Source organism: Clinocottus analis, unplaced genomic scaffold (assembly GCF_023055335.1).
Source record: "Clinocottus analis isolate CAN_PGR_092001 unplaced genomic scaffold, fCliAna1.0.p SCAF_1, whole genome shotgun sequence".
Lineage (NCBI taxonomy): Eukaryota > Metazoa > Chordata > Actinopteri > Perciformes > Cottidae > Clinocottus > Clinocottus analis.
The window spans coordinates 11,108,663-11,210,911 of record NW_027175820.1 but is presented as its reverse complement, the minus strand read 5'-3'; the positions used below and the strand labels follow the sequence as shown (position 1 = coordinate 11,210,911).

The window sequence follows — 102,249 nt, the reverse complement described above, 5'->3', positions numbered from 1 at the left end:
TGTGTGTGTGTGTGTGTGTGTGTTTACTAACAAGTCTAAAACAAGACACCTGCTTAGCCTTCCAGCTAAAATTGCAATCAGCAGTGTTTGAAAGGCACAAGGCTGAACTCTATTCTCTTTTTGAATGTGTGGTTCACAGTTTTGACAGCAGTGTGTTACCATTTGAATAAAGTGCTGTAAATCCAGTGTTGTGCAGGCTGTAGTTAAAGTCATGCGTCACATGTGTAGAGTTTTGAAAACTGTGTTCAGGCAATGAAATATGAACTAGAGTTTGGTCCCCATGAACTGCTGCTGTGCAGACTGTAGTCAGAGTTTTGCACATGTGACTCCAGTTGTGCCCGCTGTCGTTTAGCAATCGAAAAAAACTGTAAACTTTTCTTAAGCAGAAACACTGAAATAAACTTTATTAGGACATTTATACAACCACAACAATGCATACATCATAATATTTTAATTAGAGCTGACATTTTTACTCCGAAATTAACTGCTTCTAACCTCTAAAATGTGAAGATTTCACAAGCCAGAATGAGAAAATAATCAGAGTGTGTGTGTGTGTGTGTGTGTGTGTGTGTGTGTGTGTGTGTGTGTGTGTGTGCGTGTGTGCGTGTGCCTGTGTGTGTGTATGTGCGCTCGCGTGTCCGTGTGTGTGCAATTGTGAGTCGTGTGCGGGGCGGAAAGATTACTTTTCTCCTTTTCTACTTTTTTTTGGCAAAATCTTGAAAGCCATTTATTTCCCAGGAATGTAAAAGATGCCGGCAACAGATCTTTAAAACAGAACGTAGAAATATTTCCTGAGGCAACAGTGAAATGTGTCCAGTCTGTCTGACCACAGTTTGCACAAGAGTCTTTGCTTAAAAAACCTGAATGAACCTGAGACTCATTTTTGGGCATTAGGCCTGAGGGCTGCAAGTGTTATCTGGCTGCATCAAGTTTACTTTGTTTAAGAAAAGAAAGAATAGTGGAGTGTATGGGGGAGGGAGTGTAACGGGAGTCTTTAACAGGGAGTAAAAGGGACTGAAAGGATTTTGATCCAGTGATATTATATATCTGTCCTGGTCAGGGCAGACAAAAGCACACAGCAAACCACCAGAGAGAGAGCAAAGCATGTCATCTGAATAGTATGTCTTCTTTGCAGTGTTGTACATCCAAAGGCTTTGTGTGCCTGAATTTGGCTGGTAGACGGCACAAAGGAGGCAGTTTGTTCGCCCCTGACAAGTGTGCTTTTATTTGCGGCGGCCCTTTGATGTATAGAGAAACTTTGACTGGGATACCCCTAGCAGACAAATGCACGAGAAATCCCACTCCTTTGTATTATCCTTAACAATTCCCTCACCATTCACTGCAAAGCTTTTATGCCCTTTTAAGACCTGTATTTTAAACTTTGTGCCTACTGTCTGTCTGTCAACTGTAATGGGGAATCTTGTTAGGGAGTGGGGCGGTTGAAGGGGAGTTGGGGGCATGCAGTTCAGATATGAAAAAACATCACCTGACCAACCATGGTGGTCATATCATGAAGGTTTGGTGTTCATAACAGATGGTAAAGAGGTGTAAAAATATGAAAACATATTGTTAAAACAGTCTCCTCTGGAGCTTTTAAGCACATCACAACATTTTTTTTAACATGTTGGACTTCAATTTTGCTGAACAATTTAAAAGAACACCGACTGAATTGTACTTATTAGTTTATTTTGTTAATTAAAAAAGCTTGTCATGGCTCACTGGTGGACAAACAAAGCAACGCTGACACCTCCTAACTGCCTTTAACAAATCTTCTGCATTTCTGTACTGCAATGTCTTGTTAATCATTGGCTGACATATACACAGTATGCTTGTATCATCCCAGCCAGTATCAGTCTTACTCTATTTCAAACTGGTACTGAATTAGGAATTTCCAATTGTGTCAGGAACTAAAATAGAAATTGGGCTGTATCTTGATTATTGTGTGGACATTTTTCCAAAATAATGTACAGGGAGATGCATCTGTATTTCAAAAGCAAATCACAAAATTTAAACCAAAATAACAAATAATTGGGAGTTGAGTTTACAATCTCACCAAAAAGTGAATTTGGTAGCTGTCATGGTGCTTTAAAATGTCTGTGGCAAACTCAAACTGGCAATGAAGATCATGTGATATGACCAAAAGAGAACAGCCACATACTTGACTTTGTGTTGAGATTGTTGCCTTGGCGGCTGTTTCCATAGTCCAGAATGAGATTCGCAGTTTAAGTAGGTGTTACAGTTTCCAGCTTGTTTGAGTGTAAGTCCAAACACTTTATTAAAACCAGTAATTTAACCAGCAGAGGAAAAAGAAAGTTCATACACTCACACCTGGGAGCAGCCCAGTATACTGCCACGGTCTGACACTGTTGTTACTGAACAGTTGGGACTTCAGTGACTCTGTGCTGCAGCACTTTGACAGTTGCTGTTGAGGCAGAGCTCAGTGTTACTTCCATACGCCGCGTTCCTCAGTCAGTCCGGGGATTTCAACCGCCAGCCTCCAAGTCACGAGCCTCCACCTCCTCTGCAGGCTGCTGCTACTGTCTTTTATAGCAGATGACCAGTGGAGGAGCCAAACCTCTTGACCCGTCCATTCCTGGGCGCCCAGAAGTGCTTAAGCACATAACGATTACATTCATCACAGAGGCATTTTAGTATGGGGGTCAGAAAATGCAGCTTTTACATAAAAATAACCTTGTTTTGTTTTAAAGCCTGAGCACTGCTGATTGTTGCAGGGTAGCTAACCTTGTCGAAACGTGTGCTTTGAAGTTGGCCTACACTGGGTTTTACGGCAAGGTATTGACAATGGTTACGTTAAGATGAGATGTACTTTATTTTGCCGCTGGGAAATTTGGCGTGCGCTCCCAGCTGTTAAAATCACCACACTCTTGGTATCTTACTTACTTTTTAATCATGCTTTTGCTGCATCTCAAAGGCATTGTGGCGAGAAAACAGGACTATTAATGATCAGAGTCACCGTATGAATCTGAACCATTACACTCCAAATGCAGACAGATTTAAATGCTATTGTTTCTCCTTTCCTTGTAGAGTTCAGCAGAAAAACTTGGAAGGAGAGACAATCATGAAATGTAAACGTCTCTGTCGACGTGTGATACATGTATGTGCTGCGTTGAAGGTCAGTGCCTCTTACTTCTACTTTGCAATATTTGGCTGATCATAAAGGGGCTACCATTTGCAGAGTTGCCGTGCATGCAAAATTTCAGGTCACTACCACTGGGACCCAATAATGCCTTTGGCTAAGCAACAAGATGTAAATACATGTATTCAAATCTGCACTACCCCATACACAAACACAATTTCATCTCAGTGCACCACGCTGCAGAATTAAAATACATTGCATTCATTCCGATCATGAATAAATCACAGTCCTGGGGTGATATTTGATCTGAGAAAAGTTTGGATCCAGATTCCTGTTCACTTTTTTTGTTGTCCAAGAAACTTATCAAAGATATTCTAGATAGTTTAAATCCAATTTCGTGGTTGCTTTGGCAGCCTGTCTGTCCAGTGGCAGGCCCAGATCACCCGTCTCACCCGGCAGTCATAAAGCTAACGGCCGACAGGCAGCATCCTCCACCCGAGCAGACAGAAGTTAGTCAGAGTTTGCAGATCAATGCACTTGTTTGTCACGCCCAGAGATCCAGATTTCTCCCCTCGGGCACTAAAGACAGAGTTTACATACTCACCTGGTGTTTAACTGGTCAAAGATGGTCGGGAGAAGACGGATGATACTGTGCACAGCAAAGCCAGATAGAAACCCTCAATATCACACCAGTCCAATTTTAGCCTGCCAAGCCACTGGGGCAACCCAAATATCATTCTTCCTGACAGTGTCCATCACACTATACATAGAACGGAGAAATTAGCACAAATGCAGCGCTCGCCATTAGTGAATATGGTGGCAGTTGGGCGATTATTTACGGGCTACATTACTTTCTGAAGACCTGAGCTCTGAGTCACCGACCAAGCCTGATAATTAATTCCACTCTCCACAGAAATATTATGAAGCTGCGCGAAAGAATGACAGATGTACAACAAGAAGCACATTGTCAACAGGGTGACTGGATTAAGCTATTTCGACTGGTTCATTATGAAGAAATGTTGTTTATGTAAATGAATGAAGACTTTATATACATGTCAGATTATGTTTTACAAGCTATACTTTGGATGACTCTTCAAGTCTGAATACAGGAGACATGAGGTCGGGGTTTTTGATTTACTGCTGTGTAATCAGAGTATTTGTTGTTTTCTCTCTGCTCTTTGTTTGTTCCAGAGCTCAACTTCCTGTAGATACAAGAGGTGTGTGTGTGTGTGTGTGTGTGTGTGTGTGTGTGTGTGTGTGTGTGTGTGTGTGTGTATGTGTGGAGGGGGGGGGGGAGATACACTGGGATCTGACAGTAAGAGATAAACCGTCATCAGCAGGCCTTCTATTTTTAACCGCAGGTACTAGTAACACATAACGTGGGGCTCTTGTTATCAATATTTATGGAACAAAGACAGAGTAGTTACACTCATAGCCACCGACTGGATCCATCCTCAACTAATAGTTGTCATTACGACGACGGGAAAGGAAAGTGCTGATAGACTCAGAATTTTAGGCCGGCACTTTACATTTAAGTAATGATTCTAGAGACCAGGCAGGGCCCAAATGTAATTAGCAGATGTAAACAGGGAAGTATGATGACTGCAGTGTTAAAATGGCTTTAACAATATATGTTTCTTCTTTCTGGTGATTCATTTTGCACAGTTGTCATTTGAGAAGGTGGAGCTGGGATTCATTTTTAGGCTTTCATAGGCAGATTGTTGGATTAAATCACAGGCGGGCTGCTGCTTTGGAAGTAAAGTCTGTTTCACAAAACACAATAATAACAACAAGTGGTAATGAGCCAACCAGGAAAGAGTGACCATTCCTGCTATTACTCTCACATCTTCTTCGCTCTGTTTGCTGTCAATACCTATACCAATCTCAGTCTTTCTTTACAAACCACAGAGGTCTGTAATGGCGCACATTCATCTCCATATTTATCCCACGGTGCAGCCCGTTGGCTACACATTTTAATAACACTACCTCTGCCAAAAAATATTCCACTCAAACACTTAAAAGTTCCAAGAGGAAGCTCAAAAGAGGTGAAGTATCTTGGCAGGCCATAGAGCAAAATGCCATGCAGTCATATGCAGCCCAGGGAATGAAGTGATTGATCTGTGACCTCAGACTGCGCCATAAGATATTGTGGTGAAGAGTGCGGGGGAGGGCACGGATAGTGGAAAAGGGACGAGCATGAGTCAGTAACGGAGTCTGTGAAAAGCTGTGGGAGCAGAGGAAGTGTTAACAACATCACAAGTAGGAGCAAGTCAAGTTACCACGTCAGGAATCAGAAAGGACTGGGAGTAGGATGATGTAGGAGCCTGAGAGGTGATGGGATTGTTCATCCACAGCATGTCCACGCTGAGCTGATATGTGTTACCTCTCTCTTTACGTCACTCCCTTTTATTAGTAGCCTGTAATGAGTCGCCGCCGTGTGAAAAGCCTACATTTACAAAAGAGGGAGTTTATGGATAATAAGCTACGTGTGAATCTAAAGTCCAGCACTTGTTGCCTGTATGGTGCATCAAGAAGTATATATTTTTCTTGGGAAAAAATAATCACAATTCTAATTTTATCTGATTATGCCATCTTGTGTCTTTAAGATAGAAATGTAGTGACACAAACTGCTCAAAAAAATAAGTTTTTTTTCTTCTTCTTTTTTTGGGCCACTGCCTCTACAAGCAAGATGACAGAGTACATGCGTAGTCAGACCAAATTAGAATCAACGGTTTGCCAAAACAAGACTTTTGAATGTGTCAGAAGTTTGGTGATACAATATTGACAAGTGACACTGACAACACAGAAACGTCCATGTTTTTTTGTCTTCTTCCCTCCTCTAAAGTCACGTTGCTGACAATTAAATACATTCAAACCAGTGCATTTTTCTGATAAAAAAAAAAAGTGTAAGACTCACTGTGCGGGTGAGTAACTGGTCTTAAGAGCATAGAGTTACCTTGAACACTTTGATAAGCAGCTGTTTTTGTTTTGTAAGAGATGTCCAAGGATGTGTCAGATGGGTGCTATTGGTTCCTGGCAGACGCCTACAGGTTCCAATAACGCGCCACCCATGCGGCGTGATTTCCATAAACTATGACCAAAAAAAGTCTTTTATACCACACGAATGACACTTCTCTTACAAACACTCTCGAGAAAGTTTGGGATGCTGGCAAATAGTCAGGCAAATATCACCTATTACTCATGTTACTTAGTACATTTGGGGTTTCACTTGCAAGCACAGCGCTTCGTCACTGCATAACAATCAGATGGCTGAGTGTTGGTAGTGCAACTGATGGAATTTTACTGAAAACAGATTTCATCTTTGAACTTCCAGATATCCCTGATCATAAAGTATCATTCCTGGCTTTTAACGCTCTGGTCGTTTTTCTCTCAGAGTAATCACGCTTCTGGAGGACGTGGATTAACTTTTTTTTTCTGTTATATCTGTCCGGGGAAACACGCAGTACTTTAACAGAATTTGACAACGTAAGTATAGCATATATGCGTGTTTTTGTCCAGCAAAACAAAAAGCGGTGGGGTGTTTTCTTTTCGAGCAGCAACAAGTTCCTCAACTACTTGACAGGCAGACAGAGGGGCGCTATAAATGTGCTATTTGTTTTTGCAAAAGCGATGTGTCCGTGTTAGACAAATCTTTAAATGACCACTTGTGCTTATGCGCAATAGGCCTATATGGCCCTTCGCCAAAGAGGGAGTTAACAGTCTATAACACCAAACACGCGAATATGGATATGTCTCAGAAGTTTTACGTGTCTGTCATTTTTGCTCAATGCAGATTTTAACGATTTGAGGCAGTGAGCGAGCGATCAGTCAGCAACTGACATCCCCATAAACTTGGATTGCCGTCGCTTATTTCAATCACGTAAGACCCCAAATGGCGTTGACCGGGCGTCTGTGTTACGTATGTCTGTACAAGCTTTTCTGACAACCCAGGCTTGTTGATACCCGTCTTTAGCGTAGAGCCACCAAGGTGTTGCCTAAGAGAGTTTAAGCACGCCGACATTGCGAAGGGTTATTAGATTCATAAGTCAGCGAAGTGGTGGGCGATCTACTGAGCACAGCAGAAGTTCTCATATGATGACTTCAAACAAGCCACATTACCTACCAGCATCTGTTGGAGTGAGTGGATATTAAGACACTTCTATCTCCAGGACAGCGTAGGGGAAAATGGTAAGTATGGAAACACACAGCATATAAAGGATGATTACCAGTAAATAGTCGTGCTTGCTATTTAGTCTGACAACGCATTGCTGGAAGGGTTGGACTCAGTGGCTACTTGAGAAACTCAGTACCGAGACCCATGTCTGATGAGGCTGATGTTGACAAAGCCTGTATGGAAAGACATATTGTGTGGCATTTCTTTGGCTCAGGATATGCCGGTACAGTGAGAGAGGTAAGGAAATATTACATTGTGTTTGCGCGCTATGTGGATGTGATGTAGGCTGGATAGTCTTGGAGGGCTGTGTGTGTGTGTGTGTGTGTGTGTGTGTGTGTGTGTGTGTGTGTGTGTGCGCGCGCGCGCGTGCGTGTGTGTGTGTTTATGTGTGTGTGTGTGTGTGTTGGCATTGAGGGCTTTATATTTTATTCATGTATGTATGTTCTTTTTGTGCGGTGCTCGTGTTAAAAAAAGCAACATGTGACACTTACCTGTGACACTTGCCATTAGCATGACATTATGAACAATAGGGCTCAGTCGCAGCGCTGGCAGTTGTCATTTGGCGTGAGCGTGGAGCCGTTTTTTTGTTTTGTTTTTTTAGACGGTTGTACACAGAATTCAACCGGCGTTTTGTGATATAGGTGCTGTTATCTGGAAGGAAATGTCCGACCAACATGTGATCAAATATTAACGGGACTGGTTTGGCAAGGGTGGGGGGTGTTGGGGATACACGTGACAAGACGCGGGGAAGCAGCGGAGTAAAAAAAAGCAGTTTAAAGTAGGAGCTCAAACAAAAGTATAGATATTTTCTCGGCCCCTCATAGTTACCCTGGCTGTGTTATGCTTTCAGCACGTTGGACAGAGGCACCGGAGTCGTGCATGGACTAAACCGCCGAGTGGACGCCAACTCTCTTTCTCTCTTTCCCCAGCCCCCCTTTGCCAAACCTGGGATTGTTTTTTCAACTTTTGGTAAGCTTATTCTGAGGGAGCCTGTGGTCTGTAAACGGAAAATAAACGGGATTCTAAAGAGAGGAGAAAATAAAGGAAAATTTGAAAGAAAAGAATACAAGAAAAAAAAAGCGCTTGCCATTAAAAGAGCTTGTGCTTAAAGATGTGTTTTTGTAGCGCATTGTGAAAGTTTAAATGTTAGCTCGTCTGGTCTTTTGCACACCACATTGTCGGTACCTATAAGCCCCCCACACTGCGTTAAACTTTGGGACATGCAAGTCTTGGTCACGGAGATCTAACCACGCACATAGTGGTTGTCAGCCCTTGTAAAGGTAAGAGCACAATCCATTGTTTTCATGTCACTCTTTTGTTGCTGTCGTCTTTCCGGGCTTCTTCTGGCTTTTCTCAAAGGAACTTCGGCTTTAAAACTACAGCATGCAGCCTTCGCCTTGGCAGTGGTTCATTGTGGGCATCAGTGACCGAAATAACTCCGAAATGAAATCCGATCCAGGTGACCAATATCTCGTAGATCATCTTCCTTTTTTAAATTGAAGTTAGGCAATATTTATAGAAGATTTGTGCGTGCGCATTCATATTAGCTTTGAGTCATGTGAAGCATTTTAAGTGTGACTCGTTTTCGTGCTTGGGATTTTTGAAACAGAGCTTTTTGAAGCCGTTTTTTTGTGTGGAGTTTCCGAACGCTGCCTGCTGCAACATAATTTGCGTAATCGTTGCGTTGTGCCTAATCATGCTCCCAATATGGGACTTAAGACGCTGCAGTGATCCTTTCAGCCTGCACGAACTGGAGTAGGCTACAGATGCATGATGCACATCATACAATTGTGAGGATAAATATCTATCTATCTATCTATCTATCTATCTATCTATCTATCTATCTATCTATCTATCTATCTATCTATCTATCTATCTATCTATCTATCTATCTATCTACCTCTCTCTCTCTCTCTCTCTCTCTCTCTCTCTCTCTCTCTCTCTCTCTCTCTCTCTCTCTCTCTCTCTCTCTCTCTCTCTCTCTCTCTCTATCTATCTATCTATCTATTTATCTGCCTTTCTGTCTATATGTGCTTATTGTTCATGTTTGGTCTGCTGCATTCATGTTTTGTCTTGATGTCAAACCCTCTGGATTTTGTTATCGACCAAAAATAGCCCTACTCTTTACCCCCCTCCCCTCCCCTCTCCCCCTCCCGTCATCGCCATCAAATCACTTGTGTTTTTACTACGACTGCTCCACGGTTTCATTCATAAGGTGCTTTTCACTTCACCTGCTACCCTACCCCCCTCTTTTGTCCATACACGGTTCTGTGTCGACCTGTCAAACGCAGGCTACGGATGAATAATGGAAAATAAAATGAATTAATTCTTAATCGCTTTGACTCGTGTAATTCGGTTTTGCCAGACCGAGTCTCCTTTACAGTATACAAATCGTTCTATTATTTCCTGTGTGAAATTACAATAAAAATGGGCGTGGTCAAAGTGCATCCACTGACAGATGTTATGGCTGAATGCGATGTAGAGATAAGATGGCTTGATATGCAATTGTTCGGGAGGCATCGATGTGTCTTTCTCTTTCTTTTTTTATTCCAAATGAAGGCACGCGTTAAATATGTCACGCGTGGCTGTTACATTTAGATGATCAGCACACAAAACTGCTCTGGGATTTTATTTCTCTGCTCATCTGAAGGACTTGTAGCCTCAAAATTCGTCTCGCACCGATGCAGAAACGGTGGATATTGTCTATTTCCTCTCTCTCTCTCTCTCTCTCTCTCTCTCTCTCTCTCTCTCTCTCTCTCTCTCTCTCTCTCTCTCTCTCTCTCTCTCTCTCTCTCCGTCTCCCCCTCTCTCTCGCTCGTCTTCTTTTTTTTCCTCTGGTCAACGATTTAAGATTTCTGATCCAAGACGAAGCAATTGCATGACGGCAAAACAACTGCAAGAGAAGAGAAAAGCCCCAACGCCCACTGGCAGTCCTGTTTTAATCAAGACTTGTCTTGTAGGCTGCATTTTCGAATAAATACTTAAAAACGAATGTATCCAGTAAATTCCTAATTGTATCTGAATTTATTAACTATTCGCTGGCGTTTTCGGTCATTTTTACCCACCAATGTAATCCGCGCAGATCGGTTTCATGCATATTATTGCCTATTACTTCTCATTTTATATGACAGTGAAACCAACGTAGATCATATTACTTATTATACTGCCCGACATTCATAAAAGTGCTCCTTTAATAAAGGTTGCATCGCAACTAATAGCCACGTTTCCGACGCATCAGTACCACAAACACGTTTATTGCACAAATAATGATCAATCATTAATTTATTTAACGAAACGACACGCGTTTTAATTTGTATAAAATCAGCAGAAATTGTGGTAGATTAAATAAATAGTTGGCCTTTTATTCACATAAACCACAAGGGAGTTAGATTATTTTTATTGCATCATCTTTTGCAGCTGTTTTTTTATTATTATTTATAAATATAATCAATTGTTCGCAGAATACCCATTTTCTGGCTATATAGCAGTATTTTTAATATTAAAAAAAAAATCTACTGAGACGTGGGATTATGGTGTGGGCGTGGGCGTGTTAGATGGAGGAGGAGGGATGAGCGGAGGCGGGTTAGGAGGGGTCTGTGGGGTGGCACGACACACTTTGTATGTATGAAGGTTTTTTTATAGCACTTTTCTGCAATGTACGTCAGCGGATCAGTCCATAAATGGGGCTGCGTGTGTTTGTGTGCGGGCGTGCGCCTGCGTGCGCTCGCCACTGTGTGCGTGCGTTTCCGCGTGTGTTATCTTTACCGAGAATCTCCCCTCTCTCTCTCTCTCTCTCTCTCTCTCTCTCTCTCTCTCTCTCTCTCTCTTTTCACTCTCAGCTCTGCAGAGTTGGGGTGGGCGTCAATAACAAACCTGATGGTAGGTTTCATTGCAATAAATCAGATGAAATTCTTTCGGTAGGCCTATTTATTGAACGAAATAAATAACAATAAATGCATTATGCAGAAATAGGAATTTACACTGATGTTGTACTCGATTGTTTCATACTCTGTTGCTTTTTATTTTTATATACCCTTAGCTTTAATGTTGGCCTTTGTGTGTCGTTTTCATCCGTCGCGATCAATTCGTGCACTTCGGGAGCTAAAGGGATTTGGCGAAATCTGTGTGTTTTTTTCAATTAAGGACGTTGAGTTTTCTTTCAATATAAATAATAGGCGTGTCTCTTTAACAAAACTCGTTTTCGGATTGTGCTTGTCACACTTTGCCACAACGTTTTCATTCATGAAATGTAATAACGTGGCTATTCATCCAAGCTGGTCTGATATTATTATAAGTAGACTATTGATTATTTCGGCGATAATCGCGGAAATGTCGACTTACGGCTTTGTGTCACGATATATTTAGAACAAAAAATGAATCATCTTAATCATAATAGAAATGTAGGCTACGTCGCCCGCCGCCGCCGCTGCTTTCGTCACCACCACCACCATCATCATCTTCATCACCAACACCTTCCTCCAATTAGCAGGCTTGTTTAGACAAGTTCTGGCAGGAGGCAAAAGCTTGAACCTTTAATTCCTAATCTTTAATTATCAGTTATTCGTCACAGTGGCGTGATTGTGATTTTACAGCGATGAAGCCCATGATAAGTTTTTAATGCACAGTGGATGTAGTTATTCTGACTGTAAAGACATCTGATAGGTTGGACCACTGCGGGATTCATGACGCGCGCTCTCTCTCTCTCTCTCTCTCTCTCTCTCTCTCTCTCTCTCTCTCTCTCTCTCTCTCCTCTCTCTCTCTCTCTCTCTCTCTCTCTCTCTGTAAATGTTCGATCATGCTGGCAAACCATTCAAGTGGGTCTCTCATGCAGCACTGAATTTAAGCAACTTCCCAAAACAATACGAGAGAGAGAGAGAGAGAGAGAGAGAGAGAGAGAGAGAGAGATCCAGGAGGAAGGCATGAGCTAAGAAAAGAAAAGAGACAGACAGACTTAATCAGTGATGGAGAGATTTGCAGTCTGTGCCACCTATAGAAATAATGTATCAGCTGCGTGAGGTTGTGGAGGTTGGAGTGTGTGTGAAGCTTAGGAGACTGATCCTCTGTCTCTGCCTGATGATTACAATAAAGGTTATTGTCATCACAGGGGGGCTGACATTAACTCGTCACTCCTGCGTGTGATTAAGGCCTGTACTGGTTTACCTGTTTTCCCCAGTCCGGACTTTTCTCCACTGCTCTCTAGCTCGCCCTCGCCCTTGTTTGACGTCATCTTACCTCATACAAAATGTTTTCTCAGTAGACGTGTTTGCTTTTTGAAGGCGGAATGCAATTTCCCTTTGATCAAAATACCGTTAGCGTCTTCCTTTATCCCAAGTAAAAATGACATTTCACAAAATGTCATTTTGTCCGCGTTACACGGTTCCTTGCTGGCACAAAGAAGCATCATTCTACTTGTTAAGTGAAGCTTTCGGCAGTGCGGACCTGTCAGCATCGTGCTGCATTTGGCAAGAGAAGCCTTGAAAGGTTATACAAGTGTGTCGTGTTGTCAGCTCCTGTGGTTGTTTCTTCTTTTCTGATGCCAAAACAGGCGAAAAGTTGTGAGCAGAGGAGACTTAAACCAAGTGCTCCTGCAAATCACGTGTATTTGGCCATGCAAAGGGGATTCAAAGCTGTAGAGATTTGTAACATAACGTGGTTTCTTCCCAACTCTTCAGATAGTTTTAGCCATTATTCGTGTTGATTTAACTTGAAACCCTAAACCTAAAGAAATCTTACGCCTCAGTTCTGATGAAAGAGCGGTTAAGTTTTCAGAAAGGCCGCTGGCTGCCGCTGTCATATTTTTGTTTGACCCTCAGTCGAATGAGTCCAAAACATCCTAAGCACTCCTCACAACTCCTCTTTTTGCTTCCAGCTATTAGACACATTATTCATTTCATTCAGAAATCCAGTCCCCTCATGAAAGCCAAAAGACATCTCTTGATACGCCACCTTCAGTTGTGTTGTATTAGCAGAAATGAGAGACCAATGTTGTTGTTTTTTGCTCTTCTAATGAGATGCCAAGTGATTTATTTATGAATTACTTGTTTGGAACAACCCCCTTGTGCAGTGTGCATTTTTTTTTATCCTCTTTGGAGTCATGTCGCTCAGTGATTGCTGATGCAACTCTTTGTCATCCAGAGTTTGCCCTCACCTCCTGTGAGCCTTCGGGGAGGGCTATATCTATCTTGGCATGTCCCGGGTGTGTGGAGGTGGGAGTGACTCATTAAGCAGGTGTGAGCATCCACTCCCATACTGCTACATGCCAAACAAGAGCTCTCCAGCTCATAAGCTCGTGCAGGGAAGAATCATGATGGCAATATAGCAAACACATCACAATAAATCTTTGCACTGGACCAGGGCCAACTCACAAGGATAATGAGCTGCTATTTCCCCATTATGCTCACTCTTGTATTCATCAGAGGTGGAGTTTCCAAACGTTCATCACCCATTGAAAGGTTGTGGCTCCACTGACATTTTTATTTGAATTCTGCATTATAAAGGGACTGAATTGTTCCCAGTTTGTTCCTGACAAGGGTGAAACAAGACCATCAAGAAGCAAAACTGTTTCTTCCTCCGAAGGAGCTCTGCCTGTATAAGTTAAACCTGTTTTCTGACATTTGGTTATAATAACCTGTGAAAGCTGGTTACTACACTGCATAGCACTTGCAGGGGAGTCATCCATCTGTTGTGGAGATGGCTCACTTTAAAAGCAAGGAGAAGCAGAATTGTTTTCAGTAAGTTCACATCTTTGTTAGCCTCTAGTGCCTATTGCCATCCAAATGTTTTATCACCACAGAGCGCTAAAATTATACGAATTCTCATAAATGATTTTCAGGGCCTTTTTTATTTTATAAATTACTACGAGCCCAGGTAGAAGACGCCCAAATGGATTCATTAGCAGGGACAAACCTTCGCAAATATATACTTTACACTCAAATAACTTATTTCCTACAGTGTAGGTTGACATAAAGTATATATCCTCTTCACAACCCACAGACCAGTACAATAAATAGCTGTTTTCTTATTCTCTGAATATCAAATTTTAACGCAAAGAGGCCAACCCTAAACGGCACGCAGTGTATCACGCCTTGGTGGAGACACGCTGTTACGCAAAAACCTTCAAAAGATATGCCACCTTCTTTGGCGAAACACGGAAGAGGAGAGTCTTCACTCGTGTTTTACATCTTGCCAGACATTATGGTTTGGAGGCAGGCTGCCCGGTATGCAGACAAACAAAAGCACGTAATGCACGCTGAAAGCGCATTAACAGTTCCGCCTGGGGGCTGTTTAAAAAGGAGTTTGGCGGCGACCAGTCAGCCAGCGGCAGGTCACATGTTGCAGCGTCATTGTGTAGTAAAGTTACTGTAGTTGCAAAGAGGCTCCTCATTTCAGCTCCAGAGGTCTCTCATCCTGTGCTGCTGCTGCTGCTGCTGCTGCTGCTGCGGCGTTTCAGCAAGCGACAACTTCAGTTTCAGACGATCTCCAAAGGAGCCGTGCAGCCATGGGAGTGCATTACCTCATCCATGCAATTTCCACCATCAATAATTTAATCTATTTGCTCCAAAGCTGAAGAGATATCCTGAAGCTTGTCGGGAGAGTACAGAGAGGAAAATATCGCTTAAGTAAATTACTCAGGGAGTTGTCCAAAACATCCCAGATGACACTGCTGTCCTGTTGAATGGTCTGTTTTACGACTAGGCAGCAAAAGGTATGTGTCTATTTGTTACTCGATGAGTTGTTTTAAGCACTTTGGCTTTGTTTGATTCTGCTTGAGAAAAATACAGAGCTGCCTGCGTGCGTGTATGCGTGTGCGCGCGTGTGTGTGTGCGCGCGTGTGTGTTGGGGGGAGGAAAGGGGGGTGGGGGGGGTCTTAAAGTAGCTCGATCAAGTCCGGTTATCCTGTGAACAGACAGCGCCGCAGCCCGAGAGAGGATATGTGTAACCTTATCCTCTCGTTCATTAATAAAAAACGGAGTTATTATGTTGATTGGGTTTCCAGAGGAGAGCACGAGCTCAGCAGATGTAATCTCAGGGGGAGCGAGGGGTGGGCTGTTGTTTCATTATTAGAGCAGCCTGAGCAAACGTGCCTTATTATTAGTATTTCTCGTAAATAGCAAAGTGGAAACAATCCAGAAGCGCGCCTCTGCATTAAAATCAGCCACGTTTGAACATTTAAGGGCAACTTTTTGCTCATAAAGAACTCAATAAACTCTTTGTTCAGAGTGTTGGTACAGTACTATATTATAATCTCGGACCCTTCTGCGATGTGAACACATACACAACTAATAGTCCAGACAGTTTTTGTATGGTTGTTTTGGATGGGGGGAAACTTTGATGAACTCATTAAGACTTTATAGGAAACCCGAGACCTAAACGCCCAGCTACGTCGGCCAACATACACGGTTGGGTCTACTTCTTGGTGTTGTGTGCTCGCACTGAATCTTCAAATTACTGGCCAGAATGATTAAAATAAAGTCCCGTTTATAGAGTGGTGGAAAGCTGGCTGAGCTTTGACGACTTAGTGTGAAAATATCTGGATCATAGCAGCGCACACGTAGATGAGATGGTTTAATGATGAAATAATGATGTACTTTCCAAAAAATGCACGCTAGGGCCACATTTATTGTCAGACTTGTGACTAAGTACCATATAAGTGAACTTTAGGGCGTATTATGTAGTGGAAATGATCAAAAGCGGAATTATGCACAACCAAAACTGTCTGTGTCCAGTTATTGTCTGTCTATCTATCTATCTATCTATCTATCTATCTATCTATCTATCTATCTATCTATCTATCTATCTATCTATCTATCATTTATCATCTATCTATCTATATCTGTCGTGTTTCAAAGGAGGGAGGGAAAGAGAGATGGGAGGGAGGGGGAAGGAGGGTGAAAGAGAAAGAGCTCTCATTATTTCATGGTCTCACACGCCATCTAGCGGACAACGCGTGGAACTGGCGCACTGTTCATTTGGAGCTGTAGTCTGTTGGTTATGTCAGTGGTCAGGTTCCTGAATCGGTGATTTGTAGGTTCAATTGAACTAATTTATGTTTCCCCTTTAATAGGACATGTACAAAATACCACATTAACACAGACACAGCACGTTTAAGGCTGTCAATTAAGATGTGACCACACTACCTGTGTTGCTGCTGCAGCCTCTCAATTGCCCAAATGCTGCACACAGTGTGGGAGGGAAGCGGCACTCATTTGGATAGCACACATCACTCAGCAGCTATTTGAATGCCGGGCTGTCTGTGGCAGTGGCTGGGGTTGGCCAGGAGGCCAGGTATAATCCCTTAGTGATGCTCATCTATTACTAAACATGCTCTGAAACTGTGTCAGATTGAAAACAGATCTCAAGGAGGCGAGCTTCCACATGTGTCAGCCATTACTGCAGACAGCTCTAATTGCCTTTCTCTAAGTGCTAGCACACGAGGAGTCCTCAGGTAGACATTTTTATTTTGTCTGCTGCATGTTTCCCTTCGGAACATTTAGCATTGTGTGCTGTGCACTTTGAACGTGACAAAACATGTTGCTAGGTAAATAGCTCTAACCCGACACGCTTCTTGAGGAACTGAACAAAGGCGGATGCCCACAAGGGAGAAAGAATGAGAAACAAATGTGGCTATAGGTCATACATTTCTATTCAAATGTAGTGGGCACATTTTCCCTCTTTCATCTCTTCTGTTTGATGTTTATTTCCCCTTCTAACGGTTCCTAAGATATTATGCATGCTGTTCATGAAGATGAAGCCATAAAGTGTGCTGACATTCGCTTGGAGGCTTGGGAACATTACTGAATGTGTAATAATACCAGTCCTTTCATGCTTTAGAGAAACTTTTCAGCATCTGTCAAAGGCGGCATTTATCACTTTAATCCCCACCTGGCACGGAGAATAAATACAAGGATAAGTTACATATCCGCTCTCAAAGCAGATGAACAGGTGGTCATCTAGACGTCAGAGCCAAACAGTAGACAGTCCGCTCACTCACCTGCTCCTATTGTTCTGGGTGATTCGTGCTCTGGGTGTGTTGTCTGAAATAAAGGCGTATTTGCAGTGGTTATTGCAGGCTTTATCTTCCTGTTATCTCATGTTAAGTGATTTACAATTACGGGCAAAAGAACTGTCAAACTCAGACATCCACTCGGTTTATTATATGACACAGCTGGATTGTTGGGATCTAACTGGATTTCATTTACAAATGATATGATTTCTACAAAAACACAAGGCAAAAGACACTAGAGAAAACAAAATGGCAGCCACCTCCTTGTGTTGGATTCTTTTATCATCAAACCAGTCGTCACAAAGTTGGCCCCGAGGCTGCAAAAAAGTATATTTGATTCCAAACATTCCTCCATATGTAGTTCTGCCCTCACTCTATTATTCATGCTCATTGTGTTAACTTGCAAGCCGCTTTTTCATTAACTGCGAAATCCAGCAGCGCACATAACATGTTCCTTCACTGGATGTATAAAACAAGAGCGAAGCAATCAGTTGTCACATTTAGCCTCTAGTAGATATAAGCCAGAGATTCTCCGCCAGTCCCACAGCAATTAAATGATTCATTGGCTTTATCGCATTTTAACAGGATGTTGATTGAGAGCATAAGCCATATTGATTGTCCTGATGGAAACAGGAAATCACAGAGATAGAAATAAAATCATTTGTTGTTCCCGGTGTGAGGATTCCCAGGGGAGAAGCATGCAATTGTACACTGTTGAGAGGCATTACCCCCAACAACCTCCTCCCCTCCATTCTCTCCCCTATGGAGACCTGGAAGAGACGTCATCTGTGGTTGTTATGCTGCGAAATGACGTTGGCACTCTCTCCACCCCCTGCTACTGCAATATTACCCCTGTGGTCTGTTACGGAAGATGCAGCACTCATCGTCTGCACCATTTCCAGCATGAAGTTTGACGCCTAACAGTAATCAGCCCTCTGCCTTCATTTCCGTCATGTGGAAGTGGAACCATTTGAGCACGATGCTGATAATAATATCAGCCTAAATGCATCCTACACATAAAGCTCGTGACTGGCCTTGATCCCGTAAACCTACATAATTTTCTGTGCTGGGAAGCTTGACAGAGATTTCTTGTTATCAGAACCGAAACTTGAGCAATGTTGTTTGATAAATATGCTTTTATTAACCGTATTTCATGAGAATGTGATGATTAGCTCTTAGTTCTCATTGTTGTTTTAATTGGTGAGAGGAAAAATACCCTCATCTCCCTGCAAACATATCCGAGCCAGCCCCTCCCCATGCCCTCCCCCTAACACACACACTCACACACTCTGGAGATGCACGTCACTGAGCTCGGGGAATGAGTGGCTCATTAAGAAGAAGGATGTGATATTCTGAATAGAGACTGTGAGACTCCCAGCACATCTATTTATAGGCGAGATATCTCTATGGCAGTCACCGTGGTGTTGGTTAATTGCAGCCACGGCCCCTGATACCAATTAAGAATGAAACAAATGCTTTTAAGGTGGGGTTTTTGCTCCTCCCTTACTGTAAAGGTCCTCATGTCCATCCTGAGTGGAGGCAGAGTGTGTTTGGTCGCTGTTTTTTTCTGTATCAAGTTGGGACATGCAGAGTGCAGTCAAAGCCTCCGTCAGGCTATTTTTAAATGAGCCCCTGTGGAAAGCAAGATCTAGATTTTCTTTTCATTATGGTTGCTTTTATATCGGGCTGTTGGATGTCCACCATGTCATTGATTTGCAGTGAATCTTAGAGCTTCTGAAAGGTAAGGGTTGCATATGTGCTCAGGCGATGTATATATATATATGTGTATATATATATGTATATATATATATATATATATATATATATATATATATATATATATATATATATATATATATATATATATATATATATATATTAGCCACACCTGCTCCCCCCCATGGCAGTGCTTTGCTTCTCTTCTGACTTCTGACTTTCTCCAGATTGGTACTTCACAGTGCAGTGAGGATGACACATCTTTATGTCTTCAATTTCCGCATGACATTTTGCTAGTTCATCCTGCAGTGCTTTCAGCATCCACCTACAAAAAACAGTGTCCCTCAACAAACTCTTGATGCCCGTACACGACTCTGAGGGATTAGTATCATATCTGTCCGACAGCGCAGACCAGTTAAAAAAAGAAAAAGATAAATAATACCGCAGCAGCAGTGTTTGTCAAAGCTGACGCAAACACGTTTCCCATTTCGTCATTCAGCCAGTAAGTGCTGTCCACGAAGGTTGATAATGGTGATTTTGTTAGTGAGGTAATGTCTAAGCCAAAAGATAATACATGAGCTCTTCAAACAAAACCATATCCTTATGTCAACACATGCAGAGCCTTTTCTAATTGTGTGCCAGTTTACAGTTGACCGTCACTTGTTTGGAGCCAAATGTGTTCTCTGCCAGCAGTCAACTTAATGCTCAATGTATTTTACAACTGACAACTTTCCCTAAGTAACATAATATATAAGGATATGTATATCTGGCATGTGCTTTATGAAGTTAAAAAAAAAATAGGGGACTGTCTAAGCTGTCAAAGACAATCTTTGACAAGACAATACAAAGATTGAGGCAGTGAGGGATGAATGACTGCTTCGGTTGTACACGTTCTAGAAACACACTGCACAGTTTAACACAGAGCTCATGATATAATAATAACAAGCCTGTTAGGATGACAGTGACATCTATTTGTGTGATCTTATCTTTTGTAATAAGCAATCTCTTTGATGCTCAGCACCGCTTTTGCGCACGGCTGCCAACAAATAAAAATCTAAGCCAGACCTCGCATAGGAACAGAGTGATTTCAGTTTGCAAACATTTTTGAAACACTGATGACTCAGTTGAGTAAAAAAGCGTTTTGGGATTATTTCAAAACACTGACTCTCTTTTTGGCTTGCAAAAAAAAGAATAGATGGTGTACATAATAATAAAGGCTTACATGGTTCATAATAGATAAATAAAAAGCTAACTTCATTGAAACTGCTCTTTGACTAACATTTTTGTTCTCTCTCCCCCCCTTTTGTTTTCTGTCTTTTTCTCCTCCTCCAGTTCCACCAGGTTAGAAGAGTGATGACCATCCTGTTCCTTACTATGGTTATTTCATACTTCAGTTGCATGAGAGCTGCGCCCCTGAGAGACGCCCCGGGCATGCGGGGCCATCGGACGGAAGGCTACTTGGGCGCCGCTGCGACGGCCACACGAGGCCACGGGACTCCACAGAGCAGTGGTGGGCCGGGCCAGCGCGGGGAACTGCCCTCACTCACAGAAACCTTTGAGCAGGTGATAGAGGAGCTGCTGGAGGTGGAGGGAGAGGCGGCACAGCTGGGACAGGGGGCTGATGAGAGCCAGGGTGGTGGGGGCCCATCTTCTTTGGTCACCACAGAGACCAAGGATGTCGACCTGTACGACTCGCGCGTGATGATCAGCAACCAAGTGCCTTTGGAGCCGCCGTTGCTCTTTCTTCTGGAGGAATACAAAAACTATCTGGATGCCGCTAACATGTCCATGAGGGTGCGGCGACACTCCGATCCCTCGCGGCGCGGAGAGCTCAGTGTGTGTGACAGTATTAGCCAGTGGGTGACAGCTGTGGATAAAAAGACGGCAATAGACATGTCTGGGCAGACAGTTACCGTCATGGAAAAGGTCCCTGTCCCCAATGGCCAACTGAAGCAATACTTTTATGAGACCAAATGCAACCCCATGGGGTACACAAAGGAGGGCTGCAGAGGAATAGACAAGCGGCATTATAATTCCCAATGCAGGACAACCCAGTCCTACGTGCGAGCGCTTACCATGGATAGCAAAAAGAAGATTGGCTGGCGGTTTATAAGGATAGACACTTCATGTGTATGCACATTGACCATTAAAAGAGGGAGATAGTGTATAAAATGTATAGATTTTATTGAAGAGTTTAAAAAAGAGAATAAAGAGAAAATATCTATTTGTATATATACATAACAGGGTAAATTATTCCGTCAAATGAAAATTTTATGGACTGCATGTAAAAAAAGATGAAGTTTATACAGTAAAAGTGATACTACAGTCTATTTATTGAACATATTCATGACCTTGTAAACAATTAAAAAAAATCTGATCAGTCATTTGCGCCCAGTTTAAATTACTATATCACATCCCTCAAGACATTGTGATTTGTTTACGTTGCCAAGAATTAGAAAATGAAGGAGGAAAAAAAGGCAAGGAATGAGAGGACAGTTCCATCTTCAAAAAGCTTGCATGCTGCTTCAATTGTGAATTGAGAAATTCTCCACTTACGAAAAAGGATATGACGCTGACCAAAAAAACATTCCGTTTACATATTTAGCAGAAAACAATTTTCCTCTCAAGTAATTTATCTGTTTACTGTTCTAAACTTCTCAAGGTAATGTTGGACTTACATACTATGTCAAGGTGCTGTTGTCAAAGCTTTGCTGTTTATTTTTTTATCCCCACCAGAGGACAAGATATATATTAAAAAAATAATTATATATATATATATATATATATATATATATATATATATATATATATATATATATATATATATATATATATATATATATATATATATATATAATATTCATTGAAATGTTTCTGGGTTAATATTATTCATTTTGTATGTTGTGAAGTTGTTTGCAATATTAAACTGAAATATTTGAAGAAATAAAAATATAGGCAACTGAAAAACAAAATCCATGTCGATAAAGTTTCAACAATGCATTTCCGAGCAGGATAAACTTTATTATACTGACAGGATGGTGGGGAAGAAGGCATGGCACACACACATTCATACTCATGCACATGAAAAAATGTGCTGCCAACAAAACCGACCCAATTAAAGTCACGCATTACCAGGATGCTCTATAAACTTAAAGGCTGCAAGAAAATATCATATTTTCAATAGCAGAGGAGTCAATGCATTTATTTCTGAAAGCAATACTGAGAGTGTTTTGGGTGGAAAGAATTTATATTTTGCAGGTATTTGTGTTACTTGGTTATATTGAGGAGGGAAACGGTTTTAAAATACTCCTGAACCACTCCTGAACCCCTCCCCCTCCCCCCTCAGGACATTACTCACACAAATGTACTGAATGGCCTTTGATACTTTGATGTGTACACACGTTTTCAGTGATTTAATTAGTCGTTACGCCAGCTGCACATATAATATTTCCCAATTACAAGGACTTAGAGAATAAATAGGATGAGTTTCGACAGTGACACATACCTGTGTGTACATTTAAAAGATACACCTGATATGACATGGTAATCTCATCTTAAAATCTTCTAAAAAAGAACAATCACCCCTATTTGATGCAGCAATACATTTACTGTGATCAGCAGGAAAATACCTGGTTTGGTAGCTGGGTTAAAGACAACTGCAACTTCGTATCTCCAGCAGATTATAACTCCTGGTAAGCATTAAAGTTACATAGTGAGAACTCCTTGCTTTCCAAGTCTGGATGCCAAAGTTTAAGGTCATGGCAGGAAAACAATAAACATGTTTACGTTGCATCTAAATACTATCAATCCCATCCTTAGCCACCCATAATATGACAAACTTCGGAAAGAGAAAACACTTTAAAAAAAAAAAAAGCAAACATAAAGCGTCATTAAAGGTTTCAATTATGTCTTATATTTGTGTTACATGTGATCTCAACACCTCATTTTACTTCTTCGTCATCAACCTGAAGGTAAGTTTGACCTCTGAAGAAAACCGGAGCTGGCATTTTGCTGCAAAGAGAAAAGATGTTGCACTTTCTTCTCTATTTGTCACGGGTCCTCCAGAGGAGGCTGATGAAGATACTGTGAGTTACTTTTTTTTTTAAAACAGAAGCATAGAACAAGTCGAGAGTCTCTATGCCAACTATCAGGAAGATGAAAAGCATGCAATATAGTCTCTCAAATAGTTTATTGTCAGGAATCACCCAGGTTTCTTGTCATGGCTGCACAAACAAAGTAAGAAGCAGAAAGTATTGAGTTATCCTACAGGAAGACTAGCATTTGTTCAGTCTTGCTTTTCACATAAAATCCCTCCTGGAGTTTGAATGATTTAATACAATTCAAACAACGTGTCTGAGCACTTACACATTTTCAGCATAGATAAGATAAGATAAAATAAAATAATCCTTCATTAGTCCCTCAGTTGGGAAATTACAGGATTACAGCAGCATTGCTCACAAGTAAATAATATTTTTTTTAAATCAGTAATATAAATAAACAGTAGAATGGTAATAAAATAAAATAAAAAATTAGCAGTGAAAAAATATTAAATATACAGATGAAATAAAAATATACAGACTGAATAAAGAAATATACAGATTGAATAAAAAAAATGTAGAAACGTTCTTAAACATACTTGAACATAGTTATTGCACCAGGAGTGTTCAGAGTGCTCAAGTGATTTGTGTTCACAAGCGTTCAGGTGGTTTGTGGCCCACTGGGAGCTCAGCTTGTTGTGCAGCCTGACAGCAGCGGGAAGAAAGGACTTGTAGTACCTCTCCCTAAGACACCAGGGGTGAATCAGCTGGTCGCTGAAGGAGCTGTGCAGCGCTGCCAGAGTGTCCTGCATGGGGTGGGAGGTGTTGTTCATCAGTGATGAGAACAATGAATTTAACCGTTTGCCATATATAATAGACAAGTTATTCTGAGCTGCTCCAGCTATCATGAGTAGGACCCTTTAGCTGTTTTTGTTACACAAAGCGTTGGTAATAGATAACTGTCATCTCCTAATCAAAGTGACCCTGAAATGACCAGTGGTCTTTCAGTCAGAATTGAGCCCATATTGTCTTTTTTGATCAGAAATAATGCATCAATGGAAGTGTAATCCATAGATGTGACAGAAGTTGCAGGACAAAAACAATTAGCCTTTCGTGTTTACATTTTTTTAAAAGACAATAAATATTGCTGCTTCACTAAATTTAAGTGTGTTGCGCCTCTGGCTGCACCCCGATCAGTGATGCCATACTAGGTGTATTTCATCAGATGTCAAAGGCAAACACTTTGCTTGTCATCACTGGGGTGTGGTCAGAAGTGAATTGAGCTTTAAAGTTTCAGCCCACATGGAGCAGTGCAGCAGCAGTTTTCTGCAGACTTCTGTAGTGGAGTCTCAGTATGGGCTGCAACCAGTAGAGGGCAGCAGAGAGAATATTCCCCCTTGGTGTCAGCAAAATGCCAAAGAAGGTTCTGGTTGGTCCCCTGTCACCTATACATACGATGTTATGTATTAATCCCTTGAGCTATGAGCATCAATGTATGGTTGCTGCACAGGTAATGATGCACTAACAGATTACTGTTGATTGTGTGATTGTTTAATAAACACCTTTTTCCTGGATGCTGCAAGTAGACCAACAGTGGGCTAAACACGGCACATAAGGTCCATCGTCCATGTTCGCAGCACACCAAACGTGCACAACCCAATACCTATCCTTAAAGTTGAACCTGAGTCCTCATGGTATATCCAACATTCAGAGTGGGAATCAACTCCACTCAAGTGGTAGGATCTTTAAGAATATAAAGAACTTCCATTGTCAACTACACTAAACCATTATATATATATATATATATATATATATATATATATATATATATATATATATATATATATATATATATATATATATATATATTCACAAATTATTGCATGGAATAGCCTTTATTCCTAAGAACAAGAACGGACTGGCAGGTTTCACATGAAGGTTATCATTTTTCTGGCCATTTTGAGAGTATAATCAAACCCACAAATGTGATGCTCCAGTTACTCAACTCGCTTAAAGGAAGGCCAGTTTTACAGCTTCTCTCACCAGCAGAACTTTTTTCAGCTGTGCTAACATCATTCTACAAGAGATTTCTAGTCATCCATTAGTCTTCTCAGGAGATTAGCAAACACAATGTACCATTAGAACACTTGAGTGATAGTTGCTGGAAATAGGCCTCTATACTCCGATGTAGATATTTCATTAAAAACCAGACGTCTCCACCTATAACAGTCATTTACCAGAATAACAATGTAAAGAGTGCATTTTTAAATTAATTTAATGTTATCTTCATTGAAAAAACGGTGTTTTTCTTTAAAAAATAAGGAGATTTCTAAGTTACACTTTCGAACGGCTGTATATATAAATATATATATCTACACACACACACACACACACACATACATACATATATATAGTATCACATACATATTTAACTACGTCTGGACTGTTTACAAATAAAATATTGACGTATTCACATTCGTTAGGATAGATGCGTTCAGTGGTGGCTCCGATCATCCATAACTCCGGGAAAACAACATGATCGTGGTGACGAGTTGTACACTTTACGAGTATTACGTGAATGCATCATGACACTGGCAACTAGCCTAGCCGGCTAACTTGGCTAATCTCTCTGATTTATCGTCTCGGTTAAGCGCCGTAACGTGAGCTGGGATCACCAAATTTCGTTTTCCATATACAGTGTTTAACGCAGAAACTACCTGACATTAACTAACCACTTGTTTCCAGAATGGCATCGCTTGGGGAGCCCGTGCGGTTGGAAAGAGGTAAAGTTAATCGGCTAGCTAGCGTTAGCTTAGAAGTATTTGTTGTGATCCATTAACCAAACTAGCTTAGCTTTAGCCTCAGAGAGCTGGGCTTGTTCCTGACGGCAGGACGTTAACTGTACTTTACTGTTGGTGAAAGTACCATATTCTCGTTATAGGCTAACGACGTCTTGCTGACGTCCTGCCAGAGTCTATGACTGGATAACGCTATATACATGCAAGTCACCGAGCGAGAGTTAGGGTCGTTTGTCAGCTAACTCCTAGCTCAGAGCTAACTTGCTAACTGACAAAATTCCAATTATAGTCAGTGAACCTAGTGCGTTAAAGGTTCGACGTTTGTTGTTTAATTGAAGTTTCAGACAGTTATTTACACCAGCTTGTTCATCAGCAGCTAAAATGAGCAGGACAAATAATGCACACATATAAAATAGGATTGTTTTTGTCCTTATGGTTATTTATTTTGACAGAGCATCTGATAATGTTTCTATAACCTAGCTAGCTATATGTTAGCTTTGACATGTACTACTTTGGGACTAATAAAGCACTAAGTTATCTTATTGTATATCTTGCTTTGGAGTGTTATGTAGTTGCTTTGTGTTATGTGGTTGCTTTACTAAGACATCTTAACACTTTATTATTAATATTATTAGTAGTAGTATTAATAATAGTTGTATTTATGGTATATTAACAGTGTTGTAGGACAAACTCACAAGGACAACGTATTTATCATCAAAACAAATGTAGAGTTTAATTCAATCTCAGACTAACTAATGACATTTAAACTGACAAATGATCAGTAAATAACTTAAGGTATTAATTCAGTGGTAACAAAAAGCATTTGCTGAGCTTATTCATAGTTTCTTGCATCTTAGCGTTACACTGGTTTAGATTTTGCAGTAAACAGTCATTGGGAATGTCAAAATGTGCAGTTATCAATGAAAACCCTGACATTGGTGTTTATGTGTTTTTGTTGACAGATATTAACAGAGCTGTTGAACTGCTTGATAAGCTCCAAAGGACAGGGGAGGTGCCTCCCCAGAAGCTACAGGCGCTGCAGAGGGTCTTACAGAGTGAATTCTGCAATGCTGTCAGAGAAGTAAGAGCCTTTGTCTTTATTATTTCGAGATACTTAACTGTGAGATGGCATTAGTTCACTTTTCTCCTCTGGTGTTAAACCAATGTATTGGCAAAACAGAGTTTGGAAATCTAGCAGCTGTTGCTGGGATGTGATCAAATATTGTCCAACAATGTCTTTTTAGGTTTATGAACATGTTTATGAAACGGTGGACATCAACAGCAGTCCTGAGGTCAGGGCCAATGCCACAGCTAAGGTATACCCAAGTCAAATAGCATATTTTTCTAATAAAGGTGCTCTTGAGAAATACAATGCATTTGCAAAAGTTGAATAACACCACTTTTTTTAATTTGTAGGCAACTGTGGCAGCTTTTGCAGCAAGTGAGGGACACTCACATCCACGTGTGGTGGAACTGCCCAAAACAGAAGAAGGCTTGGGTTTTAATATAATGGGTGGAAAGGAGCAAAACTCGCCTATATATATCTCACGGATCATCCCAGGAGGCATTGCCGACCGACATGGAGGCCTGAAGAGAGGCGACCAGCTTCTCTCTGTTAATGGGGTGGTATGTTCAATTCATCAAATCCAGACTTACCCCAGGATGTTAAAAGTGAAGCTTTACCATGACACACACTTCAGCTGACCTTTTTGTAAGCAAGGCTTCATTAACTAAATACTCCAGCAATTAGGGCAGATTAACAATTTACAACCCCATAAATTTACTTCTATAAATCATAAATTTGCCTTAAAAGGCGTAACAATCTGCAAAGCCAAGAATACCCGATGTCTTTAGACTCTCTCCAAAACTCAGCTTTGCTTCTTTAATATAAAGCTGAGTTGAACTTTAACTTGACACTTTTCATGTGTTAAGTGTACTTGCCACCAAAGTTGGACAGAGATGTGTTTTTATCATTAAGTTTGTTATTTTCAACAGTCCCTTTGAACAATAAAGTAGCACAAACCGGCTGTCAGAAGAACTGCATCATAAAGTGACAGAGTAGAGTATTTCTTTTTCAGTGTTGCAATACAGCAATGTTTTTAGGAGTTGGTCCTTGATTTGTCAGTAGGAATATTCAAGCATTACCCCGTGTATGTACACGCCGCATACTCAGTCCTGCCAATGGTTGTACACTATTCCACTAAATAGTTGGTGGTTGAAAGAATCATTGTCAATAAAGCGCCAACAAAGGCAAAGGGGAGAATACTTGCTTGGAAAGCAAATATGAATGTAAACGACAAAGTTTTCAAACTCTTCTGAGAATTGCCTCTAAGAATATTTTATGAGGAAGAGAATTGCATTCATCATGTTTTATAGGCTTCAAGGATGCACACAATGTGTTTTGTTGAAGAACTGAATTTAAACATATTTACTTAAAAAAAAAACTCTTCACGACACTGCATATATGCTTAGTTAATTTAATATTCCAGAATCAGCCAATAACAGTGATCTAATAGATTGTGTTTACTGCTCAGTTTATTCAACTATTAAAATTTCCAAATTACAAATGTTTATATGGTTGAACCAGGCTGCCAAAGCTTATGGTAGTTTTATGATCACTCCAATTCCAATAAAGTATTAAAGTTATTGTTTCTTCCATAGGTTACAACATAACTTTTTTTCACAATTGCCCACTGTAGATTGCCTTTTGGATTATGACGCTCTAAAAACAGTGGACTTTACTATAGTTGTTATTCCTCCTTGTGTTCAAATCTTACAGCATGTTTCTGTGTCTTTCCCAGAGTGTGGAAGGTGAGCACCATGAGAAAGCTGTGGAACTCCTCAAAGCCGCTCAGGGCACAGTGAAGCTGGTAGTAAGGTACACCCCCAAAGTCCTCGAGGAAATGGAGTCACGCTTTGAGAAAATGAGGTCGGCGAAGCGCCGGCAACAGAACAACTACCCCCAGTAGGATTTATCTGTGTTGATACCCAGCTCCCATGTCTCTCCTCCTTTAGCCTTCTGGCCATGTATTCTGGTATCCTCCTTTTTTTTTCCTTTTTAATCTCCTTGGCCCGAAAAAAATGCTTCACAAATACACTCAACTTTTTAGTTTTTGTTCATACTCACATATACTGTATATTCTGCTTCTACCCTTTTTCTTTAGCCTTTTTTTTTTTTTAGATATTCACTATTGTTACACTGTACACTAACTCTAGACAAACATTATAATGATCATGATTGTCAGTGTAGGTGGTCACTCACACGTGTGCATTATCTTTGAATTGACAATTTGAATGCAACTCTGAATGCTTTTGAGACCAACTACACAATTCCTTCAACTGGAAAGGTAGTGTTTTTAATTATTTTATCACAGCCACTACCAATGTTTATCTTATGTACTGTGTTCACCGTTGTTTTTATTTTTAATGGTTTAAAGTCAAGTACTGCTAATTAAATGCTTGTGGTAGGAATTACTAAATCCTTTGCATCTGTTATTCTCAAAGATCTGAATTTACATAAATACATGGTGGCGTATGGAGAAACCCTTTAATTGTGCAAACTCTGAGAAGGTGCAGTTTTGTTGTAGTTGTTGAAGGGAGGCTTTGGAGGAGTTAATGAAGATTTTAACTAGTTAAAAAGAGACGGCTGTTTGCTGGATAATAAGGGAACCACTGAGAGGACCCTTCAAAACAAAAATGATGGATTATCTATTTTTCTCTGGGCGTACATTTATAGTTTTCTAACGTCACACCACACTATAAAAAGCTCAGTAGGCACTGTAAGTGATGTAATGGGGCCTCAGCAACTTTTGATCTAAATTTCTGCCGCCACAGAAACTCACAATTCTACTTTCAATAAATAATAAACCTTCATAAGCGAATATCTTGCTTTTACCATGACACAATATAAAACCTGTTCATCTTCTGTTTAAGTCGTCTTGACATAAATCAGGAATGTACTATATGTTGTGGGTTTCCTTTTCACCAGGTACAGTACGTAGCTGGAAGTCAGTTCCTTAACATTTGTCTTTGGAATATCAAACAACCTCTTTGGTCACAATAATGCCTAATGTGAGCTTTTGTCATTGCTTTGATGAATGAAATGGCTGATGTCGTTATCTTGACTGATGTACGGCTACTACTATATATATTCAGACTTTTCACTGCGTTTAGGGGATTGTGCTGTAAATCTGCTGCTGCATTGGCATATATATATATATATATATATATAATTTCTTTTGTCCGTTTTTAACATTTTGTTTAACAATGTCTTGTAGAACAAACATGTTTTTTAAATCCTGGTAATCATTGACATCTTTAACTAGTGCTAGGATAAGGTGTATAGAAACATGTCTTAAAATTTAAACAACCACTTCTTTTATGATTCTTTCTCTCAAAAACCAGAGCACTCCCATATTAATTTAATGATATGTGATTTATTTCCATATATTTTTGTCATTATTCTTTTATTGTCACTAATAGTGGTCTTTTCTTCATTAAAGCCACCATTTAAGTGGCACCCATATACTTCATATTTAATATACAATCGGCACAGTTTTTGAAAAATAAGAATGATTACTGCCAAATAGTTAAGTTCCTGACAGGCATGTTTCAGCTGGCTAATGTCAAAACAGTGTCTATATATATATATATATATATATATATATATATATATATATATATATATATATATATATATATATATATATATATATATATATATATATTATATGATATATATATCATATATATTATATGATATATATATATATGTGTATATATATATATATATATATATATATGTATGTGTGTGTATATATGTATATATATATATATATATATATATATATATATACATATATATATTATATATATATATATATATATATATATTATATGATATATATATATATATCATATATATTATATGATATATATATATATATATGTGTATATATATATATATATATGTATGTGTGTGTATATATGTATATGTGGAAATATATATATATATATATATATGTGTGTGTATATACATATATATATACATATATATATCCTCACGTGTTTACAACACTTACAACTCTTTTTTATAGTTTTAACGTGTTTGCTGAAAGCATGTTTAGCTATAATATGGATGTTCCTAATTATAACGTGGAAATATTAATGCTTTTAAAAACACCTTCCCCCATAGAGAAACCCAAATCCTACACTTATTTGTGCATGCAACATGTCAATCAAACAAGTCTGGAAGTCATAGTTCTTTGAAACATTTTATCACTCAAACAAAAATCAGTATAAGATGCCCAGTTGATGGATGTCCAGTTGAGTCATGGCCGAAATGGCGATATTGTGCTAATTTAATAGTGCAGTCTTTGTGACGAATGAATATTAAATTAGGTCACCCATTGGGTGTTTTTGTTTAGTCACCCACCATCTTTTAAGATACATTAAAGGAAGGGAACTAAATAATAATTATAATAATTGGAACAAAAATGGCTGTTTGCTAAAGTAAACTTCAGAGCAAACAAACACTATTTAATTATTTTCTTTTCTTTGTCACAGTCCCGACATAATATCCATATTGTTACTGTCAACTTAAATTCTGCTGTTCTGTTAAATGTGATGTTTTATCTTCACTCAAGTCAGTGAAAGGTGTCTTTGCCGAATTGTACGTTACTGTAATATTGCTTTAAATATTGCAAGACAAAAATGATGACCCACGTAGCCCGTTCTGTAATCCATTACTTCTTTAAGAAAAATGCAGAATTTTGGGACAAGGCATAAAATAAAACAAACTCACTGCAAAAACTGAATGCAAAATCAATTATCTATGCAAGGTCATTAAAAAAAGCGTTGGAAATATCCTGTAATGGTGCATATTAGTTGTCATTTTATTGCAGAATGTTATTGGAAATGACTGCTTTTAGGCTGTTAGGACAAATGCCTCCGTTTAGGAACGCTGCACTTGGACACATTGGAGTTAAACTATCTTATGAGACATTTACAATGTTTGTAACTTTCTCATACGGATGACTGTCAAGTAGTTAATGTGAAAGTCTCCATTTGACATTAGCCTTGCTATCTAATCGATAATGGCCCGGATACAAAGAAAAGGCTTTCGTGAAAATGTGGTTAGCAATAGACCATTCCATAGCTACTGTGAGCATACTTTTGTTTGAGAGTTTGGGTGTACATAGATGTCGCAAATGCCCTAATATAATGTATTGTGTTTTATCAAACATTAGCTAACTAGATTCACTGCTTACACACATGAATAGTAAATCAGGAAAAAATGTAATAAGACTTGGTGTTGATATTGCACAGTCACACTCACCACTGAATGTCACTGACCATTGTCTAACTTGGTGGATGTACCTTTCAACTTTCTACAAGTTTCCCTTGTCTATATATTGGAATGGTCAATAGAGTATTTTTTATAATAGCTTTCTTTTGATATTTTTCTCAATTTTTATAAGTGATTTTCCTAAAAACAAATACCAGGAATAATTGGTACTTCCATTTTGACTGTACCAGGGCAATATCAGCAAAGTCTGTCTGAAAGCAGCACTGCTGTTGGACTGAGATCTCCTGACGTTGGAGCACCTGTTTTCTGACAGCTGAACTGATTTGTCTTTTCTTTCTAGTACCAAGACCAAACTTTCAACACTTGTGAAAACTTTGATAATGTTTTGAAATATTTGAGTCTGTGCTTGTTTTGGAGTTTTACCTGTAGACTGTGTTGTATTTATGTTGTGTTCTGGTTTCTTACCCAGTTTACTGTGTTACCTTGATGTGGAATGTAAAATGTTTGATGTAGAATAAAATAACAGTTGGATTAAAGATTAAATAAACTGCTTCAATATTTGACTTCTGAAGGTATTTTGAACGTTATTTATATTTATTTTTAGGCTAAAAAACATTAAGAAAAACCACTGAAGGCAGTCAAAAAGTAGAGGACACTTGTGATAATCAAATTCATAAAAAAAAAGCAATAAGATGTGCTATGTAACATATATAAAAACAGACATTAAGGCATGTCTGTTTTTTTTTCTAGAAGATGCAATTACAGGCGGCAAAAAAAATAATTCACTCTTCATGATGATTGTCATGTCTGACATACTTTAAGTGATAGATGTTTTACATAAATCAGTCTCAAAAGAATGTGCTTGGCAAACAGTAAGAGGTATTATGTGTATGCATGTTATTGGTTTCTTGGACAGTGATTAGGACCTTTCAATATTGCTTTTTTTTAATCCCTTGGCTTTATTGTATCAAGTAAAATTTCATTCAGCAAAAACATTAATCTACATACAAACATGTATGTAATAAAAAATAAATATGTCATAAATTAATAGAATATACATTTTTTAATGAAGTTAAAATGCCACAATCAGATAAATATCTCTTGCATTTCACTGTTTTTTGTATTAAGCTGTTTTAGAAATAAAGCATGGTGGTTTTCTGTCTCTTCTCTTTTTTTTAGATATTTCTCTACGTCTTATGTACGAAACCATTGTTGGTTTGTTTAGAGGTTTACAATACCGCTTCGTGACTGCACTATAAGATATCAACATTGTCTCTGGACATTGAGTTTCTCGCAGTATAATATCTTTCAAATCACAGTTGCATAGTTGAAATGGAATCCTCTTATTTTAAAGCAGTCCGTGAAACACCTCGAAACTCACCCAGTGTGCACTGCACTCTCTGGGACAGCAGGTGGCGGTGTTCCTGTTTTCTGTCTTTTATTTAACACGAAGAAGAAGGAGCGAGGTTTTTTTCCGCCCTCATGGGTGGCGTAACTTCCTTTCTATCCGTGCTAACCTCGAAGTGAACACGCGTTCACCGTCTAGCTCAAGTGAGTGTATTTAAACATATAATACATGTATTTTTCACGTGGAGAATCCCCATGTTATCAATATAAATGAGTACACCATCAATCCCGATAGCTCAAAAGGATTAACGTGCGTCATTTTTACGATATTATTCCAATATCCAACACCACACCGTCTTTGCCGGCTAAATTAGCTTCTCGTAAGCTAACATTACTAAAGAACCGCCACATGGGTGGAAGCGATGTAATATTTATTTCACACGTTTTTAACTAACGTTTGTCTGAGAATCAATCTTTCCCTCCAGATAGTTTATGCTAAATACTTAAAATGGAGATCACGCCGATAAGTCTGGTCTCTACGCTCATATTTGATGCCCTCTTTTTTTATTCATGGCCAGAATTCAGCAACGATGTTTTCTGACTGTCTTGGTAATAATTCAACTCAAATTTGTTGTTACGATCTGACGTTATAGTAGATAAAATAAACAAATCGGTCGATTATGCTGCTTATTGCTGTCACGTGCGAAGTAGCGTTAGCTGGTTAGATCAGAAACTTCTGCAGGTGGTAACAAAAAAAAAAGACTTGGTCTGATTTTTGCTAATAAATTACCTACTTAAAACTGAGTGTCAGTCATGCTTTTGTGTTTTAACGTCAATCTGTTGAATTAGGACGTATAAATATTTAAGTATTTCATAAATCAATTCTAGAATTACTTTAGCACGGGGTTACGTTTACTGTTATTATGGTTATGCTTAAGTTTCCAAACGTGTCGATGTTTGATTTCTGGTTAGTGGCGTCCATAAACACATCTGCTCACAGTTTGAACCTTCCTGGTTATTTTTCATTTTTTGCAGGATGCGTTACGTTGCTGCTTACCTGCTCGCTGCCCTCGGTGGCAATGAAAAACCTGAGTCCAAGGATATCAAGAAGATCCTAGAAAGTGTTGGCATTGAGGCCGATGACACACGCCTGGACAAGGTACTGAGCATCCTGCACTTCACTGTGTCTAATGTTGTGACAGCAGTTCTTGTACCATTGACTAGTTGGTTCCTTTTTGATATTCACACATTTGATCTCCCAACAGGTAATTTCTGAGCTCACAGGCAAGAATGTGGAGGAGGTGATTGCCACAGGTGAGTGTTTAATGTAGATTTAATTGAGAAAGAAAGAAAAAATCAGGGTAACTATCTTTGAATCCAAATGTTGTATTTACAGAGGTAGGCAACATGCTAATTGTTATCTAAGATGAAACAAGCTGTCAGTATTACGAACTAAATTGTGAAATCATGACTAACGATAGCATACTGTCTGACCGCTGTCTTGTGACTGCAGTGTCAATGTTATCAGCTTCACTTAAGCTGATGTCTGCCAACTTGTGTCTCCTCAGGTTACGGTAAACTGGCCAGCGTCCCAGCCGGCGGTGCTGTAGCCGTTGCCAGCTCTGCGGCTGCTGGCTCAGGTGGAGCTGCTGCCCCTGCAGGTGAGTGTTGCAGCTTAGCACCTTGTTTGTCACTCTTAATGTTTGGCACACACTGCCTTGGCCTACACCTTGTATGATAATAATTTGATATTTGATAGAAAAAACAATGTGACTTCACATTTATACAATTTGTCACGTAATGGCATAAATGTTAATAATTATTGCTAGCTGTTTAAATGTTACGGTGACGAAAGCAAGAAATAATATGAAGTGCTTTTTGTTCTTCAGCTGCCGCTGAGGAGAAGAAGGAAGAGAAGAAAGAAGAGTCTGAGGAGTCCGATGACGACATGGGATTCGGCCTCTTCGACTAAACTTTTTCCGGATATTAAAAAAAATTATAAAAACAAAACTATTTGAATTTTTTTCTTTGCACACAATCACAATTTTGCCTTGGTGCCAATACATACAACGTCCTCTGTCCCGGGCCTTTGCACCGCTGTGGAGGAGAAACGGGAAGATCCCTCTGGATGGACGGAAGTGAAATAGACGTCATGGTGCAGCATGACCAACGTGAAAGTTACGATGCATATGAGTGAGTGAACAGTGGATCTAGTGGAATAATTATAATAAAAGCAGTAATGGTATTGGCAATACTAATAGATATATACTTTATTCATCCCCAGGGGAAAATTAGTTTGAAACAGCAGCAAGCAAGTTATAGAGTAAATGTAACATTAATTATGAACATACTCCATATAATACAATAGCAGGGCAGAACATATTACATTTAAGGAATATGCAAAGTATATACACTACTGTGTACATACAGTCACTAAATAAAAGCGGTGCTTGGATTTTTTATGATTCAATTCAAGGACAATCTGGCCAGAGATGATTATAAACGCTTACTGCTGTTGGCAGGAGTGTTCTCCTGTATCGGTCCTTGAACAGCAGAGCTGGATGAGTGTTGGAGAAAGTGCTCCGCTGTCCCTGCATTAGGTGGTGGAGAGGGTTGTCCGATATAGACAATAATTCTTCAGTCCTCTCCACCACCTGTTCCAGATAGTCCTGTTTGCAGCCAATGATGGCGCCGGCCTTCACCAGTTTATTAAGTCTGTTACTGTCTCCGTATGATAGCAATGTCACTAATAAAAGGCGTCGGTCAGGAGAATGGCCCAGATTTACCACGATCAATGTAACCTTGTGAGACGAGAAAGCACGAAGACACCGGAGAAAGATCATAGTTGGTAATCTGCATTGATCGGACATGAATTCATACAGAAGCAGAGAGGAGCTCAGTATAGTCTAAGATGTCCCCAGCTGTCTGGGCTTATAGCAACATATCTACTTTAGGGGCTGGACCAGGGCAAATCTGAGCCAGCCCTAACTATATGCGCTATTAAAGAGTCTTAAGTCTCCTAAATGTGACAGTCAGCTCTCCGGACTGAAAGTGGAAGCTGGTTCCATTAAAGAGGAACTTGATAACTGTCAAAGTCAGAAATCAGTTTGACTTTATTATCCACATTTAGCGCTACTACAAGTGATTGTGCTGTAGCCCACCAGAGCAACTACCGAACTTAGCTTGTTAATGATTCATTAATCATGTAATTATGCCTAAATATGTTTTGCACTGTACATAAACATAAAGAAGATGCGGTTGCCCTCTATTTCATATTGTTTAAACTTTTTTTAAATTATCCATGAGTTATATGTTAATCCCTACACAGTATGCTTATACCTGCATTATTTACTGCTATGGTGCTTGTACATAATAATTTCTATGATGTGTCTTCAGATGACGGTTTGCCAACTGTTTTTAAAGCAAACTGGCTTTGAACTAAAGACCATTTTGATTAATTGAAGATTCACTATTTACAAAAATATATGTAGTCTTACGAGTTGCCATGGAATCCAAGGCAAAATCCAATTACAAGATACATTTTTATGTATCGAAAGAAGGAAAAAATTAATTACAAAACAGCCATCAAACTAATCAATTCAATAAGTGAAATCTGAGGTTTTTAGTGTTAACTGCAATCAGTAAGGCTGAAGAGTAAAAACATCTTGATGTTGAAGTTTTACTTGGGTTGTCATATCATTTTGTGCTTCCAATTCATGTGGGTCAAAGGTTAACATCCTGGAGGTAAATTATGGACAGCATGGAAACCAACAAATAACATTCATTTCAATAGTGTGAATTCTTGAGAAGCATTCATCCTCTTACTATTATCCTACGATGTCTCACAAAACCATTTTAATACAGTTGACAATGCCTGTGAGAAAATGTTATGGGTACATTTTTGTTTGTACAGCATTTGCACGGCTCCTGCAGCACTTTCTGGTAAACACAAGCCTACACATTTGTGCTCCTACGCTGGCAGGCTGGCCCTAAATAGAAGATATCTGATAAAGGGATCTTGACAGTGATATAATACTTATTCTACAAAAGGTACGGTGTCCCGTTCAAGGCAAGAAACCACCCCTTTTCCTTACTATGTTATTCATAGTATATATAGTCAAATACAGGAAATTGTGTTTCACATTAATTTTTATTTTATTAAGTTAATTTTACTTTGTGACGGGGTTTGGCGCCCAGCAACAATTGCCCATTTGGTAATTAGGTTGGTAATCTAACCTTGTGAAAGATGAAATTACACTGTTACATTATGAACTTTGAATGTGATGACTCACACAGTATGTTTCAACATGACAATTAGTCATGTGCATGACTATAAGAATTACTTAATCCCCAACTTTTTGAGTTTTCCAAAGAGCTGAGTTGTTTGGTGTTAAAAGCTGAGTCATCATGTTAGCTACATGCTTTTTTATGTTGAAAGTCTGAGGATAGAGGATGCTGTGTGCTGTAGATATTGTTAGTCCGCTGCTCTGATATAAAGTTGTGATTTGTGGCTTTACAAATGAACTTGATCCTTTTGTTTTGCTCTACTCCTAGAAGTGTTCCTTGTGCTAAAAGGCTCCTGTAGAGTGTTATATTAGTTGTATTGATACATTTGACTATAAGCAGCATTTCAATATTGTAGCTGGTCACGATTGGCCTATTTTACCTGATTTATTTGTTGGATAATTAAATCTATAATGTATTATATGTCATTCACCAATCAGATGTTTTCACCGCATAATCTTTATCAGCAAGTGATACAACTTAAGCTATCAGATAAATCTAGTGGAGTCAAAACTTAAATATGATGGTAATATGGTATTACACTCAAAACATACCTAACAGATAACCATTACAAAAATATCAAAAGTACTTATTATGCTGGATAGCACATTGCATTATGATTATTGCTGCCTTATATGTACATTTGAGGTATTCATAATATTAATCTGCAAAGTAACTTAATCTCAAACATAAAAATCAATGGAGTGGAGCAAGAAGAACAATATTTCCTTCTGAAGTAGTGAAGAAGTAGCAGAAAATGGAATTATTTAATCCAATTCAAATAAAGTACAATATCTTAAAATTGTACTTGAGTAGTTACTTTGCACCAGGATTGGTGCAGTAAATGTACAATGGAGCACAAAATACAAAAATTAAAATGCCGCAAAATTGTAAATCAGAAAATGTACTTTGCTACCTTTGAAAAACCTCTGTATTTGAATACAATAAGACATAAATGCACAAGGGGCGGGGCAGCGCGTGGTTCAGCCTCCTCCCTGTCCCGCCCTCTTACGGTCAGTGACGTCACGGCGCCTACCGTATTCTTATCAGTCGGTCGAGTCGCTAGCGGACAGTGAAGGTTACCTGCTTCAACAGTGCTTGAACGGCAACCTTTCAACTGTCTTCGTACCCTTACAATTGCTTTGATCGTTCAGACCAGACAATTGATAACCATTTAATCCAATTTATTTTTACCTCGAAACATCAGCTAGCTGAGATATCCTGAATACGTTTAGCTTGCTAGCTAGCTGAACTGTTTGTTTGGTCAACGGCGCGAGACCCTCGGGACAGCCTTTCGACATCCTTACGAGAAACCCTGCCACTGAAATCTGGTAAGAATTCATCTCAAAGTTTGTAGTGTGTGTGTGTGCGTGTGTATTTGCCGCGGACGGACCCACGTCTCCGTAGATGTGTGCTCAGTGACTTAACGCTCGACGCTGGTACGGTTGTTTATCTCCTGCCCGTCGCGCAACTGAGGCCTTGGCGCAGTTGGCTCTCGTCCTTCTGCGGAGCGGTATCCTGTTCGGTGCCAGGCATGACGCACAACATCGGACACAACAACATGGCACACAAAAGAAATGTTTAAACGTTTAAACCGTCGTAGGTTCAAGCGTCTCCGAATGCGACGTTTGACGTTCTGCAACATGTTAGCTGTAAAAAATAAAATCAGTTGTCTGTGATACTCGGGTAATAGTTTGTTCTGGTGCAGTGGGCTCTGGAAAAATGATACCTCTGAAGAAGGTTGGGACCATTGATTATTTTATGTAACTTGTTTGTTCAGGACTGAATATTGCTTTACAACAAATGATGTATTTGGTAAAAAAAAAAAAGAAATACCCAAAATTAATAAAATATTTTCACTGAATAAAATTTTGCCTTTATTACTTGTCAACATTTCTTAATTTACTGAAAATCGATTCATTTTCGAAATGACACACACACACACACACACACACACACACACACACACACCATATGGGATTATCAAACACTTCTATTGTTGCTTATGAGTTGTCTAATAAGGGTGTTGTTGGCTGGGTTTCAGAACAATGAGTTCCCAAGTGAGACAGAACTTCCATCAGGACTGTGAGGCTGCAATCAACAGGCAGATCAACCTGGAGCTGTATGCCTCCTACGTCTACCTGTCCATGGTGAGAGTCTAATAGAGAAGTGTTTAGGAAATTAAAACAAGATGAGTGGTAAACCCGGAGTGGCTGACACACAAAGCAAAAGAGGAACTGTGTCTTATAAGTTATACAGGTGTCAGTTATTATCGAAGTGATTTAAATTATTTTAACCAGACTGTAATGAGGTCCCACTGCCATTATGTCTCGAAGCCACCCTCAAAGTAGCCATTTTAATTGAGAAATGGTTTGTGAACCATGTGAGGGAGCTTCTAGGTTTGTCTGTTTCATGTTGTGTGGCTAAGAAACAAAGTAAAGGTTAAAGTTCCTTTTTAGAGATTATGTACATAGTAGGGGCATGGAGTGCATTGCCTGACCTTTTTTTTTTTTTTAAAAAGTGCTTCACTTAAAGCACAGCTTTTAGCTATTGACCACACACGTGTTATAATTTTGGGTTGATTAAAAGCATTTGAAGCTAAAGTTTATCATATTAAGCTCAATTTAGTTGTGTGTGGTTATCTTGGTGGATAGGTATTTCTGTGTTATGTTTTGGCCACATTTCAGGACTGTTTGTTTCACCTGAAGGAAAGTCTAGTGGGTTTTTTTTTTGCTTTTCAACCAAACATTCCCCTCTATTCTCCTCACAGGGATACTACTTTGACCGGGATGATCAGGCATTGCACAACTTTGCCAAGTTCTTCCGTGATCAGTCACATGAGGAGCGTGAGCATGCCGAGAAGCTAATGAAACTACAGAACCAGAGGGGGGGGAGGATCTTCCTGCAAGATGTTAAGGTACAAGCTCATATTGATCGACTGTGTATTCTTGTGAAAATATCTATTTTGAGAGTAACTGGATGGGAAATTTCTAGTCCTGTGCTATCGTATACTGCTTACTGGGAAAGTAACATAAGGCCAAAAAGATACAAGGGGTGTGGGTGGGCTGTGCTGCTTATCTTTCATCGACACAAAACAGACAACCCGTTGAACGTTAAACTGCAAACTCACTCTAAAATAATCAGACGGCTTGCTGTTGGCTCATTAATAAGTGTATCACGGTTCTCCTGACCGGCGTTTGTATTGCAGAAGCCAGAGAGGGATGAATGGGGCAGTGGAATTGAGGCCCTTGAGTGTGCCCTGCAGCTTGAGAAGAGTGTGAACCAGTCACTGCTGGACTTGCACAAGCTTTGCTCTGAGCACAACGATCCACACGTGAGTATAGAATCGTGGCTTGGTAGTTGCAAAGCATGTACATGTCACATGTAAAGAGTCACCAATCCCAAATTCTAAAAATTACAATAACTCTAGCATAATTAGAAAATCCTTGTACTGTTACCTCTTGCATACCCATAAGTATTACCTTGTTTTTAGAATTTAAAAAATCTGAAACAAGCACTTCTGACATGGTTGTGCACCTGCAATTTAGAAATGTTTCTTTTTTGCAAGAGTTGAAAAACATCAGTCAGACTTTAATGTGGCCTAATATGATATTCAAATTTTGCAGCTCTGGTGTTTTTAAAGCAAATGTACTATGCAACAGACTTGAGCTTGTTTTGTTTTAACATTCAGTAAAAGTTCTTTTCAAGTCTAGTGCATTTGGCAGTTTTGCTTTGCAGTCGTTTAGTGAGTTTTGAATGTGTGTGTGATCATATACCATCAGAATAGCATAATTACAGAAGTGTCAATCCAACTCTTATGTAACCTTTGCTAACATTATTATTAATTTCAGAACGTAATAGAAAAGAATCGGCAGTTTTACCCTATTAGGCGTTTTTCCTGTGTGTGTGTGCGTGCGTGCGTCTGCGCTCTCTAATTTGATTTAACTGTCTTTCACTCAGTTGTGTGATTTCATCGAGACACACTACCTGGACGAGCAGGTGAAGTCCATCAAAGAGCTGGGAGATTGGGTGACCAACCTGCGCCGCATGGGTGCTCCTCAGAACGGCATGGCCGAGTACTTGTTCGACAAACACACCATGGGCAAAGAAAGTGGCTAATTCCATCCAAATCACATTTACAAATGCTTTCTACATGTGTAAATTTTGTTTCTTGCTTTCAATTATTCTTCAAATATGAAACAATCTGCATGGTACTGGCAAGTCATTTAAACCAGTTATATTACTTGTTGCCATTTACTCAACCTGAATTACTTCACTAATCCCACAGCGGTGAGCTATTACATTCTAAGCCCACTCTTTCGTCTTACATTTCTCTGTCAGCTTTGCCTATGTCATTACTATGCATTTGCTGTGTTTTATGCCAGGAGCTGTTAATTAAACCAAATAAAATGAACCCTCTGGATTCTGATGTCTTTTAAATGTTTTATTTATGTTGTCCCAATGTTAAAAACAAAGGCGAAACGTGTCCACTGACAGATGGGTAAAAATGGTACTAATGATTGGTTTTACTTCCATAACCTGAGAAAACGGAACAGAAGGCAGTGAGCTTCTATTGTAGGTTCTGTTTTTATTGCGAATGACAGGTTTTTAAAGCTCTGGCTATTGGCATTGTATTTAAACGTATAGACAGATAAATGTTTTGGTAGTTAAAAGAGACTTCACAGACTGGTAATTGAGACAATAATCACAATGTTTACCTGAGTGTGAAGAACATAACTACTGTTTTCCTCAAAGCCTGTGGTGTCTAGAAAATATACACCAGGAATCCCAAATAAGCAGCTGGACGTGAAACTAACGTAATTATGATTATCTGAAGTTCGTGTCTTAAGGCATTAGCAATGGCCACTTGTGTCGCAGTGTTCCATAGACGATTGTGATCATCAGCCGACGGTACCAAAGACTTGTTTTAAATGTTCCAATGTCTATATATATATGCACCATCTAAAATCAAATCATTTCCAACTCAACCTTTTTACAGGATGTGTAAACTAAATGTTTCAACGTAGACTTGCTTCCACATGAGTTTGTAATCGCGGACATTTGTTTTCTTTCAGAGATGCAAACTTCGAGTGCTCTAGTGCTTAGATCTGACTTCAGAGCAATACAGGACTGGTGTGACCTGGTGATATCATTGGATGTCATGTGTGTACAGATGGTAAAGGTCTGAGGCAAATTTGTGATTTTGGGCTATGCAAAATAAACTAAATTGAATATAGAGGCATGGTTATACATGTAAAAAAAATAATGTTTCACTTTAAGGGAATTCATTTGAATGTTTCACTTTAAGGGAACTCATTTTTGTATTTCCGTTTGTGCTGCATGCCAAAAAAATCTCAGCTTTTAGGTTTTACTGTACTGCACTCCTTGTTATACTCTGAACTTAAGCATGTTTCACCTTGGAGAAGTGTATTATTATTGGAGACTAGTCATCCTGCTATTTGTTGTAGAATAGTGGAGTGAAGACACGTCAAAGTCCTAACTCAAATGCAAATGGACAACAATATAATTTATTCCCAACACAAAAGTAAAGAACAGAACTGAAAGAACCACATTGAGATCAAAAGTTCTGTAAAGAACAATATTACAAAATCAACATTTGTCAGCAAACTGACAAACACAAAAATGGGAATTAACACATTTTCTGCCACACTGAAGTGTTCAGGCTTCTTCAAGCTCCACCAGCACACCGTCACAGTCTTTAGGATGGAGGAACATCACTGGTTTCCCGTGAGCACCTATCCGGGGTTCTGCTGACAGAGTTCTGATGTTCTTAGCTTTCAGGTCCGCTATTGCAGCGTAAATGTTGTCTACCTGCAAACATCAGGAAAACTTCATATTTTTTGTTTAACATTGGCATTTCTGAAACACTCAATATCATACTGATAACCTTCGATACACAGTCAAGTATGAAATGTGCTGTCTTGGTGTCAAAAGTGTAACAAAGAGGGCCTAGTGGTTAAAATTAGGTTTGAAAAAGTGCAAATTGCTATTTTGTTTTGTTTCATAATAATGAATTAGCGACTGATAATTGACAAGTCTGAAGACATTTTGTATTTTGACACAATGTTGTTTTTTGTACTGAGAGGGACATTTTACAATCAAACATTTCAGTGCTCTCTGGTGGACAAACTGTAATATTGTTTCTACTACTGGATGATTAGTGCACACATCATTTTATATTTTTCTTTAGTGCTTATTACTCATTAGTCAACCTATGGACCAGTAATTATATATATATATATATATATATATATATATATATATATATATATATATATATATATATTAGGCTAATATTGGCTCATCTATCTATTGGGCTTTTGGATAATTGGTTGTTTGATTGATTGACTGTTTATCTTAGCTTTTACCGAGAAACCCAAATAAGAAGCAAACCAAATGTGCAAATCCACAAAATTCTCCTAGTTTTGGTGTGATTTACTTCAGGTATGAAGTGTTTGGGAAGTCTTCCATGAAAAGTTTAGCACTGGAGTTCAGTGTCTCCAGACATTCGACCTAAAAGAGCATCTTTGGGTTAAACTGGGAGAGGTGTTTTTGTAACATAACGCCATTCTCAGGTCAGACATTTTGACCCATCAAACAGGTAAAACAAATAATTAATGGATACTCTCCATTCAGGTGTGTTATTGCCGTCAGTGCCCTGGTATTTACATTGTTCACAGAAGACATTTTAACATGTGACATTATTAGTTTCAAAACAATTCTTGCATAACATAAAGTCTTAGTGACGTGCAAAAACTCATGCCTCAACAAGAAAACCAAAGAATCCTGAAAACCAAAGAATCCTGGACACTTACTATCTGTTGAACTCAATTTATTGTTTTGGTAGTCAACAGACATGTCACGGAAGGACAATCACAGGTGTAAAAAATAAAATGAAGGATGGTAGAATAAAAAATACCTATCTCCTTTGGTTTCAGGATTCAGCTATTGTGCATAATGGCTCACTGTCACGGCCTACTGATGAGCCATCAATTGTGGAACACCTGTACACCAGTATGACAAGTCAAAATGTCTGCTATGAAAAAAGCCTGCAGAGCATGCTGACTCACTTGCACAAATAACGGGAACGGGTCTGTGTTATTAGCTATACTTGTGCTTATTCTGCTACGACAGATCATGTTTGCAGCGAGAAAGTTATATTCAAGCTTACCTGCGGGAGAGTTGGAGTCCTACATAATACTGATCAGATGTACCTGATGAAGTACCCTCCAAGTGTAATCTCTATGACAAGTTATCAATGCTGTCTCACCTCAATACAAATGTGGTGCATCCCTCCAGACTTGTTCTTCTGTAAGAAGCCAGCAATCGGGCTCTTCTCCCCCAGAGGATGCAGCAGCTCCAGCTTAGTGTTGCCGAGCTCCACAAACACTGTGGAGACGCCGTGCTCGGGCAGGGGAACCTGGTCACTTACTGTGGCCCCCAGCACGTCCCGATACAGAGCAGTGGCCTTCTCCATGTCAGGGACAGCAATGGCAATGTGATTCAGCCTCCCAAGCTTCCAGAGTGACCCGGGAAGGCCTCGATGGAGGGGTGGTTTTGTTGAATTTGTCCTCAGTAGTGTGAGGCGAGAACATCTGGAAAGACCTGCCACTAAATAATCAGAATAAAATGTAGTGAGATTAGTTGTGGCTATGGTTTTTGTAAGTCCTTAACTAAAGTCTTATTTCACACTATCTGACAGTAGGCTAGTTGTACAATATATTATGTACCAGCTTGTTGTAACAAGGTAAGCTGTGTGATTTTTACAGAGTAAACTCAAGACATATTTATATGGCTGCACCACGCCATCACATAGGAATATTATGCATGTATTATGCACAATTTCACACATTTCGCTAACTTCAGCCTGGCATTTTGTATCTCATGTAGCTTATGCAGGACAGCTATGACATTTGTCAAATGATTTAGGGTCTCAAAAGTTAAATATGATCATTTCTAATCTGAATTTTAAAAAATAAAAAAGTTTAAACATTGGTGATTATAAGAGTATGTATGAAAGTTATCTTTGCATGTATTCAGATATAAGTAATACATTAAATACAGTCATTTTACAAAAAAAACGTACAAGAGTCATGTGAACGTTACCCAAACCTTGCAAGAAGATCAACCCATGATGCAACGTAAGTAGGGACAGCAACTTTGTGTAACGCAGCTGATATTGATGATGTTGCAATGTTGTTTAAAGTTTCCCAATACATAATTCGACCACGAAGGAACTGATACAAATATATGTTTGGTAGTACAACAACTATTTCTACCAACCTGCAACCTTCAGCATTGCGGACGCCATGTTTGTATGTCGGAACTAAATTCAGCAGCGGAAGAGTATCTCGGCGGACCTGTTTACCTGTAGCACAGACAGCGGCGCATGTGGGATAAACGATGGCTAGTGGAGCTATGTTGAGCGTGCTGGAAGAGTGTGTGAAGACAATACAAGGCAATACAGCACAACCAGAGAACTTTCTGAGGCAAGTGTTTGCTGTTTGTGTGTTGTGTGATTGAAAAATATGTGTAATGTTGTTGTACGCCTCTTTGAAGAGAAGTGTTTGAACTAGCTGACCGTTAGCTAAAGCTAACTGCATGCACTGCTAACGCTCCCTGATATTGAAGAGGTTTGGGGAAGATGTTATAGAAAACAAACTGCATCTAGACTGATAGTTTTGACTACATTTTAAACATAACTTCACTGATTATATTAGACCCGACTAAATTAACACAGTTAATATAAACAATCGGTACAGTAAAATAAAATGGTTATTGTGATACACGATTTATTGCAAGACAACCATCTGCTATAACAGTGTAATAACAGATGGAGTAACTTAACTTATCACTACATTTAGATTTAATACACTGCCAAATGTTCTCGTGCATCCAGTCTCAATCAAAGTCATTAAAAGACTACGTCTATTGCTTTGTTTTTAACACCAGCCATGCCATACTGACTATGTTTCCGCTTTTTCAGCCTTCAAGATGGAGTGGCAGCAGACTTTACCTCTCTCACTAAGATCCTGTATGACCTTCACAAAGCTGAAGAGCCTGACAATTGTAAAGGCAGTCCGTTGGTTCAGCTGGTGGTGGAAAACTTTGATGAAGAGCAGATATGGCAGGAGCTGGAGCTCCAGAACAATGCTGTAATGAAACACTTTAAACATGCAGCTGATGAAGCTTTGGCAGATGACACATTAACAGTGTTGGTAGAGGAGGATGAAGCGAATAGTGCAGAGGCAGAAGTAGAGACTGATGCTGAAAATCTTGATGAAGAGGAGGAGGAACCGCCCAAACGGTCTAAGAAAATGTCTGTTGAGTATGGGGCAGAGGAGTACACGGATGAAGACTCTGATTTAGATTTTGATGTGGACGCTCTGGAAAAACGAGAGAAACAGAAGAAGGAGATCGGAAGGAAAGACTCCAGAACTAAGGTGGTTCCCTCTGAGGTTGATGATACATTCTTCAAACTGTCAGAGATGGAGTCGTTTTTGGATGACATGGACAAGCAAGAGGGAAAGAAGGATGAGAACGAAGATGAGCTAGACTATTTTCAGGACCTGCCCTCCGATGAAGACGACGATCTCAACTTAGATGAAATACTTGCAGCCCAAAAGAAAAAGAAAATCACTGTATGTGTTTAATCACTTTACTCACATATTCTAATGTCCTGATGATACATGATATACAATAAAATATATGTATTACTATTCACATTTTAGGTAAAGAGCTCAAGGAATCTGAAGTACAAGGACTTCTTTGATGCGGTGGATAGTGAACCAGCTAAAGCAGATGACCAGTCAGATGGTGAGGATGGCAGCATGAATAAAATCCGGGAACAAGGTGGAGAAGAAATATCTGACGAGGCTGATGATTATGATTCTGAAGGGGAGGGTGACGATGAGTAAGTGAGATTTTATTATGATATCTATCTATCTATCTATCTATCTATCTATCTATCTATCTATCTATCTATCTATATATATATCTATATTGTGTGTGTGTGTGTGTATGATTGATTCCAACATGTTTGTGTCTATCCTTTGCCAGGGATGAAGAGACCGAGACATCGCATAAGAAAGTTACCTTTAACCTCTCTGAGGACGAGGACAGCGAGGGAGAGGACGTGGAGGACATTATTGGAGGACAAACTCAGACCTCAGCAAAATCTGAATCAAAGTCATCGTTTGAAAAACGGCAAGAAAGGGTAATCTAGTTTAACATTTTGCTAATTTTATTTGCTTCTTCGGTGCTTAAATATGGCGGAAGTATTATAATTTAGTGGGTAAGTTTTACACTAACTGTAGGCCATGAATGTATTACTGCAACAGTACTGCTTGTCGGCTTGTACGTTAATATGACGGCATAACATTCCGAAGGCTTTGAAAGTGACACGCAAATGTTACCAAGTCAAATTTCCTAAGTTGTCATCTTTTGCATAAAGTGACCAGAACGCTTACTCAGACGAGATACCTACATGTTCAGTTGCCAAACAATTGAATGGGTGCATGTCTGAAAGGGCCTGAGACTCCTTTTAATTCATAGATCTGTTCCTCAAGCTGGACTTCCTGAATTGTGTTTAATGTCTCAGCGGTACCTGAAGCATCATGCCTCATCAACGCAACCCCCTTACATTGTTTTAGTGCAGTGTTGACTTTAGTATGAATGCTTGCTAATCGCAATTATTCTATTCTTTTGTTTTTCTAACCTCCAGATGTCAGAGAAGATTGGGGAGTTTGAGCAAGCTGCTCTAGCACAGAAATCATGGCAGTTGTCGGGAGAGGTTACTGCACAGACTCGTCCAGAAAACAGCATGCTGGAGGAAGATGTTGAGTTTGAGCAGACCGGCAGAATGGGTGAGTGACTCTTCTGCTTTTGAGGTAAATTCTTATGTTGGCAGATGTTTGTATGTTATTTTGGATTTATACAATTATTCACCGTGGGTTTATGTTGTTTCAAATTGTGAGGATTTCTTTCTGTCTACTACTACACATCGGATAACAATATTTTTTCTTTTAGCCCCGAGTATCACAGAGGAAACCACACTACAGCTTGAAGACATCATCAAACAGAGAATTAAAGACCAGGTTATACCCCATAACTTGTGGTTTTATTATTGTCTGAAACAAATGTTATAATAAATTATAACCCAGTACCTTTTTGACTTGTGCTTCTGTAAGGCATTTGATGATGTGGTCCGCAAGGAGAAACCCAAAGAGGAGGTGTTCGAGTACAAGAAGAGGCTAACATTGGACCATGAGAAGAGCAAGCAGAGTCTAGCAGAGATCTATGAGCAAGAATACCTCAAGCAGAATCAGGTTAGACTTTTAACTTGTTTTTACTGCTTTTCCAACACGCATGCCCGTGTGTTTCATCCTTTCTCACTATTTTTCTGATTACAGCAAAAGACAGAGGAGCAGGAAAACCCAGCTCATGTAGAAATCCAAAAGCTTATGGACACACTCTTCCTAAAGTTGGATGCTCTCTCCAACTTCCACTTCACACCCAAACCAGTAAGTTTTGCCTATAGGCAGCACTGACTGGAAGTCACCAAATATTTTTTAAATATTAAGATTGGCTGTCCTTCGGTAAATTGTAAAAGTGTCCGCTCTCACCAGAAATCCCAACCTTATTGAGCAAAAACCCAATGTGTCTGCTTTTAATCCAAGATCTAACTCTGGTTTGTGGCAGCTTCTATTTAATCTGTGGTTCTTAATGCAGTCAAACTTTTGAGACATTATACCTACATACCTACATATACCATTCAAAACATGTGGTTTGTAAAAAGTGCCAATGCAGGAATGGAATACATACGAGTTGTAGGAATGCACGGATCCCACTTTTTCAGTCTCAGTACCTGGGTTTTGGGTATCGGCTCACACCTAGTTCTAATCTGATACCAGTGTTTAATTAATAAGATGTATGCCTCACTGCGTGGAAATGCCTGGGATCATTATTTTATGGCTAATGCAACATCAGGCTTGAGTTAAACATTACAACACAATTACAACACATTACAACACAATGTAACAAATAAATGTATGTAGATAAACTTAAGTGTTATTTATTAATACAATGATAAGTTGCACACCAGCAAGCAAATTGGTCATGATTTACACGCAAATTTAAATACCAGTTATTTAATATATAGACATAGAATTATAGAAATAATACATAGAATTACATTGTATAGATCAGTCTCTTTGTCCCCGATCCAGCTACCTGAGTCAGTATCTGTCCGATATCGGTGCATCAGTAATAAATTGCAAATGTAAAGTGATTATTTTGACAGAAATATCAAGCCAATGCAGTTTTTGAATTGACGTTGCCCTTTGTCCACAGCCCGTTCCCGAGGTCAAAGTGGTGTCGAACCTGCCGTCTGTCACAATGGAAGAAGTGGCTCCAGTCAGCGCTAGTGATGCCACGCTGCTCGCACCAGAAGAAATCAAAGTATGTCATCAATTCATTTTCAAACATGAACTTTGATCTTTGTTTTTTTAGTTGCACAGTGTGTCCTTACAATACTCTCACCTAACCAAAGGAAAAGAACAAGGCAGGAGAAATTCTGGGTGATACCGAGAAGACGGCAACGGACAAGAAGCGTGACCGACGCCACAAGAAGACGGTTAAGCGTATAAAGATCAAGGAGAAGGAAAAGAGGCAGAAGCTTAAAGAGGCTAGTACAACTGGGGAGAACAGAAAGCCTTCAAAGGCTGAAGTCACAGAAAACCTGAAGAAACTCACAAAAGGAGGCAAAGCCAAGATACTCAAGGTGGGGGGCTTCTTTCATGTAGTCAGTGTTCATCCAGCGCTTTTGAGGTACTTGTGCTTTAATTCAATAAACAATGTGTTTCTCCGTTTTAGGATGAGGGGAAGGACAAGGCTCTGCGGTCCTCTCAAGCCTTCTTCTCTGAGCTGCAGGACCAAGTTAAAAGTCAGATAAAAAGTGCAAAGGACCCGTCTTCGAAGAAGAAGAAACACAAAGAGGTTTCTGTCAGCAAACTGAAGTTATAACAACTATGATGGTTTGTTGTAGAGCAATGTTTTATTGTACAGATTCTTTTTTAATGATAAATCAATATATTAAATCTGACAGTTATTGTTAAGTGTTTAAATTTTCATTAAAATCAGAGTGCCCAGTTGTGTTTGTTTTGGCAATGAATAACGCATTTTGAACTAATGAATCAAAATAGAGGACCATTGTGGAAAGATGAATATACTGAGCCTGTGTAAAGAAGATTATTTGCTAATGTTTATTTATTTTATTTAAATACACACATACCTTGCAAAAAAATCACACGGTATATGGAGGCCTACATGTTTATATTGTCTGAATGGATAATGGAGAAAACATAGATCAGATCATTACAAACATCTAACTAACATTGAGGATTGTTTGTGTGTATTAGGCTGCTCTTAATTAGCCTGTTTTAGAAGTGGTCAATTTAATATCAAAGAACACATTAAGTTTGTTGGGGGTCTCTTGTGGTTGGTGAGTACTTTCAGGCCTCTCCAAACTGACTCGGTGTCGTTGGCTAAAAACTTTTTCAATTTGGATGAAGTAGACATCTGTTGAATATTTTAACATACAAGTTGGGTATTTTGTGTTGAATTAAAAAAAAGGCTTAATAACAAAAATATAAACACCAAACAAGGGTTAATGGTTAAAGCAATAATACTCTCCTGCCTCAGTCATTACAACATATTAGCTTGTGTATGTTTTGCTTGTAGGATAGCCACCTTGTGCAATACAGAGTGGAATATTTCCTTAAATATGATAGGCTACCATAAGTAAAAATAAAAAGTTATAAATACTACTACTTAAACAGCAATTAATAGCACTTCGGTGTACTTGGGTCACACCTGTGGTCGAACGTGTTCGACAGAAAGCAAGAAGACCCCGCCCTCTCGAGATGTTATTCCCATGACGTCACGACAGATCATTACGGAAGTAAACCGGGCGACTAAACGGACAGAACCCTGACCGAAACCCAAATAAGTTGTGTACGCTTGGCTATTACAGGTAAGTCACGACACCTGTACTGACTGTCATTCGCTTTAAAAGTGTCAGGTTCTCCACACTACTCCAGTGTGTTTCATCAATTTGTTTTGATTTCGCTAGCGTTGAGCGAGAGCTAGTTGACGTTAGCTACATCAACTATGCAACAGACAGCTAAACAAAGCGAAGGCTGGCCAAAAGTTAAGCGGAGAAACATAGACACACGGCTCTGTTTACAAACGGATATGTCACATTATGGTTTAGTAGGTAGACTGACATTCGAGACATTTAATAGATAAGATGGCAAAGTCTAAAATAGCGAAGCTTAATATAGCCGCGTTCGCTGTCTGTCGCGTAAGCTACAGCTAGCTGTTTTGAGCATTCAATAACGTTTAGCACGTTTGTTTTAATTAGCAAGCTGGCTTAATGTTCTAGTGTGTGTAGTATTTGTTTGAAGGAGTTAAATCTGCGGAGTCATTCTGTTGGTGACGCTCATGTGATTACGTGACTCACTGGATCTGAGGTTTGGGTTGTTGCTTCCGCGTGGAGTCTGTTCTTTTCATGCTGCTCTCGTGTTCACAGGTCGTCTGTCATCATGCTGGGAGGAGGATTCAAAGCAGAGAGGCTGCGAGTCAACCTCCGGCTTGTCATTAATCGTCTCAAACTCCTTGAGAAAAAGAAAAGTAAGTCCATACACGAGTACAAACCCTGGTCCTATTCCCCTACAGTTCATGTGGAATCAGTGGGTGCTTGTTAATTTGGCTGTGTATTTTTTTTTTTGTTCTCTATAATATTGAGAAATTGTAATATAATATAGGCGGAGGCTTTAAATAAGCCCAGTGGGGTTTCTGCACTGATAGTATTTATGTATATTTCTACTTCTATCTCTACGTAAAATATAATGACAGTTTACCTTTCCCCACTCTCATTCACAAATAAAAAATGAAGCTGAGCTTGCTCAAAAGGCAAGGAAGGAGATTGCAGATTACCTGTCATCAGGAAAGGATGAGCGAGCTCGGATCCGTGTGGAGCACATCATCAGAGAAGACTATCTGGTGGAAGCCATGGAGATCCTGGAGCTCTACTGTGACCTGCTGCTGACTCGCTTTGGCCTCATTCAGTCTATGAAGTGAGTAACTAGTCAACTAGGTGCACCTCGTCAACATACTGATTTAACGTGTGTATTAATAGACGATGGGAAATGTGTAGGTTTTGCTTTATTAACTTTTACTCTGTCATAGTAGCCGTTTCTTTTAAGTTAACCCCTTTTCTTTTTCACCAATTAGGGAACTGGACCCAGGCTTACAGGAGGCAGTATCCACCCTCATCTGGGCAGCGCCTCGTCTCCAGGCAGAGGTCTCTGAACTAAAAATTGTAAGTACTGTCTAGATGTAACATTATGCTGGTGGCATTGCTGACAATATTTAACAAATTCTGTCTATTACGATTGTGCCAGTCTTGACAGTTGTATCTTTGAATGCTTCTATCAGGTATCTGATCAGCTATGTGCAAAATATAGCAAGGAATACGGAAAGCTGTGCAGGACAAACCAGATTGGCACAGTCAATGATAGGGTAGGCAATTTGTTCATGACTATTTAAGAATGCTTGCACCTTCAGTCTAGCAACATTTAATCAAATATCTGATGTGTTTTATAGCTAATGCACAAACTGGGAGTGGAGGCCCCTCCCAAGATATTAGTGGAGCGTTACCTGATAGAGATCGCTAAGAACTATAATGTGCCGTATGAACCTGACGCAATGGTTCGGGTGAGTGTTAAAGAATCTATTATTACTCACTTAAAAAGGATGAAGTCATGCATTGTGTTTATTTACTTGCTCGTCCACCCCTGTTTCCGGAACAGCCCGAGGTGTCTCCTGGAGAGGAGGCAGACCTGATTGACGTGGACACTGACAGGATGTCTGGAAGAGGAGGTGGAGGCGGAGGAGCAGGAGGAGGTGGAGGAGGCGGAGGTGGAGGAGGCGGAGGTGGTGGTGGTGGTGGTTTCACTGCTCCTCCTGGTGGTATGCCTATGCCTATGCCTATGCCAACAGCGTTCAACTATCCATATCCTAAAGGACCCGTAAGAGATTCTTTTTACAGACCCCATTCTTTACGATTATGTTGGGAGTTATGCATTTCATGATGGAAAAGTTGTAGAGTAGGGATGAGTAACTTGGATGAAATCTTCAATCACACAGTCTGTATCGTCCTATCAACCAAACATGGAGTGAAAAACTCAACATGTTTTTTCTTTAGCAATCACCAGGTCACTCAAAGTAATCCAGAGAAATCACGGGGACCAGTTTTTTATATTTTTCTTTCGGCACAATTTCCTACTAAATTTATTTGCGACTTATTGCTTTGTGATTTTAATCAATATACCTTTTTAAACAAACAGTCAATTTTATTTTGAAGTAAATGCATCATTTTGGCCCATTCTTTTACTTTTAAAGTTGGTCATTGTGATGCTATGACTGTGAATATGTAGTTTTAACAGGCAATCATTGCCCACAGACCTGATTTATGGTCTGAAAACAATTGTACTTTGTTATGTTTTCTTTGGATGGCTTGACATAAATTAGAATTATACATTTAAAGTTGTCGCTTGCCTCCCTCTGACTAATATCTGACTGTTTTCCTCCAGGAACCGTTTAACAATCCCGTTGGAACCTACAACAACTTCCAGCACCCCATGGGAGGAGGGCAGCCCCCTCAGCTGCCCTCTTGTCCCCCCACGTACGAGTCTGTAAGTGACTGAACCCCTCCCATCCATGCCCTCTTCCTGTCCCCACAGATGGAAAGACGGACAGGGCAGGGCATCATTCAGGGAAGAGCAGTTCATTCAGCTTGCTTAAATTTTTGCACGTCTTTTACTTTTTCTACACCAATTCTCAGAGTTGGACCAGATTCTTTCTCATCTGCATGAAGTGCTAATACTTCACTAACTACTAACTTGATTCGATCAGTTGCTCTGAGGAGGGCAGATTAGTGTTGTGCATTTTAGAGAGAGCTAAGGCCTGAAGTCTGTTTTTAACACACTAAAGGTGATACTTTCTCAAAAATTCCCTGCAGTTTCCCCTTTTTTATTTTGTTTTTTACTTTTGCATTATTAAACATAATTGTTCATACTTTTACAACACTAACACGTTAAATATTATTATTTTTCAATATGAAGATGACATCACCCCTTACACATTTTTCTGTGTTACAGATTGATGACCTCACTGACAAACCTTCTGTTCCTTCCCAGGCCGTAGGTGAGTTACGCCACCAGTAGTTTGTTTGTATTTATCCTATATTTTTGTTATTGTCAACAATTCAAATATAAAATTAAAAAACATTCAACCCATATGTTACTCTCAGATCCTGGCCCTTCATCTCAGCTATTTGACAACAACGCTCTCCCAGAACTCCCGTCTGTTCCTGACACGCTCCCCACAACCTCCTTTGGCCGAAAAGTCACCACCTCAGATGACATCGACTTTGATGACTTAACACGGCGGTTTGAGGAGCTGAAAAAGAAGACCTAATTGCTTTATCCCTGGTCTATACACATGCATACATACACACACATGCACACATGTGCTGTTATCGACGCAGCTCAAAACCGGAAATGATTTGGATAGTTCTCTCCCTTTGACAGTAATCTTACATTAAACATGTATTCTTACCTCATTTATATAAATGTGGCAGTTGGCAGAAATCTTATTTCTGGTGACGGTACCAGTGAGTACCATTATGTTTTTTAATTCTTTTGAGCACATAATATATATTCTTACATACAGTCATGTGGGTTTTGACTCTTGTTCCCTCCTCTTTGAGTTCTAACTTTTCTCCAGTTTGTCTATTTAATGTACTATTTAACCAAACATAGATTAAATTGATTGCTTCTCCTTAGAGTTTTTTTTTTGGCGGTGGGGGGAGGAAGGGGATGAATAAATAACTACAGTACATACCTTGATTATTATACTTTTTACATGCTTTGCTTTGATCTTTGCCACTGTGTCACTCAGTTCAGTCTCAAAGTAGTCAAACAAGCCAGACTGGCCGGCCCAGTTTGCCGGGCAGCTGGCATTCACACTAACTAACAGATGGTAGACATTATTTCCACTACGAGGCTCCAATACCCTGCAATTTATTTATTTTTTACATTAAGGTATGACGACAGATTGTCGCCATATTTTCAGTGTCTAGCTCGATTATGCAGTTTTGTTGGATTGGGCACAACATTTTAAAACACTCCTTACACGTCACGGTTCATCCATACGAGGAAAAAAAAATTGTGTACTGTATGAGCCCTCTTGGGAAAGTCCACGGTGACGCATGTCTAACTTGTTATAGCGGTGGTGAGGCACAGATGTAAAGTGATAAAACTGTATGACAACCTGTATTGTAATACATTGACATTCATATAGAAAGACATAGTTACACAAATAATTGAAACAGGGAAAAATTGTTTGGTAGCAGAGAGTTCCTAAATATTTGACAAATACTTTTTTTTTATAAACAGGATCTTCCAAAACTTTTTTTCCTTTTTGAATCAGTCTTACCAAATGCCTGCACCTTCCTAACATTAATTAAAGTACTTAAATCTGACGTGTGCAAAGAGCCTAGCTACACAACAACCTAATTTGATTGATTGCGTGTAAATATCGACCCCAGAGGTGTTTGGTTTGTGTTGTCCTGTGTGATCATGTGTGCATGTGTCTTATTATGTATATGCACCACTGCATTTGCCTTGGGTACCATTTCTCATCAGAGGCCTTGCCAGTCTGTACTAGGATTATGTATTTGTCTGGGTTTTATTTTGTTAGATTACACTTTGCTTTATCTGGTTTGTCCATAAACAATTCTCTTAAAACCTGGTGAGGTGAAATTTGTAAATTTGGTGAAACGCCTGTTCTGGCAATAGAGGTTGATGTTTTGATTTCCTGTGGAGAAATGAGAGTCCGAGGGGTTTTGTTGTCAACAATCCTCGAATGTTTGCTGCAACCAAACCACACCCAGCTCTGCTTGCATGGCAAATGGACGGTGGCCTTGAATACAATGAATCAGCGATCTCTGGAAAACAAATAAAAAGGATTTCCAGCTAGTTGAGGTTTTAGATGTGTAGGAGAAAATAGAGATGATTAACACTTCAGAACTGTGATCTGCTCACTGTCTTTTCTATGATAGACTGTTCTTTCATGCTAAACATTGAGACACACAATTGTGTCTTGTTTTCCACTGTATACTAAAATAACAATTTAATAAAAGAGTATTTGGAACTGGAAGCTAGTGAGGTCTTTCTTCACACCATTTGCTCTTATTGTCTACAACCCTTCCTCTGCTTTACAACGATGTAATGTCAAATGGTGGCCAGCAAGGGTCCTCAGTTTAAAGGGAAATTATTATTGCAGAAGAGAAATGTAATCAAGTAGCAGTGAGCTACGACATACTTTTATTTATTGATTATTTTATTATTGAGGTGTAGGTTTTTCCAATTCTTTATAGAAAGCTACATTGAGTTTATTTCACACAGTATTTTGGTTTAATAGTACATCCAGTAAAGTGCTTTCTGTGTGAATGAGCAGGGCATTTTCAGCTTGAAAGGTCCACTATTCTTTTTACCGTGCCCTGCTGAATAAACACATCTGATTTGTTTACTAGACGTGCATTTAACAGACATTTTGACCTTCTCTGGGTGCATTATAATAGGTCCACTCACACACTTGCTATAAGTAAACTTTTTGTCAATAGTTTATGTGTGTGTTCATCACAATGTCACATGATAATACCCTGTGACGCAAACCCACTCAGGTCTATGTTTCAGACCGTGTAAAGAGGCCCAGCATGCTTTTTTTCATATTGTGTCATAGTGTGGTTACTCCAGGCTCCTTATTACAGTTTTCTTCGATTGCTAAACGACAGTGGGCACAACTGGAGTCACATGTGCAAAACTCTAACTACAGTCTGCACTACCAACAGTCACCTGAGCTAAACAGTTCACATCACCTGCAAAACTCATTCCAAGCAACACAACTCTTAACACATGGCTCAAAACACGCTCAGTGCAGCCCAACACTGCACAACCCTCACTGAGATAACACACACTGTCACTCAGAACACACTGAGAGTAAAAAGTAGCATCAAACACCAATACAGAAAATACAAACTGTTCATCTTAACAGTTTGAACAATTTCAGTGACTTCATACAAAATAATATTTTCTTCAAAGAAAAGAGTAACATTCTCTTCACATGATTTATAAATTTTTTTTAGAACATAACAATTCTTTAAGGTAAATGAAAATTAGCAGTTTGCTTCAATAATCTGTAGTAATTTACGGAATTACAGTAATGAGAAAAAAAGCTAGAAACTTAAAGCACATACTGTAATTCAAACAAATCATTGAGGGGCTAATCCTGCGTCTCTCTAGCATCAGGCTACAGGTTTTCATCAACATCCCATCTAATGTTCTCTCTTGCCATGCACCTGGGGAAGAACCTTCTGGAGTGCCTTATCAATGCACCTTTCTCCCTCCACGAACCCGTCTTCCTGGTTCCATTTCCAAAATGAGTCTTTCTGAGCTCTACCTATAATATATATATATATATATATATATATATATATATATATATATATATATATATATATATATATATATATATATATATATTGTGTGTGTTTACTAACAAGTCTAAAACAAGACACCTGCTTAGCCTTCCAGCTGAAATTGCAATCAGCAGTGTTTGAAAGGCACAAGGCTGAACTCTATTCTTTTTTTGAATGTGTGGTTCACAGTTTTGACAGCAGTGTGTTAGCATTTGAACAAAGTGCTGTAAATCCACAGTGTTGTGCAGCTTGTGGTTAAAGTCATGGGATAAGTGTGTAGAGTTTTGAAAACTGTGTTCAGGCAATGAGAAACGAACTAGAGTTTGGTCCCCATGAACTGCTGCTGTGCAGACTGTAGTCAGAGTTTTGCACATGTGACTCCAGTTGTGCCCGCTGTCGTTGAGCAATCGAAAAAAACTGTAATATCCCACAATAAACTAAAAACTGTTTAGCAGTAGTGTAGAATATACAGCGGTATTGACAACGTAACCTAACTATTTGAATAAGCCAATCACTGTGGCATTAATATAGGTTGAGTCTACTGCAATGTTGTGAGGAAAAATGATGGCTGACATGAGGTGAGAATAAGAAACATGTTTATTTCAGCTTCAACAGTTATTTTACTGAAAGGACGCATTGTGCAAAGGAAATAATTGCAGGACAATTTTGTTGTTAGTGGTTATTTTATCTCACCGACGTTGATCTAATAACGTCATAGAAGTACTTGATCCTGTCAAAGACTGATTCAATACAGGTGATCTAAGCCTCACTTGGATTGGTCAGGCGGTCGTTGCTACTGCTTTTTCAAAGGTGATTGAAAATGATTACACACAAAAACTGTTGTTTTTAAACGTTTGCTCTTAATGTTGATGCGATTCCTAACAAGTGCATGTGTATCTGCTCCACAAGTTTGAGATTGACCGGATGACATTAGAAGAAAGTATCCTTTATTAATCCCCTTCGGGAGATTGGTCACTGCATTTAACCCATCCTTAGTAATTAAGGAGCAGCGTGCTGATGTGAAGCGCCCGGGGAGCAACTGGGGGTTCAGTGTCTTGTTCAAGGACACTTTGACATGCAAACTATGGGGAGACCAGGGATCAAACCAGCTACCTTGTCGTTACAGAACAACCACTTTCCTCATGAGCTACAGCCATGGGGAGAGTCTGCAAATACACATTGTAAATTTAAATATCCCTTTATTTAAATCTTGATTTATGCATACATACTACACGCATCCTTTAATGTAATAGTGACATTGAGGCAAACAAAATTCTCAGGTTTACATACTTATTAGCTACTGAATCAAACAGTTAACATTCACTATAGATTAAATACATTAACATATTAGGTGATATAGATCTGTGTATTCAAGTTCACACATATGTACACAGTATTAATAAGTGAAAACATAAATATATTGGTGATTAAATAAAAGCACAGATGGCCTTCATGACAGAACATGAAAGTGTCTTCAGACCAGCTTGTATTCCCAAACCAAAAGCACAAACTTGAATGTAGTCAGTTCTACTCCATAAATCATTCAACGGAAGGACAAACTAGATCTCACAGAAGACTGCATGTATGATGAAAAGTCGTGAGATGCACCTTCAGCATGTATTAAAGTGACATGAAGGTGAAATGAAAAGGGTCATCAATTGGTAATCAGCTCCCATATGTCCCATATGTTACGTAAAAGCACCCTCCCACTCTACCAAGTTCATGTTTTAAATGGACGTCAAAGACTGTGATAACTATGTTGACAGCGATAGACTGTGGCTGTTAGTGAGAGTCTTTGAATGCTAACCATATCAATAGTGTAAAGATAATAGCAATATATTTTTTCCAACAACTAATATTGTAAAGTTTGACCATTCACATGCTAAAGTAAGTATTTTCCTGTTTCATGAGCTTTTAAAATATTTTTTATAATAATAATAAAACAAGAAAATGCTCCATTAAAACCCACATTTCCTTAGTTAAAAATAATAAGAAGAACAAAATAAGCATGTATTTTCTTTGCGGACTGCACATATTTTTGTATAGTATATTCTAGGAGGGCCCCTGTTTCATTGCTTGTTGGCCGTGTTTATTTTATTGATTGATTGACAGTTTATTACGTTATTACTTAAATTAACTATAACAATATTGTATAACAGTTCTGAAACAGCAGGGCGTTAAAATTTGAAAGTACAGTGCAGTGGTGAGTCTAAGAGGGAAGGTTGCAATGGATCTCATGAGCTCTATCGTCTTGCTATTGGTTCAATGGTTTCCTTTGTGGTGAGCAATTGGAAGACAGTAGGACATTATAAATATAATAATTGCAAGTAGATGCAGCATGTGTCTGAGACAGTCTGCGGGATAAATCTGTGATGTGAGTTTGATTTGGGGTCAGACTTGTTAGGACAATGGAAATAACAGCCTCCTGAAATGAATAACAGTAACCAGACAATTTCTTTGCATACACACACATCATCACGGAGAGTAAATTACTTGGAAAAAGCAACACAAGGACACACAACAGCTACAGTTATTGAGTTGCCCATTTACCCTGAATCACCTTCACCGAAAACATTTGAAATTCTGTATGCATACAAAATACCAGAATTAATTATATAGTCAGAAAGAAATTCCCAATAAGTGCAAAAGAGTGTTGTAGCAGAGAGTTTACTCATGGTTTAGCAGCTGAGCCCATCGAAGAAGACTACATATCCGGCTAATGCAGCTTCCTCACAGTTTGTCTCTGCCAGAGTAGCGTCTGCACTTGTCTTGTTGCTCTGGTAAAGACAAGACAGGGCCAGTGAGACTCACAGTACTCTACTGCTCTTGAACAGAATGTGCACTGATACACTGCAGAGAGAGAAGTCACTTAGGAGGAGAAAACTAAAAGGGTCATTAGTTTTATTTTTGTCAAAGCTAGTTTTACTGGTTCATATGCCTTATTACATAGAAGCTCACTGTAATCAACCCAAAACAACATGAAATAGCTACCTCTGTCTGCTTTATGAATTATACATAGACTAAATAAATGTGTAATGAATGGAATTTAGAGGTTTCTCTTAAAATTGTGTTGTTTTTTTTTGAAGGCTTCAGTTGTCACAGATATTTTCAAGTGACAAGCTTAAAAACAATTTGCTCAAGAAAATCTCCTTGAAACCAGGTTATTGTTCCCCTTAGTGTTACAGTGTTATTTCCTTATTATATTTATCTTTCAAAGTCTTTAAATCAGCGTTTACTCAAATGTCGCCCACTTGGGAGCAGCAGAAACAAGCTGCAAACACAACATTGACTTATCAACTTTAGGCTGTCATAGCAAATGTGTTAGCAAACAGTTGCCCTTGGTTGTAGCTCTGTGTTTGGTCTCCTCTAACTCTTGCGTGTAATATCTGGCTCTTTAGCTGCTAAATGCTACACTTTGTTCCCCAGCTAGTCGCTAGGTCTGCTGTTTGGTGCTAAACAGGTTGTGTATAGTTTAGTTGTAACTGTCTGCTTCATCCAAAAATGAGGTATTAAAAGTGAACAAAGCAATTCACAGAAGGGGAAAGCTGCAGAGTTGGGTGATAATTGTCTGTTGGTTTGTTACATCCAGCGCTCACTTTACCCATCATTAATATAAAAATCTTGTTATCAGCTTTACGAATGATGGAAGACATCGCACGTATCAGATGAACATAGACAATATCAAAGACAAAGAAAAAATGTGTTTTGGAGCACAGCACTTACTACACATTACTTTACTTACAGCTAGGAATCTGTACATATTGGCTGCATAATGTTTTCTTACCTAACATCACCTGCTCAATTTCTTCAGTCTCCTCTACAGCTACAGGTTTCAGCAGCAGGGCAAAAAAAACAGCAACTCCTATCACCTGTGAACAAAAACAAGCCACAAGAAAGCAAATCTTCTTAAATGTAGTCACATTATCCGTTAACATTCAGAAACGTGCCAAGTGAAGTTACTTCTTGAGATAAATCACTTTATACAGCTGGAGTTTTCCCCACCTTAAGAGGCTGCAGTACAAAGATGCTCTGGAAGAGAGAGAGGCCCAGAGACATGACCCATTTGATGGATTTTGCTCGGCCGTACGAAAAGCCGTACAACAGGGTGAAGAAAGTGGATATTCCACTGATAGACAGCAACAGGAACCAGCCCAGGAACACACACCACCAAGGCAGCCAACAGCTTGCCGACATATTCTTCTTCTTCACGGGGAGCGGGCTGGGCCAAAGTGAAGGAAGGATGAGAGGAAGTACAATCAAGTTAGCTCAAATCAATCATATTTCTACTTTATACAGATATCGTTGTTTCTGAATGTTGGCCGGAGTGCTGACCAGAAAGCCAAATGGCTGCTGAAGACCATCTCAGCCTTTTGAACCAGCATACTGGTGGTGTTGAGGGTCTGCTGGTATTCTTCTACACTTGGGAAGTGCTTTTCGTCCAGTTTTTCCAGGCACATCAGGAGGTGACAGAGACCAGCCAGGAGAAACTTGCTGCAGTACACCCAATGAGGATCACTCTCACTCTCCCCTTTAACAAGAGTGCATATAGACCAGCATGTCATTTCATCTCTCTACACAGCTAATACGCTCCAAAACTCACTTGTGCACCAAATCCCATCTTGGTTTTCAATCAAGATTCATGTCTTCAGCATTGGCTTGGGACTGAGAGCAACAGGCAGGCGGTGGAAGTCGGAGAGCTTGTAGGTACTCACATGGTTTTGTCTTTTCATGAGATATATCCGGGCTCTAATTTATTTCTGTTTTTGTATAATGTTGTTCTGGTTATGTAATTTTATGTAAATGCACGTATACTGTGAGTATGTATGTTATTGTGCCTTGATTGTACAGAACAGACCATCTTACTACTAAAAGGAAGCGGTCATTGCTATTTTTCTTTGAAAAAAATAAACAAACAAACAAACAACAAAATAAAAAACTACCTTGCATAAGCTGGATGAATTCATGCAGCTGGTCCAAGGCACGGCAGAGGTCAGTGGTGGACTCCAGTCTGTGCATCTCTGACATCTTGTTCCTGGGACTACTGCTCATAGAAGAAATCACCTGCTCTGTATCCTGGGGATATCCGAGGGATGCACAACATGTACAATGCTTGATCAAACACATGCAACATAATACCTATTTTCAAAGTAAAAGGTCCTCCAAAGTCAAAGCCATGAAGCACTGACAGTAAGTGGGTTGATAAGGTCAGTGATAAGGCAAGTGTAATTCATTAATTGCACACTCACATTCATAGAAATTAGGTCATGCAACACACCTTCAGAATAGCTGCAACGGTCACTGCCGGGGGTCTCAAGCTCTCCTCAGAGTCTCCTTTTTTAGATTTTGATATCACGCGAGGTCTGATGCTTCTGAAGATGGTGATGATGAGGATGTTGATTGGAAACATGAGAAGACCACTCTGTATCCCCACCATGAGCTCCTGCAAAGTGATTTCCAAAGAACCTGGAGAGACAAAACAAAAACATGGACAGCGTCAGTTGGCGATGAGAAGCAACTGAATTGGTCGTATGGCTCTCTTAAACCTCCTTACAGTTCTGATAAAGCAATGCGCTGCTGCCCAACAATGAAACAGCACAGAGACAAAGTTAGCAACTCGCTGGTGAAGCTTTCAGAAGATATTTCCATTGTTAGAGAGCCAAACAGCGTGAATAAGATTCATCAGGTGACCAGAAATAAGACTCCATCGGACGTTATCACCCTTTCTAGAAATGTATATCATTGAAAAAAACAAACACTGTCTACAAACTCAGATTAGTGTAAAATTGAGCAAACATCATGACTGTTTTATTGAACTATTCTCAGTTTTTATTGTCTGATGTGAGTCCTTTCAAGACAGTTTTATATAGTCATCACCATGCAGCTACAAGGCACATTGAAGGTCATCTGCTCAGGTAGCTTTCCGTTTGCCTCCTTCCTCACTGCGAATGGAGATGACTGTCCCCATGCCAACCTGTGGATTTTTCTCGAGAGAACTAAAACAGGAGCAGCAGTTTAGATCTGCAGTTTGTGGACATCCACAGGCAGTACAATTATCTACCGGCAATATTGACATTTGCAGTTTTCTCCTCAATACTGAGCTTCAACAGTGTGTTATTATATGTCCTCTGTTCTTGTAAAGATTGTATTCATCTTAGGAAGCAAAGGCAAAAATTTAAATAATTAGCAGTGTAGGCTGACTTTGGTGCTGCATATTTAGACACAACGTTTACATAATGTCTTGTGGAATATCTTTTTACAGATAAAACTGAATCCAAATTCAGGTTCACATGGCATGGTCTCTTTGTTCAATTTGTTGTATTTTGAAGTTACCCGCTGATATGTCATGTTTAATTTAATTTTTTTATAAATTTGTTCCACCTGTCATGTCCTGATCAGTTTTAACTGTCACTCATTAATGTTGCGTTAACCTCGCCACCTGCTCATCTGTTCTCGCCTCCCTTGAAAAGACCACCCCAGTAGCTTTGTTCTTTGTCATTTCATCCTTCGTCTTTGCATGGACTTTTGTTCACCTGTAACCTGTCAGCTGTTATTTTTTACTCTCGGATTGTCAACGTTTTACTTAATTAAAGTATTTATTTTCTCCCTATCGGCTCATCTTTGTCTCACTTTGGGTTCTTTCTTCCTGTGCTGCTTCTTGTACCGCTAGATTATGTATTGTTTAGAAAATATAGTAATCATTTCCCTCAAATCAAATTACATTTGCTATGTTAAAATCAGATGCTGAATTGTATTTCTATTTGAATATTTAACATCCATTCATTTTCTTGGCAACTAGTGCAACATAAAGGCTAGTCTTCAATTTGTTTATATAATTTCACATCATCTTTAATGGTAAATAGACCTGTATTTGTTACGTGCTTTGTTCTAGTCTTCCGACCACTCAAAGCTCTATAACACTACATATCATTATTCAACCATTCACACCCATTCATGCACCAATGGGAGGGGCTAAGATGCCACCTGCCCATCAGGGCTAATTAACATTCCCACACAGTCATACACTGTCGGCACAGCTACGGGAGCAATTTGTGGAGAAATGTCTTGCCCAAGGACACAGCGACATGGACTAGTGGAGCTAGGGATCGAACCGCCGATCCTCTGATTGAAGGACAGCATTTGACCTTTCATCCTAAACTTTGAGACTTAAAGACGACCTCTCATTATATTACATTTGAGATGTTTGTTTGATTTTTTTTGTGATACAATAACTTACTTATTCAACTGTGGATATGTTGCGTAAGTGGCCTTGTATTCTAGAAAATTCTTTAGACGACTAGTATTATCAACCAACAACCACACTGATTAAATTAACATACAGATTATAGTTCCCTCTTGAATTAAATTTTGCTCTAAGTGCCAGCTAAAATAATTAAAGACTGCACAATTCATCACCAATTGAGAAGAGTATTGCCGAGTCTTCATCTGTAGGAATGTTCCAGAAGGCAATATTGATGGCCATGGTGCAGAGCAGCAGGCTCATGCAGCAGGAGACCCTCTGGGCACGAGTGAATGGACTACGTGAGGGCGGATCCACGATGGAAACCCAGATGTGCTCATCCCTGAAGCCAGTGAATGTTCTGCTCTGGAAAATATTCCTGACAGAGAAAAAAGTACAGCTGTAATAAGAAATCCTCCGGAGCTGAGTAGGTTTATTTCAGCTGTGTGAAGTGGTCTGACCTGAAGCTGGCAATCTCGTTGCTCTTTGCAGCATTCAAGGTTTTCTTGGTCATGTTGTCTCCACGCTCAGAAGTCAGCCAATAGTCACAAAAGAAGTGAAACACCTTTCGTGTTTGGAGGTCTTGTATGGTCACCTTGTTAATATACCTTAATACACGGGAATTTATAAAACACCATTACACATTGACCTTAGTAATTTTAGGCAAATGTTGTGTAATATTTCAGCTACACTTAGCAACTTTGCAAACAGGACAAAACAAAAGGAAATAATTTATATCACCATAATACATATGTTGTGTATTTTACTTTGAAGTTTCTATTTGCCACTCACTGTGCGCAGATATATCTTACTTGTGGTCAAAGACAATATCAAGGAACGTCTGATATTCTGTCACTTACAGTATCGTATCAGGATATATAGTATTGTATATCGGCCAAAGCATTTAGTGTGATTCTTTATGACAAGCCTGTGTGTGTATATGTGTGTGTGTGTGTGTGTGTGTGTGTGTGTGTGTGTGCGCGCGCGCGTGTGCGTGCGTGTGTGTGCGCATGAGTACAGTCCATTGAAAATGGTATTTAGTGAGAAGTGATAACAAGAAGAGACAGGTCTGACATTTCAAAGTGTCACAATGAAGAAGCCAGCTGTCCTGCAGAGAGGCAATAAGCCCTACCTGCACACAACTCTAACAGCGGGGCTGTTAGAGTTGTGTGCGTGTGTTTGCAACTTTACCCTGCCATACATCACTTATCTACATTTCAGTGTAGAGTTAAATCAATCCAAGCATTAAGAAACACACCACTATGTAAACATGTCATGGTACAACCTAAAAATGACATAAAGCTGCATTCAAACTTCATTTATATTGGTTTCTGAACAAACCATGCCACTTTTAGACATTTTCACAACTTTGGAAAGTAAGCATTTCTGTGTGTCTGTGTCCTGATCTGGAGTGTCACTAAATGTGTTCATTAGTACCATGATGGGTGAGCTCCAGAGTTGTCGTGCTGCAGCATGAGGCTTTGCACATCACCCAGTGGGAAGGGTGTGGCCACCAGGAAGATATCAAAAGCTCCTCTCTCAAACACAGGCTTGTCAGGGTCTGTGAGGTTGTACGTGCCACTCTCGCCCTCTGAGCCAATCAGCTTCAATGTCACCTACAGGACAGCACAATGAACGGATGTAACAGCACTAGGTTCACACATCAGTGACCCGAGCCAAGATTGTGCTTAGAACCACAAGACTATAATGTCATATTTTAGCAAGCCTACAACAAATTGTGCGCGTATACTAGACAAAACTCATGACCATTTGCTGAAGCAAACCATAGATTTATACTACGTTTTTTTTTTTCATTTTGACTGGTTTTCATTAATTCTTGTTCTTTAACATTTAACGTTAGGATTCTCAAGAATTTAATGAAATCAAACTCCATTACGCCACTACGACAACACGTTTTCCCTTGGGGATTAATAAAGTATCTATCTATCTACATATCTATCTATCTATCTATCTATCTATCTATCTATCTATCTATCTATCTATCTATCTATCTATCTATCTATCTATCTATCTATATTCACATTCAGGTATTTCCTCATTTTATAGTGGCTATTACTGTAAGTGGCTGGGTCCCCTATTTGGATGGTTGTGGATCAGAATTTTAAGTCAGTCTGAAAACAATAGTCAGGCTATTGCAACAGGTTTTGCTTGCAGTAATAATTCCCCTTATACTGACTATTGTTCATAAAAACATTTTACTATTGTTTCAAAACATACTTTGAAATTGAAAACCTGTCCTTTTGGGAAGTTTAAATTACTAAGTTCAAATTATTCTTTACAATGGCTCTGTGGCTGACTGAAGCTGGCCCTGCAAAAGTAAAAGGAATTTTACTATCTTTATTTTCTGATCCGATGTGAGGTCCTGGGGCAGGGATGTTATGTGTACATGTTGTAAAGCCCTCCGAGGCAAATCTTGTATTTGTAATTTTGAAAAACGGAATATACTGTATACACCATTTGTTGTAAACAGCCTTAAACACGCAGTATGGTACTTTAAGCCTAGATATATATGGTACAATGAGTAAAAACATTATTCTATGAGTTATTTAAATTCTCTGTGAGAAACATCAATAAGAAACAAACTATAATTCTGTCAAAGAAAGACGACTCTTACATTGGCAGAAGTCCCAGCATTCTTGCGTTGGCCAGTTTGGACACCGATCAGATAGTTGTACTGAGCTCCTGGGTGGTTGTCTTCCGGCAGAGTCATCTTCCTCTGATGGTCCAACATAAAACAAATATGGTGCATGGTATAGATGTGTTGGCATACATTGCTGTGTTTGGACAGTGGAATGAATATGAAAAGATGAGTTTCTAAACAACCTCTGGATCACTCCAGACTGACCTTAGAGCGTGCTCTGCGGTCAGCATAGCAGGCCCACAGCAGAGTGGCCAGGTAGAGCCCATAGAAAGTACACACCAGTGCCAGAACCACAAAGTTCTCAGACACGGTGGCAAATAACTCTGACGTGCGAGATAGGTCCACATAGTTTGGCATGACAAAGAAGGAGCTCCCAAAGAGAGTGAGGTGGTTACACAGGCACTGCGTGAGCTGTGGAGTGCTTCTGTCCCCCACCTGAGACAAAGACAGCCCATCACTGTGTGATATGTAACACTGTTGTACATGCAGAGTCAAAAGAATACAACCAATTTTGTCAGAAACTCACCTGGCAGCCATCAGTGCTCCATGTCTCCCTCGTTATGTTCCAGAAAAAGCACTTGCTTATAAAGGAAGTGATTGTCAGCGTCAGGTTTGGCTCCCAAGAATTAGGGATGCTGGAAACATACCAGACTCCAGGAGTCTGCTGTAACATCTCTGGGGTTATCATCCAACGATAGCCTCCTGTTGCATAAATATACCATTCTATGACTTCCTAATCCAAGAGCCAATAGAGATATAAAGCATAGTCTGACTGATATATTAATAATGCACAGAAGAAGTGTGAGCACAAAGCAAACCAGGGTAGAACGTTACCGTTACTATTTTGTGTTGTTATTACACCCATCTTTATCAGAGTGGTCCTATTGCCGCACAGTATTACAGATGACGACTAAACTCAATGACTTTACAGCGGTAGTGCCTGCTTCTATTCACAGTTACCTGTTTCGTTCAAAGTGGTCGTTTTGTTGAAATATGTATCGTTAGGAGGTGATCCTTCTGCTAAAACCAGATTTAATGACACATTAGTACTGGGTACCACGGTAAGGAAGATGGTCATCTTGGGGTCGGAGATGTTGAATACAGTCAGAGCTTTTGTGTTTTTTTCCAACACAATAGTGGTGTTCATCTGTTTTCTAGCATATGGACGAGGCAAAAAGATCTGGAAAAACCCCAGAAAGCAAATTAGTATTACTATTCAAATGACTGTGTACATATATCTATATAAAATATAGCATTTATTCATATATTCATAGTTTTGTAAACTCTGTGAGAGAGTGAGTTTTTTCATGACTGTGTATACAACGATGATCTATGTGAGTTGATTATCCAAGAAAAGGAAAAAAAGAAGAGGAGAAGAGAAGTATTCACATGATAAATCTAGTTATGATCAGAATTTACTTAATTAGCAATATGCATAATTGTCTTAGAAGGGTTGATAATCTGATACTTAATTGTTCATATATGATTGATGTAAGTTTCTGACTTTGTGTTGTATCATTTGAAAACTTCCCCTGAAAGTGAATATATTTATATGCGTGACCCAATAAAACATTTTCTTTTTAGTTGCAGTATATGTACCACTTTTTCTCCCCAATGTGTAACCCAACTCCAGCTGGTTGTACCTGTATCATCTCTGTAAGTTTGGTCAGCTTTATGTTTTCACTTCCATGACTCAGTACAACGCTGCATACAGTTCCTGAGATGTTGTTGTCAGACGGATGGGGATTCTTTGAGAACGAAGACAGCTAAAAGGGAGAAAAGCTCTGTTGAGAGGCTGCAAATTACCAAAATAAAGGTGCAGGCACACATACACATGATGATACCACACAGACCTGAGTGGTGATTTGGTTGTATTTGTCAAGCTGAGGCCCAAGTGCTGCATATGAGGGGAGTTTGACAAATTCACCATCTTTTTCTGAACCGAGCACTGCGTTGCTGAGATCAGTTTGTGTGTATCTTGGAGAAGAGAAATAACATTTGGAAAATAATATAGAGCCGTTCATATATATATATATATATATATATATATATATATATATATATATATATATATATATATATATATATATATATATATATATATATACTTACTAACATATTTATGAATAGTTAAAAATGAAAGAAAAGTTGCAACGGTGTTTGAAAGCAATATCAGATAAGCTATTCTCTGAAAAAAAAAACTTACCTTTTCTGATAGAAGGTGCCTATTGAGTGCTTGATGACTATATTGGGTGTGTCGCCAAGCAGCAGTGAGATTGTCCGAAAAATCTCAAAGATATCCTCAAACAAAGACTGGAGAGGGAAGTAAATGCAACATCACCGGATTGTAACAGCATAATGACAGTTCAGTGCAGTACGTACTTTAGGGTTTGGCTTATCCTCGACGTCACATTTGTTCATTGAGAGATGGAGGATGCCTGTGCTACAGTTGATGATGTGATTGATGGTGTCGTTGTTTTGTGAAGCAAATGCTGGAGTCAGTTGTTTTGTTCCATTCAACAAATATTTAATGAATTCGTCCTGTGAACGGGAAAACAGACTTTCATTTATTGTTCCACGATACACTGTCAGCATTAAAAAGGTGAATGATGCAACAGCAACAATAATATTATACAACACACTTTCTAGAGTGTAGGTACTCACCCTGCTTTTGTCTGTTGGCTCTCCTACTGTGATTTCCATCCGCAGTAGTTCTTTATCTGCTTCCTGTCTCAGAAAAACACCACTTGTGAACTTTGATGTCGAATTTACTTCTTTTCCTATTCAATGCCTTTTGTGATTTATTGGTCATGTGAAATAAATAAGGCATCTCTCACCAGGAGAAGTTTCTTGATGTCTGCAACGTACATAGCCATGAGCTCTGCATCCCTTTTGGGTCCTGAAATCCGAGTACGTTTTAAAAGTACAGAGAAAGAAACACAAACTCAGTTGCATGGCTGTTCTATTCCCAAATTTCATTGTTGATTGAATTGATAAAACTTAATGTTTTAATTCAATTTACGAGATCTGGTTGCAAGACTGGGCACCATCGTGTTCTGCAAAGGAAATGTAAACAAAAGCAACATGTGAGTCTGGATGTTTATACACCGTTTTACCGAGTGTGTAATGTGTCTTACCTTCGAGTTTGACGAAGACTTGGACACATCTTTAAAACAAGAATTACACTTTTAACAATCTGCATATTGCATATAAAGTGAAATTTAAAAAAGAAAACTAATAAACTCAGTTGTTGTGAATATGAGTGAAAAAGGAAACAAAGGAAAAGTTAAAGCAGTGATTAGGAAGCTGTTGATGCATACTGTGGGTGCAGAGGAAGCCTCGTCTTTGGTTACAGTCAGAAGTTAGGAGCTGAAAAGGATCCAGCTTCACGTATGTGCAATAGTCCTCTGAAATGTCGGCTTTTTCTGTTTCGCAAAACAAAAAGAAGTGTGTGTACATAAACACACACACACACACACACACACACACACACACACACACACACACACACACACACACACACACACACACACACACACACACACACACATTAGGAGCTCTTCATTTTTCTGCACATTGTTTGAGTTACAATTGCCTTAAGTTACTTAGTAAAGACAACAACAATAAGATCAACAACTCTCAATTAATCTCTCAGGAATTCAGACTTGTCAATCATAGTTGAAAATGGCACATCAGTAACAGTTTGCCAGAGCCCAGTGTGCGGGCGAAACAATGACACTAAAATGTATTTATTTTTCTTGATATAATAAAAGATCAAAATTCAGCTAATTCTCATATTTTAGAAGCTGAAAGATGAAAACCCTGATTCATCAATTATCAACACTGTTGCTCGGACATTTTTTGTTAATGGCCTAATTTCTAGCACAAAAATAGATTCAAACAACATACGTACTCAAAGGGACAAGCTCACGGGCGAGGGATCAATATCTTTCAGTCAAACTTCCCTCAAGTCAAGTCAATGACGCAGTTTAGACATATTGGTCTGGCGCTGTCTGGATGAACCAAATTTTTTTTTTTTTTAAATAGCAAGTTACACATCGTTTTATATTCCCGAATCTCTCAAGTACTGATTTTGTATGGTTTAATTGTTGTTTGAGAGATTATTTTCTGACACACACACACACACACACACACACACACACACACACATATATGTCTACACATCATGTCTACATATATATATATATATATATATATATATATATATATATATATATATATATATATATATATATATATATATATATATATATATATATATATACATATATATATATATATATATATATATATATATATATATATATATATATATATATATATATATATACATAATAAAAAAATAATACCCAAAAGAGAAATGTGTGTGTGTTTAACTCACTTATGATGGGTACCTTGTTCTGCCCTTGGACCCCCTCTCCCAGCCACCAGGAGACATTGCTGGTGTTTCCTCCTTTGTTGGTGTTCTTTAGGAACAATTTGATCGCACTGTTCATCACCTTCAGGAGCTCCCCTTCTTGCTTCTCACAGCTACTTCTGGCTTGGGACCAGGTTTCAGATCCCTCAACAAACTCAAAACAGACATCTCTGAAAACAAATTCACACAGTGCGGGCAAGGTCTTGCCTGTAAGGGCCTCAGACCTTTCCATTAAAGATAGAAATCCAACTGAAATCCACAAAAAGACAGAGGTTCGGAGTAACGTGCCCATAGCTATTGTATTTTGAAGAGCTGAAGCACATACTGCGGAAACTGTGGCTGGACCTGAGCAAGATCACTTTGTCTGTCATATGTAAATCAGAGAGTTTTCTCCAGAAAATGCTCTGCATAGGTTTTCATTACATTAAGAAAATCACTTCTGACACTCAAACAAGATGCAAAGTGACGTTCCTATCGTCAAAGGTCATACAAGCTGAACTTTCCATAATGACCAAGGACACACTTTAACTTAACATGAAAAACACACAGTAGTATCAAAAAAAGGTAAGGATTTCTTTAAAACAAATATTGTATCATCCTAAATCACTCTAAACATGCGCGCGTCTCCTATTCTCGCTCCACTTTTCACTGAACCCAGGATTGAAATATCGCGAGACAATGCGGAGGAAGCCGCTGCCGCGTGTGTTTGTGTAACATGTTAGGAAAACCATCCAATGCCCTTTAATGCAATGACATAACTGCGTCCATGGCGGGACATATGAAGGTAATTTCCGAGGCAATGTATGGAATATCCCTGTTTGTATCATGACATATTTCAACCCACGTCATGAAACTGTCTGTGATAGTTACTGTTTGCTCGCTCGGTTGCTCCGCCTGTGAGTCACGTTGAACCAGGAAACGGTGCAGGTTCGCTTTGCTGCCTTTTTGCAGACGGACACACACGCGTGTTGTCTTTGCTAATAGCTCCGTTTGACCTCGGTTGTAAGACAGCTGCTCAAAGATATAATGTTTTGGCTTATGTGTTTGAGATACTGTAACATGTTGGCAATGTAACGAAATAGTATAGTCTCCTCCAAAGAGTAAGGTTCGCCTACTTCTATCAACACTGGTGAAATGTATTAGGGCTACATTTTCGGTATTGCACTCCTAATCATTTAATACTGTACTTGTACTTGAGTGTTTCCATCTTTTGCTGCTCTACACTTCTACACCACTACACTTAAGAAGCTAATACCCTTTGTATATTTCAGATTTAATACAGAATATGAATCAACTGATCAGTTCCATACGACCATATTTTCTTTACCCACCTTACTGAGTTATGGCATTACACATCACAAACTATACATGTCAGTTAGCCATGCACATTTATATCTGTTTTGTCCAGATGTTGAGTCCAAAACACTGACTGTGAATTAATGAATGCTTTAATCTAACAGGCTAAATCTTAAAATTCCTTGTCCAGCCTTCTTCCATCCACATTGGTCTGGTGTCTTCAATTATTGTGAATGTTTATAACTCTTCAAAAGATTATTAGTCGAGAGAATTACCTCCCAACACCGTGGTTCACCACCGTCTATTAGTCAAAGCAGATTTTATTACTATTCACTAAATACATTTGCTGGATTTCTTCTCTAATCTTCTAATAACCATTTATATCTGCATAATACCTCTGAGCCACACAAGGGAATCTAATATGAAATGCTATTGTACAGTCTGTTTAATTTACTGGTGAGAGGGGGTAAAAAGGAAACATTTTTTAACTCTGCCTGAATGTATCTATTTGGTTTAATTTAAGTATTTTACATGAGTATATGTTTTCAACAACGTGTGTATAAAACAAAGAAGAGACGTCTCTTCTAAATGGCTGCTCTACCTATTCAAGTAATACAAGGTGATGTGGAAATGACCAAAAACATTCGTAGATAAGGCCTATTGTGAATTGAGTCATGGTTGTTTGTCATTTTTTCTGCTGAAGTTGCCAAAAAAATCAGTTAATGCAGATTTAAGCACCAGCAAAGGCCCTTCCAACAAAACACGTGAACAAAATCAGGTTATTGTGACAATTATTTTACTGCAAACAAGTTTTTTTGTGTATTTACATTAGTTAATGTCTGATGCGAGTCCTTCTGAATACATTTTTTATCTATACTTTTGTTCATGCACTTGTCAACAGAAGCAGTTAAAAGATGCAGTGAAGATCATTGGCTCAGGTAGCCTTCTCTTAGCCTCCTACCTCACTGCAGTTGGAGATGAGCGTTTCTATACCAATCAGCTGATGCCCCTGCTGCAGAGGATTGTGGGAGCAGAGACGGCACATGTGTTGGCAGTAAAGATGATTGGTCTGGGTCTGGTTCCTCTGAACCGCTACCAGGACCCTGCATCATTGGTAAGCGCATGACCTCACTTTTTGCTCCCAATATTTCCCCCTCAATCCAAAGTACCTTAAGACTTTGTTCTGTTTCTATGCATCTACAGGAGGTGAACGTTCTGGGATTAAAGTTTAGAAACCCTATTGGGATTGCAGCGGGTTTTGACAAGCACGGAGAGGCCGTGGACGGGTTGTACAAGGTGGGTTTTGGCTTTGTTGAAGTCGGCACAATCACTCCCAAACCTCAGGAGGGGAACCCCAAACCACGTGTGTTTCGACTCACTACAGATCATGCAATCATTAACAGGTATGTTTTTGATATGGAATAGACAATGTAAATGGTTTGCCCAACTGAATGTGTGTAACAACACTGAGTGTAACAATGTGTTAGGCTGGGCGATATAGTTGAAATCAATGTTATAGTATTTTTTTGATATTATGAAACACTTAGCTGTCATTTTATTAGGTACTATAAACATAGCATTTGTGTAAAACTATCGCTCAATGGACCAAGTAGATTTTGACTTTGTGTTGCTGGCTTTATTGTAGAAAATTCATGACTTTTATCAATCGTGTTCTGTAGGTAAATACATTTTTTATGTCACTTTATATGTGACTTTATATAACAGTAAATGAGTCATACTAGTCTTAGTTTATGTTAAAATCCTTAAGACAGAAAATAAGCGCACGGGAGAGTAACGTTGGTGTATATTGTTCTCACGTCGCTCAGTATTTTTAAAGAGGTTATGCTTCCTACAGGTTTGCTTCCAAAGGATTCACATTTCTAAAGCTGTGTGTGAATAAGAGTTTATCGGTTTGCGTTTTCTCGCAGATTTAATTTGCAACACTGTATTGAATGAGCTAAATGAAGGACATCTTTTATTTACCAGCTCTTTTCTGTTTTTCTCTTTCATTTTTCACAGTGAAATTGGTAATTTATATTTATGAGTTACTGCAACATACCTATAACAATCTTATTCAAATATTTCCAATTCTGTAGATGCTTTTATGTTGTAGTATCGAGGTTCACTGTGCTGCTCACCTCGTTAGATATAATGTATACAGTATTCACAGTATTTCCACAATATACTCTTGAGATAGGGTTTAATTTACCTAATTAGTATTTACAGTAAAGACTTGTCACGCCGACAAATTGCAGTGTTTCATTCATACAGCATCATGTCGCTAGATATACCAGGAAATATGAGTAAACCCGCCTGCAGATTCATCACTATAACTATATATGTGTGTGGCAAAAATGATAACATTTTTTATTTTATAACAAGAAATGTCTCATTATAATAACTCGCTTTTATCTTGAGAGTTCATCCATGGTTGTTAGCACACAGGCAAAGATAGGCAAAGATAGGCAAAGATTTGATGCCCGATGAGTAATAATCCAACATCTTCAATGTGCAGAGTGTCCGGAAGGCATTTCCTCCCCACGTAGATGCAATCACACAGTTTCTACTTGCTTTTGACCAAATTCCTGTGGTTGTGCGTGCGTTCATGTGTGTGTGTGTGTGTGTGTGTGTGTGTGTGTGTGTGGGTGTGGGTGTGGGTGCTCTCTTAAACCAGATATGGATTCAACAGCTGTGGTTTGGCAGAAGCTCATCAGAGGCTCGAGGCCAGAAGAGACGCACAGCGACAGCAAAGTGAAGGTTAGCAGGCAGCAACTTCTGATTTCAGTGGGCCATTTTTCCTTCTGTTTTTAGTTATCCATTTAAAAAAAATAAGTTACATTCCAGTTTATTCCTATATTCATTCTGATATGAATCTATCCTGTTTTCTTTTCTGGACTAGTTAATGTAAGTTGGTAACAGGGAAGACAAATACTAACTTAGGTATGTGGTTAAATAGACTTTTTTATTCCATTTGAACAACCTTGTCTTGTCCTTGTCTCATGTTTCTTTGTGTCTGATCCATACCTGCTTCCAGCCTATTTAGCTCATCACCAGCCTCTGCCCCAGTTGAGTCATGTGTTTGATGATGCAGCCTGCATTTGTGCTTGTCTGAATTTTCCTTATTTGTGTGTGTGTGTGTGTGTGTGTGTGTGTGTTTGTGTGTGTGTATTTGCATTTGATTGCGTGCCTGTGTCTGTGTTTATAGCTGGCCTTCCCCTGGGCGTCAACCTGGGGAAGAACAAGCTGTCCCAGGACGCAGGGGCAGATTACTTGGAGGGGGTGAGAGTGCTGGGCCCGCTGGCTGACTACCTGGTGGTCAATGTCAGCAGTCCCAATACGCCAGGTCTCCGGGACCTACAGGGGAAGGCTGAGCTCCGCCAGCTCCTACATACGGTAAGACTGTGCTAATGTTCACTAAATCCTTGTGTTGGGACCCATCCATGACAAAATAAACTATGAAACTTCATAATTTGGCCTAAGTGCAATCCCTATCCCCCTCAAAAAGAATAAGAATAATAGTAATCAGTGAAAGTCGCCGTTCAGTCACCGTTATGTACAGAAAATCTCACCGTCATGGACAGAAAATGGCCTAAATTATTTGGTAGAGAAAAAAAGCAAGCCTTAGTGTTACTAATAGACTAATCAATCACAAAGCCACATTATTTTATTCAGTAAACAACTTGAATCTCATTGGCATAAATTAACATAACAAGACAATATCCTGGAGCCAAATTAGCCCGACACCTTAAAAAACAATAAAAAAGTAAGCAATACTGCTTTCTTTCTTTTTTGGATTAATTGATCATCTGATGTTTGGGTAGGACTCTGAGGTTTGGGTATGACACAGTGAAAGAAAAACAAGACGATTTTAATCATTTTAGCAAATAGCTAGTTTGCACATGTGTTATTATTAAACCCATCGTTAGGTTTGAAAGACATCTTAATTTGTCGAGGGAATGCCTTCCAGCTTCAACCTGGTGTTAAGTTTCTCTCTCAACAATGTTACTATTCTGTGTTTTTGTTGTTGAACTCGTCATCCATCAAGTCAAAGACTTACTTAGACGTACTTTCTTATACAATCTACAATCTGCTCAGGTGTTGAAGGAGCGTAATGCGATGCAGGGAGAACGCAAACTACCGGTCCTGGTAAAGATCGCTCCTGACCTCACTTCCCAGGACAAACAAGACATTGCTGATGTCGTCACTGAGGTTTGAAGTTATGAAACCTTTTTATTTCCTAACTGTGTGTTGTTTTTTTAAAAATTAAATTTCATTCTAATCAAATAATACTATTTTCATGTTTAATCTGTGCTGAGTTTATTTTTGAGCGTGTGCAGCGTTATTTCCAATAAGATTGTGTTTCTTGTGTCCATGGACTAGTTTATCCTTTATGGGAATATTTTTAATTCTAATTTTTCAGAATGTTGATTTTGGGTATTGACAAAATGCAGCAGCACATTTCAGGTTTCTCCTCGGGAATCTACAGATCGCTGCCTCAAGCAAAATGCAGCCTGATCTTACTATTAAGGGCATGGAGGAGGTCACACACGGGATGTGTGTACCGACCTACAAAGCTATTTTAACCACTTTGACAAGAGAAAAAGGTGCTAGCCACTACACCACCGTGCAGCCCTGACTTGACCAGCCCAAACCCGTCGGGTCATTAATAATGCATGTTGTCCAAATAACCACCAACCATCGAGTCTCATTTAGTAATATAATATAATAATAAACTTTATTTCTATAGCATGTCTAAACAAAGTGCATTACTTGTTTCCATTAGTACTGTTTTCAACACTCGTTCACAAGCAGTGATTGACAGCTGTGTAGGAGCTGTCAATCACCAGAACCAATATAATAAAAAAAACTATTTTGACTACATTCATCACGTCTAATCTGATTGGTTTAGTCCATATGCTTGCTTTGTTTGTTTGAAGGACAGTTTTTTACGGACAAGAAATGCAATATAAGTTGCTTTATTTACAGAAAAAAACAACCTATTAACTAATTTAATAAATTGTGCATCCCTATTCTTTAATGTAACTGGCAAACTGTCAGCCTCAGCAGAGCACTGATTGAAGTTTACATTTAAACATATTTGCCTCCTCTTGTCTAATTGACTAGTTCTTCAATACAAATCCAGAGTGGGGTTTTTTAATTGAAGAAATCAATTTCAACAGCATTCTGTCTCTCTTTTGTTGTCACAGTACATTTCACATTCAAGGTCTTCATGCATAGTCGCCTACATGCATTAGTTCTGCTCCGTGAGATGCAGGCACATATGTGTAACTCCCTCCCTGTCCCTTCCTTGGTGTTTGCAGCTGGGAGTGGATGGTTTGATGGTGACTAACACCACAGTGTCCAGACCAGAAACGCTTCAGGATTCAAATAAGTCTGAGGTCGGTGGTCTGAGTGGCCAGCCTCTCAAAGACCTCTCTACTAGCACTGTGAGAGAGATGTACAACCTCACTAAAGGTACTCCTTTACCAACATTTTCTGTCCATTTCCGATCACCTGAGTTTGAAGAAAGTACACATGAAATATACTTGTGATATAATCATTTTAGGTAAAGTACTAATCGTTGGAATTGGTGGCGTGGCCAGTGGGCAGGATGCCATGGATAAGATCCGTGCCGGTGCTTCACTGGTTCAGCTTTACACAGCTTTGACTTACCAGGGTCCGCCGGTCGTGACGAAGATCAAACGAGAATTGGAACAGCTTCTTAAGTGAGTATCACTGTGAATAAAACTTAAAGGTTTTTCCTTTCATAAAGTCAGAGTAAATCTTTTTAAATGCAGGGATTTTTGGTTCTGAGCAATTACATGAATTTTTTATTTTATTTTAGGAATTTACACTTCATTCACTAAGTGAGCTGCTGAAATCTTTGAATGTAGTGCTCAAAAGTCAGCAGGCCATCCAAAATTGTTTGAGAAAATTTATGTAACGGTAAAACTTATCTTTTTTTTCTGTAGTTTTGATATACACTCACTTTTGGTTTTGCCTCTAAATCAATGGGTCCAGATAACCTGGTTAAGCTGTTGGCTTGTGCATCAACAGTCATTTTAGCGTAAGTCATATTTATCCTCCAGTGTTGTTTAAAAAGTTGACTCTTGAGTTTATGCATCAGCCCAATCATGTATGTATGAGTCATGTATTTGGCAGGAATGTTGGTGAAATTGTGGGCATATTACTATTGTGCATCAATTTCTTAGTCTTTCAACTGTGGAAAAATGTCCTTTAATTCTCCATACAAATACTCTAACAACTTGATTTAATTTTTTTTAATTTTTTTTTACAGAGAACAAGGTTTCAGCAGTGTATCAGAGGCCGTTGGAGCAGATCACAGGGGAGCAGAGAAGTCGACTCATGAGCAGAGCTTGCTCAAAGAGATGGTGAATGTCACTGTACACACACAGCACCTGTAGCTGCCATGTCCTCCAATCAGGCCAGATTATCCTCAACATTTCTCCTCAACTGTGGTGAATCCTGAATTATTGCGAATGTCCAGCCGTCTGCCTTGATTTCAGGATGAAATATAGTCTGAGCTGGTAGCTGTTTATATTTTCTGTAATCAAATCTTTACTTGAACATTATGGTGAAGTTGAACTTTGATGTTGTATTAAGAAGCTGAGGTGTGTTTGGAACTATTTCAGACGATAATCCTTTGTTACAGTGTAACAGCAACAAGTGTTTGTCAAGTGCATCCTGACACCAAAGTGTAAACCAACAAAACTCACAAACATATATAAACTATTGAGAAAATAATCTGACATGATGTTATTTGGGTATATATATAATGTATTTCCACCGTCAGATTGACATTGACATTTTCACTTGTACGTTGACATATCTCAAAATCTGTTGGTCAGATGAGGATAAGATTTACACTTTACTGCTTCACAGAGGAAGAATTGTAACGAATTTTCTTTTTGTAATCCTTGAGTTATCATGTGACTGTCCAGTGAGATTATCACTACACTTTGGTGAGCGTCAAGCTGTTTAAACCATCCTTTTCTTCCTGCAACAAAAGACCTTGAAGCTGGTGAAAGACCCGTACCTTTTTGGAGAGATCCACATTCTGCCGGTTTGGAATAATGTACTTAAATCTGAATGTACTTGTCCATTGTGCCGTCCTTTAGATTTCAGCACAATCAGTTTTGTTTCCAGTGTGTATGTGGAGAACAACACGTGTTGAGGTGAATGATTCATACATACTGGAAAATGCGCTGTAAGGTACAACTTTAATAAAAACATAACACAAACAAGGTTACATTGTGCAAAAGCTGTAGTATTTATTTATTTTTTCAACGATTACAGATACTTTTCTTCTGCTACTTTGCAATGTGTTCCTGTGAGCGATAGAGAAAGCCCTTCAAGTCCTCTTCAATCAGCTAAACTCTCACTCCCCCACTAGCTGTGGGTATTTAGGCTTCATGGCCTTCCAATGGTGGTGAAGGCGGTTTCTTTTATTTTTATCCTAAGGTTTTTTTCCACTCATCGGCACACATTCAGATGCCGTCATAGCCGATCACAACAAGGCCTGCAAATCCCAGAACAAACCGCGTTGCTTACAGATTGAAGGCAGTTACACTGCGAGGGATCAGCTGTGAGCTGCCGGGTAGCTCCTGTCCTTCCTCTCCCTGAAGCCAAGTCCAGACTGGCGTGTATCTCATATCTGATGTCACAGTGGGGAGGAGAGGCAAGGCCTGGCTTCCAGACAACCACAATTTAGACTCTGATGGCCACTTAGATGTGCAGTTTCCTCATATGACATTGATTATATCTAGGAGGCAACACTTATCTGTCGTAGAGATGCAATTCATACCCTGCTTTGATACAATCTGAAGGCTACCAGGAAAAGGAAAGTCAGCGCCGGTTGTAGATCATCTTGGAAGACGTTCACCCAATTATTTAGTTGTTTGACTGCAAAGGGAGAGAGACGGCATGCAGGGAATGAACGTAAAGCACAAATTCTGCCGCTGTAAGATTGGTTTGCAAAACATGTCACCAAAGCAAAGTTAACATGGTTTTATTCACATTGCCTTAAACAAGCTAAAGCTATCAGAGCTGATCAATTCAAACTGTTAGTTTGATATGACAAACGGTGCAAGACCCAAAGACATTTCAGTTCTAAACAATATCAAAAACCTGTAAATTGTTGAATCGATGGAAATTTAAACCTACAAATATTGTCTCGACACTACTGCCGTTTTTCCACAATACTGTACGGTCCAACATTTTGGTGCAAACTGAATACCTTAAATAATGGAGGGATTGCCATAAAATGTTCTACAGACTTTTATGGATATGAAGTCTACTCACTGAGAAATTTCTGTCTTAAAATCCTCGTGACCTTGATGATCCCCTGATGTTATCTTGCATCCTGATGGAAAATATCTTGTAAAATCTTGGATTTCAGTGCTATTGGTACAGACATTGACGTCTCCCTCAGGGGGAATCGTAATGCCCTAATGACTGATCCCCTGACTTTTTATGAGCAGCAACATCAGGTCAAAAGTTTATTGTTTTTTTTAATCAAATTAAATTGTTATCAGTTCAATATCAATGTAGAATTATGCCTGATACATAAATACACAAAATCCCAGCACACAAAAATAAGATAACTACATAGATAAAACAACAAAGTATTGTATCGACTTAACTATTACTTTCCATGGTTTTACTGTTAATGGGCCTGATTTGAAAAGTTACTTATTTATCATTTATATCATTATCAATAAAAAATTTGAGCACAGGTTTTTATTCTTTACATTTTTGTTACAAATGTATTGAATGAAAATCTGACAGCGTCAGTTGAGTTACGTAAATCCTTACAAAACATAATGTGTTGGTTGTCATATTTGTAGCGCTAGACAATGTTGGGACATGAGCAGACCTAATTATAAATATGAATATAATATGAGATTACCAAAACCTTTATATGTTAAAGGAAGGAAACCACCCCAGAAAAAAGCCACAGCCTGGAATCAGTGAAAGACTTTTCATAGAACAAGAGACAAAACGTTGGTGAAAAGCCGAGCTGAGTGTGTTGCCCATAAAACACCAATTCAGTGTGAATCGTGCCAATGAAAGCCCTGCAGAGTCCCATGCTGACTTAAATCTCATTGAGAATCTGTGGATGGACCAGAAAAGGGTTGTTCACAGACAATTACCAGACAGACAAACCAAATCTGTGACGAGAAAAGGAAAAAAAAAAAGATTTATCTGCAAGTGCTCAAGGGATGTAGATGTATCTGCTTTGACTCTAAATAAAGTTGCCAAAGGAGCTTGTTGTGTGCAAGGTGTTTTAATTGAACATTTTGTTGAGGCAGATCTTTCGGTTTTCTTCAACTGTATGCAGTGCAGTGCATGTGTATTTTTTATAGGGCCTTTACAAACTGTGCACTCACATGCACTAAAAGCATGCGAGGCCGCCCCGGATATGTCAACAAAGCAAGAAGAAGCTCTTAAGAGAAGAAGAAAAACACACACAGACAGTGACTCTGCTCGGGTAGACACTGCATCTTTACATAGCAAATAGTTGTTTGCTGCTCATGCGCTGAAAGTTAAATATAGCTGCTTTAAAGAACTTGAGTTTCTGTGTGCTGAACATTGTGACGCTGTTCATCAAGGAAAACAGCTGGTAGCCCTTCATCTCATAGTAGAGCAAACATTACCAGACTCCTCATTGTTAGTAGCATCCAATCTTCCACAGCACTTACGCCATCCAAATTAACACTAAAATAGTATTTAGCATGTAGACCAGGGACACGTTGGAATGTCACGCCGTTGAATGTTGGAGGGTCCTTGACTAATCTTGTCAAATTATTAAAATAAGGGTAAAACAGTCAGGCTGATGTCAAGGGGACGTGATTGTGTAACTTGGAGTGCAGCAGGTGGTGTCTGAAGTGTTTGTTCGCGATGAGGAGGCGGAGGAGGCATGACGGCTGCAAGTCACGTCAACCAAATAGGCAGAAATGTTTTTCCTTAATGCTTATCGTGTTTTTATTTTATTTTGATGATTGTATTACATTTTTCTTGTTGGGAATGAACTTAGTAATATAAAATTGATGGAAAAACTATAAATACTTTTTTTTTAATTATGTGGGGGGAAAGGACCCTCAAAGGGTAACGTTACTGTGCTTATTGGTATTTATGAAGTATTATCTATAATATTCACCATACTTTTGAAGCATTCTTAAGTATAGGGGCCAATGTGTAAATAAATTCACAATAATTAAATGTCAATCATTTATATACCAATATATAAAAAGTACTTTATACCTATGCGACCTTTAGCATTTCTGTTTTTTTACGTCCATCCACGGCCCCTGAGTCAACACTTTTAATATGAATTTTAATATAACTATCACATCTTAATGTATATTTGCTGCGTCTGTAATAAGCTTCAAAATTGTATCTGCTTGAGCAATAGCCTGTGGCAGTATTTTATAATCCATATTTATGCATGCTCTTACTAACTTCCTGTTTTTCATACATGCGTTTAAAACAATTGTTTAGCTTATTATACGTTCATTCTGTATGCTTAGTCAATTATTAAATTAAAAAATATCCTTGAAATATACCAAAACGAAGCACAATTTTTTACACGGCAAGCCTTGTCAAATTTCATATAGATACTTTGTGGTAGAGGCATTGACACTAGAGGAGCCCATTTGACCGCATGCACTCGACACCAATGTTACCACACCCTCTTTGTCTTTCATACATCACTGCACGTCATGCAAATGAGAGCTGAGAGGCACCAACATGTCTAGTTTTCCCAGTGCAGCCACGTCACAAGTACCGAAAACATTTTTCTTCTGATCTTGGTTTAATTCTAAAACTCTTGGGGTGCACAAAGTAAATTGTTCTTTGCATATTTTTATTTATCAAATAGCATAAAAGCATAGACAAAAATAAGACAAATGTTTTGTCATTACATCTTACATTTTTGTATAGGAATAATGAAAAAGCCTTAATGCATTACGAGAAGTGTATTTTTGACTGAAGAATACAGGCATCTGTTCTTCAGCAGACTGCTATGAAAGTCTGAGGAGCCTCTGGCTACAGGAAGTCACAGGTGTGATAGAGGCAGACATAAATGACACACAAAGCTGCCCAAACCAATTACCGCTGATGGGGGTGTGTTTGTGTCTAAAAAAAAACAAAGGAGGCAGAGGATTGATAGGGTGGAAGAAAAGGAAGGACGGAAAAATAAAGACAAAGTGAAGATGAAAAAAGTAAATAAGGAACAATGGCTAAAAGGATAAAAAGGGTGTGGAGAAATAAATTAAAGCAGAAAGGAAGAGATGAAGTAAAGAATACATGGATGGATATAAGGACATATAGAAGAAAGAAAAGAAGAAAGGAAATTAACTGTACACCATAAGCTTTATATGTATCAAGGCAAACGTGCAAAGGTCCCACTTCAGATGCTTCCCTAATATTGCAGTTTTGCTTATTCTATTTTTAACATTGTCCTAACATTGTGTTAGGTTTTGTATAACTCCTACTGCAAAGAGTAGCAAACACCCACTCACTCTCAGGCATGCAATAAAGCCACATGGGACTTCAGCTCTTATTACAATTTTTAATTCATAAGTATGATAGGGCTTATATATCTACTATTGTAGTGTTTAATAATAAATGCATTATCAGTTTGGATGGATAATACGGACTGATGAAACCAATCTAAGTTTGTTTTGTGCCTCTTGTTGGATGATGTTGAGAGCAATAGCGGTTGTGGTATTATACCACCTTCCTCAAACACAGTAAAACCCCTGTGATAAATATTACAGAGCAACCTCTCTGTCTGAGGACAAGCTGCAGTGACAGGACCACTCAAGTTAAGTGCAATACTAAGTTTTCTGAGGAGCCTCTGGATGAACTGCACAGGTGGATGCTCATAGAGGGTCTCATCAGCAGAGACTCACGTAGACCTGACATCAGACCAGCGGTCTGCACTTATCTGTGGCTTGGTCTGCTGGGCAGGTGGCATCACTTGGGCCTCACTGTGAATAATCTAGCTGACATATTTGCTCGGTGTGGGACCGAGCAGGATGGCCGGCTGGCGATGGAGCTGGTGTTTCTGGACTCTCTCTTCTCTTTTTCTAGAATATATGAATTTGCATTGAGGACAGTAAGAGAAAGCAAACTACAGGATAACGAAACAAAGATTCCAACTCACATAACGTCTCAGTGGAAAAACATCAGCAACAGAGATATCGTGGTTAAAATGTGCGTTTCCTAAATTAAAGAATGGTGGTTTCATATAGTGTGATCACATGGTTACTGCATTGAATCAAACAATAATCAATAACAGAGGTGGTCTTTAGTGAATTTACAGCTAGTTTGATAGTATTTCCTTCCTTTTTAAAAACACTGCTGTTGCCTTCGATTGATGGGCTTCTCCACTGCACTTTACTGCATGTCCTTTATTGAATTGAGGAAACCTAATGCACTCTAACTGCGTTATACAACTCGTTTTTTCTTCTTCTTCATTTATTTATTTTATTATCATGAACTTATTTATCATGAGTGATAAACGGCTTTTATTCCTTATCTCTTCGGTTTCCTCAAAGTACTTTTGTGATTTAAGCTCACTTACTTTGTTGCCAGGACTTGACTGACACCACTCTCAGGAGAGTGGTACGGTATCAATCGTGTGACGCTTTTGCTTTAAATGTTTGGTTTGGGAACAGGCAACTATAGACGATGCATGAACGTTCTTCATGCATCGTCTATATTAACAACTCAACTTGTGTTTTCATCTTACTCAACAATTTGTTGCTGGCTTCCTATTAAAAATATGTTTTTATCATTAGGATTGAATTCTTCAACACTGACATACTGTCCATTTTCAACATTCATTGGTATACCAGATCTCAACTGGGCACATGCTTCTTAGATTCTGCTTCTTGGATAAATTATACACAACATCATTTTTCCTTTCCAAGTATATTTTGTATCATCCCCAAAGAGAACATTTTTAGTGTAGCCGATATGTCATGAGTCCACTGTTTTAAATACAGTTTTTCTGCATATAGTTAATAAAAAAATAAAAATAAATATTCCTCTTCTCATACCTGATTATTTTCCTTAATTGTCAGAGGAAAAAGGGATTGGGATTGTCAGAGGGATAGTATAGGAAAGATGAAGAGACGAAGGTATTTCCTGTTTTTCAGTATCACCTTACACATTGTATTATTAGAGACTCCTGTGAACCTGGAGTGGACGCCGCGTGTTGTTTCCCCTGTGGAGGAAAAAACAGCATCACTCCTAAACCCAGCCCTCCCTATCACACCTCCCAGCCATCTCTGCCTTTGCCCTTTCCTCTGTTGAGCCAAAAACAGATACCAGCCACAGGTGGTCCCTGTGCTTTATTGGTTCTGACACACATCTCTGGCCTTAAGTGCTTAGAGAGACAATTAAAAATGCATTAGGACAATGAAACTAGAGAGGATGAAAAAGAAATAGGACAGACAACAATATATAACCTTGCTGGGGCTCCAAAGTGCTCTGACCTATAGTCTGCAATGTCTCTTTCTGGCGGCACTAGTGTGCATGTGTGTCTGTGTGATTGTGTTGTGGTGTAACTATAAAGATACAGAGTCTGTCTAATATAGAAAACAAGGCTGCCCTCCTGTAACCCTAAAACTCACAAGACCGGATCCCTGAATTTCCACCTTCAACTAATTTCAGTTCATTTTTATGCTCCTGAAAGCAGCCGGTCTCTTTAAGAGCTTGAGCTCAAGCACACTATCCCCAGACATTTGGCCACATTTAAATGATTCTGACTAACAAATAGCCATCTTCCTGTTATTTGTTTACTGGCAAATTACTTTTTACTGTCTGTCTATATCTTATTTTTAAGGGACTGAATTTGTATTTTCCTTTTCAAATCCATTCTACACAACAAAACACCTTTCCCTAAAATTCTTCCAAATGGTTTCCGTCACAAGCTATTACACATGGCATTATATTCACTGTCATTTTACAAGTACATTCATTATGAAAAGCATCTTTCGAGAGCCTTTGAAGTGGCTATTTGAGTGATTAACAGGGTTTGTTGGCAGAGTTCGCAGGTTCATTGTAATATACTGCCACCTATCTGAGTCTTTTTTGCGTAGGTGCGTCATGTTTTTCTCGTAAGCCAATCAGAGCAGACTGTTTTTTTCAAGCGGGGTGCTGAAAGAGACAGGCCTAAAATGGAGTGTTTCAGACAGAGGATGAATACAGGTATGTATTAAATCATGTTAAACATGTTAAACATGTTCTTGTTGAAACACAAAATACAAGTATGAACCACAAAATGAGATATTCTATCTTTAATTTGGGCCTGGAGGGAGGTAAATCTAACAAGCCCTTGTCATATACGTAGTAATGTAACTATTAACTCGACCCTTTAGAGCTCAGGAAGTGCTAAAAGGACAATGAAGTGAATTCTGAATTACATGTTTATCGGAACCTCGACCTGGTGGCATGTATGACAGCACGCAGTAAAAACAGAAAAACTCCATTAAAAGTATTATATGTATATTATACTATTTCATTATACAATCCATTTTTATTGAGTAGTGGGAGATAGGGGCTAAAATAAATAATACAAACTTCAACTACAAAGTTACTTTTATACTGTGTCACAAATCCCTAGTGCACATCAAGTCAGTGTACAACAAGGTATATCCTGGAAAGTTGCCACTTATCTGCAGAAAATGTGTCACCTTATGAGAGGAGTCTTCTGTCACAGCAACAAAGTATTTTGGACAGTACACAATGTTACCAGCTTGTAGCCTTCCAAAGATCTAATATCAGGCTCAAAGAACATGACTCATAGGACTGTTAATGTAAGGATATAATGTATGCGTCATGAGTGAGTCTGCATGGTTCGTACATATCAGGCTGTTCATATGAAAATGGGAAAATGAATGATATTGGATGCATGAACGCTTTATTGGTTAGAATAATTCATATAAGGATCCATGATTTATTCCCTCTCGTTCATTGTCTCTGTCCTTATCCGCTGCTCTCCTTCTGAGACTCTCCTCTTCCTCACTCTTGATCTGGGTCAACTGAACAGTTAACTGTCAGATCATTCATTTTATGTTGGGACGAGAGGTTGAGAACACTGTTGTCACATCGCTGCCACCATTAGCAGCTAGCTTGGTCTTCAGATATCCTGGTGTTACTGTCGCTCCTTTCTCCTCGTTACATAACATGGTCAATCTAATCCCATTGGGATGAAGCCAATAATACTCCAGAGTAAGTGTAGGGAAGCTGAGTTTTTTTTACAACAGGTTGTGTAACTGCTGAGGTTGTGAATATTACAGCAGTAACTGAGTGCATTACTGTGACACTAAACCCCATTAAACTCACAAATGAAATGTTCCCAAACACATTTATTATTACCAAATCTGATGCAGTCACCACTGATGAATTACGCACGACTGATACAATTCTGTTATTCAAAACCAGCACAATAATAATCATGTTTTCTTACATGGAGCCAACGATGATTAGAAAGCTGTAGATTTCAAACTTTTCCATCATTGTGGCAGATTTTTTAACTAGAAAAATAGTTTCACATTCGTACATGACCTATTAACATATTAGATTAAAGGGTGTACGATGACTTTGAATAGATTGCCTGCATTCATTGCTGCTTGTTTTTTTTTTGTATTTTAATTATGTGTCAAGGCGAGGAGTTTAGTTTAGTTGTATTCATCTAATCACACAATTCAGCAGTGGCCATTATTGTTGTTGACACATTGGCGGAGATCTACACACAACTTAGTGCACCTTTCTACTTTAATTATTGGAACACTTTTTGAGTTATATAATTAATCCAAAATCAACTTAGAGCAATTTATAACAAGAAAAAAAATAGATTTATTAGTTTTTTCTGTTGATTTGTTTGCTGTTATAATATCAGAAGCCTTCAGTTATGGCAAAATTGCATGCAGCAATGCAACAGTTTTATAAATAGAAATAAAGCCATCTCATGCGGCAAAAATGCCCTTTAACCTGATATAAATATGTAATAATATTGTCAAACAATAATTATTACTTATACATCAAACTGGTGAGATAATTGTAAATGTAAAAAAAACATTACACCCTGAAAAGCTATGTCAGCACAGTATGAGGGTCTGCTTTAATCATAACTCACACTCTGTATACTAAATCTCTGTGGTTAGCGTCCTGTTCATTTAGCCTATACTGATTTAAAGAATGAACAGATCTTTTTTTTCACATTTGGTTTGACAAAAATACACAATATTATAAAACGATAAAAATAAAACTTTACCATTAGCAAAATTACCATTATCTGAGATGTGGCTTGATGCAAATAGCTCACATAGTAACTGATAAAGTGCAGTCCTGATATTTGAGGCAGAACATGATCACAATAGATTGAAGTTAAATGTCTGTAACACAACAGAGTCTTTGTTACCAACTGTTTCCTAAAGCAAAACTAATTGTAACCCTCAAGAGGGACCAAGACTAATAAACACATCAACAACTTTCCTTGGAATGAAATAATTGACAACCCCACCACTGCCAAAACAAAACATTAACTGTGTGGTTCTTGTGGATTGTCAGTGCTGCACCAGGAGAACAGTTACTTTGGTTCTTGAAGCACATGAAAGCTCTCTGATGTAAAGCTTCAGAAAAGAGGTTTGACAAGTGAGGAAGGTGACAGGTTGTTGAAAGAAAATGTGCGAGGAAAATATTTTTAAATATTTAAAACTTCCATTTACAACCATTACAAGTCAAACAGTTGAATTACTTGTATGTTTGAATTACCTATTTGTGTTAATCTCATACACAGTTCAATTTGAGGAATAGTTTGACAGTAAAGGGACATGCTCTTGTGGAGAGTTAGATGAGACCACTCTCATGGGCATGTGGTAAATACGAAGCTCGAGCCAGGAAACAGCTAGCTTAGCTTAGCATGAAGACTGGAAAGGTCAAGCTACCCTGACTTTGTCTGAAGATAACAAAATACTTATATACCACTCATTAGCACACTACTTCTCTTGTGTTCAATCTGTACAGTTTACAAAGAGTAGAAACTAAAAAGGTTATGAATGTATGGTTTTACAGCCAAGAAATAGTTCACAACGTAACTTCTTGTAAAAACTCAGCTTGTTGTTTGAACACTTTCATTTTTATTTTTAACAAATAGAGGAGATGAATGTTTAATGGTGAGCTTTAGATGTGCTGGTAGGCGGATTTTGTTACCTTTGGTTAGAGGCTCCTAGCTCCAGCTACATATTTACCGTGCAGGGTTGTTTTTTTTCTCAGCAAGAAAGATTTCCCTAACATACATGTCAAACTTATATATATATATATATATATATATATATATATATATATATATATATATATATATATATATATATATATATATATATATATATATATATCAAAATCGATGGAAAGCAAAAAAAAACAGATTTATTTATCCCTCAGGACTTCTCGCCATGTGGGGGGGAGTGGTCTCGCTGAAAGAGCAGAGTCACACCCTTCCTGAAGCGGTGGTCCCTGACACTGTAGATAATGACATTACAGCAGCTGTTTCCTGTCAGGATCCAGAAGGCTAAAAAAGAAAAGTTGCACCAGGTGTATCCCACCACATTCCCGAGCACAAACACTGCGATGGGAGAGAAGGAGGCTGTGAAGGCGAATGTCAGTATGCCAATTGTCTTGGCGGCTTTGATGTCGGAAAAGGAAGGCCTGTGAGAGCATCCTCCTCCTACCCCCGCCCCTCCTCCTCCTGCATCACTCAGACTCCCCTCTGACAGCAGTTTGCGTTTTCGGGAGTACCGTCGGATGCTGGTGAAAGACACAATGTTCACTGCTAAAGTACCACCGAGCAATGTGAAGTCAAAAGTTGGGAATAACAGCAAAATGTTGGCATCAGGTGGCAGCTGGCTGTCGAACAATAGTGGTGTGTAGTTACACATACGACTGCACTCATTGTACTCCAAAGTGAAGTTTCTGCTAAAGATGAGGGGCGCAAGAGCTAGCAGGAAGCTGGCAGCCCAGGAGAGCAGGATGAGGAACAGAGTTCTTCTCCGGGTCACCAGGGCGTCCTTGTGGAGGGGCCGCAGGATGGCCACACTTCGCTCCAGTGTCATGAGGAAGATGGTGCTGATGGAGACAAATGTGCATCCAGCAAACACAGGACCAATCAGCATGCAGGGCTGCCAAGGGCTCACCAATCCCCCGAGAGAAGAGGAGGTGGCCGGGGAAAAAGAACTGGCCTGGTACCAAATGGGAGGTGCGCTGGTCACCATGAGTGAGATCTCAGTGTAGACGGAGAATGGGACCACGAGAACACCGACCATCATGTCTGCTATGGCCAGAGACACTGTCAGAGAGAGAGAGAGAGAGAGAGACAGACAACAAAAAAGAACACTAAGGAAACACATTCAAGCTGTTTTCTCGTCAATACACATTTATAATCTTATTGGTGCAATATGGGCAACATTTAAATTGGATAAGATAATGCACTAAATTAGCAAGACCATCTTTTATCTTTGTAATTAGACCTTGAAGGCCTTTGGTGTTGGTCAGTTGATGTTGATTTGAATAGAAAAGATGAAAAGTCATTTTGCCATTTATTTATTTTCAGTATGAATATCAACTTCTGCTGAAAGGAACCTTCCCTGTGGAAAGCACTTGAACACTAATCTAAAATTAATTACTTGAATGACAGATTTGCATTGAATGCTAAGATGATTAACAAAAATTACCTTTCAGGTATCCCTGGGGTGTTCGGGACTGCCTTGTTTGCACAAAGACAGTAAGGGTGACCACATTTCCAACCACAATGGCAAATGCCAGGCTCACCATGAACACCACTGCCAAAGTGCGATTGATAAATCCACAGCAACAGAGGGTGCAGAGCGGCGCCAGTGACTGGCCTGAACCGAGTCCTTCCTGAGCAGCTGGAGTGACATTAAATGGACAGTCTGTAGTCTGCAGCAGAACTGAAGTACTTCCAGGAACACTGACGTTGGGAAGCAGAGAAGTCATGGCCCAGGATAGACTGTGACTTTTGGGATTTGGAGACCGCTCAGGAAACCATGTCCTGGAGTGGGACATTATACTGATGAGAAATGAAGAATACATGAAGGCAGTTAAATGGTCCATCCAAACAATGATATATTGTATTGTAAGAACTAGTATATTCTGCTAGTATGTCATTAATCTGCATGTCGAGTTTTACGACACAACTCACTTAAGTACAAATCAACACTCGTCAACCATGTTTTTGCTATTGGAACCACAGGCCACTCCCTTATTAACTCTTTGGTCAATATCACAATGCTAGGTAGGGTTTTGGTCCTGATAAAAATTTAAAAAAGTGGACAGTGATTTTGAGGTTTCATGCTGTTTTTGTGCCCTCAAACTGTTGGACGCACGCCGATGCTGTCGGTACCTATGCTGAGAGTAAGTTCAGTACCAAATGTCCTCCTCAGCTGACAACCAAATACACGGGTCCTTCAATCATTTATGCTGTTCACTGGGCTGGAGAACAGGAAGGTACACACATCCAAGAAAACAAAAGGTAACAGGAATGGACATATTCAGACCAGAACAAAACCAAACCAAATCCCATGTTCTCACTCTGGCCTTGGGCGCAGGAACAGCCAACAAAACACCACAGCTGTCAGACTCAAAATCATCTATCATTAGTGGCTCAGAATAAATGATGAGGCTCTTAAGAATCTGAAAAAAACACATGTTCACGTATGCTTAATTACTTTAAATTATAATATCAATCTTCCTTCCATAAACGCTGATTGTAAAAACTAATGTGAACTGTCACTACAGTGTAAAAGGGCAAGAAGAGATAATCCAACTTTTCAATCCTTTCTTGTTTTTTTTCTTCTAAAATATTCGTTTGCAGTGCTAACATTATATAAAATCTAATGGATACACAAAGTGGAAATTGTTGATCAAACACCGTGCATATATCAAACATTTAACCCCCAAGTAACTACAAAAGTGCTTTTCAGACATAAAATACATGTAACATAGGTGTCAGTGAAGACTTTCTGTCAATCCAACATTGATGACTTTTATGTTGATGATCCATTCAGACATGACAGCAGCATTCATTTAAATGATTGAATCAGCTGTAGTTGTGCCTCAGTTGAGTCGAATGACCTGATTGAGTGATTGATACCATAGTTTACAGGCTGTATGTTGTCTTATAGTTTTAGCTTGGCATTTACTTAGACATCCTGTATGTATTCAGAGAGGATAGCATGGAGTTTTGGGTCTTTTTTAAAGCATCTGTGGGTTGTTACGGTGCCATCTGTGTACAGTGTCTTTTATAAGCATGCTGCTCAAACATGCTGAACTAAACGCACAGCCAAGTCTCCCTACAAATGAACCCCTGCGTTATGTTGAGAATGGCTATACCGTCTTATAGTTTGGGGTCGCGTAGACTTCACAGCTGTATGTATAAAAAAATAACAATCATTGCGAAATTCATAATTTTTCTGACCTTTTTAAAAAAAAAGAACAAGAAGCTGATAAGATTTTTCTTTTAAAAAGAATGATATAAAAATAATACATGGTAAAAAAAAACAAAAACATTGAAGAATCTACAATAACTAAATATTATACAGGCAGAAAAAATCTAACTATTAAACACTTTATATTGCACAGGTTGAAGTGATTAAAATGATTAAAGTGGTATCTTTTAAGGGTCAGTCAGATCTCAGGGGGGTCTATCTCCTCTCTTAATCCTACTAAAATATTTTAGGATCTGGGATGGCTATGCTAAGAGAACATGCGCGCCCTGTTTTCAACCAGTATTTACAGATGGGGTCTCTGAAACAGACTATGTAGCGGACTTCTAAAACATGCTGTTAGTTCAAAAATCACATTTATAGCAAATTTCGTTCAGGGAACGTTATAAAGTATCAAACTGATAAAACAATGTTAGCAACTTTTCTGAAGCAGACTTGCACGGATTCATTTCACATTTTACTATGCAGATATATGATGTAACTAAATATAAGTTTTATGGGGTTTAGCAGAATCCACCTCGATTCTTCTGTCTGGTGAAAGTCAGACTGGGCAAATATTCATCTGCCTTCATGCTTTTGATATTCACTTCACACCTTTGAGCAGCTACATTTCATACCTTCAAGTACATAATTGAGAAGAGACCAATATTTACAAAACAGTGTTTTGAATGTTAACATTATAAGTAGCTTGTGAATATTGAAAAACTGAAGTGACAGTCCTTCCCTTAGGAGGGAAAGATGAGATATTCTGGCTCAAATCAGTGTATCCTTTAACTTTGCTTCATCTTTTCATTGTATAACAATCAAATACATAGATTATTAAATCAATTATTTTATGTATAAATGGTGATTTTTAAAAAGTAACTAATAAAACAATTCGCTGATTTGTTAAACGAACGGTAATTTTGACAGCTTGAGGCAATTGTTTTCATGTCATGACGGAGCATTTTCTTTTTTAATTTTTAAATTGAACTAAAAACATTAATATTTTTGGGAGAAAAGAGGACGAACCTCATTAATGGGCTTTTGGTCTTTACCTTGAGTGAAGATGACAGGCGGAAGTCTTCCCTGTGGCAAGACCTCAGGCGTGGTGAGACAAGCAGCTGAGAGCACACACACACACACACACACACACACACACACACACACACACACACACACACACACACATACACACACACACATATGCACAAACACACACATACGCGCGCACACACACACACACACACACACACATACAAACACTCACATACACACACACATACAAACACTCACACACACACACACACATACACACACACACACACGCACGCACACCCAGTACAACTGTTAGAAAGATACAACCACAGCATAAAATACAAACACAACACAACATGGCCTAACATGGGCCATAGTTGTGTGTGTGCATCTTCTTGGAAATTAAAAAAATAGATACAAACTTGCATTTGTTCTAATTGTCGTTACCCACAGTTCAACCTATTTGCTGAAGTTAGTTTACATCTACACTCTTCGATGCATTTATTGTAGGTTGCTTTGGATAACAATGTTAGCTAAATTGATGTAATGTGATCTACAACGAGTATAATAATGTGTTTGCTAAAACATGCAATCTCAAAATACCAAGAAAACAATTAACTTATCTTCCATAGACTGTATCCTTCACATACTTGTTTTACAAACACGTTTCAGCAGGATAAATACGCTCTGAATCGTAAACAGTGGACCGGTCTTCAAACTCTGACATTATGCGCCCACAAAACTGAGGTTTCACAAATAATAGCAGGTGTTCCCGACTCATTTCAAGGCAACCTTTGGTTTGGAGTGAACAAAATTGAGCATTATGGATTGGGATACCTCTTGAGACTGTTGTATGCCAGTCGAAGCCAAAAGGGGAACAGAACTCAAAAGGTGAGTGTGATTTTATTTCTTCTTCTTCTATCATCTATCCCATGATGAGACCAAAGCCATCTGATTGATTTTTGTATCTAAATGCTGATAGAGCGTAGTCTGATTGACACACAACATTGCACTGGTTGACATTTTCCTTCATTATCAACATGGAATTGTAGTTTAACTTAATCAAACACATGCTGTTCTGGTGCTGTAAATTACTCAAAGAGCGCTAAATAGGAAAATATAGGCCCCAACAAATGCACTACTTCTGTTTCAAGTGAAGTTCGCAAAAAAACTACAGGGCCCATTTACTTTAAGAAATATGCCTTTTTTAAAAAGTGAAAATGTGTATTTGGGACTTCTTTATAAAGAGAATTATCTTTAGCAATCTTGGGGCTGAGAGCCACAAACAGTGTACGTTTGAAAGTATTGTTGATCTTGGTCTTTCCATGGAGTTTGTCTATTTTACAAAATGATAGCAAGAATGCCAGCCCCATTGCTGCCTCAGTTGTTCATACTTTTTCTCATTCAGCATGAAAAATCAGTGTGCCTTGTCGACGAAATAAATCCCTGGTAATCCATCTAATTATTATTAAGATAGTTCAATAACATACACAAATGTCAACCGCAGAGAGGCTTGAGATGAAAGGTAAGTCAGCATCGCCAAAGTCATTTAATATACCAGTTCTGATTTCATGGCAGTCCACCCAATATTTGTCAAGATATTCCAGCCTTAAAAACAACTATCAAATCCATGGTGGTGCTAGAGGAGGAGGCGAGGGATCCACAAAGTTATTGGGAGTCACTCACTTGGAACCAGATATGTCTTTTAAATAAATGCATCCAATAGAAAACAAGAGATTTCAGTCTGAAGTGTGACTGTAAACTGACCAACCCTCTCACCCACTGACAAGACAAATCCTCGACATTCCTTCAGCCGTATGTCTCTTAGACATAGAATCAGTTATCAGGTCTGACTGATTACTGCTTTTGATAAAGCTAGCGTTCATTCGGCATATTTGATTACATGAGCACATATCAAACGTATGTTCAATTGGGCCCCCTTAATGATGTCACAGTTGTTATACTCTGGGGACCATTGTGCTGCAATAGCTGTGTTTTAGGTGTAGGTTGTTCATGCGTGCAGTGAATTTCCTTTGACAGGGCTGTGACCCTGAGTGACAGGTCAGGCATATGGAGGAAGACTGTGGGGGCTTGGTCGCAGTTCTCAGGCCAGGTCGCCCAATGCACAGAAGGGTCATTTGCAGTAATGATGGACAGGCTGGCTTAAAGCCGCCTGAGGCCGTCTGCCACAGCACAAGAGCAGAAAGACAACTTTCTCTTCACATCTTGGTCATTCTTTGTGTGTTTGTTCACCTTCTGTTGGTCAGAGAAGTGCCCAAACACATCTATTCACATAAACATGTCATAAGTGGTACTATCTTGTTATTGTTGTTTTAACTTTCCTGTTCGTGTCTAATTTAAAACTGTTGCAATACAATGTATCTGTCTCTGTCAACAGTAGTTTACTTTTCTGAGTATTTAAACAATATAAACATAACATAAACATTACCTATGTATTAAACTATAAAGTATTATATAATTAAATCTATAAAGTCATTCCCCTCTTCCAGGCTAAGGCTAATATTTTGTAAAAGAAATAACATTAACTCATTAATACATTTTGAAAGTAAGTACTTGTGTTTTGTAAATACATTATTATTCTAAATTAAAATGTAATAGAAATCAGGGATGATACACTTGAATATTATATCGTATTTTTTTTAAGTTATGCAAATATTCATGGCAGGCTTTGATTTATTTTGTATTGGTTTGAACCCCCGAGAGCAAGATTTTAAATTGTCGTGCTTTGATGTTGGATGTTACAGAACTGAAAAATGCAAATGCAGGTCCTACTGATTTATGCATCTGCAGTGTATTCTTTACACTTTGACTTTCCTCAAATAAGATTTTTTTTACATCACTTTGCTTACAAAGAGCAACATATTGTATTGTATCAGGAGAACATGTTGTCTTGCCAGCTCCTTGGCAATACACAGCCCTAATATAAATAATTACATTTAAATATTAAGACTGTTGGTCATTTGCTAGTGCTATTGCACACAGACCTCATTACTTAGCTGTTCAGTAATTTATAAAATCTTGCAGTGTAATTTATCGCTAAAGCCCTCTTACACACTGAACTGTTAACCCATAATGACCCAACCTTTGGTCTTCTTCTCTTGTAGATTACATGTATTTATTTATACCCTATTGTGCTAAATTATTACACAGTAACACAGTAGGTTGTAATTTACCAAATTAAATAGGTTACTGTTGAATTGATTGCTGAAACTTCTCTTTCCATCCTGTCAATGAGTCCCAGTCTATTTGGCCCTCCTCAACGTACTCATTCAACTGCTGCTGCATGCCTGTGCAACATTTTATTTAAAAGAAGCAACTCATATGAACTAAGTTTAACAAGAAAGATGTATTCATACAGCGGTTGTAAACTTTGAGTCAAATATGAGGACGCAAGACTAAAATCTGAATTATACTGAAGCTAATTAAAACTATTTTGCATCTCTTAGTTAGAAAAACTGCTCACATATGTTCTCAGATAGCTTCACACTAACAGTCATTCTGCTGTAGCATCATTAAAAACCATAACTGGCACAGTTTTCTTTGAAGAGTGTAAATCCAAAAGACCAGAATTAAGTATACATTTTCCTGTGACATTCCAAGGGATTTATTTGCCATGTAATTGTCTCTCCTGGGAAAGCATTTCTCATAGTCGGTCGATTGTTTGTATTAAAATATTCTGATGACAGGCGTTGCTATAGACTAATTATTAATAATTAAATGTTTAATTCCTGGAATATATTATTATATATACTTATTAGATTTTAACTCCACGCAATACTATAAAAACCTTTTACTCCAGAAATCTACAGTATTGTCATTTTTTTAATATAGCATAATAATATATCAAGAGCACAAAATGTAAAGTGCTTTTTCTTTTCAACAAACAAATGTAAAAATGTTTTATTTTCTTGTGTGATATTTAAGGCCTATCATATAATACCACACATACAAATCTTAATGGGTTAATCTTACCGGCATTTCCACTATCATGGACCAAAGCAGTTGTGCAGACAGAGGTTGATGAAAGGAAAACAATCCAGTATGAAAGTGTTGAATCAGTGGAGTTGAAATCCAGAGAAGAAGAGAGTGGAGATGTAGTCCTCTTATCGCTCATTCTCCTGAGAAGCACACATTCAGCACAAACCCTCTCACACACTCCAGCTCTCTGTCCCTGTGATTCAGCCTCTCCTCCGCCCCTCTCGTTCTGCTCAACCTCCAGTCCCCACGCTCTTGATTCCCCCTCCCCTCGCCCTCTGAGTGCCTCATCACATGCACACGCTCTTTCCTTGGAGCTTCAAGGTAAAGTCCACCGCAGCTCCTTTCTCGCTCTTCCTCCCACGTTCACCATGCCTCATCTACCGCCTCTGATCTTCTCTCCTTTGTTCCCCAAACATCGCTCATGCATTGTAACTTACAGCCTCCATTACTTTTGAACTCTTGCTTTCAGGCCATGCTTCATTTTACTTTGTCCTCACACATTCAGTCTTTATATCTTTGTTTTGCCCAAACTTATAACAATGTTCTACATTTCTAAGCCTTATATCCTGTAAAAAAAAAAAAAAAAAAAAGTAAAAGAAAAGAAAGAAAAAAGACAATGAATGAGCGAGACAGAGATGGAAATAGAGCCGCAGAGAGACACTACATTGCACTAATGAGAGGTGACCCGATAACAGTATGAGGCGGGGTAAAAGGCATCCATCCTCTCTTGGGTATTTGTCCGGTTTTGCCCCCAATGGCCTTGGCCTGTTTCCGTGGCTTTAATCATGTATGGCACACCGGTCATGTCCCATCTCCTTTGTGGCCCCCAGGGAGCAGAAACTACAGCACTCAAGTGAGATCCCCTGCCCTCGGATATGATTTGAGACACTGGGCAGCATGTTGCCACATCACTGATTTGCCCTTGCCTTGATACTACCTCTGTGTACAAATATATCTCTCTGAGTCAAATCATTCAACAGCAACAACTTTGAACCAGAAATTTAAAAATTAAACCCAGATTATGAATAGAAATGCTGAAGTGAAGTTGAACAAACAACGATTTACATGCCGAAAGTGTTATATAACTTAATCCCCAAGGCTTTTGTAAACCTGCCAAATATATAACTAGAGGGCATATGCCATGTCATATGATCCTATAAGGGTCATGGTGTATGTCAAATTCTGCTTTCCAACAAGATAGATAGATATATACTTTATTAATCCCCAAGGGTAAATGTGTTGTCATAGTGGCGCCCAACACTTTATATACTTATAATATTTATCCTTGCAAATGTGTGATTACACATGGGGTCCCAGTAGCTTTGTACTGCTTTAGCACACACTAGATACACACATGTATAGCCTGCTGTCAACTGGAAGGAGATAAGCTATGGTAAAAGCCGTGCTATGAAGGAAACACCACAAACCAGCATTTACCTGTATGGATTTTCTCTGAGGTGATTGTAACCATGGTTGTTTCATAAGTCATGTGGACAGGGATGTATTTATATGTTAAACAATGTCAGCAAAAGACCAGGGATTACTTCATAGTTAAGCTAAATGTCTTTATTTAAATGCTACTTTTAGTTGGTGTCCTGGTGGACTCGATGTCAAAGATGCTAACCATGTAAACGCATTGCTAACATTTTCTCTCATTACATTTTCTGTAATGAGAGATTTCTCAGGAAACTTGTGAAAATTTTGACAGGCTCGATGAAAGATTAGTCAATAAAGTCAACCTGTCAGGAACATGAATGTCTGAAGGTTTTCATGGCTTAAGCCATATAATATTTGTTACGTCTCCAATGTCTGTAAAACTTTCTTTCAATGTTCTAAAAAATACTCGTGGATTGATGACCTGTGTAGTCAGAAGCTAGTTACCTCGTTTGGCTCTGTATTCCAGGTCATTGGCCCAAAAATGCAACTAATGTGAAAGGGCTGGTTTTCAGAGAAGAGAAGCGCTTCGTTATGAGCGGCGTCTGTGTTTGATGAAGTGAGGGGTGCACTAGCCTCGGGCCACTCAATACGGTAACGCTTTAGTAAAACTGCCACCATGAAACTACTTCATTTGAAATCAGTGTCTGCCATTAATTTCCAATTATATGCAGTAACAGACAACCTTCAGGAAACTTTCAAGTCCAAGATAAGAATCTGAAATGAAGTCAAGCTTGTTACATGTGGGAATGTGTGTGTTGCTGATAACATGGAAGGGAAATGGAGGCTTGCCTTCCATGTCGCTTGTTCGGTAATAAGATACATTATATTTTTTATTTGGTTTAGCTAAAAAGACAAAAATATTTTTTAATTATATTTTTTGTATTGCATATCTATCATATACCTTCTAGGAACACAATATTGTTGATGTTAAATTGAAATGATGTAAAACAATTTAAACAAAGATGCCAAATTCATCAGGGCAGCAAACCTTTAAATATAATGTCATTTAATTATAATATTTGAACTAATTATAAACTTCTGTGACCTTGTAAATGCCCAATGCAGTAATGCTGGACTTTCCTGCCTGCAGCAAACATCTGACGTACTGCGGTCACACTTAACTATTTACTGCCAGGAATTTAAGGCACTATGTGTTTTCTTTTTTGTAATAACAAACTAAACAGAACAGTTTAGTTCTTTAGTTTTAGATAGAAAATAT

The 102,249-nt window shown here is 38.9% G+C and overlaps 9 protein-coding genes across 9 annotated transcripts; 7 read left to right on the top strand and 2 right to left on the bottom strand.

The window, feature by feature from the left end:
* The first annotated feature begins 7,415 nt into the window (after positions 1-7,415).
* On the top strand, positions 7,416-21,729 carry bdnf (brain-derived neurotrophic factor). The gene is given in 4 exon segments (XM_068573680.1): positions 7,416-7,508; positions 8,122-8,197; positions 8,200-8,240; positions 20,323-21,729. Coding segments are annotated over 4 exon segments (1,041 nt in total). The 3' UTR covers positions 21,154-21,729.
* A 3,885-nt stretch (positions 21,730-25,614) lies between these two features.
* lin7c (lin-7 homolog C (C. elegans)) lies at positions 25,615-29,203 on the top strand. Its single transcript, XM_068580397.1, has 5 exons — positions 25,615-25,810; positions 26,788-26,906; positions 27,070-27,141; positions 27,242-27,451; positions 28,627-29,203. The coding sequence occupies exons 1-5, from the start codon at positions 25,774-25,776 to the stop codon at positions 28,792-28,794; spliced, it is 606 nt and encodes a 201-aa protein (XP_068436498.1). The 5' UTR covers positions 25,615-25,773; the 3' UTR covers positions 28,795-29,203.
* Positions 29,204-33,547: 4,344 nt separating this feature from the next.
* Positions 33,548-35,489, top strand: rplp2l (ribosomal protein, large P2, like). The gene is made up of 5 exons (XM_068573076.1): positions 33,548-33,683; positions 34,515-34,638; positions 34,745-34,793; positions 35,048-35,140; positions 35,369-35,489. Exons 2-5 carry the CDS (start codon positions 34,516-34,518, stop codon positions 35,449-35,451), a joined length of 348 nt encoding a protein of 115 aa, XP_068429177.1. The 5' UTR covers positions 33,548-33,683; position 34,515; the 3' UTR covers positions 35,452-35,489.
* A 3,300-nt stretch (positions 35,490-38,789) lies between these two features.
* LOC137787693 (ferritin, heavy subunit) lies at positions 38,790-42,186 on the top strand. Its single transcript, XM_068580384.1, has 5 exons — positions 38,790-39,094; positions 39,808-39,913; positions 40,534-40,680; positions 40,972-41,097; positions 41,724-42,186. The coding sequence occupies exons 2-5, from the start codon at positions 39,812-39,814 to the stop codon at positions 41,880-41,882; spliced, it is 534 nt and encodes a 177-aa protein (XP_068436485.1). The 5' UTR covers positions 38,790-39,094; positions 39,808-39,811; the 3' UTR covers positions 41,883-42,186.
* Positions 42,187-43,269: 1,083 nt separating this feature from the next.
* On the bottom strand, positions 43,270-46,118 carry mcee (methylmalonyl CoA epimerase). Its single transcript, XM_068572608.1, has 3 exons — positions 46,068-46,118; positions 45,055-45,395; positions 43,270-43,595 (listed from the first exon to the last, which is right to left on the bottom strand). Exons 1-3 carry the CDS (start codon positions 46,093-46,095, stop codon positions 43,443-43,445), a joined length of 522 nt encoding a protein of 173 aa, XP_068428709.1. The 5' UTR covers positions 46,096-46,118; the 3' UTR covers positions 43,270-43,442.
* Positions 46,119-46,139: 21 nt separating this feature from the next.
* mphosph10 (M-phase phosphoprotein 10 (U3 small nucleolar ribonucleoprotein)) lies at positions 46,140-50,980 on the top strand. Its single transcript, XM_068572597.1, has 11 exons — positions 46,140-46,273; positions 46,771-47,425; positions 47,516-47,697; positions 47,844-48,000; positions 48,508-48,649; positions 48,813-48,880; positions 48,974-49,111; positions 49,196-49,306; positions 50,136-50,243; positions 50,335-50,565; positions 50,658-50,980. Exons 1-11 carry the CDS (start codon positions 46,188-46,190, stop codon positions 50,805-50,807), a joined length of 2,028 nt encoding a protein of 675 aa, XP_068428698.1. The 5' UTR covers positions 46,140-46,187; the 3' UTR covers positions 50,808-50,980.
* A 747-nt stretch (positions 50,981-51,727) lies between these two features.
* Positions 51,728-57,062, top strand: ist1 (IST1 factor associated with ESCRT-III). Its single transcript, XM_068580372.1, has 10 exons — positions 51,728-51,816; positions 52,375-52,475; positions 52,741-52,921; positions 53,079-53,166; positions 53,283-53,366; positions 53,451-53,561; positions 53,657-53,875; positions 54,440-54,541; positions 55,007-55,052; positions 55,159-57,062. The coding sequence occupies exons 2-10, from the start codon at positions 52,388-52,390 to the stop codon at positions 55,323-55,325; spliced, it is 1,086 nt and encodes a 361-aa protein (XP_068436473.1). The 5' UTR covers positions 51,728-51,816; positions 52,375-52,387; the 3' UTR covers positions 55,326-57,062.
* Positions 57,063-73,426: 16,364 nt separating this feature from the next.
* Positions 73,427-81,289, top strand: dhodh (dihydroorotate dehydrogenase). The gene is made up of 9 exons (XM_068573544.1): positions 73,427-73,510; positions 74,924-75,136; positions 75,226-75,425; positions 76,697-76,779; positions 77,228-77,415; positions 78,118-78,231; positions 79,344-79,497; positions 79,589-79,748; positions 80,321-81,289. Exons 1-9 carry the CDS (start codon positions 73,493-73,495, stop codon positions 80,445-80,447), a joined length of 1,257 nt encoding a protein of 418 aa, XP_068429645.1. The 5' UTR covers positions 73,427-73,492; the 3' UTR covers positions 80,448-81,289.
* A 10,207-nt stretch (positions 81,290-91,496) lies between these two features.
* On the bottom strand, positions 91,497-93,069 carry LOC137785372 (adenosine receptor A3). Its single transcript, XM_068576534.1, has 2 exons — positions 92,787-93,069; positions 91,497-92,401 (listed from the first exon to the last, which is right to left on the bottom strand). The coding sequence occupies exons 1-2, from the start codon at positions 93,067-93,069 to the stop codon at positions 91,497-91,499; spliced, it is 1,188 nt and encodes a 395-aa protein (XP_068432635.1).
* Positions 93,070-102,249: the final 9,180 nt, after the last annotated feature.

Bases quoted from the DNA above. Each gene is read 5' to 3' on its own strand.
- lin7c (XM_068580397.1), top strand. From the start codon at position 25,774: ATGGCATCGCTTGGGGAGCCCGTGCGGTTGGAAAGAG. The intron at 26,907-27,069 runs GTAAGAGCCTTT...ATGTCTTTTTAG, and splicing joins TCTGCAATGCTGTCAGAGAA to GTTTATGAACATGTTTATGA. The intron at 27,142-27,241 runs GTATACCCAAGT...TTTAATTTGTAG, and splicing joins GGGCCAATGCCACAGCTAAG to GCAACTGTGGCAGCTTTTGC.
- rplp2l (XM_068573076.1), top strand. From the start codon at position 34,516: ATGCGTTACGTTGCTGCTTACCTGCTCGCTGCCCTCGGTGGCAATGAA. The intron at 34,794-35,047 runs GTGAGTGTTTAA...GTGTCTCCTCAG, and splicing joins GGAGGAGGTGATTGCCACAG to GTTACGGTAAACTGGCCAGC. The intron at 35,141-35,368 runs GTGAGTGTTGCA...TTTGTTCTTCAG, and splicing joins TGGAGCTGCTGCCCCTGCAG to CTGCCGCTGAGGAGAAGAAG.
- LOC137787693 (XM_068580384.1), top strand. From the start codon at position 39,812: ATGAGTTCCCAAGTGAGACAGAACTTCCATCAGGACTGTGAGGCTGCA. The intron at 39,914-40,533 runs GTGAGAGTCTAA...TTCTCCTCACAG, and splicing joins CCTACGTCTACCTGTCCATG to GGATACTACTTTGACCGGGA. The intron at 41,098-41,723 runs GTGAGTATAGAA...TCTTTCACTCAG, and splicing joins CTGAGCACAACGATCCACAC to TTGTGTGATTTCATCGAGAC.
- mcee (XM_068572608.1), bottom strand. From the start codon at position 46,095: ATGGCGTCCGCAATGCTGAAGGTTGCAG. The intron at 45,396-46,067 runs GTTGGTAGAAAT...CTGATTATTTAG, and splicing joins CGCAATGCTGAAGGTTGCAG to TGGCAGGTCTTTCCAGATGT. The intron at 43,596-45,054 runs GTGAGACAGCAT...TGATGTTTGCAG, and splicing joins TGCACCACATTTGTATTGAG to GTAGACAACATTTACGCTGC.
- mphosph10 (XM_068572597.1), top strand. From the start codon at position 46,188: ATGGCTAGTGGAGCTATGTTGAGCGTGCTGGAAGAGTGTGTGAAGACA. The intron at 49,307-50,135 runs GTAAGTTTTGCC...CTTTGTCCACAG, and splicing joins TCCACTTCACACCCAAACCA to CCCGTTCCCGAGGTCAAAGT. The intron at 50,244-50,334 runs GTATGTCATCAA...ACCTAACCAAAG, and splicing joins TCGCACCAGAAGAAATCAAA to GAAAAGAACAAGGCAGGAGA.
- ist1 (XM_068580372.1), top strand. From the start codon at position 52,388: ATGCTGGGAGGAGGATTCAAAGCAGAGAGGCTGCGAGTCAACCTCCGG. The intron at 53,167-53,282 runs GTAAGTACTGTC...TGCTTCTATCAG, and splicing joins AGGTCTCTGAACTAAAAATT to GTATCTGATCAGCTATGTGC. The intron at 55,053-55,158 runs GTGAGTTACGCC...TGTTACTCTCAG, and splicing joins TGTTCCTTCCCAGGCCGTAG to ATCCTGGCCCTTCATCTCAG.
- dhodh (XM_068573544.1), top strand. The intron at 75,137-75,225 runs GTAAGCGCATGA...ATGCATCTACAG, and splicing joins ACCAGGACCCTGCATCATTG to GAGGTGAACGTTCTGGGATT. The intron at 75,426-76,696 runs GTATGTTTTTGA...CTCTTAAACCAG, and splicing joins GATCATGCAATCATTAACAG to ATATGGATTCAACAGCTGTG.
- LOC137785372 (XM_068576534.1), bottom strand. From the start codon at position 93,069: ATGACTTCTCTGCTTCCCAACGTCAGTGTTCCTGGAAGTACTTCAGTT. The intron at 92,402-92,786 runs GTAATTTTTGTT...TCTCTCTGACAG, and splicing joins ACCCCAGGGATACCTGAAAG to TGTCTCTGGCCATAGCAGAC.